This window comes from Cygnus olor, chromosome 3 (genome assembly GCF_009769625.2).
Source record: "Cygnus olor isolate bCygOlo1 chromosome 3, bCygOlo1.pri.v2, whole genome shotgun sequence".
NCBI classification, from domain to species: Eukaryota; Metazoa; Chordata; class Aves; order Anseriformes; family Anatidae; genus Cygnus; species Cygnus olor.
In genome coordinates, this window is record NC_049171.1 from 34,247,408 (window position 1) to 34,370,418 (window position 123,011).

Sequence of the window (123,011 nt, forward strand, 5' to 3'; positions counted from 1 at the left end):
TCACCTTGGCAAGAATTATGTCAATGAAGAACTAATTAGAACTGAGAGAACACGGGGCAGTGAGTAAAGCAAAGATAAATTTGTACATCGTTTATTGTTAGATGAGTTCTTTCTCTTTAAGGTTGTTCTTAACTTCCAAGGGTTTCCCACATGCAGCAAAATGCACAGATGCTTGTGAATGTTTTGTATGAGTCCTTATTTTCATCATTTCTAGCTGTGGGTTTTCTCTCTGCCAGCAGCCTCTGGCTCTCTGTTTCCTTGGCTCTCTTTTGGCTGCCTGTCTGTCCCTGGGAAGTTGTTTGCTCTTGGCATGCTCTGTTTCAGGATAGGCAAACTCTTACACTTTGTCCATGAGAATTGACCTGTTTCAAAGCACAGCTGCCAGCACAGGCTTCCTCCTTGCTGTGCACAGCTGCCAGCACAGGCTTCCTCCTTGCTGTACAGTTTCAGCCTTGAAGAAGACAGAATACAGGACAAAGCAAATGATGAACAAATTAACTAAATGCAATCCATGACAAATCCTGAAGACTCAATCAACTTGATTTACATGTGTTAAAAAAAAATAAAAAAATAAAAAAATAAAAAAATTTATGAGTTGCATTATGTGGCAGATGGAGACATACCTTATTTTGAAGTCTGGAGAAATGTAACATGCATTCCTACCTGCACTGAATGATTGTAGAGAAAAAAGAACAAAACAACCCCCCTGCAAAAAGTAAAATAACAAGCAATTTTCCGCTGTGTTGTTACAGCAACTTAAAAACACGTGTTTTTATCTATTTGTTTTTATCTATTTGTTTTTATCTATGTGTTACTTATTAAGTAGATAATTTGCTTCTTGAGCTATCAAATATGAATTAATTTTAAGGATTTTTAAAGCTGCAGTCCTCAAGCCATTTAGGTTATACTGCACTGTTCTCGGGCTAACCTTGTTCTGAAAAAAAAAAAAAAAAAGTAGAAGATTCTTCTGCTGCTCACCCATTCAGAGTAATTGGCATCTAAGACGTTGCTCATAAATCTGAAAGCATGTGTTCGTTATAAGATCTTTCTAGCTGACACCATCCAACATAAAATGGGTTTCTATTCTAAAGCGAAATGCAGGGTAGATTGTGTGATGTTATTTTTCTCTCTGTTTTTCAATGTTTGTTATTGATTTGAATGTGAAAAGAAGCTGTGAATATTTTGAAAATAGTAAATCCTCATCAAAATAGCTATTGACAAAATTCTTGAGAAAGCAAACAACTAAAATTCAGAAGATTCAGGCTAGTGTGGTGTCAAAGGTTTAGAGCAAACTAGCTAATGATTTTTCCAAGCCATTGAATATTTATTAGATTTTTATTTTTATTATTTATTTATTTATTTTTATTAAGTTATAGCTTGTTAGAGATGCACTAAAGCACTGAAACTTTGGGCAACTGATCATACTGACTGCTGAGTTGTATGTGCTTGACAACTACCATTCAGTAAATACAGCTTGAAGTTAAATTATGTGTTTTGAAAAAGAGTGTTTCCTTTCAGGATTTTTTAATCCATGAAACCCTCTGTCAGAAAATATCACTCATGCTAAGAATTTACTAGATATCGAAAATGATGAAGGATTTATGTAGATAGAGAGAATATCCATATTCTCCTTACTCTGGACTAAGATTATTATTATTATTATTATTATTATTATTATTATTATTATTATTATTATTAGGGACTTGATATTTGATCTTCTAGTTAAATCACTGAGAATGATAAATTCTCAGGATTATATATGTTCATGTTTAAGAGAATAAACTAGCCACCAAATTTATGGACCAGAGGACAAAAAATCTAGCTATTCTGCAGATGTTTACTGTAGGATTTCTTGTGACTTCCTGAAAATCATCTACCACTAGTCAAGTTTAAGAGGGAGGCAATGAATTACTACCAAGTCCTGCCAGTGAGTATAAAGCTGTAAGTATTGTACCTTGACTTTCATCCCTCTCTTGACATATTCTATTATTAAGATTTGTAATATTATTTTCTTCTTCTGTTTCCATCCCCCACTTTTCCGTCATTAATTTCTCTTAGCATTATCTATGAAGTTACTTTGAATATATTCAGGTTTTTCTTACTTGTAGTATGTGAACTTCCTTTTATTTTTTTTTCATTATTATTTGCTCAAATATTGTGTTTTCATAATTCTAAGTATTTCTGCTGGTATTGCTTACTTTTACATTTTACGTAGACATTTACAAAATGTTTGAAACATTTGCTAATTATATCTCTTCTGATTTTAGACTCATTCTCCCTTTTACTCAGACAATTCATGGTTTTTGTTTTGTTTTGTTCTGTTTTTCTTTCACTGCTGTAGGCAAACATTCAGTCATTAGATTTGAAAGGATTGAAATCATTTAACAGAAGAGGAGAAATGAAACTGAACACCCTTATTTTTTCCCCCAAAATAATAATATATCTTCTTCTTTTCTCATTGTTGTTCTCATGCAGCATCCTTGCATTGACAATGGTAACAACACTTGTTAGTACACCATGTTCCTGTAAGCTTATTATGGTTAATAAGCTGCAGTTTTATGTTTAACACAGAGTGTTTGTATATCTCCTGTGGATTATTTGAGCCTCTTCTTTCACATGCAGAAAGAATGGAGGACATCTGCCTATTTCTCTGATAGATAAAATTTATTTTGCACTTATCTCTCACAGAATCTCTTCAAAACTGCTGTTTATAAGGCTAGGTTTTTTTATACAGTAGAAAAATGGAAACTTGGAAACTGCAGTGATTCTAGTCCAATTTCCCCAAAACAGTGAGTTTGAATACTGGGCTTTGGTGCTGAAAATGGAGAGGAGAAGAATCCAAAGCAAAACAGATCTCTTGTATTGGCTTTTTAGCTTGTCTTTTCAAACTGAGTCATTTTGCCTTGTCTTCTGTGTTTAAGGTTCACTTTGTAGAACATAAGTGAGGCTTTTCTGCCATGGATACCATGGAGAAGAGGTTATTAATGCTTTTCTCCCACTACAAGAATGAGGAGGTGCCTAATGGCATTCTGGAAACAAGCTTATAAACTTTTAAAAAAGAATGTGTTTAGACACACACGTAATTGCAGTATCACAGGATGCTGCAGATGAAAAAAAAAAAAAAAAGAATTCTCAGTATTAGACATGTTTTTAATAATACAGTTACTGATGAACATTTAAAGGTGTGCCTGAATAGACCTTTTGGTTCAGGAAGTCCCTAAGCTACTGAAGTATTTATCATTATGAGGATAGCTGTATACTTATGTCTGTTTTTTGGTTCATCTCTGTCTGCTACCAGCTACACTCAAAAGCAGGAGACTTGATGTATGGGCCTTCGGATTAACAGTTGTTAGACCATGTTTTGAAACTTTCATGTTGACCTTCTTTTTGGCCTTCTTTATCAATACTTATCCTCTGTTCCTGGTTATTCTTTCTCTAAATGCAGACAAAATGACTATCATTGTAAGTGGAGAATAGTACCTTTCAAAGAGGTGTATTTTCACAGAACAGAAATTTTGTGTTTGGTATCAGTAATCAGGTGTTTCTAAATTGGAAAACCCCACATACTTAGGTGGGAGTATATCATCACTATTTGCCTTCATTAAAGGACTTTCTGTTGCTTTCATGTACCTACAAATCTATATTGCATCAGACTGTTCAAGCAGCTTCTGAATCTGCTAGTGAAAAAATGCTGTCTGTTAAAAATGAATGTATTCTCCCTTTTGCAAAAATTGTGCTCCTTCCATTTTTATGCCTTTGTAATATTACTACTGCTGATCTTCCATATTTAGAGTATTTTGAGGTATGTGGAATTATTTATTTCCATTTATTACCGTGTATCAAATAATCATAAAGAATTTTTTTTTCAGAAGGCTAAGTATCCCCTACGTTGACTACAGGTTACTCTCTTATTAAAATAGTAAAATAATGATACTGACACATAAAATGCTGATCAAGGCCTAGGGTGAGACTAAGATCTTCTGAGTGAGAATAAGATCTTCAAATATGGAATGCAGCCACTGAATGTATATTCAATACATACAGTACGTAATACCATGTTTTTTTTATTAATATTTTTTAAAAGGAATCAAATTTTAAAATAATGCAAGGAATGTACCAGAGTGATTGTTATTTAAACTGCATAACTGCATGTTCCATAAAGAAGCTGTGATGGAAAGACTAGGAAAACAGAATGGTTCTGGAAAGTAGTTGAAAAATATAGTTTGGCCAACTAATCATATACCTATACCATATGCTTCCCAGGGTAGTGGTCATGGAACCAAGCCTGCTGGAGTTCAAGAAGCATTTTGAAAAATTTCTTAGACATGTGGTTTAACTTTTAAGTAATCCTGTTTGGAGCCAAGAGTTAGACCCAATGATCCTTGCAGGTCCCTTCCAACTTGAGATATTCTCTTCTGTTCTAGTCTGTTCTGCGGTTGATTATTCCACATGAAGTAGAAATCTAAAGCAGTAATTTGTGTGCTTCGTAATGTGCTGACGGACAATGTTGACCCACATTTCAAGTAGCATTTAATCATTGTGGACTTATAAGATGAATAGTTGAACAATTGAAGTGAGGCTCTGAAAAGCCACCAAATAAATCTGTGTTATAAGCCCCCATGAAAATTAGGTTTCTTTACTAAAGCTACCAAAGAAATAAAGTGATTGCACAACAGGATCAACATGGATTTGATGGTCTGACTTAAAATTAGGTATTTAAATTCAGATTCTTTTTCCAATTGAGTGAAATCACTACATAATCAGTCTGTAGTGAAACATTTGTCCTAATTGTACTTCTTGAGAGGTTTCCCACCAAATATCCTTTCTACCTCGATCTCAACAGGTCCATAAATTTGCTGACACATGCAGAGCACCCTGCAAAAAATGCACGTCCCAGGTAGTTATCACACAAGGAATTTTTTCCACACAGTTTGATTACAGCTTGACCTAGCAACAGCTCTGAGACAATGTGGTATATGTGGACCCATTCCATTATACTTGGTCTTGAAATGGCTGAAGTGCTGCCCTGAGGAAAAGCTCTAATGCTTTGTATGAAGGGAGTTCACTCAGAGGGGGTGGCCAATGGGATATGGGATGGTGGAGGCCTCCACTTCCCTGTCTGCTGCCCATCTTTCAGAGACCACTTGTATTACTGGGCTGACCTGCACAAACAAAGCTGCTGAGCAGGAAACACTTGACATGCGTCCTTGGCCTACCTTCCCTAGCTGTGTGAACTGGGATCCTGCAAAGTAAGGTGCCCCAAAAGAGCCTGCTGTACCTCTCAGATGGAGACTGGAGGGTGAGTTCTCTCTTTTTGTCATAGGAAGAAAGCATCTCTAGCACAACCTGGCACTGTGTTTTGCTCTACAAAGATTGAAAGAGGCATAAATATGGGCACTTCCTCATCAGCTCACAACAGGGCATGGCCAAAGTCAGTGCTCAATGGAAGCTAATTTCATGCCAGATGGAGAGGTGAAGGTGTTGGATTTAGCTTCCCAGGCAAGCTCTTGACTTCATTATCACAGCTGCTTAGCAAAGCATCCTACCAGACAAGATATATGAATCTAGCATCACTCCTTGGCCTCTCTTGAGCCATATGGCAACACCTGTGTATAAAAGGAATATCAGCGTAGGAGGAAAAGACATAGTCTGATTTTAATAATATCTCCAAATTTTAGTTGAAATGCAAATCAAAGGGAGTCAAAAATATGGGATCTGAATGAGCAGAAAGCGATCAGTGATGCATGTAAATGTCAGCTTGTCTTTGTCTGAAGCTGCATGAAATTGCGTTTGTGCAGTGTGAGAACAAAAAAAGGATCTACATAGGGCTGGAGGAAGAATGAATTTCCACATACAGTAGAGTTGTAAACCAGATTTTTCTTACATATCTCTAGGTGATTTTCATAGGGTTCAAGAAGATGAATTGAGCCAAGAGCAGAGTCTCTCACCTGTTTTGTATCCATCTGGTATTCAGTAAATTGGCAATATCTGCTTAAGAGAGATGAAGGAAAAATTGAAGAAACTTTGTCTTCCTCACTTTTCATATGCACTGCACTGCTGAGATCAGGATATACATTGGAAAAGGCCCAGTCAAAACCATGCTTGCAGGATCTCCTGCAGTAAGTGACTTAAAAATGAGTCAGTCCTGCAGCTGCAGGAGATGTGGTTTCTAAATGACTTGAGTGTATGCTCATGTTTTGTATTAAAAAAGTGTTGTCTCCTCGTTATTGAGATAACCTGCTTTTTAGGCCTGTTGGTATCTTTCCTAAGATAAAACTGTTTTTAAAATGTCACTTAAGATTGACCTCTCATTAAACTCACAGTTTACTTGGAGATGTAGTGCAATACAGGCAGATTACTGCCTCTGCAGTAGTAAATACTGCAGAACATTTGTATGCATCTCAAATCTTTATTTCCTAGGTTCCACTCCTCTGTAGAATAATTTGATTCATTTCTGCAATGCATCAGATTAAATTCTGACAGGAATTATCTGAAGATATTCCCAATACTGTCTTTCCCTCAATGCTCAATGGAAGACTGTATTTTTCTTCTGAAAATTCTCAGCTCTGTAGTCCCTGAAACAGTCCCCCTACAGATACAGTTTTAAGTATGATTTGATAATCTGACTAATGAAAAAAAAAAAAAAGATACCAAAAGTTAGCTCCAACAACAAATGAAAGCTTTCTCTATGAGTGTTTGTAAGTGAATTTCCATTCAAGGTTACATTCAGTGTAAGGTCACCATTGTCTGATTTTTTTTCCTGAGCACTGGGGAAAAGGAAAAAATGTATTTTTTCTTCAAATTTGTTTTGAAGTTGACCTAAAGAGTGAAAGGGCAGTCTCAAGGGACCTGTGGCAGCAGCTTCTCGAAGTACTCAGATGAAAGATAATATCAGTGCTGAACTTGGAACCGGAAAGGTAAAGTTTGAAGTTGAAATCTTGTATAAGAGGAAGCCAAAGTTAAACTCGCATGAGTTTAACTTTGGAGGAGGACTGTTCTGAGCCCTAGCAAGTGTATGAACAATGTTTGTTAATATTTGAGGGTAAGCACAGAAGACTGAAAACATAATGACTTTAGGGATTTTTAATCCAGCTTTATGAGTTTTTTTTTCATGAAAGAAATTTAAAATAGCACCCACTAGCCTTTCTAAATACAAAATTTACTGAGATCTATTCTGTGTGAAGAAAAAAATCCTAATGTTCACTTTGTATTTATGTCTGTCTGTCTATGCATGCATAGCTCTCATTTGAAAAATGAGAAAATATTAATACATCTAGAGTGCAATTTGTCAGTCAAAGCATTAGGTACAATTTTAATTATATAATCACTTACTGGATATTTATGGAATGAAAAGATCAGAGGTGGAAAACCTAGAGCAGAAAAAAGTATTTTACATTAGTAACAACACCTTTTGTTACTAGTGTTACATCTTGTGTTCTCATCTTCCATTTTACTTCATATATTACCTGTCTCATTTCTGCTGTAATGTTTTTCTACTTGCCATTTTTACTGTGTTTTTGTGCAGTTGCTTTCACTGATGACATAAAAGCTATAAGGAATTTGAAGTGTTAGATGCTTTGTGTGCATAACATGAATACCACCATAATCAAAATCTATGAAGAAACCAGAGACTGACATGATCATACTAGTCCTATCATATTGACATTTAAATCTTCCTATTGATGTGGAGCATTTTTTGCCTAGAATTGATTTACGTATGAAAACAAGACTATTTCTTATTGAGTGGAAGTAAATGTGTTTTGGAAGTTGAGTTACCAAGACTGATTCCAGTACAGATTCAAAGGTTCAAGGCAGCTCTAAGTGAACTGGTGAATCCACACATTTGGTCACCTCTAGTGAATTTCTTGAGAGGTTATTATAAACAGAGTAGGTAAATTGGAAGTTTGGGACCCATCTTCATAGCCCTTGACATTATTTATTTAATTTCAAGAAATAAAGCCAGATTTTTCTCCTTGAAGAAACCTGGAAGAATGCCCATGTAGGAAGGTTAGTGGTAGGAGGAAGACCATTGTCACAGGGGAACCTCTGGAAGAAAGGCAGTTAGAAAAAGCCACTTGCTACCATGGCATTGATAAACCTTTTCTGTTGGTAAGGAAATCTCCCCTTCCTTGTGTAAAGTTATTGAATGTACATTAGTAGCATGCTATATAGACAAATTATTAACAGTTGTTAAGCATCTTATGAGTATAATTTTGATGAACTTCAGTTTTATAAACATTGATTAGCCACTTACCAAAACCCTTCCTTGAATTTATTTGTACAAATATGTCAATCTGAATAAAATTTTATCCTTGTCTGAGAAAAGCACAAATTAATCCATCGCTCACCTCTGTCTTCTTTAATTTCATATGCATGGAAAATATGTGGGAAATGTTATTAAGATTTTATTTAAAATCAACTTCAGTTTTCATCTACTGTAGGAACCCTTTCTCAGGGGCCATACTAACCCTAAACTATAAGTTTTTCAAAAACAGTCTCTAATTGACAATCCACCATTATTCTCAAACAGGACATGTCATGGAACTGTTTCTTATTTCTCTTTTTTCTGGAACTTTTCTCACCATATGATTTTCATTGCTTGCTTGACTAAATGTATTCATTTTCTTCAAATATATGTATATATATTCAGCAAAAAATAAATTCTGAAAGTCAGAGATTAGTTGCAATTTGTGTGGATTTTTTTAATTACAAAATAAATATTTCATTTCAATGCTTTATTTGCCTACAGTTAGTAGCAAAATTTTGTCATATAGTTGTCCACCAAGAAAAGAACTTTTTAAAAAGTCTTACAATAAAAGACTTAAAATGAAATCTTCTTGATCAACCTTTTTTTTTTTTTCCCCATTTCCTTTTAGCACTGCCCAAAATTCTGCATAAAACCTGTTTCAGTTCAGGACAAGCCACTCTTTTCTCCGCTGTTCAACCACCAGACTGAAGTATCCTGTATTCCCTCAATTCTGGCTGTTCACAAACTCCAACTTTTTATTTCAGCTTCACTTCATACATTTGAAGGCCAACAGGGATCATTAGATCACTTAGTCTGAGCTAAAAATAACACAAGCAGTACAATTTCACTTAGTTAAGCTCTGTAGTAAGCCAAATAACTTGTAATGGGCTCAAGCTTATGTCCCAGCACAGCCGTCATTCTTGATTTGAGGATTTGAGGAACTGGAAAAGTATCATCACTTTCCTTGATAGTTCTGATAGTTAATCACCACTGCAGTTAAAAAATTTGCCTCATTGCTATTTTGAATATGTCTAGCTGTAAGGTCCAGCCATTGATTCTTGTTATACCTTTCTCTGCTAGTTGAAAAAGCCCATTGGTGTCCAAGAGTTCTCTCAGTTCTGCACCTTTAGGGCAATCTATGCTGCAATAATACAGTAAGCCTCAAAAGATGTCACATTTGAGAACAGTTAGGCACTGACATTTGGATGCTCTCTTTACCATCTATATTCTGCAAAGACTGCTGAAAACGGACTACTTGGAAGTAGTAACATCTAGTTAACTGTCTAGTTAACTAATTTAACTACTTGGCATCTAGTTAGAAACATCATTGCTGGGAACATAAGTATTGATTACATTATCCTTGTTTTGCGAGGAAATGAGGCTTTTTAATCATACTGTTTTTCTGTCTCTCTCATCTTCTCTCACCTCCCAGGGAACTTGGGAACATACTTAATATTTTTGTTTGATAGGTCAGCAGAAATCATAAAGTGTTTGTTTTCCTTTATCTTCTTATAGAAGACGGGGGAGCATAGAGGCCTCTGTTCAGTTCAGTTTCCTCTCTGCCCATTCCTCACCCACTGAAAGAATAGCTGTTCTTGCCTATTTAATTTGTGCCAGTACCAACAAGCTGATCAGTATTTGAATGGTTCAGAACCAAACACATTAAATGCATCTTCACCATCCAGCAAGAAGGAGCTGTGGGAGCAGTTTAAAGGGTGGTTACGAGAAGAGAAAGGGTGGTTATGGGACGGTGGGTGGGATTCCCGCAAGAAGCAGGAATCACAAGGGTAAATGAAAGAATGCAGAACCAGGGTAGGCTAGAAGAACTTATAGGGTAATATGATATTCCCTGGAGAAAACTGCATTTCTTTAGTTTAGTTACTGACTCAAATCGTGTCAACAAGTTTTTTTTTCTGCAAGCACTCAATATTCTAGCTCCGAATATAACAACAATCCCTGCAATATATGTATCAGAATCACGGTAAACAGTCTTTACATTATATTGTGCAGCTTCTTGTTCTAAAAGGAGTATCAGAAAATTTATATGCATAGCTTATAGCCAGAAGACAAGTTTCAGTGTCCACTTGATATGCAATAAGGTTGTAATACATTGTTTAAAAACAGTTCTCTCAGCTTTAATCCTGGTTTTGTGACAGAAGAAAATATCATTTGTCTTGTGCTGTCATCTTCAGAAACTACCTTTTAGGACCAAAATATAACTTCATAAAGCCAAAAATCAGGTTTCTTGCTACTTTTCACCTTTTCTTTAAAAGTCTTTTATCTACTGTCAGACTTATTTTACAGGCGATAATTCCCTTTCACATCTAAAACATGTGAAAGGAAAAATAACCTTTCAGAACTAATTAATGAAGATTATAACTCAGTAGGTTAAAATATGTTTAAAATAATTAACCTTGCCGTTTACTGGTTGGAATTCTCAAAGCTTTTTATTAAGGGTTTTCAGTAAAGGGTTAGCCCACAAGATATGCTAGAGTATAAATAAGTGTCTGCTGTGTTTCTGACAGAAACCTATAATGACCTTATTTTACTTCCAATTCAAAGCAAAGTTTTCTTTCTAAAAGTCTGTCTCATGCTGGAACTCTGACTGGAAAAATGAATGAAAACTTTAAACATATAAAAAGTTTCTTTACTGAGGGAGTCCTCTTTTGTGGGAAGAGGACGCTACACAGCATTATCTGGTGTGTGCAAGGAAAAAAAAAAAGACAAGTATGGGAACAGAGAACTGGATTTCTGGCAGAAGTGCTACATGGACTTTGAGAGCAAATCTCTTAACTTCAGAGTAGTGTTCTGGGGGAACCTGAAGAGAGAGAATTTCTCAAGAAGATTTTTTTTTTCTTTAGGAGTCTCATCATTCATATCAAAGATTTTTCTTCAGCCTGATCCCTCAAAAAACAGTGAACCTTTTAAAACATTTTTTTTTTCAAGAGATTTCAAAATAAACTTGAAAGGAAAATTCATATTTGAACTCTACTGCTGAAATTATACATTTCTCAATGGTCAAAACCTGTAGAGGATGACTAAATTTTAAGGAAACTAAGGGGAAAGGCAAACCTCTGTCCTTAATATTGTGCATAACTCTATTGAGACATGCATGTGCTTAAAAACACTAAACTGAACCGATTAGCTGAGATGTGCTTTATTTTCCTTTTATTCCCCTTTCTCAGTATTCATAGCAAAAGTAAATTCACTGACAGCTATATCAAACTCTAGAGTCTGGCTACTATGGACCAAAATAATATTTTTTTGGAAATCAATAGAATCTTTTTTGTTAACTTTATTGGTGATTGGCCCAGTCCTTAATTCAAGTACCTCCTAAATACAGAATACCATTGGCTCAGATAATATGGAATAATGTGTCCCATGTTAAGCCTCATTATGCAGCTTTCTCACCCTGTGCAATAAAGAATAAATAAACAAAACTTTAGTATTCTATTTGTGAAACAGTTTCTTCCTATCTTGAGAAAAGTCAATTTCACAATTTTAAATAGTTGCTAAAATTCACCCTTCACTTTTCTAAGCCACTCTGTCATCTTTTTGCAGTGTGTTTAGCTTAACCAATATTTGTATTTCAAGAACTCTTTTTTCAAGTTTCTTATTTCAAGTTTCTATTTATATTTACTTCTCTGCATCAGTTGTTTCTGATTGCAGCCATAGGAGTACTGGAGCCAGACTAAACGATGGCTGATCATGGAGCTTAGTTTAAAAGGGACATAAAACCACCACCAAAACAAAGAGTAATTTAAATGTGACACTGGATAAAGTTATGTCATTAAACAGAAAATAAGAGATCAATGAGGAAGACAGAACTATCACTTAAAAATGACTGGGCTGCAATGCAATTAGTGCCTAATCAAAGATAGGCACTATCTGACAGGCAGTGGTCAGTTGAACACACCAGTGTATAAAGTATTTGTAAAGTAATGGCAAGACTACAGGCAACAGAATGGAAAAAGTAATAGGAGGGGCACACAAGGTGAAATTCAATACAGGGTGGGCTAAAAGAAATGCAACTGGACAAAAATGACTGAAACAACTATAAAATGTATGTTGCTCATGAAGAATGAAATGGTGAGCTACATATTCTCTTTTGCTGTTTTTAATTGGCGGTACAGAACTGGACATTTCCATAGTTAAATTGAACCTCTATAAAGTAGAATAACAAGAAAAATAAAGAAAATTCTCTTGCAGTAGCCATAGGAGCCTGCTACTGAACAAAACAGGTATGGCTATAGTACAGGCAAATTTTTCAGCAGAGAGAAATGCTATTAGAAATTTACTAGAAAAGTCGCTAGCCTCGTATGGCCATCTGATTATTATCCATTATTATGGATTATTATCCATTATTGTTTTTTCACATTGCCAGAGATGAAGTAACAAAGAGTGTCACTAGGGCTCTTACAAAAGCTGTCACTAATCTGTCAGTTGTTTGGAGCAATCAACGTGAAAAAGCAGAATTCAGTTGATATCTCCTTCTCTGAGTAGTGACTCAAAAAGATGCTTAAAGAAAATGGATATGATAGAGAATGTCACTGCATAGATAAATAACTGAGAACTGGAATTGATGGTCAGCTTTTTCAATAAAGCACAATGTACAGATGACTGAAGTTATTCAGAGAATGAAAAATGAAAACCTGTTGCAGAGTTGTAGAAGGGCTTTGCAATGCTGACTGACTGAAAGAAATAGAATGGCTGGTGGAACTCAGCAAAGATACAGGCAAGATATGGAGGGAAAAAAAATCTTACCTTTTACATAGATAATGCTGGGATCTGATCTGTCTGTTACCATTCGGGAAAGAGACATTGAAATTAAAATAAACTGTTCTTAAGGATCTCACCTAGTTTCAGCTGGGATAGAGTTAGTTTTCTTTCTAGTAGCTGGTGTGATATTGTGTTTTGGATTTAGGATGAGAATAATGTTGATAACAGACCAATATTTTTATTGTTGCAGAGCTGTGTTTACACTAAGTCAAGGACTTTTCAGCTTCTCATGCTACCTTGCCAGTGAGGAGGTTGGGGGTCCACAAGGAGCTGGGAGGGGACAGAACCAGGACAGCTGACCCAAACTAACCAAAGGGATATTCCACACCATGTGACATCATGCTGAATAATAAAAATGGGGGGAGTTGGCCAGGGAGGTGGTCACTGCCTGGGGACAGCCTGAGTGTCAGTTGGCAGGTGGTGAGCAATTGAATTGTGCATCACTCATTTTGTATATACATTTCTTCATTATTATTATTATGTATAAATATCTGAGGGGAGGGCATCAAGAGTGTGGAGACAGTCTCTTTTCAGTTTTGCCCAGTGACAGGACGAGAGGCAACAGGCACAAACTGAAGCACAGGAGGTTCTGTCTGAATATGAGAGGGCACTTCTTTACTGTGAGGGTGGCAGAGCACTGGGACAGCTTTCCCAGAGAGGTTGTGGAGTCTCCTTCTCTGAAAATATTCAAAACCTGCCTGGATGCCATCCTGCGCACCGTGCTCTAGGTGATCCTGCTTGGAAGGGGTTTGGACTAGATAATCTTCAGAGGTCCCTTCCAACCTCAGCCGTTCTGTGATTCTTGATTATTACTATTATTATTATTTCACCTTCCTTTTCTGCACTATTAAACTGTCTTTTTCTCAACCCATGTGTTTTACTTTTTTTTCCCCAGTTATTTCCCCCGTCCCACTGTAGGGGAGTTAGCGAAAGGCTGTGTCGTGCTTAGCTGCCTGTTGGGTTAAACCACAAGAGGATCTTGTGTAACTGTTGAATGCAGTGGAATCTGGGACCCAAACATCCTCTTTCTCAGCCAGTGAAGCCCCTGACTGCACTCCAGACCCAGGAGGCTTCTCAGTCCCCACAGCAAATTTTACATAATCCCACAAGTTCCCTATGGAAGTCCATTAGAAATTTCACACAAGTCCCTTGAAAAATTCTGTAGTGTTCATGATAATCGTGTCTCTTTCCTTATCAGTTACACAGTTCAGGGTGATTAACCTCAAGGCTGTGCCTGAGCAGTTCCCTTAATGGCCATCAACCACTGGCCAAACAACTTTGTTCTTTGCTATTGCTCACCTTTTTCTATATATATATTTGTCTGTTTAATTTATTACTTTCCTTGTTATGTGTTATTTTATACTGAACAGATAATAAAACAGATGTGAACTCACAAGCTACCCATGCGCTGAACAATGTTTCTGGTTGTCGAAAGGATAAAGATACATAGAAAATCTATATGGATTAGATGAGTCTGTGGAGTGGTATGAGAAGAAAGCCAGGACTCAGTATCCTGTAAAAGAGCTGATGATGAAGTTCTACAAAATCACAGAGAAATTGAACAGGGAGATTGTTCATACTTAATGTGGGGCTGAAGTGAATTACTGGGTGAAAGTTTTTAATGAGCAGATGGAGGTACTATTTCAAACCACACATCCTTAAAGTCTTTGCTTCAACATACTATGAATGCAAAGACTTTGCATAGATCCAAAATGCAATTAGAGAAAGTAGTAGAATAAAAAGCTGAGAGGAACAGCCTTCCATCGTGCTACATTGTACAAGGGAAATTATCACGATATGCTTACATTAATCTTATACCTTCTCTCTACATCTGATGATGTTTGTTTGGGGAGTCACCATACCGGGTTAGGGTAACAGCTTGTTGAACCTATTACAGCTATTTTATGTAATTCTGTGAAAAATTATGGCTTACTTCGCTAAACTGACACTGGAAAAGATCTCTTATTAGCAGCCTCCAAACCAAACCATGAATCAGTTTAGTGTCTTAGTTATCAAGCCACTAGGTCTCCGTAGGTTGCTCTAAGTCTCTTCCAGAGTCATCCAAATATTTTAATATTCAAGACTACCCCAGTGGAATAATTTTTTATTTATTACTCATCTGGAAAGTACCCATAACTCAGGCCTGGATAAAGTAGAAGAAAATAAAAATACTCATTTCCAAAATCCAAAATAGGAAATGAAGTTAAAAAGTCATGCAAAGACCACCTGAAAAAGAGAGGAAAGAATCATGATGAATTTTCTTATTAAGTAACCAAGATGAAATCCAGAATAACTCCCTCTTATGAATCCCTCTTGCTACCCCTCCTGCTATGTATTCAGTTATTCTGTTGTTTGGCATGCCATATATAGTCAAGAACCGCATCTTTGCACACTCCATAACTCTCTGGCTTCCCTCACAGAGATGAATATAGAATATGGGGACTACACTTGTTTCTTATTTTCCGGTGGTTAATTTAATGGTAAAAGAGTTGTTAACCCAGTGTAAAGAAAATGTTATTTGTCTTCTAAGTTATGCATTTTCATACCCTAGACTTTAAACTTCATTTGAAACTTTTATCTTGCTGCTGAAATATATTTGGAAAACTTCAATAATATTTAATAGCCTGTCTTTTCCATGTAAATTGTTTCAGCAGTTCAGTTCTGAACTGGATTTGCTTTCATTCAATTGTTCTCTAAAATTCAACAAAATAATGTACATTAGTAGAATCTGGGGATGCTGACCTACAGTTTAGAAGGAAAAACAGATAATTTGCCATATGTAATGAAGAATGCCTCATTTGTGATAATATAAAATGTCTGTTTTATGGAAACTGTTGACAATCATTCTGAATTGCTTGTGAACTGGCCCTTATTACAATTATGCTTCAGAAAATCTGCCGCCGTAAATGAATAATGGGATCCAAACTTTGACATTGCCCTGAAAGTGCCTTCAAGCTTACACTTAAATCAGCAGCAAATTGGACCTCTTCCTGAAACAAATTTTTTTTTTTCCTATCAAGCTTGGTCAATATGAACAAAAAAGAAGCAGCAATAACATGATCAGTATAATGATGTGAGGCATAATTCACTGAAAGCAACAAATGCTGATTGCATGCTTTAGGAACTAGTAATTATACGGTGAACAACAACAAAAAAAAAAAGTAATAGGGGGAACTCAAAAGGATTTCAAATCAAGCTTTTCCATTGTACCTCAGGAGGTTTATAGTAATTTGCAGATGTTATTTTTCATCATGAAATATTTCATGTTTAGAAGATATCTACCCCCTTTTTTTTTTTTTTTTTACTGATTTTGTGTTTTAAAAGATATATATCAGAATCAAAGTGGAATGCAGACAATGAATATAAAGGGAGAGAACTGCGTGTGGATGTTTGTGCCTACTTTAGTATCTACTGCTCACTAAGATCTTTTCATTCAGAGGCACCTCAGATATCTGTACTTAGTCAGCATAAGACTTGTATGTTGCACAGTACTGTGAGGACCTGTGTCTGTGTTCTTGGGTGCTGTCTGCCTGCATGGAATAGGGAAAATCAACTAATTGCACATATGAAGCTTGTAGAAAAGCACCCAGACAACAAATTAAGATATAAAAACATTAAATAAATAATATTAATCCTCTCTTGTAGTTGAAGGATTAACTTTCTGGACATGTCATTAGAACTCTAGGTGGAGTTTGCTTAAAACATGGTAATATTCTGAAATAACATACTACAGCCAGAGTGCAGAGCATCTTTCAGAAATATGGTATGGTTTTTATGCATTACTCAGTTTTTGCCTGTTTTAGAACCACGGTATGCTCTCCTAGAAGCTAAAGGCACTTATGAGAGAAAGGATTTTCCTAATATGTGGAATATCTTGTAATGAATTGGTGCCTCTCAAAAATTAACTGTGTAGACCATGTTCTGGCCCTGAACAATGTGATCTAACTTCAAAGTTGGATCTAACTTTGAAGATAATCCTGCTTTGAGTGGTATGGTAGAGCAGATGATCTACAACCAATTAGGTTTCCAGCTTGATTATTTTGTGGTCTTATGTTTTAATTGTTAATATAAATACTCATTATTGTGGCTTACTGCATTATGACTTGGGACAAAGTAAAATTTTCAGTACAAAGATTTCTGTTTTCAATGTTAACTGTCTCACAGTAAGCACAGGAATATGTTTTCAGGGTCAGCCATTCTCTTCTCATTATATTAAACCAGTTGAAAGTTATCTGTATACTTAAGAACTTTGTTATATTTTATATATTTTGCTAGCTAAAAGGAGAAGATTCCCAAGATCTGTTACAATAAGGTTGTTCCAGACTCAGTTAGGGACTCTGTCTCTTGCACTTTGGTTCTTAGAATTTTTTTCTTGCAAGGAAAAAAAGATAGTTAAATCACAGATTCAGCCTAGGACTTTCAGACAAAAGTTATTATTTATATTCATTTACTCTTGAATCTCAGCATGATCAGGAATTCTCAGAAAAATACTTCTAAATCATTCCCTTGAAGGCAGATGGGGGTATCTTTGTCTAGACTTTCCTAGATTTCTCTGAGACAAAGGTCAGAGTGGGAGGTGGCTCCTTTTGTGAACTCTAACATGTTTTCATGGGCTTACCTAAGCTGTTTATTTATGTCAAGAGCTAAACTGGAAGGAGAGGCCACTGTTCATTTCACACAACACGTTTATAGTCTTAAAAAGCTCTGTGAGGTAAAGCAATTCAATACTTTATTTCATTAATTTCTGTTTAAAAATAATTGCTGTAAGAGAGTAATGAATGATGAAAGGATCTTGGAAGAAAGAACAGACAATATTACCATCTGAATCACAACTAAAAAGGCTATTGGTAGCAGGGTTTATGATTATTAGGAGAGATTTTAATGTGTATTGATGCCAGTTACGAAACTAATCACAAAGTTGGGTTGCACAGAAAAAAATGAGACTTTGACCTCCATGTAATTTGAGCTTTTGTTTTATGTCACAGCAGTTCATACTCTTCTCCCACTGTTCCAGTTATAGCACTTTTCCCCATGCTGGTATACTTTTCTCATATTGAATAAAATGAGTTTTTTCTTCCTATATTCACAATAACCATTTGTATAAAACCCACTATGCATTCTTTCTTTTTTCTTTACACCACAATAATAGACTTTTCTCTCTGTTTTAGTTTACAACTTAGCGTGTTGGTATTATCCATTATGTTTAAGAATGAGTTCATTATTAATGATTCCAGTGAAAAGCCTTTAATGGACTTGTGAAGCTTCCTCCAAACCCTCCCAGAAGTTTTGCTCATGTGTTGTTGTGCTGTTACTTTGTTATATTCTGGGAAGAAAAGAGGAGAGTTTGGCGCATACAATACATTTGTGATTGGTCTTATTACAAAAACATAAAAATGAAAAATCTCTTAAAGAGAGAGAATTACATTAACAGCAGTAGTTATAATGACTGATCATTAACAATAGAATATTTACAGTTATGCCATTATTTATCTCCTCACTTTAGAACACATTCAATTTAATAGTTTGATTAATGTTGTTATAAATAAAATCTGAATTTTAGCCAAATATCATTATTTTCCCCAAATCTGACATACAGATATACATCAATCACATCAATCACATCTCAATAAACTGCTGCTTAATAATCTGCTCAAAAGTAATAACTTCAAAGTTAATTGGTTGCCTTGATGTGATAGGTTTATTCTTTTAGACATTACTCAGCTAAAAATCCTTCTAAAATTAACATAATGTTCACCTATGTTTTCCTATTTATTTTATGATTGGCAAAGCTAACAAGAATGTTAACTGCACAATGACTGAATACTTGGGAACAGAAGTGCTACATCTTAGAAGCAGAAATACTTAATCCAGCAATTAATATGTATTCTCTGCACAAATGTCTTCCTGTCATCCTGTTCTATTAAACTCAAAGGACTGAAGAAAACAAATTATTAGGGCTAGCTCATGATAATCACCTTATATTGTACTTCCCACTGGAGTTCCTTAGGACACCAGAAATTGAACTCAATGGGGTTTTTGGAGGTGTAAGGAACTACTCAGAAGAAACAGATTTCCAAGGTTAGACATCAGGTTCTCTGAAATTGCTCCCTTTCCTGGTAGTCCATCTGAATCATTAATTTTCTTAAAGACTTCCTGCTTCTGAAAATGTGAAGTCTGTCTTGTATTCTCTCTCGATGTTCTCAGTTACTGTCTTTCAAATTACTATTAATCTTCTAGCTTGGATCTGTTCCTGTCACACTCCTTAATGTCATCTTTTTTGTTTTATAAAAGTTGGTGTCTATTTTCTGAAGTTTCCTGTCTGATTCTCTAACAACTTGAAAATCACCCTTTATTCTGATTTTTATTTTCCATTGAATTTTCACCTTCCCATTTCATTTCTTTCTGTTTCTCTCTTATGTGTTATGTTTTGGTGGGATTCTTCAAGACAACTGTTGTATTCAGTGTTCATTGTTATAGCAGTCCTTGAACCAATTGCAGTGTTCTATTAGGCCTAATATAAATAAATAAACTGCTTCATGAAATACTTGAGTTGAACTTTTTCACCTTGCAAAGGGGAGGTATGTTTTTCATGCAAAGGACTGGCCTTTTATTTTTTTTTTTTTACTTTGAAATATCAATACCTGTTGCAGCAGCTGTTGCACTGAATTTCTTCTCATTTTAAATTTATACTTAGTTCTTCCACCACACATATGGTTCTCATGTGAATAATATGTAAGGAAAGAGAATTGGTTACATAGCTTAAGTATCACAAAGAGCACAAAGGGTATGATACATGAGTATTCATGAAACACAACATTTAGAGTTGGAACCTGAGTCTGAAGGCTGGGAACTCCAGGAAACTCAGATCTGAATATTTACCCTTGTCCCATCTCGCATCAGGATCTGGGTGGGGGAAGTAACAGCTAGTCATGGAAGGGTCTCAGGTTCTCTGAAGAGGCTGGGAGGAGAGCTGTAAATAAGACTGCAAAACTAAAGAAGTAATCCCACAACCACAGAAAACCACATGGATAATAAAGCTAGAACCTTGCAAAAGGGTACAAGCAGCATGAAATGGCATGTGGATCCCTAAGGCCATATTTTTCCTCTGGGAGAGGATGAGCAACTTGTGCCCTGAGAGACACTTGTGCCCTGTGATAGAGAACGGTGTCCCAAGAGCCCTAATTTGACTTAAGCTGTGAAGATGAATAGATACCTGATGAAAGGGATGATTCAGTATGGTTTTTATTAACATGCTAATTTTGGCAGAAATCATCTGCCAATTTTTGTATAGCTGTCACAGGCTGCAGAAATGTCTCTAGTTTTAGTATCTTGACATTGAAAATGTTTTTCTTGCTGCACTCTTCTGATGATTTCCTTAAACCACCTGGGCTTTGTCGACAGTTAACAATTTTAGTTTTCCATATATAATCATTCAATGACTAGTTCTATCCCTCTTTTCAAGACACTATAAAAATAAAATAAAAATTAACAAAGTCTTTCATACAGAAAATGGGTGCAGAAAGAGCACTCTCTGATCACTCTGCCAAGACATAGCTGTTTCATAACTCAAAGTGTTGTACAGCCCATACTCTGCTCGGTACCAGAGATGTAGGTAATCTCATGGTAACAGCTGCTTTGTCGTCTCTCACCGTTTAATTAAGATTTTTTTCCCCATCCTGTTTATTTTTCATCATATTGTTCATTGTTTCCATGGTTGGTCCATTTTTTTTTCTTGTCCTTGGTGCCTAATTTTTTTATGTATTTATTTTTTTTCTAAAGGGTTTAATTAAACTAATGTGTTTTCTTTAAAGAAAACGTTTATTCAGGTGATGCCTCTGCCTTCTTTGGACTGTGAACTGTCAGCACCAGCAAGCTCACTAGAAGTTCACCTGATTATTGAAGAACACTTGGTTTTATTGTGATAATGCCTCTCTAATTGCCCTTATCAGGACAGGGCATAGAGAATTCCCAGTCCACTTGTAACTCACAGATCTTATTATCCTCTGCTCATTCAAATGTAATTTTGTTTTCACTGCCTGTCTCAGGTCACATAAATGAGACAGCAGGTCTTCTTTTCATTACATTTGATGTTTTGACCTCTGTTGCTTGAGGCAGATCATATGCTAAAACCAATTAAAGCCTCATTAGGCTTGTGAGGGAGCTTCAGCAGAGGATACAGGGACCTTTTTTTTTCTTTTTTCTTTTTTTTTTTTCTTTTTTTTTGTGGCAGGTAGGTTGCTCTGCTCCCTGCTTTGGCTAGCTGGAGCCCAGAGAGCTGCCACGAATGCCTCCTCCTTAAAACTGCTCATGCCAGTTTCTCTTGCAGCAAGGCAGCAAGCCCACAAGGCTGGCTGCTGTAGAGCAGAGATGGGACATCCTGCTGCCAAGGTGGCTGGAAAAGGGCAGGCTCCCAGCTGCTCACCTTCCTCTAAGAATCGGGATCAGGGCTGAAGGGAGGGTGTCTTTTGGCTAATAGCATTTCATGCCTGTTGCTGGAGGTGGCACTGATTATTCACAAACAGCACTTTAGCCTTTTAAATCGGTGCTGACAACACGTTCCAGCATGAAGCTAGAGTGCATGGGGAGGCCCTTTGAAAGAGAAAGAAAGCTGAAGCCTAACTCAGTGGGAGCATTAAATACCTTTTGATAGACTTTATAATAGCATCGTCAAAAAGAAAGATTGTTTTCCACAGCAGTTTTGAACGGACTGGGGAAGGAAGTTCCTGCAGAAAACAAAAACAAAATAACTTTTCTGTTTAATTTTCAAATGTTATATATTTTAGCTAGTTTCATGTATTCAAAGCCACTTTAAAACTTTGTGATGTTTTAAAAAGATATAGAAGGTTCTTTAGAGCAAAAGGAAATAATATGAGATTAATGTGGAGAAAACTAATTTGCATCTTTTACTGTTCTGCTTTTCATGAGGTGGAAAATTGTGAGGAAAATTTTTTTTTTTCTTCTGCCTCCTGAGACATAGCTTTATCCTACTATATCAAACTTCCTCACGTGTGAGCTGAAAATTGGATTGAAGAATAGTAATTGAAAACTATTATGTGAATTTTGGAAATATTCTGGAATGTTATTCTGAAACTTTTAAATACTAGCAATTTAGGAGTCATCAAGTGCTGTTCCTTTGGCTTTATGCTTTCTGTGATTGCACCTCTAACATTTTAAAAGAAAGGTTCACCCAGCGTGATTGAACGTGGAAGTATATGAAAAATAATGTGGCACCAGATTTCTAAATGTCAGCGGAATGAGGAGAGTAAATTTCTTTTCACTATAATTGGAAACTATGTTGGAGAGAACAAAACAGACTAAGGAATGGTGACCCACTGCTATGTGTTCTGTGTTTCTACAGATTGAGGAAGTTCAGCACTTGAGAGGAGCACTGTGTTGTACCATAATCTAGAAACAGGAAAGAAACCTGTATGGTGTGGCAGTAAATGCAATTTGTAAAAGTGAACATCAGAGGTGGAATGTGCCTTTAATCCACTGTGTTAGTTCATACAGCATTTTATCAAGTATGTTTTAAAAACCTGCTGACTGAAAAATTTGATTCCAAAATTAAATAAGATCTAATGGATCAGCTCATATAGCTATGTGGGCTTTTGTCTTTATGTGGGAAAAGATCTGCACCTTATAGGTGTATGCAGTATTGTGAAAACATCATTCAAGAGGATAAGACCACTTTGGCATGTCAAAAATAAGCTGACTGTTTTCAGATCTCTTTTGATACTTTCTCCCTAGTGAAGTCACTGCAGGCAGTACCTCCATCTCCTCCTCTCCACCCTTTTCTCCCCAAGGCACCTGTCAGTCATCCCCCAAATTCCAGAAAACACAAGGATTTCTTCCAGCGTCCTTATTAATACATACATGGGGCATGGAAAAGTTCCACTCTAGAAGATTCTTCAGTTTAGCAGACAGACAGAAGACACCAGTGGCTACAAACTGAAGCTGAAAAAATTTGGACTAGAAACAGGAAACATGGTTTTAGCAGTTGTGACAATAACTTCTTGGAAACACTATGTGTGCAAAACTTTTTGTTATAATGAATGCCTTTTTTTTTTTCTTCCCCTGAAAGTCAAGTACATCATTGATCAAACAACAGTTAAATCAAGGATGTCTTTTTTGTGTGGAGATTAAGTTTCAGTATGCCAATGATTTTATAATATATGGAATCCTGACTGTGGTATTGGAACTTATTTTCTGCTTCTCTGCAAATAATTTTTTATTTATTTATTTTTTATTTTATTTATTTTTTTAACCAGCAACTATGTAAATTATGATGACAGGTGTTAACACACTACTCCCTTGTCAGACTTTGTACACTTCAATTTCTGTTTGCTGAACCAAAGTGATTTTGAAACTTACCTTGGGCTACCTTGGGCTCCTGAGTTGTCTCCTTCTTTGATCTTTCTGTTGGGACTTCTCATCTCAGACCCCATGTTGTAGTTTTCCACAAGCGGGTCGTCTTTGTCTTGTGGCAGGGATATTTGTTTATCTTCCAAAATAATCCAGTTGCTTAAATACATCCTTTCCCAGAGCTCCGTCTCACAGTTTAATTACTGAAATATATAACAGAAAATGTACAGAGAGATTCCCCAAAATTAGGCTTTACTTTAGCTACCTTTCCAAACCGATTTGTTTCTTCTCTCCTCTTTGTGTTTGGAGGCAGACTTTCTGTCTTTCAAAAATTAAAGAAAGGAAGGTCTTTTATGATACAATCTCTTCTGTCATCTAACCATGTAAAATCTCCATTGTGTCATCCAACCTTTTATCTGTTACTTAGTTGGCAGTGCCTTCAAGTAGGTTCATTTCCTTCATCTGTCCACCTTCTTTGTACTTAGAAAACTAAAGACCTTCTAAAATCAGCCCTGTGTCACTGCCATTCCACAGCAGAGCAATACAAGCAAAATTACATTTGTCTTGTGATGATGTATGTGAAAGAGCACAGAATCTTACACTGGGATTCTGTTAACTGTACATAGGCTCTTCAAATAGTCATGTCTTTGTAACAGTCATCTTAGTTATTTTGAATTAATTATTTCAAGTGAATTAGAATTGAACATTTGGGAAGGGCTGAAATATGTACAACAACATCAAACTTTTCTATAGGGGGTATTTTTTCAAAGTAGTGTTTATTATTCAGAAAAAATCAAAGATATAGGATCAAAGTAGCTGTACTTCAGAATGACACAGAAGGAGAGCACTAGGAAGAGAATCAAGTATTCTGACCTACTTGAAGGCTCCTGGGCTCTCTTTAAGTTTTGGTTGAACGCATCAGCAATGCAATATTACATCTCTAAAAACCAACATCTTTGGGGGGAGCTTATATCAATGTTAATGTTCTTTAAGGTTGTAATTTCCAGAAAACATGTTTTTATGTAGAGCAGTTAGAATCATAGAACCACAGAATAATTTAGGATGTCAGAAGGTCATCTTGCTGGCATCCTGCTCAAAGCAAGGCTTTGATGTTTTCTTGGGTTGTTGTTAGGTTAGGGATCTGTAAGGGAGGATCTTAACTCCAAAAGACAAAATTTTGTCCTGTTAAGGCAGAAATCTCATCAACATTAATTTATGTCTATTTCAAATAACTATGTGTATTCTAAATTGCTATGAAAATATTTTCTTTTGCACTCTTCTCTTTATTACAAGCATTATTCTTGATGAATTAATTACTGTCAATATCAGCCAATATTCAAGATCCAGTAAATAAAAGAAAAATTCATGCTGTGATCTCTTGTAGATAAGACTGCTATTACCATTTGCAGATATTTTCATTTTTTGGCCCTATTATATCTGTATTACCTGTAAGAATAATGTTATTTTTCATTTATATGTGTAACTAAAAAAAACAAATCAAACCAAAACAAAAAAACCTCACAACAAGCAAAGCAGGAATTAATATGATTTTTCAGAAAAAAAAAAAAAGAAATCATATGGAAAATACTCCAAAACCTGCAGAACTAAGAGACAAAAATCACTTTTTTTATATATTTCAGTCTCCCCAGTATTTTATAGCAAAGATTCAATTCAGCATTCATTTCAGAGTTGTTCTTAAGAGTTATAAAGAAAGCTGTCCTTTCGTTCTTTAATTTTGCTGTATGATGTAAGTATAAGTCATTCATTGTTCTGTTTGGGCCCTGTTGATCCTACATAAATTAGTTTTTGTTTTCAGTGTTGGCTAGAGGTTTTTTGATAGCTGAAGAAAAGATGATGAGGTTGTTTAGGGTGAGAAGAGGACAAAAGCAAGTAAATATTTTATAATGGTTGTATTTGATCAGATTGTGTCTTCTCTATGCTAATGCACATATAATTCCCCTTCCCAGCTATTCAAAATGCAGCTATCGATATTTTCTTGATCTGGCCATAATATTTTTACACTCTGAATCCTCACATTGATCCCCTTGTTTTGTTGCTGACTGCAGGATCTTATTAAGTTCTAGTGAATGTCTTATTGACAATCTGAATTTTTCACATCCATCTTGAGTCCCCAGTCTTTGGTGCTTTTTCTGCAGATGGAAAATTCTCCTTTACATAAGGTACTGGCCTGGCAGAACTGTCTGCTCTCCTTTTTCCCTGAAAATGTACTTCTCATAGGGTGTTACAGCAGGAAAACTAGCTATAAAGAAGAGGAGATAAGAGATTCAACATTTACTTTGCTTTTACTATTTCTTTTTATGAAGTGGAAGCTCTCTTCTCAGAGATTTAGGTCTGTAATTTGTCACATTTTAAGAACTGTTCAGATTTTAATACAATAAACTTAAAGTAGTTATTTGCTGTTGGATTCAAACTAGGCAAAAGTTGCTTCAGTATTATTTGATTTAGAATATGTTTTGTGTTAAACAGTTTCCTTCTCAGAGCAGAATATAAAGGTTTAGACAACTCCATTGAGCTATTACGGCAGCAGGAGATTTTGATTATTTCCCAGTTAAGATCCCATCTCAGCATCCAAATCGGGGAAATTCAACCTCTTGCTATCAAGTCACACATTTGCCACTTTGACTTCTACAAACAAGTGACACCAAAGCTGGAAATACTCCACATTGTTTTTATGGATATTTTTATTTTGCTTTCCAACAATAAACCACTTTATTTTTTAGTCAAGCCATTGAACATTGCAAACAGTAATTATGTATTTTTCTCCTGTCCCCTTTCCTTTTTCTTAACTCTGACTGCAGACTTAAAAGACAACGTACCAAGGAAACTGCCTGATCTAAGTTTTCCTAGAATACAAGTCACTGCTTTTCAACGAGTTGGCCATGCTTCAGATTAATGAAAATTTCCTGGGAAGAAAAAGATATTCTTAATCATATGAATTTGATCAGGCCATTTACAAAACAGCATAGCAGTGTGACATTCACCACTGCACCAAAGAAAACTAGGGAATGAACTAAATGAATCTATTTTCAGCTGTAGAAATTACCACTTTTTCTTTTACTGGCAATCTTCCCAGTTCAATAATGATTAACAAATTAGTGTGTAGCAAACAGTTGTGATACATAAACTTTCTCCAGCTGTTGCCAAGTCAAAAATGAATAAAATCACCAAGAGGCTTACAACTCTTTTATGAGTTTCACTAGAAGCTAAACTTAATTGGCTAACTTAATTTCTGCATTTACAGTCTTGACTGTCCAATATGAAACAGTGAAAGTCACTGAATACTTGACCAAATGACCACCAAAGCCTTCTCCCACAGCTAGAGCTGCCAAATCAGTGAAATGGCTGTATTGATGCATCACAACCAAAGAGGGTTTATCTGGCCTGTATGTATATATAGGGAACACAACAGTGGGTTTGAAGGATGCTGTAATATACAAGAACATGGAGGTTCTATTTGCTAAAGATTTCTGTTTATTACAGATCACCACAAATCACCACTAGCAAGTACACTAAGATTAATAAGGCAAATATATAGTGATAGATAATAAACGATTAGAAATATTATTAGGAAAAAATATAGTAGTAGATATTAAAGGTATAGAAAAAATTAATAGTAGCAACAGTTAGAAACAGTAAAATCCCTAATATAGCAGCAAATATGAATTGGTATGACAGGTTCAACAAATTTATCAATAATACTATAGTTGTGAATATATTTGTAAATAACAAAGTTAGCAGTATTTTGAAAATATACTTATCAAGACCATACCTATCACAAACATATTTGTCACTTCTATACTTATTAAGACTATACTAATATACTTACAGACGTATATGTGCATAAAATCACTGGTACCGATCACATTTAACCAATCCCAGAAGGGGGCAAGTCAAGGTCATGGTGACCTCAGATAGTCTAATAAAACTGATCTCAGAGACCAATCTTCCCCCTAGAAGTTAGCCCAGAAGGGAGACCAAAGTAATGGAGAGAGTCTCACTTTGAAGCTGATCCACATCTATGGGATGTGTAGTGCTGCAAAATTTATGGGTCAGTCTGATGTCAGTGTCATGGAGTTAACCTGATATTCAAGTGAAAGTTCAACCTGTTCAAAAATAATATAGAGATATAATATAATATAATATAATATAATAGAGATAGAGATAGATGTAATGTAATGTAATGTTATATAATATAGAGAAGCACATGCAGTACAAGAAGTGAGAGGAGCTCCATTTTGGGTAAAAAATCAGGCCCTTTTTTTCCCATTGAGACATAAAGGGGGATTAGGATACCACCACATGCTGTTAATTTCTATCTTCCTTCTGAAATAACTAATAGATGTTGTTGCATCTTATTTTCTCTTACTTTCTTTAAACAAATTTTTATTTCTTACACCAATTCCCACTTTCTCGGGCTTATTTTCCCGTATTTCAGGCTATTCTTTTTCCTTCTCAGGTGATAAGTTATTCCTCAGTTTCTTGTTTCATGTTTGTTGATTAGTCTTCAAGATGTCTCTGCTTCTCAGAATGCCAACTGCACCTCTCAAGGATGCTCCCTGGTTCCTACATCCTGTTCCTAGGTAGCAAAGACCAAGTTCCCAGGCAGAGTTCCCAGGCTGGCAGACATTTTCTCCTGTCAGAGTTTAGCAGCCATTTTATGTCAGTAGTATCTCATCATAGTCAGGTTACCTCTGTAACTGCTCCCATCATGGTACTACTGCTAATAGCATTTTAGCACTGGTTGCATCTCATATTTCATAGCTGCTGGAGATTGAAAGAATTGATAAGTATCAGGAACTCCATCTCACTGCTCTATCTGTGCTCCTTTTCTGATTGCTTTATTTTGAAAACTTCCCACAAAGGTCACATAACCCAGCTCTCAATATGATACTTTCCTTCTCACATCAGTAGCTCTGTGTGTCCTTCACTGCCTTTTCTGTTTTTACTGTCTCCAAGGATACTTCCATAGCAGACTTTTTTTTTTTGTCCTATCCAATGCCTGTTTGTAACACTGGGAAAATAAATAAATAAATAAATAAATAAGAGCTGTCTTTGGAGAATCTAGAAAATCTAGAGATGTTCTTTGGAGAATCTGGAGATATAACCAGATCTGTTTCTTCACTTGAAATTGTGAACATAGAAAATTCTGAACTCAAAGGCTGAGTTGGAATTTTTTGTCCAGTAAAATTCATATGCAGTCTATGTCCCAGTTCCCTTCTTCAGTTGGTCCAATATATAAACATTCCCTCTAATTTTGAAATTTATTGGATGGGACATGCAAACAGACCATTAATACTGTTTAGTGCCAGTTTCTTGACCAACCTAATAATGTGTTTTCTTCTGACATTGTGCAATATAATTTTCCAGGATAGAGCATAGAAGCAAATACGAAGGTTAAGCCACTTTACTTCATAAGTAGATCTGAGCTAAGAAATGATAACAATGCATTTCTTATAATCCAATTTTAGGGAGATGCCAAAACCAGAATTCTGGTGCTACAGACTTTTTACTTCACACTGAACAGCTAAGAGTGATATCTTGCATCTCTGACTAGTTCAGAAGTCCTGTAAGCAGGTGTGGTGCTTTGACAACATCCATAATGCTTGCTTAAATATTCTGTAGACATCCTTTTGCTTGCAGGCCTTGGAGAGGAGCAAAAGCTGACATATTTGTCTTGTATAAGCTTCATTACATTTTGTTCTGTATCTTTGTATGTGAAATTAAACACAAAATGCATTACTGGTGTGAATACAGACTGGTGTAGGAGTTACTCATTTGACATACTTCTGTACTGAGCATTATGCATTTCTGTATAACATACAACAAAATCTAATGCAATTTGCAAGTTAAAAATATTACATTAAGCTATGAGGTATATGGAGGGACACTAAATTACCTTGTTACATGTAGATATTGTAGATACATGTAGAAGTGAAACTGAAAAGACTATATATTTTGTATAGTGTGACCCATAAGGTCTATATAAGTATTATTATTTGGATATGTCCCTACTGTGTCTTTTTTTCCGTGACCTGTGAGGAATTTTATATAATTTAAGGAGTATGGATATAACTCATTGCCAAGTGCTGTCTTTTTTTTTTTTTAATACTTATGTTGATATTTTTTGTTGTAATTGTTGAGAACTTTCATTAAATTAGAACAATATATTTACCAGTAATAGCAGTAAAGCTTTGTGGATCAAGGACATTTTATTCAGTATTACAATCATGACATTCACAATTTCTTTGTCCCTCACAATCCAATTTTAAAAATAAAAGTCATGGGTATTTCTTACTAGGTTCTTTTTATTTATCATCTGGGACATTTTTCAAGCTTCAAGAAACTTATTTTCTATTAAATAAATTATTATGGATTCCTGTGACTTCAGAGCAGGGACTTCACATTAAATATCTACTTTTTTCTAGACTCACTGTAAATTCAAAAGAACCAGAAAAAAATATTTTCCCTGTAAAAGCCTTTCTGTTATAGAAAAAGACAGAAAATTGATTGAAATTAAAATTTCTTAATCTCTGTTATGATTCTGGTGTAAACAAATGATCGTTATAGCTTATACTGAGATCAGTGATATCAGAATACATATGATTGAACACCCCAATAGTGATTTGTTATCTTCAAAGCAATTAATATGTATAACATAAATATTCATGATGTCTTTTCTAGGAAAATACCAAACAGGTACAATCACCAGTTTGCTGTATGACTGTGTAAAGAAATCAAGGGTCTTACTGAGGCCCCTGACATATTTCAGTGGGTGTACTAATCAAATACAGGAGGACTTGACAGAATAATGGCTTTATTGAATGAGGCAGAAATCTAATTCAGTCCTTTTTTTTTTTTTTTTTTTTTTTGGTTTCTAGTTATCTGAAGCCCAAAGTATTCCTGAACTTGATGCATCATGTAACATTTTTATCTTTAAGACACTTTTCTTCCATGAGTACTTTAAAGTCTCTGCGAATCCAAGTTAACTGTCAGCATCTCCAGGAGACATAACTCTGCACCATGAATAAGTGTCAGAAATATGTCCTCTTGTTCCTTTTTAACTTGCTGTATATTAACTATATTTCAAACTCGTTAGTCCTGGTTGTGGAGAAGACATTAATCAACCGTTCCTTGTTTTCTGTCTCTGTGTCACTCATGATTTTGTTTCATCCTCCTTCAGTTGTCTCTCCATGCTGAAGTCACTGTGTATTTCACTTTTCCTCATACACAAACCTCATTATATTTTACTTGCTGCCTTTATTAGTATCATTTTTGGTAGAACTGTACACATTTTGAAATGCATAGACTAGGGCTGCACAGAGTGTTCAAGATGTTTTCCACTTTTCATAATGTTAAGGGTTTCCTTTTCCTTTTCCTTTTCCTTTTCCTTTTCCTTTTCCTTTTCCTTTTCCTTTTCCTTTTCCGTTTCCTTTTCCTTTTCTTTCTCCTTCTCCGTCTCCTTCTCCTTCTCCTTCTCCTTCTCCTTCTCCTTCTCCTTCTCCTTCTCCTTCTCCTTCTCCTTCTCCTTCTCCTTCTCCTTCTCCTTCTCCTTCTCCTTCTCCTTCTGTTCTCCCCCTGTTCCTTTATTCCCAACTACTACATCGCACTTGAACTGCTTTGTGCTGATAAGCACCGAGTTCCCCTTTTCATCAAACTGCTTTAGTCCCAAGACTCCGTTCTTGAGTAGTAGCAGCTAGTGCAAAGCCTGTCTTTATGTATGCAAAATCAATTTTTTCTTCCCCATGCAAATGATTTCCCTATACAGACTACAGTACTACTAGCACTGAAGCAGACTTTTTTCACTCCTCAATTTATTTTTATTAAAGAATATATCAATCTCATATAACGTACCTATGTATGCTGTTGTACTCATCAAGATGTTGTTTAAGAAGGAAAAAGCGGCACTTTGTGAAACTCTGCATGTGACAGGTAGAGTAGCATTATCCTCAGCTATAGCATTGTCTGTAGCAGAGCTACCAAAATCCTACATATGGGTGTGACACACATGCCATAACATTATGAACTCCAGCAAGCTATTGAATTCTCTTCTGGAAAGTGTGAGAAAATTCACATGATTGTCATCCACCAATATTAACTCGTGCAAGAAACTGATTAAGCATACCAAAAGGTAGTTGTTTTCTGTTTGTTTGTTTGTTTGTTTGTTTTTAATGATGAAACAATCACTCCACTTCCTGATCCTCAGGGGACAGCTAGAAAACACCTCCAGAAAAGCAAGCATGGGAAAGCTTTAACTGTGCAAGATACGAAAAATCCCAGGCTGGAGAGGTGTATTAGTCTTAAAGCACATTATAATCTTCCTCTCTTCTCTTGACAGCCCCTCCATTTACCACTGGTGATAAATAACCTGCCTCACTCTTTTATCCATAGGAGATAATCTCTTTCTCACCTTTCCCTGCTATTATTCTTCCCCCAAAACCAACCTCCGCATTTTACATCTACCTTTTCCCTTTGGTGACTGAACTAACATTATCTAGTTAAATTCAAAGCAGTTTTTCTCAGCTCATATTTGGCTTTGAAATTTGCTGTTTCTAAGCATTTCTAACCCAAAGTTTGCCTCTTATTTTCTAAATAAACCAGTAGGTTTGGACTTTTCCCATAAACCTTCACCACACCAGTCTTGAGGTCAGCCTGTTAAATAGACTCCTTCCAAATGAGCGATTGTTTCATTCACACTAAAAATTCCTGAGCCACCAGGTGCTCCTGTTAAGATTCTAGGTAAGAAGAACTGATCACTAAAAAGACCAAGATCATTTAACAAGTCAGTTACTAGCACTACGTAATTGCACTGTAGAGTTTCAAGGGGGGATATACATTATTCCTCATGTATATTTATGAAAAGTAATTTTAAAGGAAACATCCATTCATTTTGTTATTTTTTTGTTTTGTTTTGTTTTAATATAATGTGGCTAATTCTTCAGTTTTCTGAAGGTTTCCTCTTAGCTATGGCTGAGTTTTGCTTGCATATAGGAGCATTTATTTCTATATGAAGGGAATTTGGCTACATGGCTGCTCCCTGAAGGCTGCGAGAGTGGGAGAAAAGTTCGTTTTCTTCAGGGATGATTATTTCTATTTCTTCCTTCACTTGACATATTTACATCTTAATGAAACACAGTGTTCAAAACAAATTAACCTTATCACCAGCACACCTCTCCCTGCTACTATTACTATAGCCTAATTTTAGCACACACTATTAACAGATATGCACATAGTACTTGTACTCCTTAGGATCAGAGCCAGAAGGCAGAAACTGTGCCTTGAGACATGTTTAGCTTCATGGACTTTTCAATTTCATCAGCTATGACAGCCTTTTGTTTACATAATTTCACAGAGAAATCCAGCTTTGAGTGACATTTTCTGTCTGGGAATATTGAAAAGTTTTACATTTTGGAAGTAGAAGAATGGCTCGTAACTACTGGAAGAAATCAGACAGCATAGCAGGTTTAGGGAGGGACTTTCCAATACAATCCGGTGGTAAACCACATTTCATTTTTAGCCCACATATCAAACTTCAGGTCAGTGCTAGTGAACCATGACAAAGACAGTCTTCTGCTACCTTTTCAATGTTAAGGCTGACAGTGCAAAACAAAACCAAACATGGCTAGGAGCATAGCAGAAGGAATGGAAAGCAAAATTCTGCGCTTCCAAAAGTATTCAGATTCAAGCAAGAACACTGAGGTGATGAAAATAAAAGCTGAATGTTAAGACATTGTATTGTGAGTTATCCAATGTTTCCGAGTGATTCTGCGAGATTATTACCAAAATTGTTCAAAATGGCTGCTCCACAACATACCCTGTTAAGGATTATTTTAACCTTGGTTCTTAAGCTGAAGTAAATCCCTATGAGGGAAATATCTCAAAGAGGTTAGGGCTGATTAAGGTACAGATTCTCAAAGGGCTTTCCATTGCTATAGACTAACAGAGTGTGTATAGGAAACATATCTGGGCTTAATGTGGATGTGTTACTGCTTAAGAGTCTATTGAGGGGAAGGTATGTGTGACTTTTAAGGGTTACTGAGTCCTTGTATAGCATGACATTTTGCAGATCATTTCAGCTGAACAGACCTGTTAGCTGGTAGCCTCTGCTCAAGACTGTCAACCTGAATTGTTGACTAAAAAGAGCAATAAATAACATTTCTGCCTTTAAAATCATAAAATCATAGAATTTTAGAATGGCTTGTGATGGAAGAGACCTTAAATATCATCTAGTTCCAACTCCCCTGCCATGGGCAGGGATGCCACCCACTAGATCAGGTTGGACAGGGCCCTGGACAACCTGGTCTTGAACACCTCCAGGGATGGGCCAACCTGTTCCAGTGTCTCACCACCCTCTGCATGAAGAACTTCCTCCTAATATCTAATATTAATCTCCCCTCTTTTAGTTTAAAACCATTTCCCCTTGTTCTATCATTATCTGCTTAAGTAAAAAAAAAAAAAAAATATTATCTATATTTTTTATGAGCACCCTTTAAGTATTGAAAGGTTGCAACAAGGTGTCCCTGAAGCTTTCTCTTCTTCAGGCTGAACATTCACAGCTCTCTTAACCTTTCTTCACAGGAGAGGTGCTCCAGCCCCTTTAATATCTTTGTGACCCTCCTCTGGACCTAATCTAACAGATCCATATCCTTCTTGAGCTGGGGGCCCCAGACCTGGATGCAGTGCTCCAAGTGCTCCAATGCTCCAATGCTCCAATGCCTCACAAGGGCAGGGTAGAGGGGGACAAAATATTGCTAGGTTCACCTATGCAAAGTCAAATTTTTCAGGTGGGGGTTTGTCTGTTTGCTTTATTCCTTTCCTGTGTATGCCATGGCAGAAAGTCTCTGTGGAGTCATTCTGTGGCAGGTACACTACTTAAAATGTTGTGACCAGTCTTACACATACAAATAGTTAGAACCTAAATTCTCAAACATGGTTGAAAGGAACAGTAGTGGTTTGAGGTAGAAACTGGGAAGAAATGAACAGTAGAAATGAACAGTAACTAGTCTAGTAAGAATCTGATGAGTAATGGGGTCCCTTGAAATATTTAGCAGGAAGAATATTGTCAAATATTTGCTCGGTTATATGAAAGAAATAGAAGAGCAAAGCATTGAAGAAACATCTGTTGTGAAAAGTGGCTGTTTTCCCTGCTTCTTCTCTCCCTCCTTTCTTCCTGCTTTCTGTTTATGATTTGATGATTTATTGGCCCAAATTATTTATTTCCAGGTAGTTTCTCCTTTGTTTGTTCAGTTTGTTTATTTATTCATTTTGTAGCAGTAGATGTAAAATCATAAAGAGGTACACAGTTATTTCACTTCTAACTACACAAAATTGAAGCTCCTTTCTATTTCTGTCATTACTGGCATTAATAAGCTTCTGTACTGTTTGCAAGTATTTTAACCTACACTCTGGATTGTCTCAAAGGTGAAGACCTTGAAATACCATGCAGCTGGTTGCAACACTGTAAGATTCTTGGTGATTTCTTGTTATCTTGCTATCAAAGTGACTGCCAGGAACTTAATTTTATTAAGCAGCTGGAAGTTTTAACAACACAGCTGTTAGGAATGGTAATTGCCAGAAACTGGAAGGGAAACAAAACAAAACAACAACAAAATAAAAACAAGCAAACAAAAACTGCTTTCTGTCTATTTCAATATAAAATTAAACTTGTGTTGAAATGTACCTGATGACTCCAAAACCTTACTCCCATTTGATGTCAGTCAGTCCTTGAACCTTTTAAGACTTTGTACGTCACTAAAAGATATTGGAGAATTGGACAAAAAGATATTGGAGAATCTTAGAACAATTTAGATTGGAAAAGACTTTTAAGATCATCAAGTCCAACCATCCAGCTAACATTAAAAGTTCACTGCTAAACCATTCCACACATCTCTTAAATACTTCCAGCAATAGAGACTCCACCACTTCCCTGGACAGCCTGTTCCAATGCTTGACCACCTTTTCTGTGAAGAAGTTCTTCCTGATATCCAATCTAAACCTCCCCTGGTGCAACTTGAGGCCATTGTTTCATGTCCTATCAGTTGTCACCTGAGAAAAGAGACCTGCACCCTCCTCGCTGCAACCTCCTTTAAGGTAGATGTAAAGGGCAATGAGGTCTTCCCTGAGCCTCCTTTTCTCCAGATTAAACAGCTCCAGTTCCCTCAGAAGCTCCTCGTATGTCTTGTTTCCTAGTCCCTTCACCAGCTTTGCTAGTCTTCTCTGCACATGCTCGAGCAACTCAGTATCCTTCTTGTACTGAGGGGGAGAAAACTGAACACAGTACTCAAGATGTGGTCTCATCAGAGTGAAGTACAGAGGGGCAATCATTTCCCTAGTCCTACTAGCCACCCTATTTCTGATGCAGTCCAGGATGACATTGGCCTTTTTGGCCACCTTGGCACACTTTTGGCTCATGTTCACTTGGGTAGCATCCAATATCCCCAGGTCCTTTTCTGCTGGGCAGCTTTCTAACCACTCTTCCCCAAGCCTGTATTACTGCATAGGGTTGTTATGACCCAAGTGCAGCACCTGCCATGTAGCCTTGATGAATGTCATGTGTTTGGACATGGCCCATTCACCTAGCCTAACCAGATCCCTTTGAAGATCCTTCCTACCCTCAAGCAGATCAACAGTCCCACCTAACTTGGTGTTGTCAGCAGACTTAATGAGGGTGCACTCGATCCCCTCATCAGTATCATTGAAAAAGATATTAAAAAAAACTGATCCCAATACTGAACCCTGGGGAACAGCAGTTGTGAACAGCCACAAGAAAACTGAACTTGCTCAAATCCTCTAGGTGTTCAGATTCCAATAGCTTGTGTCAGATTACATTTTCTCTTGAAACAGCTGTCTTTGGTGACAAGAGCTGTTTAGTTTCTGTGGTGTTTAGATGAGAGTCACTGTCCACGTGACAGCACTTACGAATGCAAACCATGTATTTCAAGTCCACATGACATTTCCAGAACTTAGGAATGCAGTGTCTCAGTTTTCATTTTTCTTATCAGGACAACAACATCAGCAAAAAATTTGAATTCTCCCCTAAGGACACATGTGTCTTTCTCTTCAGTAAAAAAAAGGAAGAGTTAGTAACAAATCTGAAGCAAATTGTGCATTATTTTTTGTCTTCTTTTCATCAAGATCTGCTTATTGATTGTATATTTCTCAGCACACATTTGACTTGAGATCCACTCTGGCAAAGAAAAATTATTCTTTTTTTTTTTTTTTTTCCTAATGTTGTCCTGTATATTTTAGTTTCAAAAAATACATTTTCTCCTCCAAATCTTGCATAACCAAACCTCCTACAAAGCCATGCATGCAGTCATTTCATGAGTCCTGTAAACCAGTAATTCCATACATTGCGTTGATATGTCTAAAAGTATGGTGGTGTTTAATACTTCATTCACAGGACTTGATTAGTATTTCCCAACTTACATTAAACCTCTTTTGTCTATTTCATATTCAGAAGTGATTACATTACTGACTCAAGACTTATCTGTAGGCGTTAGCTATTCCAATGGAAACATTATATTCTGAGAAGAGCCCATTAAAATAGCAGTATGTTATACATTCCAAGTGGCACCAGATTGGCAAAAGAAAGGGTGGCAAGGTATATCAAAAAGGCAGGAAGGTTAAATTATATGAATTTAGTTGGTAAGAGACCTTGATGTTTTTTCCAAAATATTTTTCTAGTATTGTAATCAAAGTATTAAACTTTTCATTTATAATGTAAATAAAAGTACTAGTACACCTTGACAAATGTCTCTATTAAATTTATTTTTTTGATTGAAAACTTGAACTTTTTGGTATTTTATTTATTATGTGTCATTTTTTTTCACTAATTATATCTTTTTTTTTTTTATGGGAAATAATTTTTCATCTCTCAGATCGAAAGATGTGTGGTAACCTGTCAAATGAAAGTGCTGCATACATCTCACTTTACCACGTTTCTGAGCTGCTCAATTTGACTTTTTTGTTTTCCTGTAGATTTGCCTGCACTAGTGAGGTGCAATCAATAAGGCAGGTAACAGCAGGCCATCAAGAATGTGGTCCACTGAGAGAGACCAATTTTAAGGAAACTAGAAAGCATGAGTAATCTGAATTTTTATTGAGCACTGCAGCAGAAAAAAAAAAAAAATCTAATGCAAATTAACTTTAAACTTTCCTAATGCAAAGCGTTTTTGTTGTGTGACCAAATGAACTGTTTAGATCTGTTTGGGCCAGCCCTGGAGCAACCTTGAAGTCATATTCTCTGATGGACATATTTGGGTTTACAGAAGATGTTTTTTCCTTCTAAGTGTTTCAATGAGAAATGCAAGTTCTCCTAACTTGATGGGGTGAATTTTAGCATTTTACTGATTCACTGAATCACCTTTAATGATTCTTTCATGCTACACTTTTGGTCATTTGATACTCTGATTACCAAGATGCTTTATAGAGATTATTTGATTTATTCCCTTCACATGTATTGAAGGGAATTCTGGAAATCGGGGTGAGTACCGAATGACTGGAGAAAAGTAAATGTACTACTTGCTTTAAAAAGAGGCCAACAGGTCAGCCTGGGAAACTAAAGGTTGATCAGCCTGGTGTTTGTTCTTGGTAAAACCAAAGAGTGAATTGTCTTGGAACACATTCATTGGGTGCATGTAGAAGGGAAAAATGACTGGAAACAGACAGCATGATTTTACAAAGAGTATATCATGCCTGACAAGCCTGATTACCTTCTATGTGTGATAAAATAACTGTACAGATAAGCGAGGGAAGGGCATTAGTTTTCATTTACCTCAACATTAAAAAGACTTTTACACTCTCCAGAATAATCTTGTATCTGAATTAGTGAATTACAGTCTGGATGGATGGACAGCTAGATGGATTGAATAGTTGGATAGTTGGGCTCACAGCATAATGGTTAATGGACCACATTCTACCTGGAGGTTGATAACAGGTGGACTACCATGATAGGCTATCGACAGACATGACTTTGCTCCGTGAGGAGAGGTTAAGAGAGCTGACCTTGGTCAGAGTGGGGAGGAGATGGCTTTGAAGGGCACCTAGTGCCTACAAGGAGAATATTAAGAGGATAGAGTCAGGCTCTTCACAGTGGTGCATGATAGGAGGATCAAAGAACACATGCATATGTTGAAGAGACATTCAGACTGAAAATAAGAGAGACTTTTGAATGAGGCCTGTTGTGGTTTAGCCCGGCTGGCAGTCAAACACCACACAGCCGTTCGCTCACCCTCCCCCCTCCCTCTCCGGGATGGGGGAGAGAAACGGGAAAGTGAAGCCTGCGAGTTGAGATAAAGACAGTTTATTAAGACAGGGAAAAGAATAACAACAATAATAATAATAATAATAGTATTAATAGTAATAATGTGTACGAAATAAGTGATGCACAATGCAATTGCTCACCACCCGTTGACCGATGCCCAGCCTATCCCCGAGCAGCCGGCCCCCCCCCTCCACCCCGGCTAGCCACCCCTATATATTGTTCAGCATGACGTCAGATGGTATGGAATACCCCTTTGGCCAGTTTGGGTCAGCTGTCCTGGGTCTGTCCCCTCCCAGCTTCTGCTGCATCCCTAGCCTGCTCGCTAGCAGGACAGAGAGAGGCTGAAAAGTCCTTGGCTTGGTGTAAGCACTGCTCTACAACAATTAAAACATCAGCATGTTATCAGCGCTCTTCTCATTCTAATCCAAAACATAGCACCCTGCCAGCTACTAGGAGGAAAATTAACTCTGTCCTAACTGAAACCAGGACAGGCCAGACAAGTAGTGAAGCAGTTTGTATTAATCCGCACACCCAATCTCGGGTTGTGCAGTCTCAAGACCTGAAAGCATAAAGCATAAAGCCTGGCTTGAGCTGAGAGATGGTTTTTCTGTGAGCAGGACACTGATGACCTCCAAAGGTCCCTTCCACCTTGTATTATCTTATTATTATATGTTTACGTGAAAAAGCAATATATGGTAAATGTTTTCTGGCCAAGACATCATTTCAGAGCTGCATTTCTTGAAAGTTAGAAGACAGATGTGTTTAGTCAATTTACTGGACAACTCAATAGATCCCTTCTAGATTATTTCCAAAAGAATGGAAATGAATATTAGTCAGCTTTGTGAGATACTTCTGTACCATTAGTGCCTCAGTGGTTTTCATAGCAGATATTGAAATACGCACATTTTGGTTCTGCTGACACTCTTTCAAGTCCTCTGTGCAAAGGGTGTTTATGATTGGCTGAATGAAAAAGGAATATTTTAGACCATGTTTTTCTCAACTTCCCCATCCACAAAGTACATATTAAAATCTTTGCATGGTCAAGAGTCATTGGTATCATAACTGATATTTCTGAGAGCTGAGTTGATGGGAAGCACTCTAAGTAAATCATAGACTGGAGATGCCTGTTCTTTAAAGGTTTCCAGATTCTATGGGATGGAAATGGATGAAGTTGAATCCCCAAGGATTTACATCACTAGTCCTTAACAGCTCGTAGTCTAGTGTCTGGACTGTACAGTAGTCGCATCCTGCCCCAGGCCTCATGCTGCTCCTGTGAGGTATAGTAAGCCCTCTTGAGCTGTTTTAGAATTACAGTTTTGTCACTACTGTCTCAGGCAATAGACATTTTACTATTTGAGTTAAATATGAAGTAAAACATTAAGGGGGGGTTGCATGAGGAAGTGTCAATACTGTTAAGAGAAAACCAGATGATTTAACGGTTTACTTACCTATTTACTTATTTATTTATTTATTTATTTATTCCAGATTGATTGGTTTTACATGCTGTAGGCTTAAAGGTGCTGTGAAAGATTATGCCATTCTCTTTTCATTGATTTCTGAAACTTACTGGTAGTTATCATGTCTTTACAGTGTTGTCCTCCCCTTCCTTTCCTCTCAAAAAAAAAAAGCTAAAAATATTTCCATTCCATGTACTAAATGCTACATAAATAGTAAATATGTGAAGTCTGTAAATCCCCTCCTTATAATCTGACAGTTCTCTATATTCATTTACTTTTACATTAATAGAAGTCTATTGCTCTAGTTTAGTTTCTAGGAAAAAAACAGGGCTCAGAGTTTAAAAGTGCTCTTAGCATCAATGTCAGAGGAGAGTTCTTGCTTTCCAGAGAGCTTAAGCTTGGCAAAGGTTCCAGATGTATTGAACGCAGTATGCTACTTGCTGTGATAATCCTGTTTATATGTTTCCATACCTTTTTGATATTTATTACAGTGAAAATATGAATATTTCTATATAAAGACACTTTTACATAATTTATACATTTGAAATTATGCAAGTGTCTGTAAGACAACTAAATTACTTCCTGTAATTAAGAACTAATGGAATTTTCTTCAAAGCTACAATGGGCGGTGAGAAGGAAGTCCGAGGCTGTGGTGTGGTTTTGTTGTTGTTAGGTTGTTTTTTGTGGTGCTTTTCTAACATTTGAGTTCTGGGAACCTTGGAGAGGGTATAAGCTCCTCTTGTAGAGCTGGAAATAGAGAGGTCCGGACTTATATACCTGGGGGAAGGGCCACCCCAAATATCAGAAATGGAAGTGGTGTAACGATCTGTTTGGACACAGAAGATTGTTTTCTTAATTGGATATGAAGTAGTAAAGCCTTATTTCATATTTGTTTGGGAATATAGAAAAGTGATAAAGCATATCCCTTCAAAACTTTTACCAGGTTTGGTTCTTAAGGCAGGTATTTTGATGATTTATAAATTCCCTGTGATCTTAATGGTGCCATAAATATAAAAGTGATAAAATATGCAAATTAATGAATATTTAACCAATTGAATAAAGTACCCCACATGTAAAAATAATTTATGACCCAGCTGAGCTGTAAGTGAATATGTAAATTAAATGGTTTGGGTTATGAAAAGACATGCATAAGAAGTGATTACTTCTTGCTTTCCATAAGCTGACACTTTTAAAATCCCTTGCCTCTCAAAGATTTTTCAAGCCAATATTATGAGGATGAAAGGGATAGCAAACTGCTAGCAAGTTTTTGCTCTGTTAGAGCTCTTCTTTGGATCACTTAATAAGCAAAGGTAATATTCCTGTTTGAGTTCTGCTCAAAAAGTTAAAAAAAATAAAAAAAAATAGTGTGACAGATAAGGAAGAATCACAGAATCACAGACTTGAAGGGGTTGGAAGGGACCTCGAAAGATCATCGGGTCCAACCCCCTGCCAAAGCATGTTCCTTAGAGCAGGCTGCCCAGGTAGGCGTCCAGACGGGCCTTGAATATCTCCAGAGAAGGAGACTCCACAACCTCCCAGGGCAGCCTGTTCCAGTGCTCCGTCACCCTCACCGTGAAGTTCTTTCGCATGTTGGTGCAGAACTTCCTGTGCTCTATCTTGTGGCCATTACCCCTTGTCCTGTCCCCACAAACCACTGAAAAGAGGTTGGCCAAATCTCTCTGTCTCCCACACCTCAGTTATTTATACACATTGATGAGATCCCCTCTCAGTCTTCTTTTCTCCAGGCTGAACAGACCCAGGTCTCTCAGCCTTTCTTCATAGGGAAGATGCTCCAGGTCCCGTATCATCTTTGTGGCCCTCCGCTGGACTCTTTCCAGGAGATCCCTGTCTTTTTTGTACTGGGGAGCCCAGAACTGGACACAGTACTCCAGGTGAGGCCTGACCAGGGCAGAGTAGAGGGGGAGGATCACTCCCCTTGACCTGCTGGCCACACTCCTTTTAATGCACGCCAGGATCCCATTGGCCCTCGGCCACGAGGGCATACTGCTGGCTTATGGTCAACCTGTCATCCACCAGGACCCCCAGGTCCTTCTCCTCAGAGCTCCTCTCCAGCAGGTTGTCCCCCAGCCTGCACTGATATGTCCGGTTGTTCCTTCCCAGGTGCAGGACTCTACACTTGCTCTTACTAAACCTCATTTGGTTTCTTCCTGCCCATCTCTCCAGCCAGTCCAGGTCTCACTGAATGGCAGCACAGCCTTCTGGCGTGTCAGCCACTCCTCCCAGCTTTGTGTCATCGGCGTACTTGCTGAGGGCAGACACCATTCTCTCATCAAGATCATCGATGAAGATGTTGAACAAGACCAGACCCAGCACCGACCCCTGGGGAACACCGCTAGTCACAGGTCTCCAGCCGGACTCTGTGTCGCTGAGAAGGAAGGAACCTAACAGAAATGATAAAGGCAAACCGGTCTCAACTTGAACTCAATTTAAAATGACGGTCAGTGTAATAAGTGCTTCCCACAATGCATGTAAATTGTAAATCTTCTGTTGTCAAAGTAAACAATGCCTGGCTTACAAACCCTCTCAACTGGCAAGAGAAGACCCAAGAGGAAATACTATGGACAGTAGTCTAAAAGGGCTTCTCACAAGAGAAGTGGCACATGGGCCCCTTGGGGAATTCAAAGTCAAGATTGTGTCCCTCCTACATCAGTCCCCACAAAGGGTAGAAGAGCTGTATTGTGCTACCACGATTCAGTCCTTAATTTAATATTTGTCTTGCTTCTTTACTTCTCTTTCATATTTCTCTTTTCTTCTCTTTCTTGGAACTGTGAACTTCCTGAAATCAATCAACAGACACCAAACTAAGCTACCAAGGAAACAACCTGCAAATTTAGCCAGTGTTCTTTGTGAAAAAGAGCTGAAAATTTCTGAAGTGGATATAAGCAGATTTGTGACAACTCTGAACTATGCTCATATATGCTGATTAAGCATTTTTTCAGGCTTCAAACAATGTGTATAAAAATAATCTCTCAGCTTGCTTTGATGGGTTCTCAATAGCACACCCAATCTCAGTGCATAGCCTCGTTGCCTTGTTCCCTCAGCTATTCCCACCACGCAAGTTTCCTTTACACCTCTGACTAATTCAGCTTTCTGCAGGAAGGATTGGCTGAGAAGTCCTGTACACCTACTCTCATGGTCCCATCCAGACTTAGACCTGGCAGGAAATTTGAAGTTCTCCAGGAACCATACGGAGATACTGAAACTTGCCTGAAAATGAGATTGCTGCCTTATGGCTTGAGTCAGAACATTTTTTGAGGGGGTGTGGATTGCAAGAGGGGTTGTGAACAATGCCAAAGCTAGACATAGCAATGAAACGAGAGATAAAAGTCACACTGTACTAATCAGCAATCCATTCAGATACTTCAAAAATTAAGAAGCTAAGTAGAGCATACTGATTGAGAGAGACAGAGGTAGTTAATAAAGGAAGCTTCCACAGCAGCAAGTTTTTGTGTCTGATTCAGAATTTGTGAGGCCACAGATTTCCTATTTCCCTCACCAGCCCTAGCAATCCCAAAGGCTTCTTAAAACTAAAGAACTGTAAAAGAAACTAGTCTGCTTGCTTAATAGACCCTATTCATGTTGGATTGTGATTTACCTCCCCAGCAAAGAAAATTACATTCTTTTTGGAGTGTTTGGGTCATTGCTCACTGTGGACTAGAACAGCAGAACACAGAACTGGTTAGTGAGTGCCAACTGTAATTATGTTTTGCATAAAACGCGTTTTATATCTGGAGCATATGAGCTCTTCCAGTGCAGAATGTATTCTCCCACAAAGCAGAAAGGAATAAATGTATTTAAATATGGACATAGCAAAAATGTGGAGGGAAAAAATAGATTTATTTCACTTGCAATATAGCAGAATTTCATTTTTTAGTATAAGTGTAGAGTGCTGTGAGGTTTTACTGTATGTCTTATTTGACTGCCTTTAGCAGAAAAGCCCTGTGAAGAACTCTAATCTCACCCATACATCTTAATAACTTTAAATCAAGCAATGGCTTTCTTTGTACTTCAAAATAGATACATGCAACATATTCCTGAGTTGTCAATAATACTAATCTTTTAACAAATGGGAAATTTTAGTGAGTCCTAAAACAATTACATGATCAAACCTTCACTTTTCCTTATGAGTATTTGGCTAATTATGAGGCTCTGATCCAAAAAGCAAAATCAGAAGAAATTTTTTCCATCGTGGATTTCAACCACAAAGAGAAAGAGAACAAAAGTAATGAAATTCAGGTCCTGAAACCTGTAATTTTGGTCACTGGGTGAGGGGATGGGAATGATCCTGTTTGTTACTTAAGTATTTATTTGCATGTGTGCCTCATGTCCCTAAAAAGGATTATGCCGTGGTGCTCACAGCACCATCCAAGACTGAAATCTGTAAATCTGGGATTTAGCTTTAGATGCATACATTTTAGACATTCAGTGATATTTTGTAGCAGAAATATTTGAGAACAGGGATTAAGATATTTATATTCTCACCTTTAATCTGTTACTTTACATTTTGGTGTTGCAGTGAATATAAACTGCCTCCCTTTCAGATATGAGAATTCAGTCTCTAGTCCTTTTGGTTATTGATACATATACTGAATACATTCTAAAACTGTTGTTAAAATATCTAAGCAAGGCTCCAGCTGAGGAAGGCATAACATTTGCATGATTCTTTCAAAGCTCATATATTTAATCTTCACAAGGACTCAGCTCTCTAAGACTCATCAGCCAATTCAGCTCAACAAAATTTTAGTTTAACTTCAGGCCAAAATCTGACATTGGCACTTAAGTCAAGCTTCACTGAATTCAAGAGGAAATCTGGCAATTGGAGCTTGACTTCTAAACTTCTCTTTCCTTTTGTCCTCACCAACAACAGTAGGCACAATTTTGTTCTGTGTAATTGCAGACATAAATAATGTCAATTAGTTCTCTGACTACTTGATCGTACTGCCCAATCAGGATAATGTCTGTTTGATAATATCATTGTCTATACCTCATAATGTGTGAAAAAATGCAGCTAAGTTTATTTGGCCACAAAATAAATACATAATAAAAATTGCCTTTAGTGACTTGTCTCAGTCACTAAGATGGTATCCGATATCACTCTTTTCTCCTTCCAGCTCTTCACACTATTTATTTTACTTTTCTCTTTGAATTTCATCAGGAGCACCTCTGGAATCTCTTTCCACTTATTCAGATGCTAGTTAATATAGAGAGAATGCAAAATTTAATTTTGAAAATACCCTAATACCTTCCCTATTTTGTTCTTTGTGTTTCTGCAGATAAGTTCAGGCTTATGTTGGTCTTTTTCTTGCTAAAATACAGTTTCCAGGTGAAAATAAATAAATAAATAAATAAATAAATAAATAAATAAATAGAAGCACTCATATTAAATTCCCTACTTGTACTAAGCTATTAGCTTTCAGGAGAAAAGTGTGTTTTGATGAATTACAGTAATACAAGAATAGTAGAATAATTAAATGAGAATAATACATTAATACTTCTACATTTATCTTACAGACTGTGCAGAACAATTATGTTTCTTAAATCTCAGGGGATCAGGGACATACAATTAAAGGAATAATTCTTCTCTATTTGCTCCACCATCTATTTACAGGTATAATAATTTGTACACAGTACACAGAGGTCTTTATTACACCTACAGGGCTATTTTCATTCAGTGCCACTTAAATAGTAACATTACTAATGCAAAAACTTACTTTGCATTGTTTGATAAACATTTGTGATCTTTAGAGGCACTTAATAACACTTCTGTTTTCCATCTTCAAGATTAAAAGCATATGGATATTACCACTTTAGCATGCATAGGATAATCTAAGAGAAAGTCTTTTTTTTGGTCAGCACTTAGCAATTACCTGAAATGTTTCTTATATAAAAATAAACAAATAAAGATTGTACGTATGTATAATGGCTTGTCACAGTACCCTACCTTATAACCTCATATGCTTTATGAGTATTCTTTTCACTACTGTTTCTGAGGTCGCACTGTACTGTTTCATCTGTAAAAGAAGTAACATGTTGCCTGTTCATTTGTCCTGCTGTTAACGGATACTGAATACTGTGAGGTACTTAGCTGGGCAATATGCTTGTAATAATGTCTTCATTTTTATCTATTAAGTTAATCAGGACTTGAAACTTGGATATCAGATATTATGAAAATGATAGTAATAAAAGTAGCATCAGGGATCTGGATTCCTGCTTGTGTTGCAGAGACCCATCTCCCTGCCTGTAGTAAGAAGAGAGCTAGAGTTTCTTTCCTATGTTAATATATTACTGTGGTCCTCAAAGCAGCCTAGGCAGAGGACACTGTTGCAATACTAGTTCAAGAGTTACAGAGAGAGATTTTAAATCAATTCTCTTAGCTTTAATCATCTTCTGCCTGACAACAATGGAGTTGGGCCTTACTGACTTAACACTGCATAAATGAGGCTATTTGTAACACCTCAGATCAGGTGAGAAAGGCAGCTTCTGACAGGAAAGATCTTGTGGATTCCTGAGACTCAACTAGTTTCAGGATTTAAATTTAAACCACAACCAGTCTCAAAGCTGAGCAGGTCATCAGCTTGGTATCCTTCCAGGCTATCTACATATTGGCATGTAGGAAAGTGCAGTCAAGTTTTGATAATACCTTGTTAAGATAAGATCTAAGTTGCTGTGATCATCGAGTGTGATTGCTCTTAATCTGCCTCATTAATGGGTAAAATATATTAATACGTGCCTCAGCTAAACAGTTTTAGGAGGTCCCGTTTTCACCTGGGGCATGCATGGGTTAAGTTGATGAACTCCAGTAACTCAAAAATGTCACTGTAACGGAGAAATGTTTAATACTGTGTTTGCGCCCTTTCTACACCAAAGCATTATTCAGATTGATTCTTTCAGCTTATCTCCACTTCTAGTTTTCTCTTAATCATTCTCAGAAAGAGAAAAAGAAAAAAATAAAGATACAACAAGAAGAAATACATTTTCTTGGAGGGAGGCACATGGAATAAAAAAGACATCAATAACTACCATTTTGCCTTCTTTAGCTGGGAGTTATTGCTCCACTTGTGCACATTTATAGAGGTGAATGTTGCTGTGGGTGGTGCAGAATGTGAGCCCTGATTCTGGTGCTCCACCCAAAGACCATACAGCAGCACACCAACAGAAAGCCCCTCACCTTATTCTTCACTATGCTTATGCTACGGCAGCCTGTCACCTCCTTTGTACATCAAGAAAGAGATCATGGAAGGAGAACAAAGCAGAGTCTTGAAAGAATGTCTTCTTGCTTTCTTGCTTTTCAAAGGCTACACAATTTGTCTTGGAAATAAAGAAATGTAAGTGTTGCTACTCCCTGTTAGCACTTCTCCCCTGTCTCCCTGAAGAGGGATAGAAGTAGAAACTAAAGCTGTATTATTTTGACTGCATTTTAAAATAGCTAGTGCAATTAGTCCAAACTACTATTGCAAGAAAACACATACATTAGTCAAATAACATCTGCCATTCAGTGCCTAAGCCTAAACATGAGCTGTGTATCCAAAAGCTCTTCTAGCAATTTCAGTGTAGTTTAATATCACCAGCACTGAAGTATGCAAACAAAAGCAGACTATAGCATTCCAAAACAATAGCAGTGCTGATATTTCTGCTGTTTTTATTTAGGATCTGTGGGTCATCTGCAACATTTTTGAGAATAAGGTCTCTTGTAGACCCAACATTTTAGGACTCATACTATGGGTTAATTTCACACATCCTGGACATAATTTACACCAATTCAATTTCATGTATTTTAAGGACATCATATGAAGATTGAAGTTTTTGCTGTGTATTTACGCTGATTTTCATATTCACTGAGTGCTGTCACTCACTGAAGTATTAATCATCAGTGAATGGAAGCAAATATCAGTTAGCTATATGAAATTTCCAGTAACTTAAATATATATTTTTTTCAAAACAGGAAATTATTGGGATGGAGTTACACTTTTTTTTTTTTTTTTAAATCACATTGCATTATTTTGTAAATTCTTTTAAAGCATTTTAATCCAAGACTCACTGATGAGTGCTTCCATGTCGGTAGGCTTATAGGAGATATATTGTGTGAAGTAGCCTTGTGTGACAGTTCCATGTTCTAGGTAACGGGTCTCCATTTTCTGAGACAAGGCCCTTAAAAAGCATTTCAACTTTAGCATCTGAAAACTGAGATATCATATAAACATGTCATACGATGATACCCTGAAGTGCAGTGTATGATTGATCCCCTATGAATTCCAACCTCATTTCACAGGGCTAAGGTGTACGGAGCAGGGACTGTCCTTTGCTTTATGCCTGCATGGTGCCATGGTGGGACCCTGAGGTGCTAGAGAAGCACAAACTGTCAGGCAGACTGTGGCAAGTGCATTATTTCAGTGCTCAACAAATACTCTGTACTGATACCCTTGAGATCATTAGAGAATGGAAGAATATATGACTTCTTCATGCTTCTAGTCCCTTCCTGGGATGTTCTTGAGTAGCTGTAGGGTATTACAAATTGTGGATCACAATTTTGTAACACAAGGAAAAGAGAAATAGCGCTCCCACTTTTCTTTTCTTCCTGGGGGGAGATGGGGGAAGAGGTAGGGATCAGAGTACTGACTTTTTTTTTTTTTTTTCAATTCTATGCTGAAACATTGCATTGTTTCTGAAATGAAATGAAGAGCCTATGGAGACTATTCTTATCACATTGCAAATTAATAGCCTACCTTCCTGGTTTCTTTTTAAACTGTGGATTTAAAGACTTTTTCTGATTCTCGTAAGGTATGCTGGTGTAAGATATGCGCTAAATGTACTGTTTCAGAGTCTTTTTTTTTTTTCCCTGCTTTACTTATCTGTATAAACAGAGCCTTTGAGACCTGACACAGCCAGGATATGAGAGTCATGTGTATAGTGATCTCTCTTTGATATCTATCACAACATGAGGAAGAGAACCAAGCTGGCCTTGCTGCTGAGGTGGTCTGGAAAGTGGGAGCTCTCTGCTGTCTGAGAGCTCCTCCCCAAAAAGATGTATTACTTTCTTCCAAATTCTGCCAAAGTTCTTTTTATTAATGATTGTTTGCTTAACTCACTACTCAAGAGTGGAAGACTTGTTTGCTATTGAGACTTACTCAATTTTGTCTGATTGCTGACTTTGTTACTGCTGTATTTCTGGTAGATGTTTTGCAGAAATCATCAGCTGACCCTTAGAAAAGCGGTAACAAGAAACCATTATTTTGAAGGACACAGTTATTTTATATTGGATTATAGGATTTATCATTGATAGTAGATAAAATGTGAACAGAAAGTTATACAGAGAAGGTATGGGAAAACAATGATCAAATAAGAACTCCTAGTAAACGATGCTGAGGAAGCAGTGGTTTAATGCTATTGCCTGTCATTTCTGGCTATCAAATCTTCTGCATGCTTGGCGTTATTAACAATCTTTGCTCAGTAGCCACCAAAGACTGAAATAATAGAGAATATTATGGGTTATGCTGGAAATATTAGCAGAGTCATGCAATCAAATTTATTATACTGTGGTGAGTTCACTCTCCCAGTAAAGTCACTCCCACATTTTATATGAAATAAAAATGGTATCATATGTTAAGTATTTCAGTTTCCTAGTCGGAGAACACCAAAAATGAAAAACATAAACATGAAGCGGATATTTACAGAAAGTGCCTTTGGAGGGGAGGAGGGGAAGTGGGCAGAGGTAACAGGGGACAGGTGGGTATGTAACTCAGGTAATTTCATTTCATATTACATTACTCCATTCTGGCAGAAGAAATGTGCACTCATTGGACAATATACACTGGACATTCTACCCTGTCATAACTGTATAGATATATTCATACTTCACTAAAACAGTAGTTCTGTCTAAAAGTACAGTAAACACGCTCATATTGGTGGCTCTTTATTGTCCCTGTATGTCATTCTTGTGGTCAAAAGACACAAATGTTACTTGTATGTAAGTGTATTCATGTATTTATTTTCAGTTCAAAGCTTCTGAAATAATGCTGTAACCATGTGAAGCCCATCAAACTGGTTTTGGAGGCCTTTTTTCAATATTTTTAAACTGAAGGATTGCACTGGAGATATGTGGGAGGACCCAAATCCATCTCATCTATACCATATTTGTAATGGTACTTGGCACATAATGGCCCCTGAACTGGGCCCAAGGATTCCATCAGAGGGTGCTTGTTGCGTCGTCTAAATTATGCCCACTGTTTTCCCTCCACTCCCTGTTTATTTAGCTATGTAAATGTAGTCATAGGAGTCTAGCTGCTGTGTTGCTGCCCCCGTAGTGTAGTCTGCTTCCAGAACTACACAACCTATCTTAGCATTTCCAGAACCATTTTTTTTTTCCTGTAGAGAGGTCACACACAACCTGTCTTAGCATCTCCATGACCATTTTTTTCTGCAGAGAGTTTACATGGATTCGTACACAAAGGCGATTATGCCTGTGGTGCACCAGTGTCTGATGAGTCTGTGTTCCACTGTATTTGCCACTGGCTTGCTGCTAGTCTGCAGCTGCTTTGGGTAGTTCTTAATTTTTAATACAGTTTGGTGATATAAACAGTCCACACAAAATCCCCATCACATAAGTAAGATATATTTGACATCATTTCTTTCTTCTCAAAAAGCCTGTTTTGCAGAAGCTGTCATATTAATGAGGCAGATTCAAGTTTTTCTTTAATGCATAAGCTTCCTCCTGATGTTTGTCTTAATGCAGTTGTAATTTTATCTTTAAACATAGTTTTCAATAGAAATGCATCAGAGTGTTACAAGACCTGAATACTCGTTGTGTATACCCTGGCACAAACTCTTAACTTGAGTTGGCTCCATGCTCTCCAGCAGATACCTTTACATGCCCTCAGTCTTCTCCTTCTGTCTTCCAAGAAGAGCTTCTTTTCCTATCCTTCTTCCTCTCTTGTCTGCACACTGCCCAGTTTGTATGTCATACCACCAATTCCTTAAAAAAAGAGCGTACCTCATGTTTTCTGTCAACACCAATTTTCTCTGAGCATAATACAGTTTAGAGCAAGACATTCAATTTAACTGGAACACAGACTAGAAATTCCTGTGGCCTTTCAAAGCTCCAATCAAGTTAAACAAAAATATTTTAAACACTTCATGGTTATGAAGAGGTGAAACATTTCTGATTCATACATTTTCAAATATTTGCTGTGTTGGGATGGGGCCTCCTAGCTCCTGTCCACAGCACTGGTCAATGAGGATTACTTGGAAATCTCACCAAGTTCTGCCAATGAGCTTTGTTTTATGGCATCTGACTTCTATAGGCTTGTAAAATCTGCATTGCTCAAACATAAGCATTTGCAAAATCTCCAGATTCTGTTATTCACATTTTGGTTTTCAATAAGGAATGGAGATTTTTATACCTGAATCTCAATTTTAATAAGTCAGAAAACAGAGAAAAGAGAAGGAATTCCCTTCTGAGTACACATGAAATTCTAAATAACAATACAGGCTTGGTATTTTTTGCACTGTTCCTTGAACAGGCTCTCTTTAAAACTTTGAATGGCTCCATGCATTGGAAACATTACACCCCAGCCTTGCTTTTATGTTTCAAATTTGAATTAAAACCATTTATATGAGGCTCAAGCAGCCCTATCGTCAAAGCTGAAAAGGCAAACTCTTCATCTCACACTATTTAAAAGAATATTAGAATTTAATTTTGATTGATTTATAACTCCTTTTTAAATTACTGGTTTATGTTAAAGAACAGGTTTTCCATTGAATCTGGGTTTGAACAAAATTAAGATCAGAAAGAATTTGATAAAATGCTTTAGAATTTCATATAATTTATGAACATTTTAGCATGGTCTTTACTGTATAGTTACTCCCTATTATACTGTATTCTAGGCCTTATATTCATTCATTCACTACTAAAGGAACAATTTATTGTGAATTGTTCATTCTCTAAGTATTATACCTTTGCCTACATTCTTGCTAGTTATTTCACATTCTTTTGTTGTTGTCTTTTATTGGGGCTTTCATTTTATGCTGGGTTTTATTTCTGTTCATTTCTTTTTCAAGGTGATCTTATAGAAGATGTCTGTTGTATTACCGTTGATAGTTGTGATAATTAGGCAAATATATATAGTTACCACTTGATAGATAAATTAGTGAGAATTGTTCTTGTTTTAAACAATTGAAAATATTAGTAAATCACACGTATTTTAAAGGATAAAGGAGGTCTGCTAGGTGGTTTAATTTCAGAAAACAAAAGTTTATCTACATAAATTGTTTTTCATTTTTAGTGGGCATCTTTCTTTTTATTTTCATTTTAAAGGATAAAGGAGGCTAGTAAAGATCTGAGAATTGATCAAGCTAGGAAAATGTTCTTTTGGTATTTTTGAGTCAGAGGTTTGAGAATAACCAAAACCAGATGCAGATGTTATTAGACAGATTATACTTAGGCTTGCATGAGCGCACAAAGAGAGATGCCTGTTTGATCCCATGCCTTCTCTCTACACCTGTAGATGGCTACTGTCTCTGTCCCAGTGCTCCTGGAGTGAAAGTGGGAAAGAGACCATAGCCAGCAGTGCTGCCTGCTTGAATAGTTGAAGGGTGGGCTATAACTCTGTCCTAATTAGAATCAGTTGCCAGATTCAAATTGTCATAAGCTCCTATTGTCAAAAGTGTGAGGCAGTTGCCAGTTCAACTCTCCCAGTGTCTCAGAGCATATGTGGCATACCCCATAGATGGCTTAAGATTAAGTTAGAGCAGATTGCATGTTAAATTCCTGATAAATATATGTTTTTCACCAGCCAAAGTGCCATAGCTTACTGAACAAGCTTTTAGTAGAGATTTTATTTTCAGACTTGTATTAATGCACACTGAACAAGGTCAAAGGAAATCATTGCATCTCTAGAAAGAGCACTGCTTGTTACAATCATATCATAAAAGTGAATCATCTGCAAGCTGCCTGCACTTACAGCTGTCTTGCTTAACTTATTGGATGGCACATCATGTGTTGTTTAGATGCAGTATAGGGAATAGGTGTCAGAAAAGATGATTTTACCAGGATAATTTAAATAGAACAACAACTGTTAGCTTGTTAGCAATAATTTCCCTTTTGGTGACTGAACAAGAAAGCATTATTCCCCCATGAAGCTTTCCAACCTGCTGGCACCTGCTCCTGCTTCAGCATCACAAAGCTTTAGTCAGTTGGTCTTCTGGACTGCTTGTCTCTGAGCCCAGGGCTATTCTTGCCAGGTATACCAGAACATCAAGAACATGTTTTCATCTTACTCGAAGTGTAATTCTTGCTTTGATGTCAAAGACTAAGAAAGTACAGAAGAGGAAATGTTACCTAGCCAGTGTTGGTTTTTTTTTTTTTCCTCCTTCCTCTGTCTTTTGCTGGATCTAATTCTCCACAAAGTGCTTCATCTTTTCAGCTAGACAAACTGTTCTGAACTTTTCTTATTAAACCTCTTAGATCTTCCGGAAAAAAAAAAAAAAAGAAAAAAAAGAAAAAAGAAAGAAGAAGATGTATGAGAAAAGGCTAAACAAACCCATGGCCTCTGTTTTTAAGCACTCTGAATTCTTATGAGGGAGACACCAATTGTATCCTCCCAGGTGGGTCAAATAATTGCAGGAATTTGAGTTTAATTAGCTTCCCTGCCTGTTTAACTTTTTTTTTTCTTTTCTTTTTCAACAAAGTCAGAATTGTAGACATGAAAATAAACAATTCTTACTCAGTTTCTCATCATAGTGCAACAAAGCCCAAAACACTTCTCAACTCCCACTCAACTTTCAGAAAACAGAGCATCTCACACAGAGCACCTGCCATCTTGCAGGATAGTGCCATATGTGATTATCTAGCAGATTTATGTAGAAATATAACAGCAAACTTAAGACAGAGAAGAATGTTTTCTCTTATTGCAGGCTCTGCTTTGCCACTGAATTAGCCACTGCAAGTGTCTCTTTGTAACTTTTGTTGTTGTGATCTTTTTTAATAATCAAAAACACATAAGCAAGATATGTCAGAAAAAGTAAGACTGCAATAGGGATAAAAATACTTGAACTTGCAACATGTTACTGATGCCGTTTGGTTTTGCCTTCAAAATCCAATCATATATCTTGAAAATGTCATTTATTTAAGGATGTTAAGCACAGTCTGGCTTCAAAATCAAAATGTGGATTTTTAATTTCTGTATCTCACGAAGTATATTAAAATATTTTAGCAAATTATTTTCCATTTTAATGGGCTAATTTATCCATAAAATATTCATACATTGAAGTTTATGGTCAAATCTCAACCAAGTTGTACAAATTATAAAAGAAGATCTGGAGGAAGGGCAGTGTGTATTTCTTTCATAAACAGCAGGAATAAATGTTATAAAAGATGTGTATTTTAAGAGCCAACTGTGTTCTAGTCAGCTGACAGCTCTAGAATCTGTAGAGCGTGTCTATGAAATGCAGGAAAACTCATGACTTTTTTTTCCTATGAATCATTCGATTCCCTGTCTTTATGTTGGAGAAAAAAAAGCCTGCTACATATTTTGAACAGCAGCTGCCACCAAAACTGACTTCTAGGAGAATTCATTAAAGTTTTTCCTCTTATTTATTATAAAGAAAATTCAAGAAATAATGATGCTATACTTAGTGGGAATAATATGAAGATTATTATGAATAGTGCTATTCATTCTTATCTATCATGCATTAGCATATGAACAATAGACATCTGATATTTTCAGCTGCTTTCTTTATTCCTTCTCCTTTTTGTGTATATGACATGTCACTCTTCTGTGTTTTTTACTTCTCAGCTGACTACAAGGACTAGAGTATAATAAATCTGAATTATTTTACTAGCTCTGGAAACCAGGTGTGCCATCCAACTGCCCAAATGAAGCGTTGCAGAATTCTTTGGAGTGCAGTTGTATAACCTGTAGAAGACTAATTAATTCAAATCATTTAAAAATAAAAGATAGGTTCAGCCTTTGCTATAGTCCCAAAGCTGCAGTAATTTATCAATTGGAACTAGTGTTAACAGGGACCTGAGTTAACTGATTGAAATGAACGAGACTCCATGTGCATCTTGAAATTTTAGAATAATTCTCCAGTGATATTCATCTTAGTGACAGAGAAGAACTTTCCTTAGTGTATGGTGGCTAATCACTAATATTTAATTCAACTAAATAAAGTTGTTAGAATAGGTGGAGTGTTCCATTTCCAAATTTAAACAGATTAAGTAGATGTCCCAAACACAAATGAAGACCTGTTTAAATAATCTGTGAGAAGTCTCAGACATGCAGCTATGTACATTCCATAGTTTAAAAAGAAAATAATAATAAAGCAAGGGGGTTTTGGGAGGATAGAAAAGCAGTGTGGCTCCTAATTGGCCAAGAAAACAATACTTTTGATTTTGATGACATTTTAATGATATTTGTGTTAACAATGCTTTCATTATGCTTGAGACTTGTCAAAATTCACCTTCCACAAGGAGGCATGAGCAGAGGGCTCATAAAATGAATAGAGAATTAACAAAATGGAAATCTATAAACTACATCAGAGCCAAATTGTGCTGGTAGGTGGCATGTAAATCCAGTCTTGCGTATTACAGAGGAGGTGAGAAAGGCAGCACTCTTTCTTCAATCTCACGCTTTCTTTTCCTGATAGCAGGAAGCTCCCAAGTGGTTTTCTCACAAATGCATCCAACTCTCCAACTGGTTTCTATTTTCTCTAGTGAATGGGGGAAGTAGGAGGAAAGAATCTATCATTGACCTGCATGCATCATAATTTTTTCAGCAAAACTCTTTTACTTCATAAAATGGTGCTTCTTCAGGTCTAAAACATCTTGTGAAAATGCACAGGTTTACAGCGAGAGATCTCATAGGATCCCTAGGAAGGAAGTTAATCTTCACAAGAGGTGAATTTCAGAGGAGGTGAATGGTTTATATGTTGAAACACTTGGTGCAGCACTTCGTACCAGCTGCAGGTGACTTGGTGCCAGACCTAGGTGTAGAGTAGCTTCAAGACTGGCATTTGAACCACTGGCTTAGGCACCTACATTTTCCATGTGCTGAACAAAGAGAGCTGGGGATGCTGAAGAGGTAGGAGAGTGCATACCTTAAGTCACTGAATATGCTGGGGGAAGAAAGTTTATGAAAGTATGCATTTTATCTTGCTGAAGTGTCTCACCTTTCTTTCCCCACTAATGTTAAAATGTTCAAAATTCTGTTTTCCTTAACCAATTGCACCTCCATGAGGATTCAAGAAGAGTAAAAATACCCACCTTGCTTGCATTAGACTTTATCTAACACAAAGTCATTTACAAACAGATGTCTAGCCAGACAGCAATGCAAAATTACATCTACCATACCAGAACTAAAGGATGAAAGAGGGGGGTAGGTAAAAACATGCAAGCAAAAAAAAAAAAACAAACAACAACAAACAAAAAAAAACACACAACACAAAACAAGATGCATCAAATCTGAGGAGTATAAGGACTATTCATTTAAATGTCTGCTCCAGCTGTTGGAAAGCTAGGGTCTTGCAGAAGGCAGGCAGTTGAAGATTCTGCATGCTTGCAAAAGTTCTCTTGTGTTCCTTCAACCCACTCTACCACGCTGCTGTATTCCCCTCATCGCTGAGGCATGGAAAGGAGGACATGACATGCACAGAACAGATTTAGTGAACCACAGCTGTGCCTATGCCACAGGGTAAATGCACTCCCCAGTCCTCCCCACAGTCCTGTGTCTCATCTGCCCACAGCATGGGACTTACCAGTGCACACTACAACTCTCCTCATCATCTTCCTTCCCCAGCCTTTCTTCCTTAGCCAGCTAGGGAAATGGCCCATATCTTACATTAGTTTGGAGTTAGGTGATGGCTGAGGGCACTTTTCAAGGGACCAAAAAGGCATTATACTGGGCACCTGCCCAGACAGACAGACACAGGCACTGGTGATATTTGCTGATGACACAAAGCTGGGAGGAGTGGTGTGGAATAATTGCCTGAGGTAAATTAGAAATTAAACTGATATTCACATTTTAAAGAAAAGGTACAGCATTGAAAAAGCTTCCAGGGTGGAGTTTAGCTGCACTATGTAGAAGTTCCCTAGGCGTCCAACCTTAGGTGTTAATCACACTGTGGGAACTTGGTGTGCTGACTCTGAGAGGAAAAGCATGGAGTGGAGACACTGTGGCTAGGTTCTGTGATAAGATGGGAACTTGATTGTTCTTGTGCACACCGAAACTGATATAATAAGCTGCACATTGGCTACCCTGAGTCAACAGCCTCTCACGTTTTTGAAAAAATGCTGTACTTTAGTAAACTTTGCTCATTATAATATCATTATAATACCAAAACACACCTCCATCCCAAAAGCTACTGACCTCCAAGGTGCAACCACCCCTCGCTGAGCATGCGCTCTGAATTTCTCTGAGTCTATACCTTTAAACAAAAGCAAGGAAAACTTGCACCAATTGTAACCAAGATATGCATGACTAGAGTCACTCAAGCTTCACTTAAAAGCTAGAAAATGATATAAATTGGCCTAAGAGGGAGGTTGTTAGTGAAGATACCATCATGAAGGATGCCTTCTGACTTCTGGGATCAGTTGATGGGCCCAAATTTTGTGTAAGATTTGAATACTTGGTTATGCCGAGTGCCTCCCCAGGAAATTTAGAAATCTCTATAGAGTTGCTTTGTATCTTTTAATGCATTTATAGCTAGGCTGAGTTACTCATACTTCTGGTATTTGCATGTGCTTTGAAGACAGTGAATTTATCACTGTCAATCCAAAGAACTTGTGTACCTGTTGCTTTAATAAATTGCACTACTCATTGAATCTAGCTGTGCTAGTTCTCATTGAACATGACCAAACTCTAAGTGCAGCCATGGTAGTTCATGGAACATGACTAGATTGAGGACGTATTAAGTTATTTGTGAATCCATAATTGTGATAGTTCAGTACTCTGAACGCAACCAGACTTATAACTGCTAATTGGGCATCATTCACAATTACTTTAACCTTTAACACAACAAGTGACTGATACCCCAGAGGGCTGTGCTGCCATTCAGGGGGACCTTGACAGTCTGGAGCAGTGAACTGAGAGAAACCTCATGAAGTTCAACAAAGGCAAGTGTAGAGTCCTGCACCTAGGGAGGAATAACCCTAACCACCAGTAGAGGCTGGGAGGTGACCTGCTGGAGAGCAGCTCTGCAGAGAGGGACCTGGGGGTCCTGGTAGGCAGCAGTTTGCCATTGTGGCCAAGAAGGTCAACGGTATCCTGGGGTGCATTTGGAAGAGTGTTGCCAGCAGGTCAAGTGAGGGGATCCTGCCCCTTTACTCAGCCCTGGTGAGAACACACCTGGAGTATTGTGTCCAGTTCTGGGTTCCCCAGTACAAGAGGGGCATAGAACTGCTGGAGTGAGTTCAGAGAAGGGCTACAAAGTTGATAAGAGGACTGGAGCACCTGTGGTATGAGGACAGGCTGAGAAAGCTGGCCTGTTTAGCCTGGAATAGAGAAGACTGAGGGGAGACCTCATCAATGTGTATAAATATCTGAGGGGAGCATGTCAAGAGGATGGAGACAGTCTCTTTTCAGTTTTGCCCAGTGACAGTACAAGAGGCAACGGACACAAACTGAAGCACAGGGGCTTCCAGCTGAATATGAGAGGACACTTCTTTACTGTGAGGGTGACAGAGCACTGGGACAGGTTGCCCAGAGAGGCTGTGGAGTCTCCTTCTCTGGAGATATTCAAAACCCGCCTGGATGTCATCATGTGCAATGTGCTCCAGGTGATCCTGCTCAGTAGGGGGGTTGGACTAGGTGATCTTCAGAGGTCCCTTCTAACCTCAGCCATTCTGTGTTTTGTCCAAATGTGGATAGGTACTTCTCATTCTGAAGTTGGCTTTACCAATTGGGCCCTGTGCTCTGAAGAGAGGGGACAGGTGAATGTTTGTTAGGAATTTGTGGTCACCTGTGTCTGTAAGTTCTATCTCAGCAGCTTGGCATTAAAAATACAGTGGCTTAATTGGTGAAAAACCCGTCAGTCACGTTTACTAAATGCACAAGAGGTACTTTTAAATTCTTGCATTCTTGAAACACTTCTGATCTTTTTCGTGTATATTTTAGCCTGTCTCTCTCTTCTTACTTGAATAAAAGAAGTGGGAGGATGAAAAAGAGAACAGCAAAGGCTGGAGAATCTCATTATAAATATACAGAGTATCATCTGTAGGTGGTGATATAAAAATTACAATAAATGTTCCTATCTGTTACTGTATATAGATATGCCTGTTTGGTCAAAGTCTGCTACTACAAACACCAGGAATATAACCACATAAGACGTTGATGAACGTCATTATCCTACTTGCTCCAGTAATCTCATTAGAAGCTCTGCCTTTGAACTCCTTCAGTTTTTGTGAATTGCTCTTGTCGTCTCTAGAACTAATTTGTCAGTTGCTGGTTTTTGCAATCACTTGCTCATCCCAGCAAATGTTACTCTGGAAAGGTGTTGCTTAAATGACTTTAGCTCTTCTCTCTGCGTGTCAGTCATATGTTACTCTGATTTATGAGCTGTTGTTCATTTTAGATGAAGCCACCTAAATGGTTTGGTCCTTGTTTTTTCCCCTTTCCAGACCACTGTGAAATTTCCACATTCTGATTTTAATTTTCAGGAATTATAGTCTTGTTTCTGTCTCTTTTGCCTCACTAGGTAGGAAAACCTTCAGCAACATCCGATTTTCCCATAAGCTAATCAGAAGTACATACTCAGCCCTCCAAGCAGTGTTTCACTAGCAACTCAGGTAAGTACCAGAATAACTCTATTAAAACATTACCAATGTATGAAATATTCACCTATCAGTTCAAATAAACAAAACTTTTAACTAGTTTCCATTACTTTAAAAATATCCAGAAGAATATAGGACTGTCTGAAAATATATTTTTGCAATGAGATATTGATTTTGAGGAAGTTTTTGCAATATAAAGGTTTATGAGATCCAGGGTGCTCCAGTCACTTCTGATGGCAGTTAGGAATAGAGATCTGAAATGAAAACCTTGTATTATTGATCTAAAAAATATGGTTTTGACAGAGTGCCATTTTTGAAACCAAGAAGATATGGGGTTTGTTCCAATGTGAAATACAAACCAATTTCAAAACCTTTAAAGCTCACAAAATTGCCAGATAGTTTGGTGCTAATGAGTAACGTGCCAGCAGGGACTCATGTGGTTACAAAGATTAGACTGGTGTTTGCTCATTTTCATAACAGAATATGCTCTCTGAATAGGGACATCCCTGACTAGCAAGAAGTGTTGGTGTCATCTCAGTTACAGTGTTTGCAGAAGTGACTTCTTGATCTGAAGACAATAGTATTCTGAAGGGAGTAGAAGATTACTCCCTGTTTTGCCAAAAAAAAATTACTGAAAGAATCCTGAGGTTTGTGGCTGGCTCTTAGCCCAGGCAAAACATGGTGCTCCCCAGAAGAGTGGACTGGAGGGGCATAGCAGAGGGTCTGCTGCCTACATCTTCCATTTCTGAACTGTTTCTAGAAAGCTGGTCTGGCTACTGCTTCTACCCCTGCAAAGGTGTGGGTGAAGGTATATACAAGACAGGTTATTTTTCGAAGATGGTCAAGATGAGAACAGCAGCAGGAAAATTGCTGTGCCCACTTCCCTGCAGGTATTCAGAAAAAAAAAATAAAAAGAAAAAAAAAGTACTGAGCTGAATTTCTCAGGGTTCTCCTGATTCCTCAGGCTGCCCCAGCTTTTCCTGTCGAGTAAGTTCAACCTTATGTGCTCTGCTGAGAAGACATAGGCAGTTCTCATAAAGACCTAACATGACACCAGTCCTTCATCACTAGAGATACAGTGTGGGTTGTTAGGTTGACTCTGGTGAGCAGCTAAGCTCCCACCCAGTCACTCACTCACCACCTCCCAGCAGAATGGGGGACACAATCACAAGGGCCAAAGTGAGAAAAAAATTCATGTGTTGAGATAAAAATGTTTTCATAAGTGAAGAAAATATGAAAAGAAAAAAACTCTCCTGATTCAAAAGCAATCACTCACCACCTCCCACCAGCAAACCAATGCCCATCCAGTCTCTGAGCAACAGCTACTTCTGAAAAAAATTGCCTGGGCTGAATGACTGAGCATAACACTATATGGTAAAGAACATCCCTTTGTGCAGTTGGGATCAGCTGTCTCTGCTGTGTTCTTATGCAACCTCCTGTGCATCCCTACCCTTGTGCAGGGCTATCTCTTGCATGGGCAGAGTGAGAAACTGAGAAGGTCTTGATGCTGTGCAAGCACTGGTCAGCAGTAGCTAAAAGATCACTGTGCTGTTAACACTACTTTGGTCACATATCTAGCACGTAACACCATACAGGCTGCTATAAGCAAATTAACAACCCAATACAGAAAGGGACAGCACTGGGAATTTTCAGGGAGGTGTATTTCAAGGCCAGTAGACACAAAACAGTATTTTAAGGCAAAATCTTGAAATGGGGTTAAAATAAATTTGGAACGTGATTTTACGTATTGTCTTAGATTCATGCTGCAATGTGTTGTTTATTACATATGGCAATGCTGAAAGTTTTATTTTGTTTGGAATATCAGTAAACATTTTCTTAAAGCTATTTTTCATTATAATGTTTGAGTGAACAGAAATATACTTTTGTTGACAGTTGGGAGCTGGACTAGCAAGGACTAAAATTTATGAGCTTAGTTTTTTGTTCATATTATTTATGTTTTTGTGTTTGTAGCTATTAATATTTGTTTACTGAAGTGAAAACTTTTATAATCTTTACTTCCTGATTATTTTTAAAATGAAAATAATCTTACTAATCAAAATTCACTTGTTTTTTATTTTTTTTCACATGGTCATTTCCAATTTTTTTCTTTATACAGTTGAGATTTGTGTATTCAAATGATTGGAGAATATTTGTCTCACTTCTGGGACTTTTTGTTCTGTGCTTTTCTTCAGGTATATACATGGAAAGACATGCAGTATGGGAAACAAACAGGAGGAGTTGGAAAATAGAGTGCAACTAGAAAACTATGACCTAATCGCTATCACCAAAATGTGGTGGGACAAATTGCATGACTGGGACACTGCAATCAATGGCTACAAACTTCAGAAGAGACAGGCAAGGAACAAGGGGCAAAGAATGTTTTCTCTTTACATAGATAATGAATTCTCTATGTAAAGAAACAGATTGATTGTGAAGAGCTCTCTCTGAAAAATAGCCATGAACAGGTCAAGTGTTTATGGGTAAAAAATAGGGACCAAAAGAATCCTTGTGGTTGTTTTTACTACAGGCTACCCTATCAAAGGGAGTATGCTGATGAATACTTCTTGTTCCAGCTACAAGAAGCATCACAATTTCAGGCTCTTATCCTGCAGGAGCCTCATCCTCTTCAACCACTTGGATATTTTTGGGAAAAACAACATGACAAGCTGTAAGCAACCCAGGAGACTCCTGGAGTGCATTGAGGATAACTTCTTGGTCCATGTAATAGCTTAATGAGAGGAGAAATGTCACTGGACCTGGTGTTCACCACAACAGATGAATTAATTGGAGGCAGTCTGGGTTGCAATGATCATGCCCTGGTAGAGTTCATGATCTTGAGAGATATGGACCTGACAAAGAATAAAGTCAGGACCCTGAATTTTAGAAGAGCTTATTTCCAGTTTAAAGAATTAGTGGATGAAATCCCCTGGGAAGTTTTCCTAAGGGATAAAGGAACTGATCAGGTTTGGCAGATCTTTAAGAACACTTCATAGAGTACAAGATCTCTACATTCCCATCTGTGAAAGATCAAGCAGGGAAAGCAGGAAACCGGCATGGCTAAGTAAGGGCCTGCTGGTCAAACTGAAGAGTGAGAAGGAAATGCACAGGCAGTGGAAGCAGGTACATGTGGCCTGGAAAGAGTATAGACATTCAACCCACATGTGTAGGGATGGGATCAGGAAAGCCAAGGCACAGCTGCAGCTAAACTTGGCAAGGGATGCAAAGAATAATAAGATATTCTACAGGTACATTAGCTGGAAAAGGAATACTAAAGAGAATATACCAACTCTGATAAACAAGATGAGAGAACTGGTGACAACAGACATGGAGAAGGTGGAGGAATTCAATTATTTTTTTTTTGGCTCCATCTTCACTGGCAATCACTCCTAACACATCTCTCAAGTCCCTGAGCCACAAGGCAGAAACTAGGGATGGAAATCTCTCCCACTGTGAGAGAAGAGCGGTTCCAAGACTGCCTGATGAACCTGAACATACATAAGTCTATGGGACTTGGTGAGATGCATCCAAGGGTCCTGAGAGAAGTGGCTGATGTAGTTACCAGATCATTCTGCATAACATTTGAAAAGTTATGGCAGTCAGGTGAAGTCCCTCATGACTGAAAAAAAAAAAAAAAAAAAAAAAAAAGAAATACCCTGGGAACTACAGACCAGTCACCCTCACCTCTGTGTCTGGGAAGATCATGGAACAGATCCTTCTGGAAGCTATGTTAAGCCATACGGAAAACAGGGAAGTTATCTCAGACATGTCTTCACAAAGGTCAAATCATGCCTGACCAATCTGATGGCCTTTTATGATGGAGTGACTGCATCAGTTGACAAAGGAAGACTGACCAATGTCATCTACCTGGACTTCCATAAGGCTTTTGACAGGGTCCCACATGACATCCTGATCTCCAAATGGGAGAGGTATGGATTTGAAGGGTGGACCATTCATTGAATATGGAAGTAGCTTGAAGGTCACACCCAGAGAGTGGTGGTCAATGGCTCTATGTCCAGGTGGAGGCCCATGATGAGTGGTGTCCCTCAGGGGCCTGTCCTGGGACTGGTACTGTTTAATATCTTTATTAATGACAGAGACAGTGAAATTGTGTGCACCCTCAGCAAGTTTGCAGATGACACTAAGCTGAGTGCTGCAGCTGACATAATAGAAGGAAGGGATGCCATCCAGAGGGACTTTGACAAGCTCAAGGGTTGGGCCCATGGGACCCTCATGAAGTTCAAGAACACCAACTGCAAGGTGCTGCACCAGGGTCAGAGCAATCTCAAACATCACTACAGTTGAGGTATGAATGGATTGAGAGCAGCCCTGAGGAGGACTTGGGGTGCTGGTTGATGAAAAATCGTACGTGAGCTAGCAAAGTGTGCTTGCAGCCCAGAAAACCAACTGTATCCTGGGTTGCATCAAAAGAAGTATGGACACCAGGTCGAGGAAGGTGATTCTCCCTCTCTGTTCCACCCTTGTGAGACCCCACCTGGAGTACTGCATTCAGCTTTAGGACCCCCAACACCAAAAAGATGTGGACCTGTTAGAACAGGTCTAGAGAATGGTCATGAGGATGGTTAGAGGGCTGGAGAACTTTTCCTATGAAGAAATGCGGAGAGAGCTGGGGTTGTTCAGCCTGGAGAAGAGAAGGCTCTAGGGAGATGTTATTGCAGTCTTCCAATACTTAAAGGGGGCTTATAAAAGATAGAAGGGGATGCCTTTTCACTAGGGCCTGTAGCAATAAGACAAGGGGTAGTGTTTTTAAACAGAAGACATGAGGCACTGGAACAGGTTGCCCAGAGAAACTGTGGATGTCCCTTCCCTGGAAGTGTTTGAGGCCAGGTTAGATGGGGCTTTGAGCAACTAGATCTAGTGGAAGATGTCCCTACTATGGCATGGGGGTTGGAATTAGGTGATCACAGAATCATCTGTGATTCTAGAAGGTCCCTTCCACCCCAAAACATTCTATGGATTTATGATTCTGTGCTTCTATGATTCTATGGTTCTGTGATAATACATTGTATGAAATAAATGAACAACCCCTTTTTCTTTTGCTTTCTTCATATTTCCTTTCTTTCTTTTGCTTTCTTGATGTTCTTCTTCCTCTTCTCTAATATTTCTTGTTCCACAAAAGGCATTTTTTACTTTTTTTTCATTTCTGTTTCGCTATTTTTAATTTTACACAAAAATAAACTTTTTTTTTCCAGCTTATTACTTTATCTTTCTCTAGTCTCTTTTTCAGCCCTTTCTTCTGCATCTGTTCTAGCAGTAATAATTTTCATTTACTCTCAGATCCAATAAATGTTTTCTGTTGTTTCCCCATTGTAGTAAATCTTCTTTCATCAGATATTTTTCCTTCACTCTATGCCTAGCTATCCCTGAAGCAGTAGCCAGTAGTCATGTTAGATATTGGATTTTCCCAGGAGTGAATGAAGGTGAGAGAGATTTTTCTCTTTTCCCCTGCTTCTTTGGAGTATAGCATGAATAAAATTCATTCTAAGATGTTTATATCTCCTATTAGCTAATAACTTTATGTTTGTTTCTCTATTGTAGTATTTCCATATAATTTTTTCTTATTCTTCTTCTGACTATATTTGGCTGTTCAATTTGACTTTAAAAAACTTGAAAAAGCACAACAATAAGCTTTCCTTTTTACCTTAAACAGCTATAGCAAATTAACTAGAGAATGCAAACATGATTAAGAATAATGCATAAATGAAGCAGATTGTTCTCCCATTTGAGACTTTTTTATTTTTTAATGTCAAGAGAAGGTTATTGGCAAGCCACTGAGTGAAATCATTATGTACTGCCATTATTTGACTCTGATATTTGGTAGCAAACCATGTGTTGGCACTGCTCAACTTTTTATATTTGTAGTTAGAATAGTTCTCTTTATATTAATCTCTACCTGTACATATGGAGAGAGAGACAGTGTTGTGCCAATTAAATATTCTAAATAGTTTTGTAGCCTAAGAAACTGAATACAGTGGTGTTAATTACCTTTATGAACAAAGAGCTAGCACAAAGACCTTAGGTAATGGTTTTATAATTTCTATTTTAGGCTACACATAGATAGTTGAGGTAAAACTTTCTTTAAACCTATCTGTTTGTGGTGTTGAAGTCTTAATCCATATTTCTTTGATGTACCTTCGAAGGTCATTATGATTGATTGTTTATGCTACTGAGGCTATAGAAAATCCAGCCTGAAAAAAAAAAAAAAAGTCAAATACTCTTTGTATCAGACATAGCACAACAACCAATTCACTTCTGTCTTGAAATTCACTAATAGCATCAGTGACATTGTTATTTAATGTTTCCTTTTCACAGTAAATGTTTAAGAAGAGTGCTGAAAAAAAATATTACTTTTCTTACATGAAGGAAAAGTGTTAAAAAATTCCCAAGCTCTTAAGAGCCATTAGACAGCTTTATTTCAAGCTTGTGTAGGTGTCACTGCTCTCAAAGTAAGGCTTTCATTCTTCAGAATTGTTTTAACAGGAGCTGTCTTTGGGGACCACTTTATAGTCAATGAGACCAAGTTAAGATTTGACAGCTTCTTTGCTAAGTATGGATGGGCACATCTCAGGGACTAGGGCAATTCTTTCTAAGGGAAAGGATGTTCAGCCTGTCCTTTGAGGTTCTCTCTTCTCTTCTGGCAATATTCTAACTCTCTCATTTGAGCAAATCATGCAAGGAATATTTCCCATAACAGAAATAAAACCTCATGTTCCTTAGGAATGGAGAAATGGTTTGCTGGTAGGCTGGTAGCAGAAGGAAACATTTCCCTGGTCGTGCTGCACAGGTTTGAAGGATGCTGCTTTCTCAGGGGCTGTCTGTACGACATCTCCTATGAGCCTTATATTGTTTAAGATCTCTTAAAATGTAATTGCAGAGACTATTCATCTTCTGTTTGAATGTGCAAGCTGAAATAAAACACAGCCTCTGCTGAAGACAGAGTTAAGCTCTTTCTTAACTTCAAATCCTAACCATTTTGCATGACAGAGCTACATAGAAATACTACTCAAGAGAATTTGTAAAATTATACCCGTTTGAGAAATCTGGATCCTTCCAAAGACTTAAATGCAGCATAAAACTTTGACTGAGTAACTCTCTGCTTAATCCAGGCCCTGAAATCTCATCCCCTATTACTCCATATCTTACCAGGACATAGCTCTGTAGAAATCCCTCGGGGAAATTCCAATGTCTTGCCAAGTCTATAAGGGCCCATGGAAAATTTTCCTATTAATTCCATTTTTGCCATTGACTTTAGCAGAATATTACCTCTCTTCTTATATTCAATAAATAACTATTTTGAGGACAATTAATATACTTTTCAAATTAAGTTTCATCTGTCTGAGTATTAATAACATATATTTATATCTATATTTGTATCTTATATCTATATATATAAAAATTATATAAATATATATAATATATATAATTTGTATTTTATAAATATAATTTATAATAATAACCTATATCTAACAATCTATAATCTATAATATAATATATAATATATAATATATATAATATATATAGTATATATAATATAATCTATAATAATAATCTATAAAATTTGTATCTTATATGTATAACAATTTGTATCATTATTTGATCTGAGAATCAAAGAAAAAAATTGTTATTCATCATACAATCCAATGACGTTATTTTTGGTCATCAGAAAGAACAGATTTAACTGTGAAAAGAATACATACTTTTAAAAATCTGATGCTGTGTTAGCATAGAAACAGTCTTTAACACTTTGAAACACACTGAGGACATTGTATTGTGAGAGGTTTTATGCTTTAAAGCAAAGCCAAGATACTACTCATAGAATATGCATTATGGAACAAAGAGCATATTTATTCATTATGCAAATTCTTCAAATTTAAGGTACTTCATCAAAATGGCTGTTACGAGCAAGGCACTATAGAAAGAAGATATGCAAAAGGATTTTTTTTTATTTTTTTATTTTTTTGTCATACTACTGGAAGAATTTACGAAGAGGTCAAAGGCTGGTGTTTGTTTTTTTTGGAGATGTGCCTAAGAAGTAGGAGTGGTGAAGGAAATGATGAACAAATTTGTGCAGACACCAATGCTGTCTTTGTTCTAATTATGTCTGTGAATACTGGAATATATAAACGCCAACATACTGGGTAAAGCACTCCAGTAAATGCTTTTCTTAACTTTCCTAATAGGAGAACCTGAGAATTTCAGATGTCTCTCTGAGCCCAAATATCTCTGTATTCTCTAACACTTTTTTTTTCCATTTTTATTCTGATGCTTGTGTGACCACCCCTGCTCTTGCACTGTGTGATGTTATCCAGTGAAATGTGCAATGTCAATGAAATAGGATGAAGAAAAAAAATATGTTCTTATTGACAAGAACTTTTATCTGCAAAACATCCGACCTGAAGACTGTATGTGAAATAGTCTGGAGTGGTGTTTTTGCATATCACACCAGCTATTCACATGTCATTTATTATTACTAGGACTCACTACTTAGCTCATGGCAGTAAACAGTACACAAAGACATTCTGCAAACACAGGGCAGAGTAAAACAGTAAAAGATTTAAAAGAAATTGAGGGAAAAATAGGCATATCTTATAAAAAGTGAATGACACATAGACAATGTAAGTCTGGAACAATATTCATTTAGTTAGTAATATAGCAACACTCTACTTCAGACACGTGCATTCTACCCCAACTATTCCAGTTTTCACTTGGTATGACCTGAGCGCAACTTGCTGTCCACAGGAATGCTTTATCATGCTCTTTTCCATGCACCTATAGAACTTGCATATCTCATTTAAAATGTCACTTGCTGTGTCTTTTACAGGACTGTGATCAGCTTTGTCAACTTACTTGCACAGCAGTGCTGTCTGTGCTTTAAGAATAGCTGTGCCTTCCACTGCTCCTGCAAAGTGGACTTGCAGCCTGGGACATACCCTAGGTTTTAAGCCATATCTAGCTAATAGCTTGATCAGCCTCCAGTTTGAAGGTACATGGGTGCTGCACTGCTACCACCATGCTTAAAAGTCAAAATCTTCTTTAACTTACTGAAGTGATCACCCTAATTTTACTGAGTGTGGTGGTTTTACCTGGCTAGGCAGCTAAACTCGACCACAACTGCTCTCTCAGAAGAGGAGGGGAATAAGAAAAAACAAAAAAATAAAACAAAAAAAAATCATGTGTTGAGATAAGGAAAATTTAATGAAAGGAATAATAATTATTAAGGTAAAGTTATTATTAGGGGTAAATTAAGTAATTTAGCTAAAGGAAAAAGGGGGAAAAAACAAAATACAACAAAAACAAACAAGCAAAGTCCATGTAGAAGCACGGAGAGAGAGGAAAGAAATTACTTTCTACTTCCTAACAATGAGTGATGCTTAACCACATCCCTGCCTCAATACACTTAGCCGTTGTTCGGGAAGACAGACATGTTCACAATGAGAGCCCACCCCTCCCCTCTCCTTCTCTTTTTCCACCTTTTATTGTTGAGTGTGACACCACATAGTATGGAATATCCCTTTGGTTGGCATTAGATGTTAGGTTATTAAAGACTCATGAAGTGACATGCAAAACAACTGAAAACCTTTACAATACATCAAAACTTTAGTGGTTTACAAAGAATTATCAAACCTATAATTTGATTTACATTTATTGCAATCACTGATAGACTAGGAGAAAAAAAAATATTTCTCCATTAATGTGTAGAAAAGTTGTGTGCTTTTTTGAATAATTTTATTATGGAACAGGAGAATATTTTTTCAAGATCCCCATATTTATGTGGAGAATTATGTAAGTTTAATATTTATCAGACATTGAGAAATTATTAATTTCTTTAAGTTACAACCACATCTTTTCTACTTAATTTGTAGGTTTTCTATCTATTATCATTGATGTTATTCATGGAATAGGACTATTATTCATGAAGTATTACTATTGGAAATATTATTAATGGAATAGGAACAACTGATATGCAATTGATTTTGCACATTCAAGGAAGACTGCCTTTCTGATTAGATCCCAAACTATGCCAACTTCATTGCATAATAGTGCATTACAGGACCACATTAGAGACTTGTTGAAAGTAGTCAGAAGATAGATGGTCTTGTTTGCTCTAACATTTGGTTCAATAGCAGGTTTAAAATTTTAAGGCTAAGCTGGAAAGATACATGCAATTATTCCATGATTCTTAACTCAATTCCCTATTTTTTTTCTCATCTTGCTCCAAGTCTGGTAAGGTTTTGCATAAAAGACTAGAGGTCCTTCTTTGCAACAAGTTGACCATGAACCAACAATGTACCCTTGCAGCAAAGAAGGCCAGCAGCATCCTGGGCTGCATGAGAGGGAGTGTTACCAGCAGATGGAGGGCAGAGAATGGTGATCCCTCCCCTCTACTCAGCACTGGCAAGACACATCTGGCATACTGGGTCCAGTTCTGAGCTTCCCAGTAAATGAGAGACACAGACATACCGAAGAGAACCCAGCAAAGGGCTACTGAAATGATGCAGGGTTTGAGGCAGGAGAAAGCTGAAAGCTCTGGGACAGTTCAACGTTTATGATACTGTGATATATTCTCAGTATACAGAGAGTGGCTCTGTCTGGACGCAATACAGGAATGTGCTCTTGCACTGATGCTTCTTTCTACACCTCTCCCTCCTTTCTTTTCATCCTTCTGTTCTCTCCACAAGTAAGATCATATTCACTGAAGCTATGGACACCGATGAGTGTGGAGGATATTTTACCAGGGATGTTCCACATTCTTTCTTGAGTATTGAATCTAAATAACAGATGACCTCTGGTTCATTTCCGTGGGACTAGAAGCTGCCTTCTTTCAGAATGAAAATGTTTGTTTATGTAGAACATCTTTGTCATCGTGTCCACACCCACAGAAATTCCCTGGTATTCCTTCCGGTTTCCAGAGAGTTATCCATGGAACTCCTTTTATCTTCAACTGAAAGAACGCATCATCAGTGTTCTCTGGCCCTAATACCAGATTATATAGGCTGGATGTGTCACATTTGTCTCCAGGTCTCTCTTTGGGTCCTTCCAACCCTATTATGTAATTATGACTTTCTCAGATGAAGTTTTGTTTTGTTTTAACTTTAAAGTCACTGAAAGAATAGGATTCTGTTGCTGCCCTTTGGAGTAAAGTTGGGAGCAGTATTCCCTCAGCCCATGTCTGAAGTATGCGTTAAGTTTGGTGGTGCTAAACCTCACGGGACAGTGCTGTGTAGGGAAGACTGTGTAGGGTGGAGGAAGCCAAATCTGGTGGAGTTTCTGGCGCCTACTGGAAATAATTCTTGATCCCCCATGCCCCCAGCCAATGACTAGTATTGCCCTGGACTAAACCTGACATGTGGTAGTACAGAACATGGCAGTTCTGGATAAGTCTTCCAGAGAATCAGTAATCTGGTATATAAACTGGCCTTGTTTTAACTGGCAGCACAGAAGTGATATCAACAAATGAAGTTTGTATCCCAGTATCAGGAAAGGGACTTCTTTTAAACTAGTTCTTTTAATGTTCCTGTATACTAAATGGAACTAGACTTTTCCTTCTGCTTCATAAAGACTCCTCAGATCTGTCACTTTTAAGTGCTTCAGATTCATTTCCTGTTCAGCCTGGAAACTGAAACACTCTCAGGTTGGCTTTTAGCGGTAGTCCAGTAGCCCAGGTACAGCACGGTTATCAGCTGCTCTTACAATATATATATATTTTTTCCTCATCATTTATCAACAGAGTCATTATAATAGAATATGCATAGGAATGCAGAGAAATAATTCATGGAAAATTAGGTAGGTCTGAGTCAAAGTATCAAGAAACAAAGAAAGAAAACATAGATCTAAGCCTGAAATTAGCAAGTCAAGCTATTTCTAATTTAAAGAGTACTGACAGTACTCAGTATTTATCTCTGCTGAATTTGATTTTCTTCTTTAAATTGCTCCACTGAGTTTATAGATTAACTTTCAACCAAAACCTGAAACCATGTCCACACATTTTATTTTATAGATTTTCTTTTCAAATTGTTGTTTCTGGACAAATTTAGTTGTTGATTGTTTGATGGACAAGCTCTGCTTCTGAGTTTTTAAAGTAATTTTCATTTCCTTTAGAACATCTTGAGATGTCATCTGATGTATTTACTCTGATAAAAGGTGAAATTAGTTGTCAGCCAAGACTGATTTAAATGCAGAGGAAGAGGCAAATAAACATTTAACTAGTATACCTAGCTGAACTAAATTGCTTTATCATGTTGATTAGCTTTGGAATTCACAGGGGAAAGAAATTTAGAAATTCCATGGGTTATATTTGCAATGACAGCTTAATTTTAAAACATGAAAGACCAAAAATAATGTTCTCTTTTACTCATGCCTTCAAAATGAGTGGACTTTTTTTTTTTTTTGGTGAAAAAATTTTGTTTATATTTTGATACTCCTGGGAATGAAGCTCTGCTCTTGGAACAGTATTTCAGACTGTCCCTTTCTACCAATATTTCCTGTACTGGAAATTGGGTAGTTATAAGTGTGATCATCTCATTACTATTTGTAAATATTAGCTTTTCTTCTTGCAAAGAGATGTATCTGCACACTCTACAGTTTCAGGAAGGCTGGAGAAAAAAGCTTGGACTTCTGAGTTTCGGAAGTGATGACCAAATACTGAAATCGGAAGACGTTCCTCTACTGCTTATAGCTCTGGCAAACAGTCAAAACACCTATGGTAAAATCACATCCCAGACTTCTGTTGTTGCATAGGGGGGATGAGTTCAAATCAGTAAGGGAATAACAGGTAAGAAAAAAGGATAAGACTTTTACAGGTTTTAATTTCCTTTTAACTTTTTTTTTTTTTCTTGTCCAAACTGTTGCTAAATTTAATATTCATTAAAATCCAACATTGAGCAAACAACTGGTAGATTTTCGCACATAGTATTTCTTCAGTTTTAAAAACTGATCTGGCCCAAGCACTCCAGTAGTGAAGTATAATTTATATTGTTGTGGGGGAAGACTAAGAATGTTTGTACTGATAACAGTTAAGTCCTTATAAGTTCCCATGGAGGAGGGAGGGAATGGTTGATAGACTTATGGGATTCTTTCAAAAGATTCAGAGTAGGGATATTTGCTTTAGGAGCATATGGGGGAAAGTAGGGAAGAAATTTCAGGCTCTGTTCTGTTTCTTGCTCTCCCACGGAGAATGGATTTGTGATCATGCTTAAGTTTCTGGGTTATAGGCTGACTGGCGCGTAATGTCTTGTCAGAATCCTAACTATGCCTGCTTCTTCAAGTTCTGTACATATCTAGTTGCCAGTGTTCAGAAAAGATTAATTCACACCAAGGCAGATACATAGATTATTATGATGCTTGGGTAAATAGAGAGGCTAATAGAGAAGAGGAAAAGAGTTAGGCTTATTCCACCAAGGAAAAGAAAAACACTGAAAGGATATAATTTCTGTCCATAAACAAACTGAGAAGGGCAGGTAGACACCAGGGAAGTAAAAGAGCTACTTAAAAGATCTTTTTGGCACAAGTACATATACATATAAATGAGCCATGAATATATTTAGGTGGGGAGTTCTATTGGCATTCCTAATTATCAGAGTATTGAGATTCAGGAACAATCTTTCAATTGGAGAAACTGGGCAAAAAGCCTAATCATTTTTAGAGAGGAGTTTGATCAGTGTATGAAAGGGATTATGCCTGTAGAGCTGTCTTTAGGCACTGGCAACAGTAAGTGGTTACTTAGTTTATCAGAATTATCGATGGGGATAGGGAGAAGAAAATTTGGCTCCAGACCTTATGGGGTACTAAAGCTTCCTGTCTTTTCTTTTCATGGCCTTAAATACTAAAAGCTCCCTGACTACCTGGAGAAATAATAAACTAGTGCTTTAAATACCTGACACCAATATTGCTCTCCATTGTCTCTGACAAGGTCTCCAGGGTGGAGCAGTCTCATGTCACTGCTTCACCCACACACCCTCATCATTCCTCACTGCCATGATTTCAGCATGCATCTCAAAAGTGCATGCACCACTAGTCTTGCCTTTGCAGACCTCAGAGGGGACTACTGAGATAAAAGATTATTTGAGTCTGCTTAAAACAAGCTCTGTGCATGTGTGTGTGCATCTGTCTTTGGGCCTCTCTGTATGATCTAAAGTTAAAGGGTATTGCATCTGAGGAGTGACATCTGTTCGCTTCCTCAGCAAAATAAGGCTATCAGCATGAGTGCTACAGTTATGGGATCCAGTGAAGACCGGATTGAGTTTAGTGTGGAGGCCCACATGGAGATAGATAGTCTCATTGTAGAGTAAAATCAGATAATCTGGCAAATTAGAGGACTGCTGAACAATATTGAGGATATCCCTGATCCCAACCCAGAGCATACATATCTTCCACAACTTATGCTCAACAGCTCAAATGTCACCACAAGGATTTTGCTGCCATTGTGACTTGATGACATAAAACATATTTGCAGTCCTTGATTCCTACACCCTTATAGAAAAAGCTTTATTCCTTTTGAGTTTCTCTTCTCCTACACAATAAAGAGTGTGAAATGGAGACCTGTCTCACATGATTTTTGTTAAGGAAAATTCCACGAAGAATTCCAATATGAAATGTGAATGAAGAATGAGTAGGTGGAGGGTGCATTTTGTTGGACATTTTCTTTGGTAGGAGAGACAGCCTTTAGAAAACCTTGGTTGCTAGTTCTTATTCACATACTACTTTGGTTTATGTTAGCCCAGCTACTAAGAGGCTGCATAGTAAGTCAAGCCAAGGGGCTGAGCAGAGTTAAAAAAAAATGTGGAAAAATGTGAATATATTTTCTGAAGCACTTCACTGTGTGGTTGCACACACACACAAAAAAATGGAGTGGGATTAAGTGAAGGAAAGATGTGGAGCAGAAGCTGTTAAATAGACTGCTGCTTAAAGAAATACTTTTTAAGTCACTGTTTGAGGTATAATGAACTTTGGAAAGAAAATTATCTGGCAACTGAGGGAACAGTGGATCAGGACAAACTGCAGAAAAAATTTTATTTATGGGGAAAAGGGTGTGATAGAGGTCCATTAAGATCTCCTTTGGAAGCAAATGAAGCAAAATAGTGCTCTAAAGAGTGAGCGTATTAGATGCTAATGAAATATTAAATCTTTGACAGAAAAATAGAATATATCAGTGTACACAATATTTAGGACAGATAAATTATATATCCTCCTAGAAAATAGAACAAAAAAGTAGCAATTGAAAGAGATGCCTGGAGGATTCCAGATAGACATAGTGTCAGTAGAAATTGGATAGTATCTTGTGAATGGATAAGCAACATCTGTGCACTTCACAGAAATGTACATTTCCTTCTAATCATTTAATGAAAATTTCTGGTACTTGATTTTAGCTATTTCTTCATCTGCCTTGGATTTATTTGTGAAGTACAGGCTGGTGTTTCATGCAGGGACTGAAGATGACAGGAGTTTCAGGACTGGGCTTGATATGAGCAAGACATGAGGTCTCGTTAAAACACTTATTTAAGAAGCCAGCAGTTATCAGATTTGCTGCCTTTTTAAAAGAAGAATTGTTTGAATAATACTTAACATCATTCTTTATAAAATAGTCACTTCTATGGGGTAAACAGTTCTGTGAGCCAAATTGTATGTAATTTACCAGTAAATACATTATAACTGTACCTTATATTTTATTATATTTTAATTAATAAATATAATAATTAAATAGATACTATTTTATATCGTATTAATATTTGTATATATTTTAATCAAATTTATATGATTAAATACATTCATAATATATTAAATTATAGCTGTACATCCCACAGAGATTTTCTGTGTTGTAAATGTAATGCAGGGGAAAAAAAAAAAAAGAAAAACAAGACATGGAATTATTAGAAATAAAGTGTAACTATAATATCTTAAAATTGCTTTCTGAAATTATGTCTTCTCAGTCTGTACATTGCAGGAGTATGACACTCTGGGTTATAACTTTTTGAAAAATTATTTCTAAGTCTCTGTTTTATGTAAATTGTATCCTCCTCTGGTCTCAGTAGCTCCAGCACATTTTATCACCCTGAGTAGGTTGGAGTTTGTCAGCTTTTTTTGCCTGAACTAGGGGCTGGAAGTTTTCATGAGTACTGCAGTAGTACATTAAGCTTTTTTTCATCTTCTCATTTTAAAACGACTTTACATAATGCACACTGGACTGTGAGATAGGCCTACAGTAACTGTGCAAGAACTCCTCGGGACTAGTAAATCTTATGAAATAGCTTCTGACAATCTGGTACATTTTCAATAATAAGCAGCAGCCACCGGCACCCTATTTATGTGCCTTAAGGTTTAGAGTATTTAGAGCTGTTAGCTACTTTGGTGCACTTAAGTTCAACTCTTTCCATCAGTTCTGGCTATGTGTAGCAGTGTAGAATACCTTATATATCTTAAGGCAGTCAATGCTTCAGAAAGTGGAAACCAGACACCAGATAATCAGGTCCCAAAGGGCAGTCCTGTTAAAAACAGTACTAAGCTTGTAGGGTGCATTTTTGGAAGTGATTTGTATTCCAGTGACAATAGAGAAAGCCTTCAAAAGCAAAAATTAGGAGTTAACATAAAAGAGTAAACCCTATATGGGGGTTGTGCCATTATTTTCCAATGCCTTCTTCCCCAGCCTTTCCAGCAAAAGGTTGGTTTTGAGTTCTATTGCAGTAGAAATTGCAGAGACCCTTATTAAAGATTTAGACCCTCAAGACCCCTATTAAAAATTTAATAGGGTGAGGAATGTGCTCTGCCTAGGAAAGACGATAGTTTATATATCCCTCCACGTTCCTGGAAGCAGTAAATTTTGATCGATGGAAGGCTAAGACTGTCTGAAGCTGTGCTGACATCTTGAGTAGTACATAAAGCCTGCTGAGGCTCTCTGTCCCTGAGGTCACCTGGCACAGCATGTCCACAGGACTGAGTGGTCTTCCATCCCAGAACAAAGCATCAGAACCCATATCGCCTATAGGATATGATCACTGGCCCACGTCGAACCTAAAATATTGTCTGGGAGGAAAGCTAGTTGTCCTAGGTCAAAACCATGGAGCATACTAACAGTTTTACAGTGTCAATAATTACTTGCCAATGCCCAGACAGATCCCCTGGTCCTGTTTGCTTATTAATACAGACTTAAACAAAGACTACAGTGGAACAGATGCCTAGAAACCACAGAATTACAGACAGAAAAAGGGGCAACTAAGGCAGTGGATGTATTCAGGTTTGGGCTTCCACACTGAGGTTCAGTGGATTAGGTGTAGGTTTAAGATTTGAAAAATAGTGTTCAAACCAGAGATGGCTGCTCAAGACACTTTAGAAAAGTACCTAAACTACAAACATTTAGGCATATTCTCCTTTTTAGTAGGAGTGAAGGATTTACTGTAGCATTAATGACATTAAAACTGTCAGATGGTTTCTGCATTTTCTTTCTCAGCTTCTGCTGCATATCTACTGGTATATATGAAGATAGTCAGCAAATACCTTTTAAAAGGGAGGTAATATACAGATATATGTGAATCAACAACCCACATACAGTCTTTCAATAAGACAATGTTGTGTTGGATCATTGTTCAAAAATTGCTGTATTTAACTGATATAAAATGTTCATGACATCTTAAGGCAAAAAAAATGGTTTGGTCAAGGTTGTGGCCAGTTTCAAATGTTACTTTTGCTCCAAAGGTTGTCTTTTCAAGGTTTAGTTTAGGTAATTTCTTTAATATTACTGTACATTACTGAACATTACTACAAAGTCTATGGAAAGACCACTCTATAAATGAAATCTTGAACTCTTCACTCTGGCAAACACTTATGGGGTTCAGTGGAAATTAGTCATGAAATATTACATTACAATGACCACCTCTTATGATGTTACTGAAAAATTTTACCAGTCTTTTTAATAAATAATGGATATTCTTCACAGGAAACTTGACAAAAAAAAAAAAAAAAAAAAGAAATTGGATCACTTGAAAAGTTTGGCTGCTGGCAGGAACTAAATCAGTAGCACATACCTAGAATCATAGAATCATAGAATGCTTTGATTGGAAGGGACCTTAAAGATCATCTAATTCCAGTTCCCCTGGGCAGGGACACCTCCCACTAGACCAGGGCCCCATCCAATCTGGCCTTGAGCATCTCCAGGGATGGGGCATCCACAGCTTCTCTGGGCAACCTGTGCCAGTGCCTCACCACCCTCTGAGTGAAGAATTTCTTCTTCTACCTGTCTGAGGATGGTATGTTTGCTCTGCTCTCTAGCTGTCCAACACAGGTGAGGGAGCGTAAGGAAGGTGATGTACTGTAGCTTATACATTGCAATGAGCTGCTAAAGCACACACTGAAATTTTGCCTCACAGAAACCTTTTAAAACTAATCCTGTACTGCAACTATTTTGAGTGTTGAAAGATATGCTTTCCTTCTGAGATATTTTGATCGTTTTGTGCTTACTATTTTTAATGTATTTGCTCATATCTAGTGAACAAAATGTGCCCTGAATCTTCTGAGGCCATTTGCGCAATATTTATATTTCAATTTTATTTCTAAAATAAATAAATAAATCCAACATGCTGGGTTTTGGGTTGCTTCCGGGAGATAGTTTGGAAGGATACACTAGAATTCATGATCATCTATGATTAAGCTATGAAAAAATCACAGATTTAGAAAAGACTATAATTACATTTTGCCAGCTGTAGTATTGAATTATTATCACCATTACATTTTTTTAATGTATTTTAAAATCAGTATTTTCAAATAATGCAGAACACTTACCTGCTTTCCAAACCACTGAAGAATTTGAAAAACTGTCACTGGAAGTGACAAGTTTTTCTGTTTACACATCTCTATTTTCTTTTTAAGAATGAAAAAAAAAATAATCTAATTTACCTTTACATGAAAGGGATCAGTAGCACTTTCTCATACTCAATATTCAAAATTGTTATTTATGAGAAAGTATGCAAAATATGACAAATATCTAAGCAAAACTCAATATCTGGAAACAGATACAGCATATATTTCTTTCAGTACATGAATTGATGATATTCTACTATTCAAGAATGGAAGGTGACTCCCTCCTCAATTGTTAGAGTCTATGCTGTACAGAAGGCTTCCTCACCAAAAATCCTTGAAAGGAAATGAAATTTCTCGGTCTCCCTGAGTCACTGTCTGTGATTCAGTAACCTCCCTTCCCCTCAATGCTAAGGATCATCATGTGACATTAATGCTCTAAATGTGACACAGATCTGCAAGTCTGGTTTGCAGTCTGGATCAGATTTCAGTCTCATTGTAGTTTTGTGCAGTTTGATTTCTTCGATCTCTTAATGCCACTGGAAAGACTCCCCAAATTATATCAGAGTATTCCAGGAAGTGAAATCAAATTGTTGGTCAGCTTCTGCTCACGGTGATCATTTTGTGAATCTAGGATTGGTCTTGTACGCCTTTGTTTGGTTTACAAGACTGTTCCTGTCATTAACATATCTTTTTCATACAAGTACGTATGAGAGTTATCTAACAGTCTGTGCTGTAGTAAATTTTCTGTCCATCTTTTAATCCTGCTTCTTTTCCGTTTTTATGTCTACACATGTTGCAGATGCTAACCTACATCACTGTCATCTCATTCATTATTTTTTTTGTGCAATATTAATACTTTGAATCTTTAAGATTTATTTGATGCTTAGGGATTTATTATAAAGCCCAGAATATATATATACAATTTATTATTTATATTATAAATTAATGCCAGATACATTTCCAGGTTACTGGATGGTCCAAGACTGGTCCAACAGAATTTAATCTAGGGCTCTGGGTCACCAGTGTCATTCTGATCTGCAGGCATCAGAACTAGGCATAAGGTTTGAATTGGTGTGTGGAAATGGTTGTAACAGGCTGCTGCATTTTGACTGAAGCTAGGCTGTGTTGTGCTTAGACTAAATGGGTAGAAACTGTCCAGGAGACTGAATGGTGGTTTCTTCCACATATGTTTAGTACAAGGGAGTCCTACCAGACATTCTTGCTCTTCTGTGTTCCTCTTAGAGAATCTCTGTCGCTTGTAATTTTTTTTTTTTTCATTTTTATTTTTTTTTTATCCCTGGGAACAGCAGTTGTACTGAGAATTAGCAAGAGGAAGTGGCAGTATAAATATATTACAAAGTTGTAACTTAATAGATGTAATGAATATGTGATGGGATAATTCATATATAAGAAACAATACAAACAGCATAACTTGTACAGGATGGATAGAAAACAGAAAAAGATGTTACCTTTGTGTTACCCTACATATTGGTGCTACTTGCTCTGAGATTAAGAATAAAGAGGGGCATGAAATGCCTCATTGCTCCTGAGTAATATTTAAAGGAGAAAAAATGCTACTGTTCTGATGGCAATCAGTAGTGGGACATCTATCAAGGAGATCATGCAATGGGTCTTTTGTGAGCAGAATTATCTAAAGCCCATTATTTGATTACATCAGTGTTATGATTACAGAAATTTCTCTGTTGGGGAAAGAATACAGCTGGTTAATGGCTAAATCTTCAAATGTTTTGGTAAAATTTTTGATACGTAAGTTGGAGAAAGCAACAAGAGATGCCACTTTCCAGATTTAATCCTCTGGTAAAACATGAAGGAAAAAAACAACAGTTAACCTGGGCACTTCATGAATGATCAAGAAGCAGAAGAATTCATGATGAACAGGAAGGGAGGCAACATACTTCAGCAGAACAGATTATAGAAATTCATAGAACTAGTAAGTGAGATCTTGTGGGAGACAATTCTGAGAGAGTTAAGAACAGTAGGCAGTTCTTTAAAGAAACTATGTGAAATGCAAGTTTATGCAAAACTATGCAAAAGAAACTACATAAAATTGCAAGTTACAGGAGTGTGGAGGAAGGATAGGAGCTGTAGATCACTCACCAAAGACAAGACTTTTAAGATAAATGGGTGAACATTTGAGGGCAAAGTGAACAGACGAAAAACAAGTGTTGTATAGGTGCTGTTTATTCTCAGTATTTTAGTGCCCTAGCAGGTAGATTAGGCTAAGAAAAGACCAGGTCCACTTCTCTGAAAAGTGAAGGCTCCTGTCAAACAAAGCCTTGAAACCTGGTAGTTTTAGTTCCTTTTTGGTTTACTGTACAGGTTAATCATGAACAGCTGGTATAACAAAACTAGTATCCTTTAACAAAATGGGCAAGAAATATGCTGAGAGGGGAAAAAAGATATCAGAATTTGTGTGGCTAAATGAGATATTTTCTGACCAGCTAGACCAAGATGACATTTGGAAAGTCTAGAAAAGGGAAGAAAGAGTGTCTATCTTTAAAAAGAAATAAAAGAGGGGGGTTAAAATTACAAACCAAACTGTTAATTTCAATTTCTATTGACATAGTGGAAAAAAAAAAAAAAAAAAAAAGAATTAACATTGGTTGTGAACATTTAGAAAATAGTACATAAATTGGAGGGAGTTGTCAATAAAAATCATATCAAGCAAAATAATTCCATTCTGTTATGAGATAACAGTTCATGGGGCTACAGGAAAGTTGTTGATGCCACATTTTGATTTTAGTGAGTCTTCTGACATGGTCTCCTAGAACACTCTCATAAATAAGATGGGAACATATGGTCTATATGAAAATGTTGCAAGGGAACTCAGTCAACTACAGCAGTACATTGAGTGGGTTTTTTCAGGAATCTGTCCTTGTTCTGGAATTAGTTGATATTTTCTTCAATGACTTAGCTGATAGAAAAGGGAAGGTGCTTATTATATTTGCAAATGACATGTTTGCAAATGACACCTAGCTAGGAGGAAGTGCAGGTAGAGGATTAAAATTCAAAATACTCATGATGATTTAGAGAAAAGATATCAGAAAGAGGAGACTGAAATACAATAAGAAAAAAAGTGTGTGGCTCTCTACTTCATCAATAATCATCAGCTGCCCAAGCACAGGTGCAAGAGTGCCCATGTAGCTATCCATGCCATCCAGAGGGACCTTGACAAGATTGAGAGGTGGGCCAATGAGAACTTCATGAAGTTCAACAAGGCCAGCTGCAAGGTGCTGCACCAGGGTCAGGGCAATTTCAAGCACAAACACAGGCTAGGCAGAGAATGGACTGAGGGCAGCCCTGAGGAGAAGGACCAGTGGGTGTTGGTAAATGAGAAACTCAACATAAGCTGGCAATGTGTGTTTGCAGCCAAGAAAGCCAGCCCTATCCTGGGCTGCATCAAAAGAAGCTTGGCCAGCAGATTGAGGGAGGTGATTCTCCCATCTACTCTGCTGTAATGTGACCCTACCTGGAGTACTGCATTCAGCTCTGGGGTCCCCAGCACAAGAAAGACATGAACATATTAGACTGAGTCCAGAGATGGGCCACAAGGATGGTCAGAGCGCTGGAGCGCCTGTCATATGAAGACAGGCTGAAAGAGCTGGGGTTGTTCAGCCTCGAGAAGAGAAGTCTCCAGGGAGATCTTATCACGGCCTTCCAGTTCCTAAAAGGGGCCCACAAGAAAGCTGTGGAGGAACCCTTTGTCAGGAGTGTAGTGACAGGAAAAGGAGTAAGGGCTTCAAAAAAAAAAAAAAGGGAAGATTTTGACTAGATATTAGGAAGAAATTTTTCACTCAGAGGCTGGTGAGGCACTAGAACAGGTTGCTCAGATAAGTTGTGAATGGCCCATCCATGGAAGTGCTCAAAGACAGATTGGATGGGGCTTTGAGCAACCAGATCTAGTGGAAGATGTCCCAACTATGGCAGAGGTGTTGGGATTAGATGGTCTTTAAGGTCCCTTCCAACACAAATCATTCTATGATTCTGTTTTCCATTCATGGCATGGAGATCATGAGTAGAATGGGTGTTGGTAATATCATGGAGCTGTGAAAAAGCACTTGCAATCCTGTTTTGTGGAGATAATTCTGGGGGAAAGAAAATTGTTTTCCATTTCCCTGGGCTCCCTGCCTGCCCTGATATGACCCAGCCTCCTTACATTTTGATATGAGGCATTTGTGAGCTCCTGTGACGCCTCAGGTTGTAGGAGTCCTTCTGAGCAACCTGTACATTTAAGCTCCTTTTGCTTCTCATCTACTACAGTCCTGAATCATTCATAGAATCATAGAATCATAGAATCATAGAACCATAGAATGGCTTGGGTTGGAAGGGACATTAAAGATCATCTACTTCCAACTCCCCTGCCATGGGCAGGGACACCTCCCACCAGACCAGGTTTCTCAAAGCCCCATCCAGCCTGGCCTTGAACACCTCCAGGGATGGGGCATCCACAGCTTCTCTGGGCAATAAGTTCCAGTCCCCCACCACCCTCTGAGTGAAGAATTTCCTCACAACCTCTAATCTAAATCTCTTCTCTTTCAGTTTAAAACCATTCCCCCTCGTCCTGTCATCTGACTGAGCAAAGAGTCACTCTCCATCTTTTTTATAAACCCCATTTCAGTAGCTAAAGAGCTACTGAAAAGCTGCAATGAGGTGTCCCCAGATCCTTATCTTCTCCAGGCTGAACAGCTCCAGCTCTCTCAGCCTTTCTTCACAGGAGAATATGAGGGAGAAAGGCTTGGCAACTACATCAGCCAGTTCCTTCAGGGCCCTAGGATGCATGTCATCAGGCCCCATAGACTTGTACCTGTTCAGTTTCATCAGGTGTTCTCGAACCTGCCCTTTACTTACAGTGGGAGGGCCTTTGATCCTCCAGCTCTCATCTACAGGTTCAGCAAAATGAGAGACATGGGAAGCCTGACTGGTAGTGAAAACTGAGACAAAGTTGTTGAGTACTTCAGCCTTCTCCATGTCTATCGTTACTAGTTCTCCCTTCTCATTTATCAAAGCAGGAAGGCTCTCCTTAGCCTTTCTTTTATGACCAATGTACCTATAGAATTCCTTCTTGTTATTTTTTGCATCCCTTGCTGTCCTGGTTTCAGGTAGGACAGAGTTAATTTTCCTCCTAGTAGCTGGCAGGGTGCTATGTTTTGGATTAGAATGAGAAGAGCGCTGATAACATGCTGATGTTTTAATTGTTGCAGAGCAGTGCTTACACCAAGCCAAGGACTTTTCAGCTTCTCGCTCTGTCCTGGTAGCGAGCAGGCTAGGGATGCAGCAGGAGCTGGGGGGGACAGACCCAGGACAGCTGACCCAAACTGGCCAAAGGGGTATTCCATACCATCTGACGTCATGCTAAACAATATATAGGGGTGGCTAGCCGGGGTGGAGGGGGGCCGGCTGCTCGGGGATAGGCTGGGCATCGGTCAACGGGTGGTGAGCAATTGCATTGTGCATCACTTATTTCGTACACATTATTACTATTAATACTATTATTATATTATTATTATTATTATTATTATTATTATTGTTATTCTTTTCCCTGTCTTAATAACCTGTCTTTATCTCAACTCACAGACTTCACTTTCCCGTTTCTCTCCCCCATCCCAGAGAGGGAGGGGGGAGGGTGAGCGAACAGCTGTGTGGTGTTTGGCTGCCAGCCGGGCTAAACCACAACACTTGCCAAGCTCAGTTCCATCCGTGTCTTGGCTTTCCTTATCCCATCCCTGCACAACCAGACAATCCATAACTGTTAACTCAATGGAAAAGATACCATCTTATATTTATATAGTCACTTATTCTTCACGAGGTGTGGTAGTATCATGTACTAAGGAGCAGTCCCTGCTGAGAAGCAACACTGGGGATCTATTGTGTGTGATTATACTTCTGTAGGACAGAGGGTTTTAGAGCTGAATTCAGATTTGCTAAAAATCAAACAGCATATTGTAAAAAGTGTGTAATTTCACTTTTAGAACCACCTAGAATATTTCATAGGGAATTTATGCTTTTTCTGCTTAAGATGTGTCCTTGAGCAGTTGATTACCCTCATCTCCTATAGCCATATTCATTACCCAGAATTCCCCATTGTTTCTGGATACAATTCCTAGCTAGAAGACTGTTCTCAGGCAGTTCAGTCCCCCCAAACTTCAACTTGGCTGAACATTTTCAGGGAGAGGTGGAAGAACTGACAATAGAGTGTCATGGAGCAATTAAGCAACAGATAGGAGAGCTGTCAGTGGGGTGGACTGCTCCAAACAGACTCCAGAAAAGCCTTTCACCAGCTATATACATTTAAGAAGAATGAGAGATTGTGAAGAATTCTGCTACTGTCATATCCCATCTGTATCATAGTAACAGAAATGATATAAGCTTTCACAGTACTGACAGTAAGTGGAGTCTTACTGTACCACACCAGACTAGTGCATGTTCTCTATGTGAAACACAAAGTACAGTGAGTGTTTTCAGGAAAATTGTAAAGGTATTTATGAGTTACATTGAAATTGTATTGATTCTGTGAGTCTGTGAATTTCTTTCCTTTCTCTCAAAAAGACAGTTTAGTTGATATACAGCTAAACGAGTCAGTCTCTCAAGGGGAAATATGTTGTAAAGTGTAGTAGTGATAGAAAGGCCCTCTGATACATGACCAGGTTACTGTATAATGCATTACCTTACCCATCCCCAACCTTACAAGTCATCACTAAGGCCTACCACAAAAATGTAGCTGACTTCTAATGCTGAGAAATTAAGGCCTTACAAATGGATTTTTCATGAATAAATCACATAAAATCCTCTCTTTCAAGTCCTCAAGCTGATGTCATGTCATTGGGAATAAAGGTACATTTGATAAGACTATGAGAAATAAATTTACTGGCAAACTACTCTTCTACACTTGTTGTATTATTATCATTTTGAATCTAAATGATCTAAAAGCAGTTGAAAGCTGCTTAAGAGTTTGGGATGTTAAATTAATCAGAGATGATGGATTACTGTGCAGATGAGATTGAGTGATATCATGAATTCTTGGCATGTGACCCCAAAATTAAAGGTAATGTCAAATTGTGTGGTTGGTATGTCTATAAGACATTTCTAACCTGGAATTATTATGTAAAGTAGATGATGTGATATTATTTTCCTCTTGGTTTTGATGGCCTGTTTGTCGAAGAGAAATCAGAAGCATTAAGTCAGTCTCTGTATGAAAGTCTGCAAGGAATGGTATCAATTTGTCCTGAATGTGAAGACCCTCCATATTGCTTCAGCAGGAATTTGGAAGCAGTGCACCAGTCATACCTATCCTGGCCCTCAAATCTGCATTCGCCACTCGAAGGTGGAATCCTAGTGGACTCTTTCTAGGCTGGCATGTAAGGACCCTGCCACTTAGGGCTGACATTAAGAATTGTGTGACAGGCTTGAATCATTGTTCTGCTGTTTTCCCAGTGTGTTTCTGTGCATGCCCTCAACTAGAAGCATAATTGACAATAGGATGCTGTGTTTAGGACTGAGCTAACTTAAGGGAAAAACTACACTGAGGTATTTTTACATTAAGATAGATTGCCCATAGTCAAAAACACTAAAAAGTAATACACTGTCATTCCAGTGATGATGAAAGTTATAATACCAGTTTCATTTATCAATGTTGGTCTGAATTTTTGTACTTCAGGTACAGATTAATAAGAACTTGAGTTACACATTTTATTAAATAGAAAAACATAATTGTTTTGTTCTCGGGTTTAGGAGCACAGATGGAGTGTAAAACAGGGCAGGTGAAGGAGACTTAAACACAGATTTGTAACAATTTATAAGTTGGATTACAACTTGTAAGTAAGAGCCATGTGATATAAATAAATCTTTCCTCTGTGGCACATTTGAGCTATATATTGGATATAAAATAGCAATTAAATGGCTGGAAAGCAGCTGGTTGCCTGTCTATAAGACATCTGTTTTTTTTCCTCGGCTCAGGAAGAACTTGCTGCTACAGCCAACTGTTGTGTTTTGGGGACCTGTTTTATTTTCCACCATAAAATGTAAGTGTAATGTGACACAAACTGATTTCCTCTTTTGGATTGCTTAGAAATTTTAGGTTCTTTTTTTTTTTTTTTTTCCTTCTTTTTTCTTTAAGATCTCTGCTGCAGAAACCTCTGTTGCTTCTGCCATTTTTTTCTGCTGCTGTTCCTGCCAGCCTCCTGACCCACTAGTTGGGTTGGTTTAATCGTTATATTTGGCATAGATTCCCTGCCTTTAAAAGGCCCAGCACCTTGTCTCAGTGGTGTTTTTATTATTTAATATAGGCCAGGGAAAGATCATGATGAAATACTTGTTTTATGAGCTAAATACAGCCATCTGAACGCTTTTGAGTCAGGAGGCTGCAGCTATGCCTATGGAGGCTGTCAGCACGACTATCAGTGCTGTCTCCTCGTGCTCTCTACTAGCCTGGAGTCATAGGGGATGTTTTCTTTATATCTTTGCTGATTTCACACCCTCATGAGGAATGCTGAAGTGTTGAAACAGTGTGGAGGCATTCACTTGTTGGAGAGACACACAGTGCAGCACTATGAGCTAAAGCTCACAAACTAAAATTCTTTCTTTTTAAGGAACATAAGAAATATGATTTCCTTTCTAATATGAGATGAATGGAACTTCTGTATTTCTGAAAACCATTGAGCTAACTGAAAAGTCAAAAAGCCTTCTGCTTTTATTTTCTATTTTGTATTTCCTGTTTTCAAAAGTTTCATGAAACAATCACTGACAGACAAAGAAGCTGAAGCTAAAGATCACTCTTTCCCACTTTTTTGCTCAGGACTGGTTAGTAGTAAAAACGTTATCTTTTCTGGAGTGATGAAATGCTTATATATTTTTCTTGTGAATTTTGGGGAATTAATTGAGGTATAATCTGGCATCCTGTTTATCTGTGTAAAAAAAGCAAATTAGGTATTTTGTGTGGTATCTCTTTTAGAACAAATTATGGAAAGAGGATCATTACATATAATTCTAGTAATGTAGAATGGATCACAGAATGCACACCAAACTTGCTTTCAGCAGTGATAAAATGTAGACCACTGCAGGATCATGGTAAATTCACTGTTAAAGTTATCACTTCACAGTTTTCACTAAATTATTATAGCAATTGAATTAACAGGCTGAGACAACAGGGTGAATATTTAAGGAGCTATTCGACGTTGTTATATTCCAGATGAGTTCCTGCAGAAGGAAGGAGAAGCTGTAGCTGTAGTAGAAGAAAGTTTCTCCTTTTACAATGTTTAGTCAGAGGCATGTTTATTTGAAGACTCATCCCTTGGTTGCACCGCATTGGTGGTAAAATGGGAGGAATCTCACAGTGAGCAATTAAATTTAGTCAAAACCTTCATCCATTTTAGCTAAAAAAATATATATGTTCAAGTAGTTTTGAAGAAAGCGTGCACTCTTTTGTCCTTTAAAAGTATGTAATCTGATTTGGCAGGGCACATTTATGGTGTCTCTGTGGTAGAATTTCTATTAAACTTATGTAAATGCTCCCATTCTTGAGAAAATAAGCCAGATGAGTTGGTTTGAGACATTCATTAAAGCCTACTCCAAAACATGTTTTATATGAAAAATGGCTTTGCTACTGAGAATGATTGGTATGTCAAGAATTTCATTTCAGGCAACATTTTTGTTATTAGAACAAGCTTCTGTTGTCTACTCAGAGGTTTTGTTCAGAAAGATATAATGCAAGATAGGAAAAAAGAATCCTTCCAGTGTTCTTATCTACTATGCAGTACTTCTATTGTAAGCATAGATAATAACAATTCTAATATTTTTTTTCATTTCCTTGGGTGCTGCTTCTTATAATGGTCCTTATGATTTTACTGCTGGTGGCCAAAAAAATAATCAAAGAGCTTGTTTGTCAGTGAGCAGTGTACTTGTTTATTGATACCTTAGAACTGGAAGCCTTAAAGGTGATCTTTTAAATCCTTTTTTACCTTTTTGTATTTCTTGTGTAAAATACAAAGACTATCACATTAAAGCATTTTCCTTATTGGTTTCTGCATCATTAAAACCTGATAAGACCATTTCTCTCCTCTTTATATTTTGAAAGACTACCAGTTTTTGAGAAGAATAGAAGGAAGGGAGGATAGGGTACGTCTTCTGGTGACATCAGGCTCAAACCACCCCAAGAGGAAAATTAACTGTAAATGGGGAGGAAAATGAGAACTTGATTAAAGCCAAAATAAAAAGGAAAAAAAAAAAAAAGAGAGGAAAAAAAAACACTCATAATTTGTAAGGTGGGTTTCTGTGGTTTATACATTGCTTTGTTTTTGTTTATATCCTGTCCCACCCTTGCCCTTCTGGAGATATTATTAATTCATATTATTATGGTAGACACCTACCATACTTTTTTTACTACAGTGACTATTTTCTATTTTTTGCACAACCCTTGTTTCCTGAACAGCAACCACATTTCCAGAGACTGTTTGCATATGCCAGCAGCAGATAAGTTAACATGTTAAGCAGCTGGGGCAGCTAAGGAATGGGGGTAATGCACTGGATGGTGCTTGATCTCTCTTTTTTTTTTTTCTTCCACCTATTCATTTATTTATTTACTTTTTTAAAACTAGACTAGAGAATGAAAGCTTGTAATACTTGCTGGGACGTAAAACACCTGAGTAATATATGCTGCCTCTGACCATAGGCTGGCAAGGCAATGTTCATCACAAGATCTTCACAACTGCTATACAACTACTACTATAAGGCACAGCACAACATCATCACTGGATCACATGAGCTCCCTGGATGTTAAAATATTACATGGTAGCTAATTGCAACAAGCATTTTCTTAATGCAGTTTTTGTCTTCTCTAGTGTGTACAAAGTACAGTGTCATGGCCAGTAAGCTATATTGCTGGAGCTTCTGAAAACCCAGGAATTGTTTGGACATCTTTGGACAAAGAAAATTAGAAGGAAAGGAAATAAAAGGATAATGAAAGAGGATAATGACCTTGGCACCCAGTGTCCCCTCTCAGGTCAATGTCAAATAAAGAAAGGAATGGAATAAAGGATAACCAGCAGACTTCTGCTTGCCAGCTGAGCAAGCTACACACTGCATCCTGGAAGAGTCCTGGGGCATGTTTTAAATACTCCTCTATCCTATCTCCAACCAACAGGATCCTGTTATTTCCAAACACTTCCCTGCTTGCCTGTCTCTGAATGTCAGCCTTAGGTAAAATTGACACCAAAGCATTTAAAGAATCTGTAATAATTAGTGGAGGAAGTTTATTATCATTTGGAATTGTGCTTGATTATTTAAAGGTCATCTCTCTTCTGCACATAATCAGTTTTCTTTGCTTTTGTTTTTACTTTAACATCTGCCAAACTGAAATAATTAATGGGAAATTAAATATAGGGGCAAAAATGACTTTTATGTACAGATCACAGTATGGCTGGTTTGGAAAGGGCTTCTGGAGGTCATCTGGTCCAACCCCCTGCTCAAGCAGGGACACCCAGAGCAGGTTGCCCAGGACCATGTCCAAGTGGCTTTTGAAGGTCTCAAAGGGTAGAGATAGCACAGGCTCTCTGGGCAACCTGTGCCAAATCTTGGTCACCCTCACAGTGAAAAAGTGTTTCCTGTTGTTCAGATGGAAACTCCTGTGTTCCAGTTTGTGTCCATTGCCTCTTGCCCTGTCAGTTAAGGAGGGGATAATAGCCAGCTGTGAACTAAGTAGATGGAAGTTAATTTATATATTTTGTTCTCATGTCTAACTAAAGTATGCAGCACAGGAAAGTCTCTGGCAAAATCTTTGGTTGATTTCAGGGAAAGGAAGGTGTGAATCTTTCAGTTCATGCTGAAATGCCTTCAGCATGGCCAGCCACTCATGGATGCAGGCATTGGCACTAGATGTGTCTTTAATTCCAAAGTGTAAAATATTACCTTCAGTCAAATCCATGAGCATTCATTTTTCTTCCAGAATTTGGTCTTCAGACCCACAAATCTCAGCATGAAGCACCACACAAATCTTTAAAACTGGACAGTGGGTAGGATGTGCTGCTTTTAATTCTCTTTCAACCTCTGCTGAGCTGCTATTCTTTAAATTGCTGCTACAGCTTCCTAATTGCCCTCCCCAGCATTATAAGTTTTGGGGTTTAATATTAATATTATTCAACAGTTTCTTCTTGCTTGCAGGGTGGAAGATAATAGCCACATCACAGCAATACAGCACTAATGGCAGACACCAGCCCTGGTGGTATCATGGCTGTGTCACATCATGCAGAATGCTGCGGGTTGCCGGGTCACAGGGGTGACATGGAAGATTTTTAGGAAATCTTTTGGGACTTTTTAAAGAAAACATTTTGGGACATTTTCTTTTGAATAAGGATTGCATAAGCCTCAATTTCTTAGGAAAAGAGTCCCCACAGGCCTTTCCAGGCAGACCAGCTCCTTGAGTGCAATGACTCACCTTCCAATATCCTTCACCCCAGTTCCAATTATCCTTTTGATCACAGCTTTCCATTTGAATGGAGAAACTTTGTTACTGATAGCAAATCTGTTTTTCCTCACATAAGGCTAGAGACCCTACCCTGCCTTTTTCACTAAACAAAGAGCATGAAACAAAAGGGAATGGCAAAAGCATTACAAAAGCCCCATCCTTCCCTCTCCACCAATGCATTTACCTACAGCTGCACAAAGGAAAACAGAACTGTATTATTCTGTATTATCTGCAGAGAAGAAAATGTAGCCCATCTTTTCTAGTGTCTTGGAGAAAATGTCTGTATTACAAAAAATTCTCAGTCTACCTCTAAGCAACCAGCTCAGGATGCTAGAATTACTTTAATTGTGTTAACATGGCACTCTCCTAGGTCTATTCATCTGTCTGAGTAGTGCCATCAGTGCAGGGAAAACACTATTAATATATCAGTACTTCTTCAGTGCCTGTGCAAGCTAGCCTGTTCACATCTAACTGATACATTACATTATCTAGACTTAGACTTGTTTTAAGCCTTGTTGCTAAAGCAGCAAGATTACAAGTGCAGAATAACACAGACATTCTTGGACAGTGTTAAAAATTGTTTGGCACAGGGTAAATAGGTGGGAAAACAAACTCTGAACTGCTGTTCTGCTCAGCTCTCACAGCCAGCTGGCCCACAGTCCTGGCTGGCCACTCCAGAGCATACATGATCCATCACTACTGAGTACCTTACACTAAGTAAAAAGCCTCTCTATTCTTAACTATGTACATAAGACTAACCTACACATTCATTTCAAAACCTGCAGGAACAGTTTCTACTGACTATTGTCAGGTATCTTACTGTGTATAGTTTAATCAATTCTGCATTAAGAATCACCTGGTGAGTCTGTGGGATGGCCAGATTTTCCACCCAGGATATTATTCTGCACACTGAAAGGTACAAATGGTGTCTATTATTCTTCCAATTGCAGAAGAAGCTCCCTGGGGCAATCACTGTTTAAAAATCCCAGCTGGATTGCTCCTGTGCCTATTAGTCATATGCTTTGTCATGAAGGTGGCTGGGAATTCAGCCAGTCACCTTCTCTCAGATCAGATCATGGTCTCCAATCAATCCATTGTCTCATCTATGAAGATGTCTAGCAGGAGAGCATGTATAAAACCTAAGGAAGTGCGCTGTGTGGACATAACAACACAGCCCCAGTCCCCAGCTACTCCACAATTACAACTATTGGACAAACCTGAATTTAATTAGTCTGTCTAGGTTTTAGTTTAACTTTTTTATCTCTTGCCAGAGAAGCACATGGTTTTAGTGATTTGAACTTCTAGAGAATGATAGTAAGCTAGTCTGGAATTCCCCTTCTCTGCCGTATGATCAGACAGCTTACAGAAATCTCTGAGAAGGTCCATCAATAATCGTCATGAATTGAGCCAGATTTAAGTAGGAAAAAAAGAAATAAACATAAGAGGAGAAAGCAGACATAAGGCTCTGAGCAGCTATGAAAACAGACGTGCACTCCAGGTAGCTGTCAAGACTTAGATGAAACCATTTTCATCTTTTACTCTGAGCACAGTGGAGCTGTCTCTCCTTTGTGCTGAAGATCACAAAGACCTGGGGATGTAGAAGTAGCAGTTGCAATGTTAAAGGTCATTTCATACTATCTAGCCCTTCTCCTGCTGATCCATGTCACGTTGTTGGCAGCCACAGAGATGGAACTTCAGGGTAAGTTCAATGTCCTGAGGGTCTCCCTGGAGTACTACAGACATTTGTATTTGGACCTGCTTTGTTTAACATCTTTATCAATGATCTGGAGGATGTGACAGAGTGTACCCTCATTAAGTCTGCACATGACACCTGAAGGGGGGCCTGGTTCATATACTCAAGGTTAGGGTTGTAATCCAGACAGGCTAGAGGACTGGGTTGACAATTTTGTGTAACTCAGCAAAGACAAAATGCAAAGGCCTGTATGTAGGAAGGAATGATACAAGCTAGGAGTGTCTGGATGGGGAGCAGCTCTGCAGGAAAGGCCCCTGGGGACCTTGGTGGGCAGTGAGTTGAGTTGAGCCAGCAGTGGCTTTTGCAGCAAGAAAGGTCAACAACATTCTTGGGCTGTGTCAGCAGAAACACAACCTGCTGATTGAATGAAGTGATTATCCTCCTGTACTCCATACTTATTAGTCCACATCCAGTCTACAGCAGCCCATTCCGGGGGGCCCGGTGCAGAAAAGATGTCAATAAACTGCAGAGAGCTCAGTGGAGGCCAACAAGATAGTCAAGTCTGAACCAAATGCCCTGTGAAGAGATGCTGGAGCTGAGGAAGCTGGGCTTGTTCAGCCTGATGAAGAGATGGTTTCTCAGGGACATAACAGCCATAAGTGCCTGTCTCAGGGACATAAGTGCCTCTGGGGAGGGTATCAGTGGAACAGAGCCAGGTTCTTCACAGCAGTGTATGTATAAGGAGCTGTGAGCGGATGTTGAAACAAGATAGGTTTAAATTGACAGTTAAGAGAAACGTTTTCCCCATGAAGATGGTCAAGAGTGGAGCAGGTTGCCCAGAGAGGTTGACTAGTCTTCCTCCTTGGGGTTTTTCAAGACTCGGATGGATGAATCACAGAGCAACCTGGTCTGATCTCAGAGCTAGCCCTGGTCTGAGCAGGACATTGGACTAGAGACCTCATGAGGTTCTTTCCCACCTGAGTTGCCCTATGAGTGTATGATTCTCTTGGAAGACGAGTGATTTCTGGCTCCTGTCATGAAATAGTTTTTCATCTCAGTATTTCAGTTTGCATATTGATCTTCTCATACTAATTCTAATCTCTTCATATCTTATCCAAAATATATCTTTGTTTTTCAGGTATTGTCAGAAGTTAGTCTCTGCACTTGAAGGCTATAAAAGACTCAGTTTTATTACTGTTATTATTTTTAATCTTGAATTTTGTTAGCACTAGGTGTATGTCTTTAATTTCTATTGAGCTTGACAATTTTATGTAGCAAGCTGTCAAGGGCTTAGTTGTCTATGGCAACAAAGCCTAGACCTCCACATGAAAGTATTTACTATTCTTTACCCTGATTCCAGTGTGATAGAAATGTTCTATTCACCTGAAGATGAGCATCTGATTCAGAAAGTTAGCAGCAGTCACTAGTCAAACCAGAAAGTGGGAAAATGGGTCTCAACACTTCCTTGGTTTGACTGACTGAATAAAGCAACAAGGTATCAAGTTCAGAAATTGCTTGCCTGTCAACTTGCACTGTGTTCTACTTGCACTCTAGTCAGAGGAAATCTGCTCAGTTGCTAACTTTTAATTTGTTATTATTTCTTGGTTTAGATAATAATATAAATTTAAATCTTTACATACCTTGGATATAGGTTTATGTGGCCAACCTTGTAGGAGTAATAACTGAAGATCTGAATTTAGATTGAACAGATTATTATTTTTCTTTTAACAAATGATTGATAAATATTGATAGAATTGTATCGATAAGCCATAGTGATAAACCTACACTAGACTGAAATGGCTTTTGAAATGGTAATGTTCTTCAAAATATGCAAGTACACACTATAAGATGCTCTTTCCCCTATTTCTCTACCTGGGACATACTCATGATGTCACTGTAAAGAAAGCACACACATAACAGCATATAATATGTATATGGTGTCACTAATGTAACTGATGGACTTGGACTCACTGTCTTTACAAAATGACATTGTTACCAAAGAATTAAATCTTTAAATAATCATAGAATCATAGAATTCTTTGGGTTGGAAGGAACCTTAAAGACCATGTAATTCCAACCCCCACGAGACTAGGTTGATCAAAGCCCCATCCAGCCTGACCTTGAACACTTCCAGGGAGGGGGCATCCACAACCTAACTGAACAACCTGTTCCAGTGCCTCACCACTCTCTGAGTGAAGAATTTCTTCTGAATATCTAATATAAATCTACCTTCTTTTAGTTCAAAATCATTGCTCCTTGTCCTGTCACTACAGTCCCTGATAAAGAGTCTCTCTCCCAAGGGGGACTCTAGTCCCAAGGGACTCTAATAAGTACCATGACTTCTATCCATCCAAACTAGTAGTTACCATTCATTAACTTACCCGTGTTGGATCAGTGTTTGGAGGAAGAAGTGATATTCCTTTAAATTCCTTTTCCTCAAAATTCCTTTAATTCCCTATCATTTTTTAGCAGTTTCCTGTGGTTCTTGAAGAAGAATGAAATGAGGCATCTAATTGCAATTTAGAATTCATTATCCACTCCTTCTACAAGCCACCACAAATTAGCCAGGAGAGGCCAATGTCAAATCATTTGGAGAACCTGGCAGAATACCAAGAGTAAGAACAATTACCTGACTTGGAGAAATAGTAAGAAGTTTGCTTAATGAATGATGTAGTTCCTTAAATTAATTTCAACACTCCTGTCCATAAACAGAATTTTAGATGGTGCTACTGAATATGTAGAGCCACAAAGGAATGCTTTTTAAATTACTTTCAGTCATAAGAATTTGAGGTTTTGCAAAATCTGCCAAGAAAAGAACATTTTCCTATAGGATTTTTTAAGTTTTCCCTGAAGCGTGGATAAACTCTAATACATACAAGTACTGCATATAAATTAGCAATCACATCTAAAAGCAATGGACTGAAAAGAGGACCTTTTAAAAGGTGACATTTATTTCATCAGGAAAGTGTTATCTTAATTGTCAGTAAGTTTATATTTTACTAATAATTTCCTATGCTTTTTGCAGAGGAAAGTTGAAATGATTTCTTTCCAAATAGTCAAGATGCATCTAAAAGATCCATCTTAAGTAAAAACAAGGCTAGGAGCATGTTTCTGTTTCACTGACCACTGTGCATTTCCAGGTGTCCCAGATGAAGCAGATGTATGAAGACAGATAAGCTGTGATGCACTTTTAACCAGGTGTGAGCCATTTCTGGGAAATTAGATGTAACCTGGTGCTTTCACAACTAGCCAGTTGATTGCTTTTATTTTATTTTATTCTATTTTAATTTAATTTAATTTAATTTAATTTTACTTTATTTTACTTTATTTTATTTTATTTTATTTTACTTTATTTTATTTTATTTTTTTCCCCCAACAACTGAAGAAGCAGAGAAAAGCACCAAGACTGAAATGATGAAAATACATTCTGTACTAAGAGAAGAAATTCATAGTTGTGACTTCCTTGATTGTTCCTTTGGTACATGCTCTTGTGATGGTCAAAATGCGTGGCTATATGGACGGGTATGGACAGATCCTGAGTTCAGTGCTGGCTAGGCAAGGGCACAATTATCCAAAACCTCTCTGTCTGCATTTACCAGTGTGTGGTGTGATAACACCACACACCTTTGTGTGTCACATATTCTCACAGTTACCAAACCATCACAGCAGTGGGAGTATGTGAAGGTCTGACTGGAACACATGCCTAGCAAAAGTCATCACCAGACAGAGTCTGTAGTTCTTGTCATCTTCACAAGTCCCATAAGAATCTATGGGAATGTCTGTAGCAGAGGGTGCAGGCAGCCTGAGCTAATACAGATTAAGTAACAAGTAACAGGATGTGAATTTGCCAGTTAGCAGATGCATGGTTTGGATTTCTTGACCATCCCTGTTAAGCACATACTGAATTAGAAACATGTCCCAGGGTGTGAAGGAGCACTTACAAAAGGCTGAATAAAAGAGCTACATTTATGTTTACTCTTCCATGCAGCGTGATTCTGTATTTTTCAAGCTGTGCCATTCTATGGGAATCTTATTTTCAGTTCACATACAAGCAGTATATAAGCAAACAGTAGCCACATTTAGGTATGTAAATTTATTGAAATCTGAATAACACTTTAGAACATCAAAGGAAATAGTACTTCATTAGTAGTTTGTCACCTCTCATGTTTTAAAACAGGAAAAAAATAACTCTACAGTGAGATATCTAGTTTGATTATTTTGCTTTCAATCATTAGAATACACACATTTTTCAACTTGTAGAATATCTTGAAGTTAACATGCTAAGAGAGTAAAACGTTACACATTGCATGCTTTTGTTCCCTATCCAAGAGTCTTCTGACAGCAACCTGATGCCAGCTACATTTTCAAAAGTTCCTTCTCCTTATTGAAGATAATTGGAAGCATCTGCTCCATTATCAAAGTGTACGCTACTGTGCTTATAGCTATAGCTGAAAACTGTGATTGCATCATATCCAAACATCTCTTCATCTTTCCAGCTTCAATATCATTTCATAGCTCTGATCATGTACTGGAGTAAGGAGTTGGTTATTTTAAGTAGTCATTCCTTGATTTATATCAATTTGAAGAAATTGCAGAACTGTATTTTTCAAGTCAGTTCTTTCTCTGCTTGCTACCTGTGAAGTAAAAATTATGCACTTTCCAAAAGAGGTTCAGTGGCTGGTGACCAGTGATAGGTTCCTCTGCCATTCCTGAAATTTTGTGTTACAGCTTGGCTCACATGGCAGCAGCAATTCTGTGGTACAGAAGATCCCGAGTCTCAGAGGTCTGTTCATGAAAATAATCAATCTGGGCATGCCATTCCCTTTGGTTTATGAGGATCCTGTCAGGCTGACTGCCCAAAAACAATCAAAGAAAAGAGATTCCTACACTTTTAAAGGATCCTGTAGGCTTTTTCTAGTACCATATTTTACAGCTGTTGCTGGTCACAAGGGTCAAGAGCCTGACAGTGGGGATTGTCTCCATGGGTATGTTCAGTGAGCTTGTGACAGATAGGCATAAAGTTTTAGTCACAGACATAAGGGTGAAATAGGGTTTGCAGCTCTGCAGCAGAGGCTGCTTTTCTGTCTGCAGAGGAGACTGTGTTTGCCTATAGGTGGTAGCTCCTATTCAGAAGAGTTCAGACACAAAATATGCAGGTCATTATTGCATGAGAGCATTGCACAAAGAGGGCAGAGTTAAAGGTTTGAGGACTAGCTCAACTGTAGCCTTCCTGCTTTTGACAAGTTTTACGGTTGCTGTTCTTGTAACAGATTTCAACATCCCCCAAGAAACCAGATAATTGTAGTGTAATTTGATAAAGCTTTTAACACTGAGATAATTAAGATACCTTAATTTATGTCTACAAATGAAATTAGGTGTCCAGCCTGACATAATAGTTATTAGACCCATACCAATGAGTCTAGTAGTGACTCAGCTCACCTTGCGTAGAGACTAGCAGCTAGTCTGATTCCCTCCCTCTTGCTGACTATGAATAGACCTCAGACACCTGTCTCTAAGATAGCAACATCTAGTATAACTAGAACTGGCTGCCTTCATTTTGCAAAATTGCATGCCTGCCTGAATCCCCTGTCACCGTTGCCATGAAAGGGAACCTGCTTTTGTAGGAGTTAATGGTGTGGTACATGACTGCTTGGGGTGCTACAGTGCGAAGTGGGTGACACTGGGGGATTTCTAAATACTTCTTCCTACTCCTGGGCACTTATCTATGAAACAAAGAGATGAAAATATCTTTTCATGCTCTTCTTATCATCCTCTCTTTCTTTTTAAGTAATTACTGTTTTGAAGCCACTAGCACACGCAGAGTTGTTCCAGACTTGTAAGTGGCAAGCAGCAATTTAAAGGGTGACTGAAAGCAGTGGTGTTTTAGCCTGAACTACACATCTAACCCCTTTTTGGCAAGCCTCCAAGCCCTGCCTCCCATCCTTCTAAAGTCCTGGAGGTCCTCACTGCTTCCCCATACATACTTCTGTGTTATCTGACTCCTTTTGACTTTTTCCTTCACTTACACACTTCCTTCATGAGTGGCACACTCGTCTTCTAATCCTCTATGCCTTAAAGCCAGCATTGCTGACATAATTTCTTTTTCCTGAAAATAATGTGACCCCCATTGTGAACTTCCTCCTGCAGAGGACATTGCTACAAAGTAATATTGTTAGAAGCTTCAACCAGCTGACAGATTGCAGCAGTAGCTTCTTTCTCTGGATATATTTGCCAACAGTCATGTTTTGAGTGACTCTGCTTGCGGGCTGGGCAATACTGGCTTAGTGAATGATGTACGTTCACATAAGCTGCCTGATTCATGTAAATCAGTCAGATCAAAATGCTTTGTGGTTAGGAAGGATATTTCTGCACAGGCAGATGCATACAAGTGCAGTCCATCTTTAGTCTTGAAGACGTGTACTCTACCTGATATGTTACGCTTCTAACATAGCGTTACATATGGAAGGTCTAACATCATACCAGCTTGGCTATATGCTGTCCACTAAAGGAGAGGATTTCTGTGAAAAGAAACTGCATCAGTCTGCACAATTAATCTTATTACTGTTTTGCTTTGATATTCTTTCAGTATTACTGTACTATCCAATTGTCCATCTCCAGCTCTTGCTTTCCTTGCTGGACATTCAAAAACATTTTCCGTTCTGATGTTTCTCTGCTATTGAATGCTGTTTTGTCAAAAACACAAGCAGGTCTAGCAGCCACTCTTCTGAGTAGACTAGCACTCAGTTAAGGCCTTTAAGGTTCAGTGCACCAAACTCTCTAATGGCCTTCACAATTTGAATACAGAAGAAGTGGTGAAGACCAGATTCCAGGTCTGCTGGGACCAGGTACCAGATCTGCTCAGAGGTGATAGAGAAAAAGTGAAGTGTCAGAAGATCCAGAACTGCAGTCCTCACCTATGCCCAAGCCTGCCAATTACTCCTGATTTCTTTTTCCACAACTCTTGTCTTCATTAATGGTTGGCAGGATCAGACTACAGGTAATATTTTCTTTGTATTGTGGAGAAAAAGTCAGTATAACCCAAGTACAGTGTTTAACAGCTAAATGTCTTTTCTTGCATAACAACTCATTTTTGTAAATTAATCATGTTCCAACAGCCTCACTCTAGGCTAACTCAACCTACCATCTTAACTCATTTTCCATGTTCTGAATGTGGAAACATTAAATCTAGGTCAATATTTTCAGTAACTTCAATAAATTATTCACAGAGTCAATTATTTTCTCAGGATCTTTTGTACAACAAGTTTTCTACTTCATACCACAAAACCATTTAATATTAAGGAAATAAGCATTCCTATCTGCAAAGGAATTGCACAGGCATGCATCCGAATTCTGAATTTAACATCACCGAGTATAACACAGCAGGGAGTAAATGAATTTCACCCCATCACACATTTGATTATCATCAGAACGAGATGTACTTGTGTCTATATCATCTTCACAAAGTCAAGAAGGTGAAAATCCTCCATTAATGCAATAAAATTTGTATATTCCTAGAAGCAAGAAGTTGTTATGTTATTTTTCTAACATTGGCTAGAAATTGAATATAGCTTCTGATTACTTGTCTGGTCTTGTAAATCAAAATGTGCTCATTACGGTTTAGCAAATTGTATTTTTTTTACTTATTTCCATTTTGATTTTTGCAGCTTTTATGTAGAATTATCAAAATCAAAACAAAGTAAAAATTAGAAGTAAAAAATTGATAATAGTCTCTTTTCTTCATTAGATTTACGGGCTTTTTACAGAAGTGAACTGTAAGAAAAAGTTGAATGAAAGGTATGGACATCTGACATGCAAATACGAGTAAGTGGTTCTAAGAATAAGGGCTGGGCAAACCAGATGAAGGCAGAACACAAACAGGATGCAAAGAGATGGTTTGGAGGGCACACCGGGAGGCTTGCCAACATGGGGAGGGGCAGGTTTAGACAAAATGTCATAAAAAAATCACAGAGCTCAACCACATTAGATCAAAAGGTAAAAGGAAATCTTCCAGTAAATCCCATCAAAGTTGACATGCTCAACATGCTGTTCTTTGCAAAGCTATCCCCAGCAGCTGTACTGGTAATGAATGACTTGAACTGAGATGCTGCTGTAGAAGTTTCTGTCGTATTGGCAAGCTGATGCTCATTGGCTGTGGCAGGTGTTGTTGAAACTGGCAAATGTGTCCCACTCTGCCTGTCAAATTTACCTTTCCTTTTCCCTTAAGTGTTCCATTTGCTTTCATCACTGTCACATCCATCTTCCAAATCGGGTCCTTTTCCTCAGCTGCACTCTTAGCAAAAACTCAGGCACATAGGGCCATGCAATCAGAACCTCTGATCCCACTCACTTCCAAAAATTAAACATTTTCCCCCTCTGCAGCCTTGACCTGTTAATGGTGGTGATGGGAGGAGTAAACTGTTAGTGCTGCTCCACTGAGTTTGGATTTGAAATGTTCAGCATGCCATTTGTTAGAGCTGTAATTATTAATGGGCTTTTTTTTAAAAAAAAAAAAAAAGTCATTGCTGACGTGCGTTATTTTTTTCACAGCTTTAGTTCTGATGACTAAGGAACTGCCAGAAAGAACAGATACTGTTTTCACAGTGTCACACTTGGACATGTTTAACCAGCAGTTTTTATTTCTGAGTTGAACAAACTCAAGAGCCCTGCTTTTAACCAGTTTTCCAGTTAGACTGACTAATGTACAGAGAAAAGAGATGAAGTACCAACTAAGTCCTAAAAAAATTAGATGCTTCTGAAATCAGAATATATGACTTTCTTAGTTCTGAATCTTTTCTATGAGCCATTCTGTCAGGGCTTATCTAATTACATAATATTTTACACAATAAATGCAAGCATTGTACTTTGTTGGCATATCTTACATCTCTATTAGAAGAAACTAATTAGACCGTATTTTCCATGTACAGAGAGAGTATGTGCTAGCTGAACTAAGATACATGGAGTTGAATGTTATAGCAATTAACAATGATTCGGTGTACGATTTTACATTTGGGATTTGAACTTCAGCAGTAACAACACTAATGATGTAGATATAATGTCTTCCACTAACCCACTGAGTTTTTGGGATAGTGAACCTTAAGCTCAAAGGTGCTTCCCTTCCTCAGACCTAAGGTGATGAGACCATACACTGATCGTAGTGTGGCTTCATTCTCAGTTGTCACCCAAGTGCTTCCATAATGTAATATTAAGCTCTAAAACAAATTAGGAGATGTATCATGTGCCAATTCTATCCAAAGTGCGGACACATCATGAACAACATGGCAAATCTTAGCATGGTTTCAAGTACATTTGAAAAGCAGGCTATTAGAAGTAGTTTGTTGTGTTTAAATGGCATAAAAGGTTGAGTTTATTCTAAGCTCTATATTATGTTTGACATTTGGAATTTAGTACAAAACAACAGGAACTAACTAGAAGATAGCTCTGGTACCTATTTTTAGCTGGAAAAAGTCCTCAACAACACTACAGTTTATATGACAGGGACATTTCCTGTCACAGGACACTCCCACCAACAGAGAGAGATTGGGAAAGTCAGGGATGACAAATTAAATCCCTGAAACAGTTCTTTTTGAGAGCAGGACAGGAAGTGGTGAGAACGGCCTTTTGCTTTTATTCTGAGCATCTCAACTCTAGGGAGATGAACAAATATAATGTGAGTTGTATTGGTAAGAAGTGAGTCATTGATCCATTTTGTTGATTAAAGCTTAGAAGTATCCCTCAAGAAGGAAATAAACTTGAATCTGGGGCTTCATCCCCAGGTGGGGCCAAATATGAAGCACACAATTCTTTTCCTGCAGCTGTATCATTGTACCTGACCATGTGAACCACTGTAAAATTGTGAGTTGAAATATGTAATGAAAAAGAAATAGTCGAGGAATGACAGATAATCAACTCCACTTTCCCACTAGCCCCTTTTACTTTATCTTTGTGATGTCTGATTTGGTGTTATTACTATGGTCTCTTGATTTCACTGAGTCAGTCTGCCGAGTGCTGCAAATCCTTGCTGAATGCTTTATCTTTTAGAAATGCAAGGAAGCTATAGGCACATTTCCCTCATGGCATAACTTGCATGTAAAGATGCCTCTTGTGAGTTTTCCTTGCCGCTAACTTGATGCAGAATGAATAAATGCCTCTGCAGCATCCTATTGCCCAAGCCAGTGCTTGCTTCAGGCAGAAATTAGGAGCTAAATGGTGAGCCTGCTAACACCAAGCTTAGGGCCAAAAGGGAGGACATGAGGGTCAGAGAACACAACCTGCCATTGCTTGACAAGTTGCCCAGTGTGGCTGTGTGTCAGTTGCAGGTTCATGACAGCAGCAGTGTATTCCTGATCCTGCTCCTTAGTGCCCTGAGTAGGCACCAAAGAGCCCCATCAAGGAAGAGGGACTGCTGTAGCTGTATCATTCCCATTCATTAATCTTTAATTAATTTAACTAATTTAATTCATGAACCTAGTTGTGCCAGGGGAGGCTTAGGTTGGAAATCAGGAGAAATTTCTTCTCAGAAAGAGTAGATAGGCATTGGAACAGGTTGCCCAGGGAGGTGGTGGAGTCACCGTCCCTGGGGGTGTTTAAGGAAAGGCTGGACGTAGTGCTTAGTGGGTGACATTGGTGGTAGGGGGATGGTTGGACCAGATGATCTTGGAGGTCTTTTCCAACCTTAGTGATCCTGTGATTCTATAATCTTTTTTGCAGCTTTGAAATCCAGAGCAGACCAGATTATCATCTTTGAACTTTCTCAGGCTATTGAACTGAAAAAAAGATTAAAAAAAAAAAAAGTTTCTAGTCCAACACAGGCTGAGTGGGAGTGGGGTGGTATTTTTCTGTGATTTCAGAGCTGTCTAAGTAACATGGGATTCAGTATTTGACATGGGGTTTATTTCTTCCTTAAAAGAGTGTTTTATGTTTCTGGATTTTTGAGCCTTCCTTTATGATGGAAAAATAGTGAAAAATAACAAGAAATAGGCAAAGAGAAAAACACATCCTTGAGAGAGGAGGGGGGAAAGAATGAAGGAGGAAAGGGAAATGTCAATATAATCAGCACTGCGGAGATGGAGCTGTTCCAAACCTGTATGAGAGTGACTGGTCAGTCAGCTTGATCTCTGACTTGTCAGGAGTGCAGAGCCTAAGCCATCATTCACTAAGAATACAATGTTCTTCTTAAATTGACTGCATTTTTAGAAAAGTCAGCATTTTACTTGAGAAAACTTTTACAGATGCTCTTGGGTATTGAAGAATATCTGCCTCGCCAAAAGAGGAGCCTTAGGTTTCTTGTTATTCCCAGCCTCTGGCTCCTTGCAATGTCATCTATCATCTTTCAAATTCTTCTTTTTTTTTTTTTTCTTAGAATGTGACTTTACGCTTAGTTCTTTTTTTCCTTCTTCTGTCCAGAAGCTTTCAGATTTTTCTCCTTCATAAAAAAAGCAAAAAGTTTTCTCTTGTTGTTTCAGTACAGCAGCCTTTATGTTTCACTTTCTATTTCAGCAGTGTGTTGTATTTAATAGGAGACATTTCCAAAAGGGCTGAGGGTCAGACTTTCAAGTTTGCAGCACTTAACTGCTACATATGGTTAAGCTGAACATCCATTCAGACAACTATAAAGATACCCTGTTTCACAGCATGCTAAGCTTGGCCATGCAATACAATGCATTGCTGTGTTATGGATTCCTGAAGCAAACCCTGGTGAGCAGAAGCGGTAGTTTGAGGCTAAAATCAGGATTTCTGGATTACAGTTTCTGGTCTACATGATTTTGCCCCTCCAAAATTGATTCAGGTCAATATTGCCCTGACACTGTAATATTGGCCTTTCCAGGTGGGGAACTTGCATTAAATCTTAATTTAAAGCTGAAATGCAAGAAGCACTTTTTCTTCTCAGTTTGCTGCACGTTTTGAAATAGTCTGGCTTCTGTAACAATGTTCACTTCCCAATCTCTCCTTCTGGTCTTGAAGGTTGCACAAAATTGTGTGTCACTGTAATCACCAACTGCCTGACTCTACATACCTGGCTTGTAGTTCTTGACTAATGTGGTTAACGTTTTTCTTAAGACTGAAAATAAAAAATCTATTGAATCAGAATCAAAGTCATCACCTTGAAAACAGAAAGAGATTTTCAGTTCCAAATTGAAAGCCTGACTGAAGTTCAGTTTTGAGAAGTTTTCTTTGTCATTTTCTGAAAAAAATACACCAAGTATTTGGAAGGTTTTGCAGTGGACCCTCCATTCATGACAGATTTGTTATCACATATTCTGAATTTCGTTGCATTTTTGCTGCTACCCATGCAAAATGATCAACTAATTTTGCATAATGTGTCCACAAATAAAAGCAAAAAAAAAAGCATTTTATAAATCATCTGACATTCTATCAGTATGCTGTTTTTTGACTTCAGATGACTCACTGTCATATTCATTTGTTAGCTTGTTCATCTATTAAATAGAACATGCTCTACAGCAAGTGACCCATTTCATTTTCAATTCTAATTTTGCCTTTTTGGAGCATCCTAGTCTGTTTTTTTTTTTTTTTTTTTTTTTTTTTTTTCCTAGTGTGAGTGCCAAAGGTTAATACCTTACATTTAGACATTTAAACAGAAGAGGGCCACAGTAACTTCTAAGTAAACAAAGCAATTATAATTTTGCAGCTACAAGCATTTATTCTCTTAACTTTCTATAAATAAAAACTTTCCGTAAAGATTTTGATGCAGTTCTGTTCTGGGCTAATACTATTTATAAAAAGTTATTCACAAATTCAAATAATTCCAAAGTTATGAGTAACAACATAATTTTCATAGAAGTCTTTAAAATTTTCAAGTTTGTAGGTATTTTGTTCAAATTAGAACACCTGATTACACACTGACACAGAATATAAGTACAAAGCACATTTTATATTAGATATTCTTGCAGATTAAATAGATCTTGATTAGCACACATGGATGGAATGTGGTCATCAATGCCATCACAAAACATACACTTTAATAGTGTTCAAAATTGTTGATGTTGGGCAACCTCTGTAACAGCTTTAATATTTTATAGTAATAGTATTGCATTGATTTCCTTTAGGTATTTTTCTCCTCTTTATTGAGCTCATGAATCTGCTACAGGTTCTTTGCTGTTTGTGTCCAATGCCTTTTCAAGATTTTTGTGTCTTCCCTCTCATTCCACATATTGTTTTTTCAGCTCTATCCCTTCTCTTCCAAGAAGGCCAGCATAAATAAACATTTTTTGAGGCCATAAAGGCTGTGTAAAATGTCTGAATGACAAAGTAATGAACACTCTTTGTGACTGGAGTCAGCACAAGTATTTATTGCTAAGCAACAAAGACTGATGTCAACAAGTTTTGCCAAATGCAGATGGTGAGTAGGTTTGTTGAAAAAAATGAAATCACTCTAACATAACTCTTTACAGCAGATTATAATATAATAGAAATAAAATGCACTCAGCTGGTCAGAGTGAAGGGCTCCACAGAGAGGGATGAGGTTAATTTAATAACAGTTTCTGCTGGCTTTGCTGTATTTTAGGGAGTTGTTCATATGTGAGAGTACTCTTAACTACCTCTTCTGAAATCTCAACGAGAAAAGACTTAAGGAATGAAAGACTTCTGCAGAGCTTCCCTAAAGTGCCAGCCTTCTCAAAAGCTGCCATTCCAAATGTAATTGAGAATAAAGGAAAGAAACAATATATGGTACCAGGCTGTTGGGCAGGTAGTGTTTGGAACATGCAAGTACATTACTGGTCACTTTAGCTTCTTACAGTGTAAATGATTTTTAGTCCTGCTTAGAGAATGCCTTTGTGTTATTTCTCTGAACAACTCACCAGGTGTGACTGGTGGGCTGGGATTGATGATTATGTCACTGCAAAGCTGAATGCATGCACTTCAGGGAATGTCCACCAAACTCCTTTTATCCCTGTGTGAGACCAAATATGCTGCAGTGAAGAACATACTCATTTGTCTGCTTTGAGACAGAGATGAAACATGGTAATCTTTATGCATATTCTTTAGGCAGAGCTCACTGTCAAAATCAATAATTTTCTTATTGCCAGAGAGAGTGGACAAAAGCATACCTTAGTCCCAAACTGTGAGAAGTCCTGCCTCTCACAGTGGTATGCCTAATCTGAAGAAGATGAAACCAAATGACTGTTAGCTAGCATTTAAGTACAGTGCTGGAGGCAATATAATCTGATTCAGTAAAAAAATGGCTAAAATCATTTGCCGTAACTCACCTTGAGTGCAACTTACTTGAGGAAGCATCTACCTCCTTACCTGGAAGCCATCTCACCCATATACTTTGTTCATCCTCCCAGAAACAAACTGCTCATACTCAGTTTGACAGATCAGTTCTGCTGCCCAGCTCCAAACATCCCTTGTCTTCTTTGCACAGAGGATCAATGTCTGTCCCAGACTTTTTGGTCTTTGGCCCTGAACTGATGACATGGAAAGGCAGGCACTTTCCTAGGTTCTCAGTCTCCACAGTGAGTCAATCTTGCTGGCCTGTACCAATAATAATATTGGTGCAAGGGCTGGAACAGTAGCCCATAATATGATAAGTATATTAAATGGTTTGGTGATTGCCATAAAGTAAAACACACACAGAGAGACCCAACAACCCTACATCTTGTTATAGAAGGTGGCCTAACCTGCTTCAAAGCAAAGATCCTGCACCTTGGATAACTCATTATACAAGTCTCTTGTCTGTGAATGAAAAATGAAATGTGTATGAAAATTACTATCTTAGCTTGACTGAAAGAAAATTCACTCATACCTCGTGGCACTTAGCTTAGCTGGGAAAAAAAATAAATTACTTGAAGCTATTTTTATTTCTGTTAGTTGTGTTAGGCAACCAGCCATATCATGTCATCCAGCCACAGCAGAAAGACATGAGGGGTTGTTAAATTAGAATTAGCCAAATTCACTTGATAAAAATAATAATCAATTTTGACTAGTGATTGCATTTGGGAAAGATTTTAGGAAAGGCTGTAATTTTTTGCCAGTTGCTTTGCTGCTTGATATGTTGTTGGTATTTTGGGCTTTTTCTCAGTTTGGATCTATTTGTTCAGATTCAGATTTACTTTTTGTAAATGTTCATGAGCTAGTGAGACTAAATGACTTTTTCAGAGCTTGAGGTATTCAAGGATTGTTTACTTCTGCAGTTAAATGCTCGTTATTTGCCGACCTGGTATGTTTCTGGTGTCCAATCAGGCAAACAAAACTCCTAAACTGCAAAAAAAGGGAACTGGTGACAGTGAGAGTGACTGATACATACTAAATGATACTACCTGAGAATTGATTTCTTGGATTTTTCTTGGATTTAAATATATTTTCAGGAACATTCATCCATTCAAATATTTATGATATGGTGCAAAATAATATCTGGGTAATGCAAATTTAATTTTAATTTTAGCTATCTAATAACAAACTCCTTTATGAATGTTTGGATAGGTGGAAATTCCTGACTTTACAAACAGTTCTATTAAAAGCTGATCACCAGGCATGCACACAAAGACACAAAATTCTGTTTTCTCCATCTCTAATGCGCTGCTGAGATATCTAGCACTTATGCCATTTAATCTTAAAAGCTATTAATGCAGTTGGTAAAGATGGAAAGCAAAATCTGAAATCTTGTCAAGCCTACTGAAAGCTGTAGTCAGTCTTTTTAATAAATGTTTTTCAGAAACTCTGTTTTGTTCATGATAAATGCACTTTTCCAAGTGTAGCACAGTAGATTTAGTACATAGAAAAATCTCCCGTTGACAATAGCTTTATTCTGAACTTTTTATTTATCTATGAAACAGCCAGAGTGGACACAGAGGTAGTATAAACTTTTTAATCCCATCAAAGTTCTTTACCCTTGAATTGGTCAGACCATCTGTAGACATGAGAGGATGCTTCCTTTTCCATGTCTGTTCAGCTGTCAGCCTTTCTGCTGAGCCTGGCAACAAAGGCTTAAAATATGATAGTGGAAATTAAATATTTAGCAGAGGATGGACTTGGTTCTTGAGTTCCCACATGCCACGTGAGTGGCTAAACTGTAGTTTTACTTGGCCCTACACGTAGGTGCTGATTGTTTAAAGAAAAGGAAGGAGTCCTCCAAGCCAGGTCTGGAGACACTGCCATTGGCAGCCCTGGGTGTCCCCACTTGGCTGTGAGGTCAGAGAACTTCCTCAGCTTAAACTTCCAAGTCCTAAATCCCAGGCAATTACTGCAGCCATGGGGCTGTTTGCAGTGCTTGGGTTTCTCACCTAGTTTGCCCAGTGAGCTCTCTGGTTTTAGATCCAGCTGACTACAGGAGAACTGCAGGCAGGAGGAACACCCAGCATGAGACAAATTCTTTGCAGCCAAGGACTTACAGTGCCAGTTTTGACACAAGGTGCGTTATAATGTCCCATTGAGCATAATCCTTCTCTAAAATACGTGTATTACAACAAGCAGAGAGGGCCAAACTGACACCATGAGTATCTGACTCTACCTTTCTTCTGAGGCATATTCTGTTATGATTGGAAGCCTGCATCTGATGCTTCTTGGTTGTAAGGAACATGAAATTCATACTCATACTTAGAAGAACATTATCTAACACTTTACACATAGTCTGCCCCTTAATTTTCATCACAGTAAATTTTAAATTAGAATATCATAGGGCCTTAACAGCTTTATGGAATATAGATATTTCTTGTCATTGTGGCCTGAATTCTGAAATAGTAGACCTCATTTTGCTTTTGTCAAGAGATTTTTAAAAGGAAAACTCTTTATCCCTTAGAAAAAAAACTCCAATTATTATTACCATTAAACAGATATCAGCAATCAAGAGACAAGTTGAAACGGATAACAAGTTTCAATTTAATAGCTTTCATATGGTTATCCAAACCTAACATGGAATCAAGATCTTTTAAACTGCATCTATCTATAATGTTCCTTGCAATTTGAATTATGTCATATATTAGGCAACTCTTGTCTAATCAGCTCCCTCTGTATTCATGTGATAATATTGCCCAGCAAGTATTGATCTCTTAGCAGATACTGTAGATCACTTTCAACCAAAAGCACATGCACCTTTAAAAATCAAATTTTCCCCTTGAATTAAGGCATAGTCTGAAAAATTCCACTGAGTAAAAGAGCCAGTTGCAGGGAATATATGTCTTACTTGTTAATGGAGAACAATATTAGTATATTATAGTACCCTTAGAATAACTCAATATATTTAAAAACATTAAAGTATTATGAGCTATTAAAGCTCTGATGCTGGTTTCATGTATGTATCTTTTGGATGCCAGATGGTATTGTTGAAATGCTGTGAAATGATCCAGTTCTGGTGTGAAGATGGAGAATTTTGAAAGTCTTATTTTATTCTGATTCCTCTTGTCCACGATGCATGTTGTTACCCCATATCACATTAATAAGAGGAATGCAATGCATACCGTAGTGTTATGGAATGTGCATACATTTCTCTTAGAGAAAACAAGGAAGATTACTTGAGAATATGACTGTTAGCTACTTCTGGATGTGGCCCCAGAAGTCTTCTGGTACATCTGATTTCAAAATTCAAACTTTCAGCTATGTCAAGATGTGTCAAATGAAAGTGCTTTTATTTGGCTCCTTTGATGTGCTGTATATTGAATTGTCTGATAACTCTCTAACAAACTCATATCTTGTCTTTTTAGAGAGATGGAAGAAAATAATGGGCCTCAAGGGGAGCACCTTTCAGAATAAGCATGTTTTCTTGGTGTACTCTTTGAAAAGAAAACAAAGAAAAGTAAGTAGAAGCAGATGACATTTTATTTCATAAAGCCATCTCTCAGAATTATTTCACCTAAAACCTCAATAATTCAGGTAACCTGTCTGCAACAAAATTTATGTTTGCTATTAGGCCCATGAGCTTCTGTATCTATTGCTGTGAAATGTTTGAGAGAAATGAAGTCATGATTTTCAACCAAAATCAGTGATATTTAATAATCATAAGTCACAACAAATATTTTCCTTTGTTTCTTATCGAAATCTTGCTCTTGACAGAGATCTTTGACAGTCAAGTGGTTAGCTTCTAGAGAAAAAAAAAAAAAAGCATAAACAGAGATGGATGGTAGTATCGATCTTTGTGGTGATTGAAATTAGGATACTGAAATGCCAGATATACTGAAATGCCAGAATTTTGATTGACTTAAAAAAATAAATTCTGAAGCTTTAAAACTTTCTAATTCAATAACTTATAAAGGTCAACAGTTTAGCTGCTTTTTTTTTTTTTAAAAAAAAGTCAATACATTTTATACCTCTGCAAGATTCAGCCTTTAAAAATATGTATCTTGCTTAAAAACTAGGCAGCTATAGCATATTTATTAACTTGTTTGTATGTTGACATGCACAAAGCAGGTTAGGAGCTGATCTCTGTGTATGTGTGTATGATTTTTGTGTGCATCTCCTCTACTTTCTTGGCATTCTGAACTTCACTCTGAAGCTGCAGCACGAGGATGCCCTTGCTGCAAGAAGCAGAGCTGGAGGAACTGGGTTTGCAGCTCCTGCTGTCACAACAGGATGAAGGGAGACTTACTGTTGCAGCAGGAAAGGAGGTCACATGACACCACCTATAAGTCTTTTTCAGAGGTAGCAGCCAGCTAGTTTTGCAAAACTTAAGAGCAGATGAAACAAGCAGATGTGCCGCAGGTATTTGGCTACCCTGGCACTGCCTTCTTTGCCTAGGGCAAAGTGGTCCCTGTTACCAAACCCTGCTATTCCAGGTAGCTTGCTGCATGGTTCTGCTAGTTCATGCAGGAACTGATTCTGTACTTCATGAAGAGCAAAGACAAATCTTCCACTTTCTTTATGATTTCTACTGCTGTGTTGTTTACATTGCGGGAGTTGGTAAGACTATGAAGAAATAAGCAAAGAAACTTCAGCTCAGGAAACATCCAGAGAAACATGAGGTGATGGTAATTGTTTATCCAAAAATATCATGGGTGAATACTGATGCACTAGGGTACACAGGTTTTTGAGATAAAACCTACTTTGTCCACTAATGTTAGAAAAAAAAAATCTAAAGGAAAAAAAAAGTCAGTATCTTAATAGTCCTTTAGTAATCTGAATTTACTATAACAACACCACACAGTCAGAAACAACAAAAAAATTATGGTAGAAAGCTCTTAATAATGTCTCCAAACTCCCGGGGGTAGGGGGGTGGGGTGGGACAATGACAAAAAAAACAACCACCTTGTTAACAATGAACTCTATTCAGTGTGATAGTTCCAGTAACACATTTACTGAATCACGTCTGCTAATTCTCAAAAACACCTTCATATGAGACAAGAATAAAAGACATGGCATAAAGTACACAGTTTACACCAAAGCTGTTATAGAGGAGTAGCTGCTTCTATACCCTCTTGAAAATGGCTCAGCTAATCAAAGCTTGGTAAGATGTTCTAATGTTGTTTGTTGAGACCAGTTAAGGTTTACATAATGATCATAACATTATTTCTGAAATTTCCACTCTCTTTATGGCACTACAACAATAGCTAATTGTCTGCCTCCACAGAGTCATGGAAATGTCAAAATCTCTTGAGTCCATCGCTACTCTATCTTCCTTTGATGAAACTATGTAACAGGACACTGCTATGCATGCTTTTGGGGATCCCATCACCCCAAAGTGATTAATCATTATTGTGTCTGTTTTCAGTCAAGAGCATATTTATTTTTGTCATGGTTAGATAGTTGTACCAGACATATTTCTTATATACCAAATGTTAGAGAACATGAAGTACAGTTTAAGATACATTTCACCACATCCGAGTCAAAAAGAGAGGAGGAATGTAGAGACCTTTCCCTACTCATAGATGCAAAGGGTTATTAATTAGCTAGTCAAGGACTTTGGTCTAGCAAGAGACATTTGCATCTCCAAGGAGCTGAAATAAAAACACTTGTTTTAATTAAGAATGATCAAATAGTCTCTTAGATAAAAAGCAAAAGAATAAGTTTCAGGAAGAAAGATTAGATCTGTCAGGGCTTCCTAGAATATTTCAAAGGAGAAATGTCTTATAAGAGGTAAGATATTGTTCCAAGGGAAGAAAAATAAGTATAAGGACTAGCTCACTCCTCAGGGTATGCCACAAGCCTGCTCTGATGGATATGCTCTGGCCATGTTCCAGCTCTGTACTGGGAGACATACATACCACCCTGGTCCCCTTTAGACCTGTGGAGATGTACCCTGGAACTCAGCCAGACTCACCAAAAAGACAACAGCATTGCAGACATGAGCATTTACATGGCTAGGACTATGCAGTGCCAACAAGCTTCTGCCTCTCCTAAGAAAAGGCATCATCTATTGGATAACAAAATGTTGCTGTGATGAGAAAAAGACCCTTTTCAGAGTGTCAGTTATCAGACTCATTCCTCCTGTCCCCCAAAATTAGGAGGATCAGCATTCCCAAACCCCCACATCAGTCTTGCTACTGCTGCTCAGGCTCCACCTGACTTCCATGATGTAAGAAAGAAGGTCCTGATCACTCAGCTTTGGGATGTCAAAATTAATATCTACCACTTGAGCTGGTGGTTGAAAATATATCAAGCATCCCTAGTTTTTCATTGGAAAGCCTGTTTTTGCAGATCTCAGGCCATTTGTGCAACTCTTGTCTGAATGTTCTTCAGTTCCTTTCAGTGCTTTTGAAGGGCAGGCAGTCTTCCAGTGGCAGCATCACTAATTCTGCAGACAGGGATATTACTGCCCCTTTGTTTCCCCTCTGCTTGTATAACCACATGACTGCCTTAAACTCTTTTTCTTTGGGTTTGACTCAGCAGTCTTGCTGAACTTGGTAATTTACTGATACCTCACATTCTTAGGTGTTATCTCACTCTGGGATATGGATATATCCTATATAAAAAGCACTTTTTTTTTTTTTCCTTTTTGTAGTAGTTCTGGTGAAAGTAATGCTGCTAATCCCTTCCACCAGAGAGATAAAGAAGCATCTTGCAATCTTGCAGACGGCAGAACAAAGGACTGTAAAGGCTCAGAAGCTTCAAAGTGGGACTAGTTAACTTCATAACAGCTATACTTGTTATGGAGGTAGCTACAGAATCCACTAGAACAGCAGTTCAGCCACTGTACTGCTGCTTGCTGATAATAATACGGTCAGAATTACACTCCACTTAAACAAAAAATACAACCATTTACAGTGGAAGCAAAAATAGGAACCATAACAGGAATCTTCTTTATTTGTAGTTATATAAAGAGCTAAGAGAGAAGATACCAGGAGGTAGAGCTTGAGAGTACATAGCTCAGTTCTTCAGGGTAAGATAAACACAGCATGTACACTGCCATATTGTTCTCTGTGGAGATCTTTGTATCAGCCCCAGTGCTTCCTCTGAGGGGTGAGAGGCTCTTCAGAATATCTCAGGAATCAAAAGCAGAGAAAAGGTAACAAAGCAGGAGGGAGGAAGGAGACAGTTAAAAGCAATTAGGTACTTCCCCACTATTCAGGAACTCAATAAAAGTTTCTTGGAGCACAGCAAAACTCCCACTAGGAACTGCTCTTTTCTACCTGGGAATGGATTTCTGAAATCTTGAATAGCTCTGTAAAGGTGTCTTTTCAAGGTCAGAGGAATAAGAGAGATGTATAAGCAGAGCCCTGATGTTCTGTCTTATCTTTACTTACTGTACTTTCTGCTTAGTGTCTTCCCAAAACACTGCATGACAACCCCAGAAAAGCAGCTCTGAAGAATACAGAAAGGATTTTCCTTTGGAGCTCTATTGAGACATGCTGAATTCAGCATCAGCAGATAGCTTCCCCCCAGGGTAATTATCAATGAATCCTAAATTTAATCAACATCAAATATTTTGAGATTCTGATTAGCTCTCCTTCAAAACAATTTAAATTAAAAAATGAGCCTAAGCATATACCCCTGGGGCCTGGACAGGTGTCCTCCTACAGATCTGCTCTAAGAATAACCTTCCTTGTCAATTTAAGCTGACCCAGATGGCTTTCCACTGAAATAGGCAATCGCATCAACCATTGTGGCATTTTAACTTTGGGGGAGTTAACTTTAGCTGAGAGCAGTAATTTCCTACAGTGCTTCAAAGATCCCCAAGAGAAATGTCTCACTGAGTGCTCTGACACAAATCATAGCCTCTTCACAATCAGCTACTGTTTAAATGAAAAATTACAGTTTAAAAACAAACAAAAGCAAAGCCACTGAGAAGTTCTGTGCTGAGATCCAAAAACACAGAGACTGAGTGCCAGAAGCACACATAGGAACAGACAAACCAGTAATTCAAAATATGTACTTTGAAAATCTTTGGTCTGAAAGGTATGTTCCTCAAAACAAGCATTTTAATCTCTCTAAATCTTTTATAGGCCTATTGTTTTTGTTAATGATTTTTTAAATATCAACTAAAGCTATAAAACGGGTTTGTTCCTGTGGCACAGACACACAAAAGCTCCTGTTCATTTAAATCAGCAACAGGACTGGGCCATTTATATCTCTATAGATGTGTTTCTATAGAGATGTGCAGGAAACTGGTTATTAATAAGGGAACAAACTGATGTAGGGTGCCAGCTAGTCTTTGTAGTTCAGTTTGGGTCAAAGGAGTTAAGGTAGCATAAGGAATCATAAAATCATAGAATGGCTTGGGTTGGAAGGGACCTTAAAGACCATCTAGTTCTAACTCCCCTGCCATGGGCAGGGACACCTCCCACCAAACCAGCTTGCTCATCCAGCCTGGCCTTGAACACCCCCAGGGATGGGGTACACACAAATTCTCTGGGCAACCTGTGCCAGTGCCTCACCACCCTTAAAATGAAGAGTTTCTTCCTAATGTCTAATCTAAATCTATTCGCTTTTAGTTTAAGACCATTCCCCCTTGTCCTATCATTATCTACCAGAGAAAAGAGTCCCTCTCTATCCTTTTTATAACACCTTTTTAAGTATTGAAAGGTCACAATGAGGTGTCCCCAAAACCTTCTCTTCTCTAGGCTGAACATGCCCAGCTCTCTCAGCCTTTCTTTGTATGAGAGGTGCTCCAGCCCTCTAATCATCTTTGTATCATCTTTGTAGCCCTCCTCTGGACCTGCTCTAACAGGTTCATGTCCTTCTTGTGCTGGGGGCACCAGACCTGGGTGCAGCACTCCAGGTGGGACCTCATAAGGGCAGAGCAGAGGGGGACAACCTCCTCCCTCGACCTGTTGATGCAGCCCAGGATGCAGTTGGCCTTCTGGGCTGTAAGCACACACTGCCGGCTCATGTCGAGCTTTTCGTCCACCAGAACCCCCAAGTCCTTCTCTGCAGGGCTGCTCTCAATGAGTTCTTCTCCCAGTCTGTCCTCATCTCTGGGATTGCCCCTGGCCCAGGTGCAGCACCTTGCACTTGGACTTGTTGAACCTCATTCGGTTCACATGGGCCCATTTCTCCAGCCTGTCCAGATCCCTTTGAATGGCATCCCTTCCTTCTGTTGTATCAACTGCACCACTCAGCTTGGTGTTGTCTGCAAACTTGCTGAGGGTGCACTCAGTCCCATTTTCTATGTCATTGATGAGGATATTGAGAAACACCAGTCTCAAGACAGGTCCCTGAGGTACACTGCTCATTACTGGCCTCCACCTGGACGTAGAACCATTGACTGCTACTCTCTGGATGTGGTCATTGAGCTAATTCCTTAACCACTGGATGGTCCACCCTTCAAATCTCTACCTCTCCAATTTAGAAATCAGAATGTCATGTGGAACTGTGTCACAAGCCTTACAGAAGTCCAGGTAGATGACATTGGTTGATCTCCCTTTGTCAACTGATGCAGTCACTCCATCATAGAAGGCCACCAGATTGGTCAGGCATGATTGCCCTTGGTGAAGCCATGCTGGTTGTCTCAGATCATTTCCTTGTCTTGCATGTGCCTTAACATCGCCTCCAGAAGGATCTGTTCCATGATCTTCTCAGGCACAGAGATGAGGCTCAACAGTCTATAGTTCCCCAGGTCTTCCTTTCTACCCTTTTAAAAAATGGGAGAGATGTTTTCTTTTTTCCAGTCACCAGGGACTTCGCCTGACTGCCATGATTTTTCAAATATGATGGAGAGTGGCTTGGTGACTACATCAGCCAATTCTCTCAGGACCCTGGGATGCGTGTCATCAGGACCCATAGACTTGTAGTTTTTAAGTTGCATCAGGAGGTCTTGAACTTGCTCTTTACTTACAGTGGGAGGGACTCGGCTCCACCAAGGAGCATTGTTGCTCTTCCTCATGCACTAGCAGCACATTTGGATGTCAGATGGGATGCCAGATTGTTTTTAGAAACTCTAGTGAAGAGGATATGTAGGGAATCCTGCTCTCACCTCTGTGAACTGTCAGCCACAACAGTTGTCCAGGTTACAGTTCTCCCCAGGGACTTTACTGGAATTGCACCATGTGGTTCTCTTTCCACTTTCCTTCAGTCCCCTGATACTGTGGTCCAGGTGACCATGCTGTAGCCATCCCCAGTAAGGTACAGCTGGCAGGCATTGCATGTTATTCACAAAGGTAAAGCACAAAGGTACGTTTGCCTCCTCTGTAGGCAGGAGCTACGAGAGCAACACCACCCTTTTGTCTAGGCTAGCGATTCTGAGCCTCCAAGTTGTAAATCCTTGAAGCTGCAGTGATTACTTCTAAGGGTTTCACAACAAGTAATTAAGAAAGGCAAGCGTGTTGCCAATAGGTTTAAACTCAGTATACACAAAATAGGTAAGGAAGAAAAAAAAATAAAAAATAAAAGAATCAGTGAGGTAGGACTCCTCTTATGGTCAAAAAGCATTTAATTCTTTCATGATATCAATAGAAAAAGAAGAAAAGGGTATTGCAACTTTCCTGATGTTATTGAACTTTCTGAACAAGCGATCAATAGGATTTCAGGCAGCTTCCCTGCCAATCTTAACTCTCTGTGGAAGGAAGAGGAATTACTCTTCCTTTGACCCTCCATTGAAGGCCATGAGCAGGAGGATTGGCTCTAATTTTTCCATGCCCATAGGATTCCTTGTCCCAGCAAAAGCTGCTGCCGTTCTACACAGTGATGTTCTCCAATGCCTCTGGCTCTCTGCAGAGCAGACGTAGGTGCACTGAGACAGGGAGTGAGAGAAAGCATGGCCAGCTTGCAGCCCTGCTCCTCACGGACCTGAGAGGCCTTGCTGATACAGCTGACCTATCTCTGACAAGGCAGTAGAGTGGCAAAGACAGGAAAGAGTTATTTCTGTGCAGAAAAGGGAACAGGACTGTCACTGCAGATACCCAAATCCATGGTAATATTGCCTTACAACTTGAGTATCCTTTGAAGTTCCATGCATTTGATGATGTGATACTGGTATGATACGTCCATCACACATCACCAAGGTCACATCTAGAAGATGTCACTGATGAAATGATATAACAGAACTTGAGGGCTGAAATATTAATTTTTAATAAACAATGATGTATATATATATATATATTTTTCCCCCTCAGGGGCTGTGGGTGGTGATGGTGGTGTTACTGTGCAGATGACAGCAGATACGAGTACAAAATTTGTTGAAGTATGAAACATCATCAGTAGCTATACCATTAGGTGTATGAGAGCACTATCTATGATCTCGAACAAGACACAAATGTATAAGAAACTTTTGTCTTAAAAGTATACATGCAAAAGAGACAAGACAGATTAAAAAAAAAAAAAAAAAAAAAGTGCTGTTGCCTCCATGCTTTAGTCTCTTTCTTCTTAGGAAAAACTCACTTTTTACTCCAATATTTTCATCACTAATTGTCCATCTTCCAGTGCTTTCTACAATATCTATCTGAGATTCTTCTTCCCTACAACTTAATTTGTAGCTTTTTTGCTCTTCTCAAAATTTTCTCCAGACAGCCTCAAGTTATTTTCTTGGTCGAAGGGCAAAATTGATATTTAACACATCCTATTATTGTTTTCTCATCAGCAGCAAAAGTATTCTCACTTGGTATCTGTAACTTGATCTTCTCTCAGTTAAATTCCTCCCTTTGCAGTTGCTCCTGTAGTAGAGGTTTGAAGACGCTTATTAATTTTCTCCATGACCCAGAATTCAGCAGGGTCTTCACAGTCTTATTCTCTCTATGCTTTTTGCCTGTGAATAGGTCATACTGGTAAATAGAAATTCATCTACCCTCCTGAGGTCAGCGACCAACAGATTTATTACCCATCCACAGGTTTCTCATTTACTCCTAACTAAACAGTCTGTTGAGATGACATTCCCTCTTAGTGCTTTGACTTAAGACTTTAAGCTTAAATACAACATGTCCAAAGAAGAATCCTGTCTTTCTCTTCATTACCACTAGCTTTACAACTGTGGAAAATGCCACAAAGACTTACAATCAGGAATGGTCTTAGATTTGACCTCCTTCTCCTTGTCTACCTTGCAATTCTCTCTGCATAGCACTTCTTCACAGCTGAGACTTATAGCCACATCACTCACTATCTCATTACTTACTTCCCACAATATTCTTTTCTCTGGTTTTGACAAATACCATCTTGCATTGCTTCTAGCCTGTCAGCTGCAAAGTTAGTTTTCTTAGCTCATTGTTTTGACTATGTCATTCTTCTCCTTGCATCCTATAACAACAAACATAAGCTACTCAGAGTGCTTTCAAGATTTTGTGACTGATCTATCGTCTCTCATTTACTGTATTTTCACAGTTAAAGGCCACATTCAAGTAAACAACCTTACCTCAGATTCCTCCCCACACTCCACCTAAATATATCAATTTCAAATATCCAGTCATATCTGCAGCCAGACTGCTAGCAATTGAACATTAAAATCTAACTATTTTGTTCATTCTTTTCTGCAGGCTGAGCTGTGGACCAGTCTTTTCCACCTCAGCCAGGAGCCATGTGTTATCAGATAGCCCAAGCCAAAGGCTGTGATGGGGATTATTAACGAATGGCACAAATGCTTCAGTAAGCCAGTCATAGTATGAATTTGATGATCCAATCTAAGCAATAACAACAAGAAAACAAAACAAAAACCTATATTCCCAATAATTCCAGGTCAGAAATCCTAGTAGTCTGCTTTCTACCATGCAAATATGTGAGAGTTTCTCCATTGATCTCAACAGGACTAAGATGGATTTATATATTTAAAACTTGGTTTTGAATTAAAATCTGCACCTTAGAACACTATACAAGAAGGGGTAGCCTTTCTGCTAGAATCAGGACTTCCTGACAGTGACAAATCTCTTGATTATGCCTTTATTTCCTCTTTTGGTTTTGGAATATCTGTAGTCTGACTGCAATATGTTGTTGTTCAAGTAATTGTTTTCAGATAACATACTGAATGTCTCTTTAAGAAAAACTGTCATTTATTCTTTTTCTATCCCACAAGATAAAATAATATTTTCTTTTATATTTCTTTCAACCTTCATATTCCACTCAGATTGTTACTCTTACTGCTGTTCTATCAATGAGAAGGGAAAGTTCTTTTAGCTTTTATGTGGCTCTAGATTCATGACTTGGGCTCTTCCCAAGCATCCACACTGTACAGCCAGCTGACAACAGGTATGTGACCATGTAGGGTGTGGAGTCAGGAGGATCTGTATATGATTACGATATAGCTCTCTGTTGCCACCATTGGCTGCAAAACTAACACACCAGGTCAACAACGCTTCAACAGACAGACCTTTCACCTTATGTTATTGCGGCCCTTAAAATCTCCACTTGAGATTTCTTCCCAAGTTTTGGTTCCCTCAATCTCTATGAGAACATGCAGAATAGGAATGGACAAGTGAAAAGATTTTACAGACATAATAAATAAATCTTTGGAGAGAAGGAAGACATATAGACATCAAGGGTGACATTTCAAATCTTACAGTATTCCTCAAAGACTGGGTGCACAGTTAACGCCAAATGCACCATTTCTGCAGAATTACAGGTTACTGTCAAGTCTGGTCTCAGTTAAAAGTCAATAATGACTCTACAAGTCATACTCCCAACTTTTTGACCACAGGTCACAGAATTTGACTAGTCATCACCGGTCACAAGCAAACATTTCTTCCTCTCCTTGCTCTCATGATAATTTGCTGTACAATATCTATGGGGATTTATCCTACTGCTTTTCAGATAACAGAAATGTAATATACTGGATAACTTGGCACTTTTTCAAGGTGTCCAATGTTATGTTTTTAAGATTTGTAACAAAATGGGGTAAGGAATATCTTGCCAAATTTCAGATGACTGCCCGGATTTATTACTAGAAAAATTACAGATTAAAAGAAACTTAATTTAAAAACAGAAGTTTTCAGTCATGGGATAAAGTTATGAAAGATAAAATGACAATGGCATAATTAAGATTGCATTTAACAGTGCATGTTCTCCCTGAATGAATTCAAACAACAGCTATGTTCTACCTCCTTCTCCCTTAGATTTAGTTGGAATTTTATCTTCTACTGTTGAGTTAAAATGGGTTCATTTTGTTGTGATGGTTTCTTCATCTGTCACAGGCCTTCCTTCCCCACACTCACCCCCCACCCCTCCACCCCCCTTTGGACATGGAAAGGCACAATACAAAAGCTAAGGACCTCTGAGTCATCTCAATGCAGAACATCTCATCTTTGTAAGGAAGCTTTCTTTCTCTTTTCATGTGAGTGATGTCACACAATATTGAGGAACAAGATATTTTCTCCCCCCTCTCCTCCCTATGTTTCCATGAGGCAGATTGCTACTGTTTTTCTTAATTAGCACATTCAGCCTGCTTGTTTAACAACCATCATAAAGCATACACAAACCAATTAAAACTAGGTAACAATTTACATAATGAAGATCCAACTGCTTTTGCCTGTGTGGATTTTCTTCTATTTACATTGCTTTGTACAGTATATCGTTTAAGGTATACCTGTGAAAAGAAAGGATCAATGGATGAAGAGGCTTCCTTCTGAAGACTACTCTACTGAATGGGAGAATTCTTAGTGGACTCATGATTTCCTAATGGTTTACTCAAGCACAGAAATGCAAGTGAACTACCTTTATTGGCTAAACAACCCAAAGGACTACAACAGCTCAAAGCCCAAAAGAGAACAACATTTCCCGAGCTGGAAGAAAGAGATAACAGTTTTGGTCGGGAAGTAAAAAGGGAGTGAGAAGTCTTTCCTGTCTGAGTGACGGATGAAGCAACTGCTTGGAATAATGGCCTGACTCAGAAAAGTTAGATCTGACTGCAAGGTCCAAATCCATGCCTGGAGTGCAAGAAAATATGGGACCCGACACTTCTGGAGTCTGACAAAATGCAAGTGGATCCAAGCCCACAGCAAGAATGGTTGTAAGTCTCTTGGCCAATCTCTAAGGACAGGGTAAGGAAGAAATGTAAAGTTAATCTAAATAACAGGTAAGTGTAGAGCTATTTCCTTGCACTTCTGCACTCCCAAATACTTGGAAGACTTTTTCCACTGTTCTGTCTAATGTTGACATATGTATAAAAATACTTCTGATTACTTAACTTAACTGGACTTAAAGGGTTTAAAGGTAGCTCTTTAACAGCAACACATTTTATCCCTCTGGCTCTGATGTTCCTCATAATCAGGATTCTGGGTTACTCTAGGGATGATTTGAGAGTTGATAACAGAGAAATAGGACTGGAAAACTTGGTTAAGAAAGCACTGTGGCACACAGCAAGGTAGAGGAGAGTATGCATGGAACCTGGGAGTCCTGAGAGAGCACATAACACTCACACCTGGAAGTGTAGTGCTATGCAGTTGTAAGCTAGAGGACTAGTTAGTGGACTAGTTAGTAGACTGCTCTGCCCAATAATGAACCAGGCCTGAATTTTATATCATTTTGTACAGTAAAGATATGGACTGTTGAACAAGTTTTTGTTCTGATATCACCTACATTCTGCTGTTTCTCTGTCAAAAATTTAGGTAAATCACCAGCTATCAGCATCATTTTGCACTGAAACGTGTTAAATGCAGCTCATGGCAGATAATTCACTTTGAGGTATACTGAAGAGGAATGGTGACAGGAAAAGAGCACTGTGATTACTGAACGTTTAGGTTTGGCCTGCAACAAGCCAGACAACAACAGCATCTGAAAGCAAAAAGGATTGATAATCCTGTTTGTCATCCCATATCATGTTTTCTGCAACTGTGGATGGGGTGGGAGGCTGCAACTGTCATTATTTTTGTTTCTGAAGCATTAAGGG

General features: G+C 37.9%; 1 long non-coding RNA gene across 1 annotated transcript; it reads right to left on the bottom strand.

Annotated features, from left to right (window-relative positions):
- Positions 1-21,672: 21,672 nt before the first annotated feature.
- LOC121068359 lies at positions 21,673-79,020 on the bottom strand. The gene is made up of 5 exons (XR_005818830.1): positions 78,699-79,020; positions 27,409-27,513; positions 23,399-23,592; positions 22,901-22,996; positions 21,673-21,750 (listed from the first exon to the last, which is right to left on the bottom strand). It is a non-coding gene; the product is annotated as an uncharacterized LOC121068359 (long non-coding RNA).
- Between the last annotated feature and the right edge of the window lie 43,991 nt (positions 79,021-123,011).